General features: G+C 40.7%; 6 protein-coding genes across 9 annotated transcripts in view; 3 read left to right on the top strand and 3 right to left on the bottom strand.

Moving 5' to 3' along the window:
- Positions 1–13,748, top strand: part of igf1 (insulin-like growth factor 1) — a 21,592-nt gene extending 7,844 nt beyond the window's left edge. The window contains exons 3-5 of one of the 2 annotated variants that reach the window (XM_036577709.1): positions 8,560–8,741; positions 9,604–9,639; positions 10,439–13,748. In XM_036577709.1, coding sequence (XP_036433602.1) covers positions 8,560–8,741; positions 9,604–9,639; positions 10,439–10,498 — 278 coding nt within the window. In that variant the 3' untranslated portion in view covers positions 10,499–13,748. The remainder of the gene's footprint in view (positions 1–8,559; positions 8,742–9,603; positions 9,640–10,438) is intronic. The other variant, XM_036577710.1, reaches the window with a different exon arrangement.
- A 9,504-nt stretch (positions 13,749–23,252) lies between these two features.
- On the top strand, positions 23,253–32,392 carry pmch (pro-melanin-concentrating hormone). Its single transcript, XM_036575570.1, has 3 exons — positions 23,253–23,542; positions 29,514–29,685; positions 32,206–32,392. Exons 1-3 carry the CDS (start codon positions 23,303–23,305, stop codon positions 32,253–32,255), a joined length of 462 nt encoding a protein of 153 aa, XP_036431463.1. The 5' UTR covers positions 23,253–23,302; the 3' UTR covers positions 32,256–32,392.
- A 38-nt stretch (positions 32,393–32,430) lies between these two features.
- On the bottom strand, positions 32,431–60,140 carry LOC118811397 (PARP1 binding protein). The gene is made up of 11 exons (XM_036575569.1): positions 60,022–60,140; positions 59,071–59,233; positions 55,182–55,415; positions 54,951–55,061; positions 51,908–52,078; positions 51,637–51,791; positions 42,114–42,291; positions 41,411–41,592; positions 41,158–41,239; positions 33,622–33,811; positions 32,431–33,016 (listed from the first exon to the last, which is right to left on the bottom strand). Exons 2-11 carry the CDS (start codon positions 59,227–59,229, stop codon positions 32,733–32,735), a joined length of 1,746 nt encoding a protein of 581 aa, XP_036431462.1. The 5' UTR covers positions 59,230–59,233; positions 60,022–60,140; the 3' UTR covers positions 32,431–32,732.
- Positions 60,141–62,541: 2,401 nt separating this feature from the next.
- nup37 (nucleoporin 37) lies at positions 62,542–86,080 on the top strand. Of its 2 annotated transcripts, none has more exons than XM_036577707.1 (10): positions 62,542–62,864; positions 64,139–64,324; positions 66,316–66,440; positions 66,617–66,689; positions 70,450–70,544; positions 81,136–81,226; positions 83,108–83,289; positions 85,566–85,616; positions 85,700–85,793; positions 85,894–86,080. In XM_036577707.1, the coding sequence occupies exons 2-10, from the start codon at positions 64,169–64,171 to the stop codon at positions 86,005–86,007; spliced, it is 981 nt and encodes a 326-aa protein (XP_036433600.1). In that variant the 5' UTR covers positions 62,542–62,864; positions 64,139–64,168; the 3' UTR covers positions 86,008–86,080. The 2 variants fall into 2 exon arrangements, with proteins under 2 accessions (XP_036433600.1, XP_036433601.1); XM_036577708.1 differs by having other exon boundaries at positions 62,574–62,653.
- A 10,258-nt stretch (positions 86,081–96,338) lies between these two features.
- Positions 96,339–112,920, bottom strand: th2 (tyrosine hydroxylase 2). Its single transcript, XM_036577703.1, has 12 exons — positions 112,263–112,920; positions 109,164–109,341; positions 107,226–107,314; positions 106,545–106,612; positions 105,096–105,146; positions 104,846–104,991; positions 103,689–103,824; positions 103,524–103,593; positions 102,628–102,684; positions 102,169–102,264; positions 99,754–99,887; positions 96,339–96,658 (listed from the first exon to the last, which is right to left on the bottom strand). The coding sequence occupies exons 1-12, from the start codon at positions 112,503–112,505 to the stop codon at positions 96,493–96,495; spliced, it is 1,434 nt and encodes a 477-aa protein (XP_036433596.1). The 5' UTR covers positions 112,506–112,920; the 3' UTR covers positions 96,339–96,492.
- A 1,104-nt stretch (positions 112,921–114,024) lies between these two features.
- pah (phenylalanine hydroxylase) lies at positions 114,025–143,147 on the bottom strand. Of its 2 annotated transcripts, none has more exons than XM_036577704.1 (13): positions 143,025–143,147; positions 139,785–139,895; positions 130,820–131,003; positions 128,175–128,263; positions 126,181–126,248; positions 124,215–124,411; positions 122,952–123,087; positions 121,873–121,942; positions 121,579–121,635; positions 120,485–120,580; positions 117,912–118,045; positions 117,709–117,824; positions 114,025–116,209 (listed from the first exon to the last, which is right to left on the bottom strand). In XM_036577704.1, the coding sequence occupies exons 1-13, from the start codon at positions 143,067–143,069 to the stop codon at positions 116,166–116,168; spliced, it is 1,347 nt and encodes a 448-aa protein (XP_036433597.1). In that variant the 5' UTR covers positions 143,070–143,147; the 3' UTR covers positions 114,025–116,165. The 2 variants fall into 2 exon arrangements, with proteins under 2 accessions (XP_036433597.1, XP_036433598.1); XM_036577705.1 differs by having other exon boundaries at positions 139,785–139,892.
- Between the last annotated feature and the right edge of the window lie 1,032 nt (positions 143,148–144,179).

The following is a 144,179-nucleotide window of genomic DNA, read 5'->3' as shown; positions in this document are numbered from 1 at the left end:
ATCTAATTGTGATAATATAAAAATAATGGATAAAGATCCCCATGCTGAAAAAGAGACTCAACCGAACCAATTTCTAATGGCTATTTTCTCGGTATTTAGAAGACATTGGCTGTTCATGTTTTTAATCAGTGTAACTGGCTGTATCTTGCTCAAAGGCAGTGATAGTGGTTTGTTGGCTAGCATTACCACCTAGCTACAGTACTATACTTTAGCAAATGCTAACACTGTTTGCATGATGGACAAAATTCCTACTGGCCACTAAAATTCACCATCACAGCTACCACAATAACTCCCGGTTGAACATTTTATGACTTTACCTCCATTATCTCATTCAAAGACCAACTTCTACCAGAAAATAAAAGCTTAAAAGCCACTGTCAGAATGGCTGACACTGGCAGACATGGCTCATAAAGTCCTGATCAGGCAGAGAAGATGAGTTTTTAAATCTGACTTTGGTCAGTGATCAAGCCAAATATCTTTAGGATCTTTGGAACCAGTTACCAGCACAGTAAAGCAGACCATATTAGAAGACTTTAGTACATGGGAGATTAAGTTCAAGGCAGCGGAAAGTAAGCTATATCAGTTATTTACCACCCATGGGCCTAAATTTAATGCATGTTTTGATATGACTACTTCTGATAATATACTCAATGTGTTATATTCTAAAAAGTATTGTTTATATAATAATTACATTGTCAAGAATTCAATCATTTCACCAAAAATGGTCTCCCTATCATTGACACGTTGTCCCCTGAGTCATGGTCTCATCATAAAGCAGAGAGCTGCTTGGTTTGATGTTTGCATTGACATTTTTGTTTATGTTCATTGAAAGAGAGAGAAACCAGAGCTAAAGCAGTTCAGCTATGTAAATGGTTAATTTAATTCCTTACAGTAAATATATGATGCAAGCCGGCATCGTTGAGTGATTTGAAACATCTCTCCCCTGATCAGCTCCTCATTGCCATGTTTCTAAAAAGTTTGTGGCCGCTTGCTCATTGTTTTGTCTGAAATCAAGGGTATTAACCCTGTACTGCACAAATTATAATTCCACTGTCGCACAATGTTGCTTCTAGGCAACAAACATTTTTCTGCAAATTCTCATAACAAAAAAAAAAAAATGCTACTGACTGTTGCTAAAGAGGTTTAAAAGTGCACACTAAGAGATAGAACGACCAAGTAGATGCGTTTTACTGACTTACTCAAACTCTTCCCTTTATTGTTAACCCTACTGTTGTCTTTAAATATGTATAATTTTATTGAAAAACGAGGAAAATGAGTTTGTTGCCCTGAGGCAACATTGTGCAATAGAGGGTTAATAAGGAGTTTGTCTTCCCTGAAAAAGACGTTGTCTAAAAGGCATCTTTCAGCATTTAAAAAAGCCCTCACAGATATGCAAGTCACCCACTAACACCCCACACCGCCCCCATACCATGACAGACCCTGGCTTTTGAACTGGCTTTGTTGACATATGGCTTCCGCTGTACTGCCTTAACCTGCTTTTAAAGTACTCAGCCTTTCTTGGCTGCTGCTTTTATACCCAAGCATGATTGCATCACCTGTTTAAGATGTTTTTGAGCATTTCACCATATTTCTAGTTCTTAATTTGTCTGTCCCAACTTGTTGGAATGTGTTGCAGGTGTCGCTTTCATAATGAGTGCATATTTATGAAAAAATTGTTGATAAGATAAAACATTATTTTGTCTTTGTACCATTTTTGGTCAAATACAGGTCAAAGTGGTTTTACAAATCAAGGCTTTCTATTTGTATTTGCATTTCACATACTGTCCCAACTTTCCTGGGATTAATATTTGTAGTTCTGGATCAGAAATGCCACTCCAACTTATCCCAACAGTAGAGAACACAGCTCCACTGCTCCACAGCCCAATGCTGGGGGGGCTTTATACCCCTCTAGCTGACGTTTGGCATTGGGCATGGTGACCTTAGGCTCATGTGCAGCTCTCCAGGGCCTCCCATTCTAATTGGCCAATGTTTTTGGAGTTTAGACAAGCTGTATGAGTGTGGCAGTAATGGGTGACTTCCACAGTAGCTGATTTCCACAAATAGTGTATTTACTTAAAGTTTTGGCACCCCTAATTTATCTATTTCTAGCTTCAAGTGTGAGTTCCTGCAGCCGAAGAGGAGGAAGGGGCTGAAATAGTTAAGCAATGCACAGAAACCCATCACTACTTACAAGAAGTAATGAGCAAGAAGCAGTAAAATAATCCCAGGATAGTCATTATTAGTCATTACCTACATTCTGATCTTTATCATAAGATGAAAAGAATAACACAAACATTAGAGGTATATCAGCAATGCTGCGGTCTTGTTCAGTGCCTCATGGTTGCCATGGAAGCTGAATGGATGCGCCAAAATCTTAAGCAACTTCAGAAAAATGGAAATCGCAGAGGAAAAATTTCGGAATATTCCTTTAAGCGAGCAACACATTGATCCCGAAACGTAGATAAGGTAGACTAATCGCTGCAGCCTTAGTGGAAAGTATGTGTCTCCATGTGTGTGGCAGTGACTCGTGTGGAATAATATCTGGAGAATCCATCTTTGGCTTGTTCGTTCTTACACCTGGGAGTGAGTGACAGCTTGGTTTGTTTTGTGGTCACCCCCAGCCCTCATTCTCCATCAGCGCGCTCTCCTCGTCTCTCGCACATACGCTCACACGCGCAAGCAACCTGCTATGTTGAATTTGGCAGGTCCATGATAGCAATCTGTCCACTGACACTAATGCAGTGATATTGGCCATTCCATACATGTACCAGTCCACTTGATTCATGTCAGGAAGGCAGTAGCTACTTGAGTTTCATGAGTCCCTTGAAAGAAAAGAGAAATATTACCCTAAAGAAAAAAAGTGTTTATTGAAACAGAATGCTGCCTTGAGAAAGAGAGAAACAGAGAGAGAGAGAGAGAGAGAGAGAGAAGCAGAAGAGAAGGGAGGGAGAGGTCCATGAAGTAGTCAGTTTTTCCAATTATTAGCCTGACCTAGAAATTCTCAGTTGTCTTTGTAATATCTAAGCAAGAAGACTCATCTTTGATGGTCTGCTGTTTGAGGATTGGAGAGAGGATGTTGGGAAGAGACATCAAGAATCAGAAATGTGGGTTTTGGTGGTTGGGGGGGGGCAGGGGGGGGGTCTTTGGTACTCATTCAAAACAACAAACCTGAGCTCTTTAATAAAAGGACCTCCGGATTTAGAGATCATTGAATTGATATTTTCTTTCTTCTCGAGTTCAAGGGAGCAAGTCTGAGATTTCCACCATTGCACTCCTCCAGATATGCCCCATATCCCCGTTTTTTTAGGCCCGGAGAAAGTGGAAATTTCCATTGGAGAAAAAAATTAAGGGTGACTATTTTATTAGTCAATAAAATAAAATAAAACCGTTGATGGCACTGGATCAAAGCAGTAGCCACTAGCTACACTTAGCTGAGACGTAAAGGAGGGCAGGACATATACAGTAAGCAGCGACTTCTTTTTCCAGCCTCGTTCGTCGTTATCTTGGAAACAACCACAGCAAGGAAGAGGAAATGTGTAAACAGCAAATCACCCACCCACTCACACTCACACACACACACGGATTCGGCTCTTGTCCCAGAGCAGCAGGGGATTATGGGGGATTACAGGATGATTAGGATGCCCCCTTTGCCCCCCCCTCCTCCTTCTCCTCCTCCTCCTCCTCCTAGCCATACACTGAACTTGAACAGAAAGCACCACATAAAGACCTCCTGTGTGCACTTCTATTCCGTGAAAAAAGCGAAGGTGTCATTTTTCATGCTAGGCCCGAAATGAACACTTTGAGTCACGGGGCGAAGCGAACAAAGAGGTGTCTCATCAAAGGCCGAGCCGCGGGTCCGCCAAGATGAGCGGCTTAAGCCAGTGAAAACACCCAGACTTGGATTTTGTCCTCACTGTCGAGAGTCATAATTGACGGTTAATAGTCTCCATAAACTGAGCCGCTAAACCATGACGCACTTGTTAAAGACTTCACGTTCGTGGCGTTCTTGGTCCTTCTGATCGCCGCCATATCCTCAGGATGCAGACGTAAGCGACTGATCTACAGTTGCCCCAAAAGCACTGGACTCAAATTGCATAAGAAATCGTGGCGGAGTGTCAGAAAGTGGGAAGGGATTTTCTTTGGCTATAAAGCTTTTGTGGTGCCAGTGATAAAGAGGTAGTTTCCAGGTCTATAGCAGCTTTTGTGGTCCCAGATGCACCATAAACTCCCTGACACTCCACAGGCAGTGTACTCATGCCTGGTCCAAGAATCCACTGTTTTTTATTAACCACAGCGAGGCAGTAAAATTCAGCTCCTAACTGTGCCACACTGGAATAGGGATTGGGATGCTTCTTCCAGAAGCCCTTCAGAACAGTATAGACCATGCATGCCGTGCAGTGCCCAGTAAGCTCAACGTCCAGGCTGCTGCATGCAGGCCCACCACTCTCACTCTCTGCTACGTTTTGGCTCATAGATGAGCATGACCCTGAAACAGGTTCAGTAGAGTAATGGTCTGAAATATTTTGGCAGCCTCGCACAGGCAATGAGAAGCAACTTTCAGAAAGCTTTAGCCAACTCCGGTTCTTGTAGGTCTGCGGCCCAGCAGCACCACCAATCTGAAAGACTGCAAGCTTGCAAAAAAGTGTGAGGAAATTAATGGTGCTTTCTGTTCTTTTGGACCCTTTTGGAAGCTGTTTTGCACTTTGGGAGCTTTACGCAGCTGGGAGAGGAATAAACTGCCTAAAACTGTCTGGGTGACCAAGCAGATGCCCTGACTTACTGATACATCAATTACAATGTGGAGCACACCCAAGGCCATGCACTGCAGCTGAGACTCGAACAAGGGGCCCAATGGTAGGATTCACCTCTGTTCTGTAGAAGCAGCACTTTAGCCAAGTCAGCCACCCAAAAGTGGTGCTCAGCTTTCACAGCTGGTGTGGATTTTTCTGCCAGAGTTGTGAATGACTTTACAATTTATGATTGTTTCAGTCTGTCCAAAAATTGGTCGGAAAAACGCTGACTCATCATTAGTTGTCACTCTTAATGTACAACCAATCTTAATACCTGGGATTAATTTAAACAAGTGCAAGTAGCTGTTACTGTGGTCACGTTACTTGCACTGAAGTGTTTTCAGGCCTCTGCTGATTCCGTTTGCTACAATATTTTGCATCTAGAGTTGGTTTACTTCAAGCCCTCGCACTGAAAAATCGACTCAGCCGGCCTTTAAACCACACTAGAAGCGAATGTAAAAGAAACAAAGAAAGATATCCTTGGTCAGTGGTCAGTATGGACGCATGCACACACACACAAACGATGTAACTAATCTGCCCCACATGTCAAAAAACCAAAAACAAGAAAAAGATCAAAACAGCTCATTCAATCATATCGTCTGTCATTACCTCAATTGAGTGTGGATCTAAGCGTAAGAGGTCCTTCTGCCATTTTTCGCTCGCGATGCTTCAACAATGGCCCATTGTTTACAGGCATTACAATGTGATCCCTTGAAATGCATCACTGAAAAACCTCAGGGACCAATTTTACCTCATTATATCTCACTGGAAAAGTTGCTCATAATGATTGTTTCGCATGTTGGGGCATGCACTGATTTTTCTCTCCTCTCTCCTTGGGTGGTAGCATTGTGTGACTTATTTCGAGGAAAACAGCGGATGTTAATTTGGGAGACTTCCGATATGCTTGGAAAGTCATCCAGAAAGCAAATCTGCTGGCTCCTGACAACCTGTCTGAATGCGTAATCACAGGCTTGGGCTTGAAACGTCTTCTTTTTCGCAAAGAACACAAAGAGCATTTGTTCAGCAAGGATGGGTTGAAATGTTTACGCTTGTTAAACTTGTAGTCCACTAAAATCTTTAGTCCACAGCCACAGTTAGTGTGATATCTGTGACATTCTTGTATCTACACTCATTGTCCGTTTTATCAGGTGCACTTTATAGCTCTACAATAACAGACTGTAGTCCATCTGTTTATCTGCATACTTTATTACCCTGTTCTTCAGTGGTCAGGACCCCCACAGGACCCCCACAGAGCAGGTACTATTTGGGTGGTGGATCATTCTCAGCACTGCAGTGACACTGATGTGGTGGTGGTGTGTTAGTGTGTGTTGTGCTGGTGCACACTATGTCCCCTCACTGTCCACTCTATTAGACACTCATATCTCATCTGCTGCTGCACAGTTTGTGTTGGTCATCCTCTAGTCCTTCATCAGTGGTCAAAGGATGCTTCCCACAGGGCACTGTTGGCTGGATATTTTTGGTTCTCAGTCCAGCAGTGACACTGAGGTGTTTAAAAACTCCAGCAGCACTGCTGTGGCTGATCAACTTGCACCAGCACAACACACACTAACACACCACCATCAGTTTCACTGCAGTGCTGAGAATGATCCACTGCCCAAATAATACCTGCTCTGTGGGGGTCCATGGGGGTCCTGACCACTGAAGAACAGGGTAACAAAGTATGCAGAGAAACAGATGGACTACAGTCTGTAACTGTAGAACTACAAAGTGCTCCTATATCAGTGGAGCAACATCCCTGATCCCAGTAAATGCATACTGGGATCAGGGATGTTGCAATACCCCAAATACAAGATTAAATTTGATACAATCCCAACAAGATGCATTTTTTGATACAGCAAAAACAAGGAGTGCCTCAATTTGTACCTTGCGTTCAGCTTACATGCATGCATACTAACATAAACTTTCAGGTTTGATAATATTTTCGTGTCTGAGCTCAAAATTCAGTTAGATATTTGATATTTTGTATGTTAAAAATGTTAAAAATTATTTTACCGAGCTCTAATTATGTACCCATTTTCAGTGCCTAACTAACAAAAATAAACCCCCAAAATCAAAACCCATATAAAATAATATTATAATTCGTGGGTGCGTGGCATAAGCCCCTCACCCTCCCTGCCTGCTTTACCCTGATTGGCTGCGCCAAGATGCCTAGTTGTTTCCACAAGAGATGATAAATGAGAGACCTGCACAAGAGACTGAGGCAGCGTATCGTTTCAAATTAGATTTTTCAATACGTAGTGAAATCGTTACACCCTTACTGGAGGTGCATCTTCCAGAAAACGTTTCCATTCATTCCTTCTTCTCTTGCTCATTCATTCAATCATTCATTCATTCATCTTATAGCGTCCCCGTCAACCCATAGCGGCGCACCCAAGGGTTCTGCAATCCGTGGGGATGCATCTGTTTCCGAATGAGAGAGCCTCTCTTTCCAAAACACTGTTGTCAGTATACAGCAAGTGCAGAGCAGAAGTTAATGCACTTTGTCAGCGCTGGCAGCCCAGCGAGCCAAGAGCTATTAACTCTGAAAGGGAAAGGCATTTCCTCCTTGTAAATGCCATATTAAATTATTATTATTTTATTTGGTAACAGGGAAAAGCCTATCAGGGCTATATTGCTCTAGGTGAGAAGGGAATTGCAAGTGGAGAGTGGGATATTTTATAAAGGCCACCAGGAGGGGGTCGATAGGGTGGAGGTGGGGAAGTAGAGGGGGGGACTAGGCAAGTACACTAAGTCACTTAGATACCTCAAGGACCCCTCTTACATAAATCCTTAAGCGACTGAGAGATTTGAGAGGTCCATATAGTAGACAATCCAGATTCCTCTTTTAAAAACTCATGCGCACAACATTGTAAACTGTGGGCCATTACAAATTAGCAATACTGATGGTCAATTCGACACCACTGACAATTTCATGAGTCTCTTTCGTGTTCGCTTGTCTGCAAATGTAACCTAGAGAAGCAATGCAGTCATTTCATGTATCTCAACATAAAATGCAACACAAGCCCTGCAACTGGAAACTACAGAGCGGTCGCAAATATTCGCTCCATCGTGGTCTTTTGCGAGTGTGCTGCAGACAATCGAATTGCCACGCGGTGTTTCTTCCCGAGTCAGCGGTTAGTGGGGTTGCCAGGTGCAGTCTGTAGAGCAGCGCTGTTTCCTCAGCAGACTGAGTGAGCTCCTCCGGGGGCTGCACTTGGCTTCCCTAACGCGGAGACTCGGTAAAAGATATCAGGTCGGAAACGGAAGAACGTGATATTCTCAACATTCGGGTGACTGTGACCTTTTTACGGGCTAGCAGCTGCCAAAAAAGGGTCTGCTCTTGCAAAGTGATACCCTGTAAATTCCACACTAGAGAAATCCATGTCATTAACGCTGTCTGTATATCGGAATAATAAGAGCTACGGTCTGGCTGCCGTGCCGAGCTTTATAGCACCCATGCACTGGCTGTGCGCCACGGTTTACTACTAAAAGGTTCGGCCTTTTGGTTCGTCTTGCCTTGGAAGCAATTATTATCCTACATGAGTTGGTACGATTCCAGAATTAAAATGGATTAGGTGCGTGACCTTGCTAAAGCTGGATCCGTCTAGTGCACCGTTGGGAAAGAAATGAATTTGAGCATGCCATTAAGAATCCTTAAAACAAAGATTTAAGATTACTGCCCCTCTAAGTGTGTGCTATATTTATGGCTCCCAATGTACCTCCTGAAGGGGATTTAAGGAGATTCTGTATTTCTTTCTCGTCTGTCCAGGCAAGCCAACAGGTTATGGCCCTCCTTCACGGCGGACACACAACCGTGGCATCGTGGACGAATGCTGCTTCCAGAGCTGTGAGCTGCGGCGACTTGAGATGTATTGTGCGCCAGTCAAATCTGGTAAAACACCACGATCTCTACGAGCGCAGCGGCATACAGATGTCCCAAAAACACCAAAGGTGAGCGTAAATGTGTGAACATGCTGCAGGACATTCCATGCAAACTCTTTAAGATGCCATTTCTTCTCTTTAAAAGTCTCTAAGCAGACTGTAGGTAATTTGCAGTTAATGTATGTATGGTTTATGCTGGACTGGTGTTGGTTGAGCTGGTCACCCAGCATGACCAACATCCGAAACACAACATATCGTCGCTGTCCAAAAATGGCACCCTTACAGCGTTCTTAACTTTCAATGTAAATTCAGGCAAAGAGATTTTATTAGAAATATTTTTGGAGCATTTTTATTGGTCCAATCATTATGAAATTAATGACATCATCTGGGCTCAAGAGAAAAAAGGAGCATATTTTTGTTATGACATGCTAGTTTTGCTATGCTAATCTGGTCTGCACTGGTTTTTCTAGCAGGGTTTAAGTCACACGACTGATAATTCACTCCGATTTCATTTTCTACTAGGTGAATATTGGATAAATTCCTCCAAAACTGTCACAGCTAAAGCACATATGAGGTTATTTCATGAAATCAGCTCTCACTAGTTTATCACGCCAATCGCTGCTGTCGGAAGAAAACCTTGTATCTCCATTTTTGTTTTTTGTTTTTCAGTTTTTGACACAATTTGAAAGTGCCTGTTGTTCTTTACATTGTTTGTAAATTTCATGAAGAATGGACCAAAAGAAACGGCCCAAAATGACTTGGAAAAAAGTCTGGTTCCATTGACTTACATTAAAGTAAAGTAAGTTTTTTCCTTCTCCTGTAAAGTTACCATTTTGGAGATACGAGGTTTTCTTCCGACAACAGCGCAATGCTAGCTCTGGTCACCTTCACACGACAAGATCTCAGTGACTGCCATTTTCTTGTTCCGCAGAAACCCGTATCTGGTCATAGCCACCCATCGTGTAAGGTACGTCGTCCCCGTATGGGCGCCCACAGTGAGAAGAATAGTTTGAGAAGAGAATTTTATGGCAGCTACGTTAGCATTTGTGACCTATTCGACTGCTCCTGGAAGCATGCACCCTTTTATCGGCATGATCGTATCTCAGGGAATGCTTGCATGGCAGTCACATCACAGATCTCAGTGTCCACCTCTGGGGAACTGAATGTCCAACTACTGCATATTAACTCACATCAACTCTGGAAGGACGCCACTAGAACATTCTACTGCAAGGACACACTGTATCCCTCTCTCCCTCTCTCTCCCTCCCTCTGCCTCTGCCCAAATGGGTGTCATCCATTTAAGTGTTTCCCCTAGTTCTTTTTACAGCCCCACTTGAAAAAGAAAACCATTAGCAGGAGTACAGGCTAAGTGGTTTTCGTGGTAGACCTGCGGGCACTCTCCCGGTAGGCCCTGTCCTGCTCCCATATGTCATGGTCTCACGTCACCTCCGATTTCTGCACCCCGGCTCACGTGCCGGCCTGCTCTTCCGCGCCGGATTTTTGGTTCCCGTGAATTATGCATATTAATCTTCCAGCGGCAGAGGACGATATTGCATGTGCTGCTTTGACAGTGGAGGAGGTTTTATTTCCTGCGCGTAAGGAAATAACAGCCCGTCCACCGAACAGCTGTGTTGTTACAGGCACAGAGGATGAAGCTTCAGCCCCAAAGCTGTTTTCCTGTTCTGGGCCTGCCTCCTTGATTTGTGTCTGTAACACCTCTCGCTCGCCCTCTCCAACTCTCACCGATCTCCCTCTTTCTGTTTCAGGAGGTTCATCAGAAGAACTCGAGCCGAGGGAACGCCGGGGGGAGGAACTTCAGAATGTAAGGGGACGGCGATGGGAACGGCAGCGGAAAGACAAGTGGAGCTGATGGACAGTGCAAAGCAGAGAAGAGGGAGAGAGTGCAGCTTTACTCGGTCCTCCAGGGGAGCGCTTCACTCGAACAGCAAAAAACAGGATGAGCTCTATGTACAAAAGCCCCTTGCAACTACAGAGAAAATTTGACTATTTTATACATTGCGCCATTCCATTCTGGGGAGGGATGAAAACAAATCTGTCAATGCAACAAAACTAGCTGGTAAAAAAGTTAAATAATAGCTGTTCTTGAACTCGTGGTTGTGGGTAACTTCTTGCAAAAGAGCTGCTGGATACTTTTCATTGACCAAAACTGTATTAAAGTCTACTTTGTGACCGTCTGATGGCAGGATGGCCGCTGGTTTGAGCCAGTGGGTCACTGGGGGGGCTGGGGAGGGGGGAGGTGTGCAAAGTTATACATACAGACCTTCTCAATTAAGCGTTCAAATCCAGTGCAAAAGAAACTACAGCCAGAGCAAGCTTCAGTCCCTTACCCGTTTAATAAAGTGATGCTGTCTGTGCAAGCCATTACAAAAGCGCTACCATAGATGATGAATATCTTTGGCTTGGGCAAGCCAAAGCTTAAGCAGAATGACCGGAGAGCTGTCTAGACGGTAAAATGTCGATACAGATGTTACGCTCACTGGACAAAAACAATGACTGCACATGATGGACACTTTTTTTTTTGTGCAAGACCAGAAAACAAGGGGTTGTAACAAAGGCCTAACCGAAGGCTATGGACTACAGCCACTTTGACAAAGACCACTATGATCAATACAACCTGCATTCATTTATCTTATTAGCTTAAGGAAGAGATATTACTGTTTTGCTATAACATGCATCAGACTGCATGAGCGAAAAAGGACAGATTTACAGAAGCATTTACGCCACATACACCAGAGAGGCCACTGTGCAAGAGCATTCCTATAAAAGGCTGTCGACGGGATGCAAACCAAACCAAATTGATCCTCTCGGACAGCAAACGTATCAAATTTAGCGAGTCCATCATGGCTATATGTGCATCTGTAAGTGCAAGACCAGTTCCCACACAAGCACTACTAAACCCTGCTCCCTCAACATCTTCGGACTGGTTTGACCCTTTTTGTATACAGGCTTGTGCCGATCGTCAGGAGGAACCAGGGTGACTCTGTTTAGCCTCATAGCGTTCTTAGAGTCCAAGGGGCTTCTCCAGGAGATGGTGAACGCAACGTAAATGTCTTCACAATCTCCCTGCATAGCGATTGCTCTCCTGCACCTGAGATCACGTCTCATTGACCGCACTGTCCTCTCTGTAACTGTGTAATCAACCAATATTCCTATTTATGTTAACCGTCACATTCTTCTTTTCTCGTTTCCTGTCATTATACATGATGGCATAATATACCAGAACCATATAAGAACTCTGCCCACTGTATAATGGTGCTATTTTGTAGTTAATTGCAAGGGTTTGGCTGAAAGCAGACCTGGGGATGGTGATGGGGAGTGGGGGGGGGGTGTTAAACTGAAGGTTGGAGGGCTTCCCTTTTGCACAGCCTTGTGGCCACCATTCTAATAACATTCTTTTTTGGTTTATTTTTAAGGTATTTCAATTAGGTAGTAGTGTGCGCTGTGTGAGATCTGTGAATGCATGGGAAAAAAATACTAATGTCGTGATCCGAAGACGGTTAGTTCCTATTTTTTTTTTCTCTCTACCGTTTTAAATTATTGTTGTCTTGACTCAGTAGAGATCCCTATGCCAAATAACTTGACAGAAAACACTGTGAACTTTGAGATTCCAGTACTATCACGGTTTTAAAACATCCCAGTGTAGCTTTTCCTACACGTGGCATTTTCGTAGTCAATTTTTTGGCACTGACTTTCACAGAACATGACATATTGGCGTCGAGAAAAGGAAATGGTGCAAGACTATCCTCTTGCTCATTGTAGATAAGCGTAAGACACTGAGAGTTTCTTTTCACCTCTTCTTTCTTTGGAATCAGTTTCTGGCTCACCGCGAAGCTATATTAGCTGACCAGCTGGCCATAGATCTACTTGGCAAAGGTGATGCCTTGCACCATGCAAGTTGTTTCAGAAGCATTTTTGACCTTTCCTGTCACATATTTATTAACCTGGGCCATTTTGTCAGGAAATGAATGCCATCATCGTTGTCATCTTGCAAACTGGCACGGAAAAACACACTTAATATGCAATAGTATCTTGTTGATGGATGAAATCTTGCTATGTAGTCATATTTTCAGCCAGAAAACCGTACAGATTATTCATTTCAAAAAGTAACGCGCGCCCTGAGTGATCTCACCAGGGAATCATTGCTTCAGTACGCTTTTATTATGTGAACTATTCCGCTTGAGAATTTTAATCCATTTACAATAAGTAGTTTACAATAAAGAACTGTTTGCAATAAATTATAGATATTTACAGATATTTATGCAGCATGTAGACTTTCCAGAGCCGATCGAGAAAATCAAGAGCATAATTTCAAGTCCATTTGTTGTGTTTCGTATGTTTATCTTTTTCGGCGTGTGCATACAGATGCGTTATCATGTCAGCTAGCAGAGAAACCAGTAACAATAAATGTAAAATTATAGAAAGAGCTCTATTCAATCGCCTCAATTCAGCCACAGTATTCATATCTTATGTGTACATGCAAGCATGTGTGGGGCTGACACAGTCAAATACGCTATGCAGCAAAATACAAGCTCCTCACTACGATACCAAAGATTTTGACTATCTGGGAGTCTAAAATCCCCGATCGTTGCAAATTTTACTTTTACCTTGGGTGTTTTTTGGTGCCCATTCAGCCCTATTAAACCTGTACTGTAAGTGGAATAAGGTAGGCTTATTCCCCAAGTTGACTGGCTACTACGGAACTCCTGACTCTAGAAAAACCGTCTCATAAATCTGACGTTTAAGAGAATGTAAGGGTTCTCACTGATGGAGATGGTGCTTCAAAAACTGTACAGTACAATGCTATTGTTGTCAGTTATCATGCTTTAACACTTCCCACATAAAAGGAGTAGCTGTAGACACCAACACAAACACGGAATTGGTCACAACATGTAGACTTTGAGGTAACGTTTGTAACATTTATCATCGAGAATTTCATTTTTTTTTTAATTGTGAGCTTCCATGACTGGTGCTGAACTGCCTTCTGTATACAATATGGAAATTAGTGACAGATTGTTTCACCATTCCTGCTGAATAAACCACTTGTCGATATTCAAACTGTCTCAATGAGTGAATTACTGTGGGGGTGGGGGTGGGGGTGGGGGGGTGGGGGGGTGGGAGGGGCTGGGTACCGATGGGAGATAAGGATGCCCCTGACAAATTCTGACCACAGATCCTTTCACCATTCAAAAACTACACTGTCGTAGCAGGGCGAAGTGATACTTTCTAAATAGTGACATGTTCCACCAAAGCAAACAAATCAGGGTGTGGGTTTTCCGTGGAGAAAGCTGCATGCTCAGCTTTTCAGAGAAAGGCTGCAGTGACAGGTCCGAGCTCTTGTATGCTGACAGCACTTTTTAATGGATATGTAGTGGAACAATCAAGCCTTTTTTTTTTAAACAGATAAATTGGCCACCTGGCTCAGTTTCAGCACACATAATGGTTTATAAATGTGGAGCAGGCGGCTGGCAGGCACCTGGTCCAGCTATTCTGAATCTTATTTCATCCATCTTCTCCTCTGACTAATACTGAATCGATTATTAGCCCCAATTACACAAATTACAGTCTGAAAAGGGGGACGAGAATCCAGAATTAGGAGTTTTGGGGTCATCAGGAACCATGAGAAAGCAAAACGTGGTATTGGAATGGTAGGCATTTCTGTCCCGTCCATCCACCTTCATCTTCAGTCACGCCATGCCGATGGAAATGTAAACCTGGCAGTCTGTCCCTAGACGCTCTAGGCCATCCCCACACCTAGCACACCAACGTATGGTCACATTTTAAGTTCCTAGGCGCAGTTTTCGCAGTAAGAAACCCCAGCACTCAGACTTAGCATTCATCACGGTGGTCGTTCAGTGTAATAATGGTAATTAAAAACATATTTGAGTGCAGCGGTGTCCAGTGTGCTTCTGAAATACAAGAGACGAAGGACTCAAGTAGCAGCCCTCTCTCCATACGCAGTCTAGGGTAGTTCTCAGAGTGCCGAGTGCATCTGAGGACACTGTTCCTAGATCTAAACCCTGAAACTGAAGCTCCAAGCCTCTACCACTTACATGCAATATTGTCTTTAAAATGACCTTTTAAATAGACATTTGGTCTATTTCAGTGCTCTCTATTTCCCAGCTTTCCCCACAGTCATTTTGGTGGGGGGGAAGATTAGTGTTACATGGATAAAACCATATTTTCACTGCTAATGAATGCCAGGGATCTGTTATAAGCCTCACAATGGCCAGCTTGCACTTGCATAAAGCAGGGTGCTGATTAGTATCTCAAAAGACTTCAGATCTTTAATTTTGTGCACTAACTAGAGCCAAACACAAAAAGTGGATGTGTTAAGTGGTGAAACAACATGCTCTGCCCTCCGAATGCAGCCTGATCTGGACAAAGGCAAGTGTTAAACGACTTGCAATCAGGAGTTTAGACACTTTCAGCGATATAGCTGATTGCTTGGCGAAGGCTATCAATGATTCAGACGCTTCGCGTCCTCCCTGACTCGCTTCAAATTAGCAAGGGAAGTGTCAACAAAATTCCCACCGTATTCTCTCCACAAGATCCAGTCCAATTATTACATCCAGAGCCGTCTTTCTCTTAACACAATCAGATATTAACACAAGTCGTAGGGTAATATTCACACCCCATTCCCCTCTCTCATTCCCTCTTTCCCTCAGCAGTGGAAATTCACTGAGTGCTGATTGTGGCAAGAGCGTGTTGGCTCAGCTGCGAGCTTTAAGAACCCATGATGTCAGACCCATATTTTCCTTGGAGAGCATCTCATCAGCTGCATTGTTCCTGGAAACCATGGTCTGCACTCTGGACAACAAAGAAGCCAACCCCATCCCAGTCCTCTGGTCCTGTTCAAGCCCCCAATGGCCCCCTCAGCACAGACCCCAGGTTTTTAAGAACACCACTAAACAGCATGCAGTGAAGATCATGGACTCCTACTCCAGTTGTTCACAGCCACTTGATTTCAGGGGGCAAGGGAGGTCATTGTTGGATCGGACGTTATGTTCTTGCAAAGGCCATCTTATCATGAGATTCCATGCTTTGGAATTAAATATACAGTGATAATTTGGAAGACAGAAATAGGCCTATAAGATAAGGTTGCAACAACGGCCGTAACACTGAAGTAATGGCTTGCTGACCATGCTGATGGGCATATCACCCCCACTGCACCACTTCTGCATGCGGCCACACTGCTTGCAAGTATAACATACTTTGCCTGAACATGAGCATGATGCCAAGGTGACGTTGATTAAGAAGGTAGAAAGGGATCGCTGCTGGCTCCTGGCTAACTATGCTAACTACTCTAGCTGATGCTAGGCTAACACTCCCGTGTTAATCGGTGAAGTAGCCTGTCATACTGGCTACAAAGCTCAATCATTAGACGGCAAGTATATTGTTTGCCACTAAAAGCATTTAAACAAAACATGTCCATGTTTTTCAAAGCAAAAGCATGAAACGTTTTGTCACTGTGCCACATTGTTTCTGGTATAAAATAAGCCAGGGCTATTGTTTTTCAGTGTTGAAGTTTTGTAAGTGTGCTAGCATAACCTCCACACTACAGTCCACTGGTGGTGGAATCATACACCAATCAGGAATAACATTATGACCACCTCCTTGTTTCTACACTCATTGTCCATTTTATCAGCTCCACTTACTATATAGGTGCACTTTGTAGTTCTACAGTTACAGACTGTAGTCCATCTGTTTCTCTGATACTTTGTTAGCCCTCTTTTACCCTGTTCTTCAGTGCTCAGGACCCCCACAGAGCAGGTACTATTTGGGTGGTGGATCATTCTCAGCATTCTGTTAGTGTGTGTTGTGCTGGTACGAGTGGATGAGACACAGCAGTGCTGCTGGAGTTTTTAAACACTGTGTCCACTCAGTGTCCACTCTATTAGACACTCCTACCTCATCAGTCCACCTTGTAGATGTAAAGTCAGAGACGATAGCTCATCTGCCGCTGCACAGTTTGTGTTGGTCATCCTCTAGTCCTTCATCAGTGGTCACAGGACACTGCCCACAGGACGCTGTTGGCTGGATATTTTTGGTTGGTGGACTGAGGTGTCCAGCAGCACTGCTGTGTCTGATCCACTCAGACCAACACAACACACACTAACACACCACCACCACGTCAGTGTTACTGCTGAGAATGATCCACCACCCAAACAGTACCTGCTCTGTGAGGGTCCATGTGGGTCCTGACCACTGAAGAACAGGGTAAAAGGGGGCTAACAAAGTATGCAGAGAAACAGATGGACTACAGTCTGTAACTGTAGAACTACAAAGTGCACCTATATAGTAAGTGGAGCTGATCAAATGGACAATGAGATGAAGCACTGACTCATCATCTCCTATTTTCACTGTTTCTGGATGTAGCTAACATCAGCTAGAGTAGTTAGCCTAGTTAGCCAGGAGCCAGCAGCAATCTTTATCTTCCTTTTCAGTCAAAGTACTCAGGCACTCGTGTTGTGTAGCTGTAAAGTGTGTTAAACTTACTTGCGCATATTACAGACCTGTTAAAACTTAAAGTCAGCATTTCCCTGAACTGTTAGCCTGCATGTTTTTTGTCTTCCTGTGATGAAACGTAATGAAGAACCAGTCAGTGATTTCAGGATTCATGTACTGGCAGTGGTGGACAGTAATGAAGTAAATGTAATTCTTTACTGTACTTAAGTAGTTTTTTCGTGTATCTGTACTTTACTGAAGTTTTTCCATTTTGGGCGACTTTTTACTTTCACTCCACTACATTATGGGAAGTCTGCTGTTCCTTTTGACTTACGTGTGTATAAAAACATAACATCAAAACGAAAGAAGCATGAAGTAAGAACACCAATCAGAGCACAGCGCAATTTGTTTTGAGCTTGTTTTGACCTGTTGGTCATACCGACCCAGTGCAGCACACGGTTCAACATCAGTGCAGCAGCGTAAAATGGGGAGAGTCTATTCAACATAAATGATGAACTAACCTAACTTTGTGTAAATAGACCACAATATAGAAATATGTACTCATATGCAGTTGTGACTGACGTGTCTTTATTCTGAATTTATACAAACACTATTTCATTTTATAGTAAATTAGTTTTGTATAGTTTATGTTTATGAACAGAGACCTACAGACGCAGTTTAGTAAAGGAAACTCATTTGTGAATCTGAGTTTAAAGTTTTTACTAAACTTAAACTTGTAACTAAGTTCAAATAAATCTTAAACTGAAACTTTGCTTGTTTGTAAAAAGTGATTTCAGAGCCACTCAGTTCTACCTGATGGAAACTGTTTGCCTTCAGTGTTTTGTGCTTATGATAATTTTAATAGACATCAGCGTCACTAATTAATGACATTCTATTAAAAGACTGGTTTACCAAGAGAGACACTGGAGTATTTTCACCTAAAATGAGTTAATGAAGCGAGTCTTCTCCCAAAAATGATAATAGGACATTAGAGTCATAATTAATCTTATAGTACTTTTACTTTCGATACTTAAGTACATTTGAAGGTGAATACTTTTGTACTTTTACTCAAGTGGAGGTCTAAAGGGAGGAACTTCTACTTTTACTGGGGTGATATTTTACCTTGGGTATCTCTACTTTAACTCAAGTACATGATTTGTGTACTTTGTGTACTGTACTCGAGTGCTTGTGCACATCATCCCTAATTTAATTCCAGTTTCAACATTTTATAAATGTCTCTGCATTGGCAGATACATATATAAAATACTGTGGTATTGGCCCACAACCCTCATATCGGTGCATCTCTGATTTTATCAATCAACCCTTGGAGCGAATAATATTTAATTGCATTTCGTCACATTTGTACACCAACAATGTATCTTGTGAGGGAGTCGCTGCACCCTAAATTTCACTTCTGCGTGTTTTTAGCTGTGCCGTTTGGCTCCTCAAACGCTCCTACTCTGTAGATTGACCTATTTTAGAGTGACTTCCTCAAAAGATGTCTAATCACATGCAGTTTGACTTTTTAAGACTGCCAGCTCGCGATTACTGAATTCAATTCAATGTAACTTTACCCTCTACAGAAACCGCTCATACAGACAATTCTCTGCTTTTCCATGTCTGTGCATTTGGACTGCCATGTAATTGTGGAATTGTGGATCCATCTTTGGCAAAAATTGCAGGCAAAAGATGGGACCACGGAATCCGGGCCAAAATCATGACACTGAGTAGTAATAAGTCCACCGTAATTCTGATGTCATTGAGTATATTGTGTCACCTCTGGCACTTCCCATTCAAAATATTGAGAGGTCAGAAATGGATTTCCATCAGAGTGCGATGCTTAAGTTACAGGATGTCTGTAACTTTGGTTCATGCAGTAAAAGGATACGTTTGCTGAGGTGAAAAACTCAGTTGGTGCGCTAAGTTCTCAGTCTGCCAAAGCACATAAAAACTCAGCTAAAAGCCATCTGAGCAGCGAGAAGACATTGTAGACAAAACAAACAAAAAAACAAAAGCGAGGATTCTCATTAGACGCCAGTGGGACAGCACTAATGTCATCTGCAAAGCGTTTAGAGGTTGCTCTCGCTCTCAAACAGAATAAAAACCATACTTGTGAATTCTGGAAAGGTCTCAAGCTGTTTCTTGCAAGCCAGCAGGCCGAATCTGTTCAAAAGTTAAACCTGCCTGATCGGTCAAACCTCTTTGAAAGTATATGAATAATACAAATATTTCATGAAACATAAATCAAAAGTCTACCTGGTGTGTTTGAAGATCAGGTGGCTAGCAGGCTAGCAAGGCATCATTACCATGCAATGATCTCTGGGAGATGCAGCAACACTGCTAGAGAATCCAGCTGAATAGCTTTTGGAGGTAACAGATTCATTAGCTAGCTGGCCACATGCTTGTTGACCAGCACACCAGTCTCAAAACTCAACATATGCTGGTCTATGCTGGTTTATGGTGCTCTAGTGCTGGTCTGATACTGGTTCAGCTGGTCACCCAGCATACCAGTCTCAAAACTCGACATATGCTGGTCTATGCTGGTTTATGGTGCTCTAGTGCTGGTCTGATACTGGTTCAGCTGGTCACCCAGCATACCAGTCTCAAAACTCGACATATGCTGGTCTGATTCTGGTTCAGCTGGTCACCCAGCATACCAGTCTCAAAACTTGACATATGCTGGTTTATGCTGGTTTATGGTGCTCTAGTGCTGGTCTGATTCTGGTTTAGCTGGAAACCCAGCGTGGTCATGCTGGTTGACCAGCATACCAGTCTCAAAACTCGACATATGCTGGTCTATGCTGGTTTATGGTGCTTTACTGCTGGTCTGATTCTGGTTTAGCTGGTCACCCAGCATGGTCATGCCGGTTGACCAGCATACCAGTCTCAAAACTCAACATATGCTGGTCTATGCTGGTTTATGGTGCTCTAGTGCTAGTCTGATTCTGGTTTATCTGGTCACCCAGCATGGTCATGCTGGTTGACCAGCATACCAATCTCAAAACTCAACATATGTTGGTCAATGCTGGTTTTTCTAGCAGGGATTTAAGGTCAGTTATTCAATCAGCTAAATTAGCTACACACTGTCATCCTGCAACGACACTATTTTTGAATCTTACCCATTTTAACTCAGGGAATTATGCAAATATTAGATCATACAATGAACTCCTTGTACCCAGACGAAGCCTGGATGGAAATTTTCAGTAGGCTATTTTCTTGTGCTAAGATATCAGTATTAGGCATGTATGCTGGGCCTGGGAAAAATGCTTATGGATGTTTCAGTGGGAGAGCGAGAGACGTCAGAGAGGAGAGTGGCAACAGAGAAAGCGAGGTTAGAATAACAGAGTGCTTCAAACTCAGTTGTACTGCTCCTGGAACACCGATGTCTCCGTAGGCCAGTTTAGTCCTTCAGTAGAGGCCCTCTCCCTCCAACAAAAATACTCACAAAATAAAGGCTGAGTGTTCCAAGTAAAATCACTTCAGCTGAGTTCAATAACTATTATTCATGTCCTATTTCTTTTTCCCTGAGCAACAGCTTCATTGATATTAATAAGGATAACCCTTGTGCTTTCCTAAGAACTGAAGAGGAGCCTGGGAGAGTTGACTTCTGTTTCCATATTAAACAGTCTGAAGACCAACATTTGTCTCCCTATTTAACATTACATCGCACATTGTCTGCATATGTTGCACACTGCAGACACTCCAAGCCTCTTCATTTCAATGCTAACCAGTCCTTACAAAAGATTTCAATAATTTTTGGTTTGGCAACATAAGCAGGGGCTGAACTGGGCTGGCAACAGAGATTTAGGACCTCTGTTTTGTGTGAATGGTAAATAGAGCTGCTCCAATAATGTAATTTCACGGAAATGTAAATCGTTTCCAATAAAATCCTCATGAAATCCATTTAACAATTCAATGTGATAAGCTGCACTGACAAATAAAGCTCTAAAGTTACATGTTCTCACCACCCCTCAAGTTTATGCAGTTGTATACACCAATCAGGCATAACATTATGACCACCTCCTTGTTTCTACACTCATTGTCCATTTTATCAGCTCCACTTACTATATAGGTGCACTTTGTAGTTCTACAGTTACAGACTGTAGTCCATCTGTTTCTCTGCATACATCAGTGGTCAGGACCCCCATGGACCCTCACAGATCAGGTAATATTTGGGTGGTGGATCATTCTCAGCACTGCAGTAACACTGACATGGTGGTGGTGTGTTAGTGCGTGTTGTGCTGGTCTGAGTGGATCAGACACAGCAGTGCTGCTGGAGTTTTTAAACACCTCAGTGTCACTGCTGGACTGAGAATAGTCCACCAACCAAAAATTTCCAGCCAACAGCGTCCTGTGGGCAGCGTCCTGTGACCACTGATGAAGGACTAGAAGATGACCAACACAAACTGTGCAGCAGCAGATGAGCTATCGTCTCTGACTTTACATCTACAAAGTGGACTGACAAGGTAGGAGTGTCTAATAGAGTGCACAGTGAGTGGACACAGTGTTTAAAAACTCCAGCAGCACTGCTGTGTCTGATCCACTCAGACCAGCACAACACACACTAACACACCACCACCACCAATACCCAAATAGTACCTGCTCTGTGAGGGTCCATGGGGGTTCTGACCACTGAAGAACAGGGTAAAAGGGGGCTAACAATGAGGAAGGACAAGAACAATGAGCATAGAAACAAGGAGGTGGTCATAATGTTATGCCTGATTGGTGTATATCTGTAGTGCAGACGTTGCAGTGTTTATGTTAATCCAGCATTATGGTTGATGTTTACACAGTCTTGCTATTACTTTATATCAGCATATGGAGGAAGCTTTTGAATAGGTAGGGTGCATGGCGCATCACAGGCCTACCTAGAAATGTGTTTCTGCTTATGCCACTTATACATATTCAATGTTTCTGGCTGTGCATGCTACATAAATATGTTAATTAGGCCTCAAACCAAACTAGCCTTGATTTTCTCTTATTTTGCTGAAGTTTTCCATAACCAGATATAATTGCTAGTAATGAGGAAGCAAAATCAACCATTTCTTCATTCGGTAGGCTAGTTCTATGTAAATGAGGTTTTACTAAAGAAGCCTGAGCAATAACAACAGAGTTAAATTGGTTTGTTAAGTAAATGTTAAGTAGGAAAGCCGGAGTTTTCAGTAGTTTGAGAAGCAAATATGAGTGGATGGCATTAAACACTGGCAATAGTGTTGCACAAGTTCTGTGAATGAACTATATTGTCACAAACACCAAGAGAGAGCTGATCCAAGCATACAGAAAAAATGGACAGGAATTATTGTTTATATTATTATTATGGTATTATTGTTTGAAACACTTAATTTGGGTGGTTTAAAGGCTTTATCAGATGATATTTTCATGATATCAATGCTGAGAATGTCATAATACCACATAAATTGAAAATATCATTGGCACTCATGGACAAAATAGGGCTCTGAAATCCCAATTCAACCCCTAAGGCGTAAGGTATAAAGAGCATCATCCTGTCCCTTTGCAGCCATAACACTGAGAGGTCAAAGTGCAATCCATCCTAAAAAGACAGGTCACTCAGCCAAGGCTTTGTACAAGGGGATATTACATCATACAATAGACAGAGTATTTGTTGATTTAATAGATGATGGTGTCACACTGCCTCTCATTCCATTCACAGTATGTGATTTGACCACATTTTCTATTACTCTATAAGTCCTTTATCTAAAGCAGGACCCCTTTGACCTGTAGGGTTGGAGAACTGATGAAGGAAAGCTGCTTCCTGTCTTTCTGATGCATCCACATCAAATTATCCTAAGTACTTTTATAAGCCGGTCATTCATAAACCAACAGTGAATTCGTGTAAACAGTGGAAAACACTCAAACAACATTCTCTCAAATTATGGCCCGCACAATAGACCCCTATGACCGGGCGCCCACCTCTTCGAGAGCTGGAGCCCTCTTAGTTGTTCTGTTCCATTAATAGTAGAAGGAAATGCAGAAAGCAATAACGTCACTACCGTCTATCAGACCGCTGTCCAATGGTGGACAACTCATTTCTTTTCAGTTTCAGGACTATAAAAGAGGTCGCTGGAGTCTCGAGGAAGCAGTCGGCACAGGCGACACCAGGTCAAGCACTGATTCTGCAAAGAAGCTGACCACGTCCTGACATCATGACCAACTCGTCTTTGCTCATTTTTGCTCTTGCACTTTTCGCCAGGTGTGCCGTTCACTCGGCAACCCTCGCTTTGCCCGCAGGCAGAATGGAAGAAGACAGGACAGGCCAAAGCAGTTGGAGTTCAGTGTTGGGGGAAGTAATGAATGCAGTGGAGACCGGTGCTCTCTCAAGACTCCCCCTCATAGAGGGAAGACTGGCTGATGAGGATGGGATGAAGAGGATCTTCATCCTTTCAGTAAGTAGTGCTACTGAACGTAGGATGATCGAATGATCAGATCTGACCACAGTAGTTAAAATATGTTTTAGAAGATTCTATAGTTGGACATATCAGCTATTTTATATTAAATTTTCTGTTTCCTGTAATTTGCTAGGATCAGTTTACATAATCAGGTGTTGTAACAGTTAATATTTGCTGATAGCAGTTTTTTTTTCCTCAGCAGATTTTGTCACGTCATCTTAATGAGTGTCAAAAATGAATGAATGAATGAATGAACGAATGAATGAACGAATGAATGAATGAATAAGTGTAGGCAAGCCTACTATTGGCTGCATGACATTTGTCACACTGCTTGTCAATACACAAAAAAATTATACAACTACTAGTGCTACTACTAGCAATAGAAATAAATATAATCACTATATTTACTACTACTACTACTACTACTACTACTACTAATAATAATAATAATAATACAATGTTCAGTAATTGTCCAAATAAATCAAGTTACCTTATTTAAACAGTGCAATTATAGAGGACTCTTATTATGGTAGCTATGCCATTTAAGGCACTATGCGACGCAGCAGTCATCCAATGCTGGCAAATCATAAATTTGTGTTCTCCATGAATTTAATTTGATAATTCATTTCAAAATTCTGACATGGTGTGCCTAGCCCAGGGGCTGCAACCCAAATGTTAAGAAAAGCCATTTTGTCCTTTCAACAAAAATCAAACCACCTTGAGAGCCACAACAGTTTATGTCCATTTTACCATCTTGGCTGTAAACATGTCTCAGTATGTGCTGATGTTCTAGTATAGGCTAAAAAATTTAAAGAAACGCAGACTAACTTTGCTCTGCCTGAAGCTTTAGGTCAACTACAGCTGATTTTCTCGCATCTCTGGCAGGAAACTTTTCCGCAAAAGCAGAATAGCTTCTTCTAAATAGTCTCTCAGCGATCGACTTTTTACGAGGCTGAAGTCAGCGTCTCATTTGCCAGTTTCTTGTTCGAATTTTCCTGCTGGACCATTTAAGGAGGAACAGGAAACTTGGAAGAAGAAGCTGGTGCATGAGAAACTGACTGCCAGTTTCTTGTTGCAGATTAATCGTATCAGGAAACCAGCTGGAGTGATTATAAACGCAAACAAGTTAATTAGTCTCTAAATTATCATGTTTATCTTAAATCTTTCTCTTTGCCTTTTCTTTAGCTATGTTACGTTCTTTAACGTAGTCTATGTTGCTAAGTGACCAGCATTTTGTACAACAACCAGGGTTAAAGAGTGAATTAGCAGATATAGGCTACATCAACTCCAGCGTTTAAGACCATTTACTGTTAAAACTGTGCTGAACGATCAGCAGAGCTTTATTTTACTGTAAAGGAGGATTATTTTATTTTTTACCTAAATATCTAATCCTGCTGTGGGGCCACAACAGGGCAGTAAAAGAGCTGCAAGCAGCTCCGGAGCCTCACGTTGCCAACCTCTGGACTAGTGCTATGTCATGACTCACACTCACAAATGTCTACAGATAGACAGGATATTGTGAGGAGTCAAGCAAAATGTGAAAAAGTGCGTAAAACAAATAAATAAGTAAATAAAAAAATGATGAACTATAATTAATAATGCTGCTAATAGTGCCAGTATTATAGCTTTCGATATCAACACATCAGAATGTTCCAGTTTACATTCTGGTGCACCTCTGGTTATTGTAAAATTAGCTAAATAATGTTGCTTTTTTTACACCTTATTTTTTCTTATTTATTAAAAAAACAAACAAACAAACAAAAAAAAAACTCTGCCCCACGTTTCCATGTCACTACCGAAACGCAAAGAGTTTTAGATCAGGAAGTGAGACTGTATCCCTGTCCCTACTGGTCACATGGCGAACATTTAGATCCTTTTGTTTTGAAGTAAATAGGTCCCAAAGTCTGAAAATCAGTGTGGAACATTAAGAATTGTCACTACCGAAACATATTTTCCGCTCTTAAATGAACTTTGTGTTTTAATGAAAAATATGATGACTTTAATGCGCGTAGAGCTGTTTAAAGTTGTGTGTGGTAGACATGTACTGGCTAGCACTTTTGGGTTCTGCTGAAAATGAGCTGAAATTGTCACTACCGAACAGTCACTACCGAAACGCAAAGAATTTTAGAGCAGGAGGTGAGGCTGCATCCCTGTCACTCATGGCCACATGGTGAGCAGTTAGATCTCATTGTTTTGAAGTAAATGTGTCCCAAAGTCTGAAAATCAGTGTGGAACATTAAGAATCGTCACTACTGAAACATTTTTACATAAACTTTTGTACTGCTTATGTGTATAGCTGTTCAAAGCTGTGATGTACTGGCTAGCGTTTTTGGGTACTGCTCAACATGCAGGTTGCGGCTGAAATCTGTGACCATAAAATGCAGCCAGATGATGAAATGCCAGTTGAACATCACTGGTTGCTGCTACCAGACTTTCCGTATCTGGTTTACACTTTATATCTTCTGTAAATGGACACTTTCTGCCCTCACTAGAGTAGAGTGAGCAGGTTCATCCCATTCATAATCACCGTAGGGAATTTTTAGCCATTAAACTTACCACTATTATGGCCTTTTATGCATCACCATGGTTTTACTAGTCAATTATCAAAAATATCCCATTACAAGTTATACAAGTTATACTTGTCTACCTCTGAATATAAGTGCCTGAACGTGAGTATGTTGCCAAGAATGCAGAGAAACGCTGAGAAATTGGAGGAAGATGCGGTCTAACTAGCAGACATTAGTCAGGTGCAGAATCCATGAAAATGTACACTGATTAGCCACAACATTAAAAGCAGCGCCTTGTTTCTACACTCATTGTCCATTTGTTGTGCTGGTCTGAGTGGATCAGACACAGCAGTGCTGCTGGAGTTTTTAAACACCTCAGTGTCACTGCTGGACTGATAACCAAAAACATCCAGCGAGCAGCGTCCTGTGGGCAGCATCCTGTGACCACTGATGAAGGACTGGAGGATGACCAACACAAACTGTGCAGCAGCAGATGAGCTATCGTCTCTGACTTTACATCTACAAGGTGGACTGACAAGATAGGAGTGTCTATTAGAGTGGACAGTGAGTGGACACAGTGTTTAAAAACTCCAGCAGCACTGCTGTGTCTGATCCACTCGTACCAGCACAACACACACTAACACACCACCACCACGTCAGTGTTATTGCAGTGCTGAGAATGACCCACCACCCAAATAGTACCTGCTCTGTGAGGGTCCATGGGGGTCCTGACCACTGAAGAACAGGGTAACACAGTATGCAGAGAAACAGTTGGACTACAGTCTGTAACTGTAAATCTAGTGCTTCTATATGGTAAATGGAGCTGATAAATTGGGCAGTGAGTGTAGAAACAAGGTTGTTATGGCTGGTCAGTGTATTTCCCTGACAAATAACATGCTGTCACACTGTCCACTGAGGAGAAAATGACTTGCGTAGAAGACAAGTCATCATTGTCATCCAACATGTTAACACTTGTTAGCTCTGTTAGCTCATTAGCTCGTCCGAAGAGCCAGCCTCGGTTACTCGTCCAACACGAAACTCTACTTTAGTCATAGAGAGCTACTGAAATTGTGCTAAAAAGAACTTTGAATGGTTCTTCAAATCATTTATTTAAACCAAGAAATAAAACAAAAACGGCTCCTCAGACTAGCTTATTAAGCTAAACCTAAAACCTTGAATGTAATGGGAACTCAGGGGTAACCAGACTGAACAGTGACCAAATTCACAACAATGTTGTTTAAATAAATAAATACATCAAAATAAAACAAAGAAATAAGCTACTGCTGCACTGCATGTCGTTAACAGTTAGCCTAGGCTAAGTTGCACAGATAAAGTTTTAGTTTTTAGAGATCAACACTGCTAGCAAAGCGTATCAAACGCTAACAACAGTCAGTGAAAACTTACTTACCAACACTTATTTCAACAGAGTTTCACTCACAGTCTGTGTGGGCAGAAGATTCTCGAGAAATCTGACGCAATCACAGCAGCTTGTGCGCACATAACTACAGGATGATGCATGAAACTGAAGCAGGACAGAACTTTTCTCTCTGTCATCCTCTATAAATTCACAGTTAGAGCTAATCTTTCAGTTTTAAATGGCAAATGAAAGGACATAAGCCGCCAGATTCACTAGCCTCCTCCTAGTTTCATCGTGGGAAGTGATAAGTAAGAAAACTGTCTTTGATTAGAGTTTTGGTGATGCATAGTGGGCCTATTCCAAAATAAATATGGGCTACTTATGTAATTATCTTTAGCCTGCTACCTCACAGAGAGAGGGAGAGAGATTGCTGAGTAGGCCTGTATCCTGAAGATCCAGCATTATTCAATCTTACCACACTTTATGCATCACCAATGAGTTGTAAATCTTCTCAGAAACATGCTGTATGAAGTGTGAGGCGCTTTTCAACACCACATAATGCAGCAGTTTCATGGACTATTCTACTGAATAAAGGTTCAAACTGTGCACAAAAATAGATTTATTTATACTTAGTTTAATTAAAACTTTATTCAGAAAACTCTGTCCCATGTTTCCATGTCACTACCGAAACACAGAGTTTTAGAGCAGGCATGAGACTGTATCCCTGTCCCTCATGGCAACATGGTGAACAGTTAGATCCCATTGTTTTGAAGTAAATAGGTCCCAAAGTCTGAAAATCAGTGTGGAACGTTAAGAATTGTCACTACCGAAACATATTTTCTGCACTTAAATGAACTTTGTGTTTTAATGAAAAATATGATGATTTTCTGTGTGAACAGCTGTTCAAAGCTGTGTGTGGTAGTCATGTACTGGCTAGCACTTTTGGGTTCTGCTCAAAATGAGCTGAAATTGTCACTACCGAAACGCAAAGAATTTTAGAGCAGGAAGTGAGGCTGCATCCCTGTCCCTCATGGCCATATGGTGAGCAGTTAGATCCCATTGTTTTGAAGTAAATGTGTCCCAAAAGGAACATTAAGAATCGTCACTACTGAAACACATTTTCATGTAAATAAACTTTTTTTTTGTGATTTAATAAAGAAAATGATTTTATGTGTGAACAGCTGTTTAAAGCTGTCTATGGTCATGTACTGGTAGTTTTTGAGCTCAAAATGAGCTAAAATTGTCACCGAAACAGTCACTGCTGAAACATTTGGTAAAGTTTGGGTAGAGTTATGATTGTTCTGGTAGTGACAAAATGAAATGTTCAGTTATTTATTTTCATGAAATAAACCTAATTAAGGTACAGGGTCACTCAAATCAAAAACAGTTAAAAGTCTGAAATGTGTTCTCGACTCTGATCCATATACCCTATATCCATATACAGCACGTCTGATTTTTTTAAGTGCGTCCATTTAAAGTACAGCTATTCACAGTTGTGTGATGCCCTTGAATGAATATTATTTAGAAAAAAATATTTCTTTAAACCTTTCACAGCTTTAGTTACACAATCCGCACTCGTGGAGAGATTGAGACATTCAGCCCAATAGGTGTACGTTTGGCTCCACTCCTAAAGCACAGTCCTGGAGTAGGTTTCTCCGTGGAAAGAGCCGAATGATCCTCATGTTGTAACAGTTATCAGTGCAGTAATGGAACAATCAAATGGAGGAGAGGCTTCAGGCTCATGGGGGGAAGCCGTGGCTACGAATAAAAGGGGCCACTGTGATCTCGTTAAAACAGGGGGCAAAGTGAGGCATGGGAAGCTCTTTTGCAATTTGAGCCATTTCTTCCATGTGAGGTTCCATACTCAGTACGACACACCAGGGCAGTTCAGGAGCTTTTGGGTGCGGGCTGTCCAAATTAACTTTAAACATCTCCAGGTGTGGTTAGAAGAAAAAAAAAAATGATACAAGCTTCCATACAATAAATCCTTAAAGAGGAAACAGTGGTTTGTGCTCAGAAGAGACGGCTTGCGGTGGCCGGTCAGCGGAGAAGGCCACTGGCCTGTAGGTATTGCTTGGTGATTATCAATGGTCTGTTCCCTCAGGATTTGGGATCGAAGGGGGCCGCCAGGAGTGACCCAAGCTCCACCTTAGGCCGAGCCTTCCCTTTCCTGTCGCCGTTGAGAACGGACCGCGCTCCTGCTGGAACCCTGAAAGATGAGCGACGTGATGCAGATGACCTCATCTCCATGGCCAGGAGAGACTTGGACAGTACACGTAGGCCTTCTCCCACTTTTCTGTTCTGCTTCATTGATGAATGCGGTACTAGAACGTGGCTGGTAGCCTGGCTTGGCCGTGCAGTCGGTCGGGTGATGTGTTTCGTCAAAGCGGTTTCACTCTCCTCAGTCATTTTGAGTCATTCGGAGGAAAGAAAAGATAGGATTTCAAAGTTTTGACAGCACCTATGACATTGATCCTCACCAGAGTTTGTATAGCTTTCCAAACATGCGGAGTGTTTTACTACTTAGCTGAGAACACAATAGGCAAATCCGCGCAGCAGAGCTGCTTTCAAACACAACAGCGTAATTCTCCAAAAATGCACGATGGCTTGGAGTCGACTTGCGTGCAGACAACGTTCAGTCAAAGGATACAGCACGAGTTTCTGTTTACTCTCAGTAGTCACTATTAGGCACACCCACCTACACTCACTGGCCATTTTATCTGGTCCACTTAGTTTTGGGAGGTATGGCCAGTGAACCTTCAGTAAACATTTCTGTAGGTGGCTTATTATTTTTCACTTTTTAATAAGAACAATTTTTATTTGTGCATAACAGTGCTTTTTCTAACACTACCTCCGCAGTGCTAAGTGGTTTTCACGTCTGAAATTCCACAAGGCACAAGTTGTCTTCTTATTCACTACGTTTCCTTGAATTCCCCGTTCCACTTTAAATGGAACAGCAGTTACATTCTGTGACCTGTACAGCTGCCTGAATGTCACTGCTGCACCATTTAAGGTGGAGTGCAAAAAATCGAAAAAGAAGCCAACTTGAGCTTCGTCGAATTCCTCAAGTCATTCGTCTCATATGTGCCCTACATGCTCGTGCCTTGGACCGTTAGACGTTGCTGGATTTTGGGAAATAATAGTTATTCATGCTTCAGGACCAGCTGATTACAGCGTTGTCTGATGCAGCTGATCGAGTCAGGCAGCTCCTTAGACGGTAGTGTCCATGTTAGGCTAGGGCTGACCCCCAAAAGACTGGCCATTCCTTTATGTCCTTCACCTCGAAAACAACTCGGATTACACTCTTTAAAAAGACGGTTGTTCAAGGGTTCTTAGTAAAGACAATGTTTCTAAATAGATGAACTTTCAATGAACCCTTAGTGTGCTTAAATGTTTCTTCGCATGGAGAATGTGACGTATATGGTTCTATATAGAGCCTTTTTGGAAATGATTCTATATAGAACCAAAAAGGTTCCTCTATTGTTACGATGTCAAGCTTGTAACAGTAGAAGAACCCTTTCTAGTACTATAAAGCACATTTGAAAATGGTACTGTACGTAGAACCATATCCAACAGTCTCAATCAATCTGAATAACCGTTTCACCATGCGAAGAACCCTTTGGGCATGCAAATGGTTCTCTGAGTGTTCATGGTTCTATGTAGAGCCACTGTCTTTCCTAAGAACCCTTGAAGAACCATCTTTAAGATTGTACTTTGGATGCAATCGCAGTGTAAGGTGATTGAGGGTCTGCTGTATTATTTATTTGAAATGTCAATAAAACATCAAAACAGACCAAATGGGCAAAACTTAATGTTGTTACACTGTTTGTCATGTTATCTGTGATTATTTGTGGCACAGAGATATAACTTATGACAAAAAATCATACCTTTGGTCCACTTACCATAATAGACTCAGTCTGTAGCTCTACAATCATAGATTGTAGTCCTTCTGCTTCTCTGCATCAGTTGTTAGACGCCCTTTACACCCGTTAGACCCCCTTTACACCCGTTCATCGCGGTTTTTAAACCACTCCGTGTCACTGCTAGGCTGAGAATCAACTGCCATCAGCGTTCTGTGGCCAGAAACTAACCACTGATGAACTACACACTTACAACAATGGTTCTTCAAGGGTTCTTTGAGTGTTATGGTTCTATATAGAACCATTTTCTTCACTAAAGAACACTTTGCATGATAAAAGGGCTCTAGGCATCATGAAAGCGTTCTTTAGATTGATAGAGGATGTGTTTTATGTGTTTCTATATGGAACCTTTTTAAAAAGGGTTCTTCTATAGGCTTGACATTGTAACAATAGAACCCTATTCAAAAAGGTTCTATAGAGAACCATCTACAGCATATTTTCCATCGATCTGAAGAATGCTTTACTCATGCAAAGGATTCTTTAAGTGTTCAGTTCTATAAAGAAAACCATTTTCTTTATTTAAGAACCCTTGAAGAACCATAACAGATGAGCTATCATCTCTATGTTCACATCTACAAGGTGGACCAAAGAGGTAAGCGTGTCTAATAGAGTGGACAGTTAAGTGTACAAACCCGTGTCTGATCCGCTTGTGCCAGCACAACACACACTAACATGCAACAACGTCAGTGTCACTGCAGTGCTGAGAATGATCCACCACCCAAATAGTACCTGCTCTGTGGTGGTCCTGTAGGGGTCCTGAAGACTGAAGAATGGGGTCAAGCAAAGTTAACAAGTGATGCAGAAACAGATGGACTACAATCTTGGTATTTCTTGGTCCTTTAGTCCTTCAGTGTTTTGTTCTCTGGTTCTATTTAGTGCTTCGGTGCATGATCGGGAGAGTGTACCGACCCTGCTGGCAAGCTTGAGACCAGTTCAGATGACCACAGCTAACCTGGGAACTGCTTCTTTCTCACCATGACCACTGTCCTCTGCTCTGTTCTACTGTATTGTGTTCTGTATTTACAAGCAAATAAAGAACAAAGAGCGCTGTACAGCTTAAAAAGTTAAATAAAACTTTATTAAAAGACTTTGTTGGTAACTTCACTGCAATATGATTGATGGACATTATAAAACCCCACATAAAGATGTTCAACGCACTGCGTAAACAGAAATATGTCTCCACAGGGGTTAAAATCAGACAGTAGTAAAATCTTCAAAATGTGGTCAAAAGAAAAAAAACAAAAAAAATCTCTCATGCACTCATCTAAAGTGTTGCAAATCCATGTCAAGGGACATGATTACACATATTTGGCTCGCTCCACTTTAAATGCATTTAGACCAGTGAAATGGCAATAAATAACACGCTGTGATCTGCTGATGAGGCGCCACAGATAAGCTTTAAATCACAGTCTGAAAAAGCTCGTGAGCTTGCCTTGACCTGCAATGAGCTTCTTGCCAGCAGCTTTGCTGCTCTTCTTCGCCGGCCCAGGGTTGGAGGCTTTGGCAGGGGGTCTCTTTTGGGGCGGCTGGTTCTCCTCGCTTCCTTGTTCCACGCAGTCCTTGCTTGCCAGTTTCCTTTTGGAGGTCTTGGTGACCGTTTGGAGCCGTGCAGGTCCACCTGTTCGTACGCAGGAGTTGCCGCTTCGCTGCCCCAGGGCTGAACTCGCAGCCCCTGGATCCACTTCCACTGAAGAACATGAATAAGGGACAAAGAGGAGGGAGATGGGGGAGAAAAAAGTCAAGCTTGGGAATCAGACTGAACAAAGAAAAATGGACAAGGAGGAGGAGGAGGAGGGTGAAAGAAGAGGGTGAAGCTATGATGAAACTGCTGACGTTAGCCTGCAGTTTAACAGGCAGCGTGTTTATTTTACAGGGTTGAAGCTGAACATTTGTCATGTAATGTGGTGGACCACAGCCTGAATTCGCAGAGAGAGAGAGAGAGAGAGAGAGAGAGAGAGAGAGAGAACGAGGGAGAGACAGAGCCCATGTGTGAGTTTGTTCTTAGGGTTTTTACTACAGACGAGGGGCCGGCCAGGTTTTATAGTGCAGGGAATTGTTTTAAAAGGTTGATCTTAAGCACCAGTCCCCAAGCAGGGATTGGGCAGAGCTCGAGGCCCTGGCTCACAGGCTCAGGAGGTGGACCTGGGCATCATTCCGACAGTGTGGCGTCAGAGGGACCTGGAGCATTCCCTTATGTGTGTATTTGTGTGTGCAACCGCCATAAAACATGCAAGCAGGCCATTTTAGAACTTGTTTTCATCTTGATGTTGGAGGCAGTGCTTGGGAGTTTACCGAATGTGCTTGTAGTTTCGGGTTCTTCCTCAGGAGGAGCAATAACAGGTGAAGGGCTTGTGCGTTTGGGAGCAGGATGCACACAGGTGGGAAGCTGACTGGAGCTGGGAAACTCTAGCACGCGGTTCAGGGGCAGCCCATCGTCCTGGTAGGTGCAGGCAAATTGGGAGCGGATGACTCTTTCCCTTGCCTGGAAGAACAAAAATGGTTATTTTGAGCGACAACCTTCAAATGTGCCACATTTCTAGATAATGTCCAGATAAAATTAATCAACACATCCTTTAAACCCTGCCACTAGAAATATGCATCAGTGCTGCTTTTCCCATGAAAATGTGGATCTCCTTTGAATATGCCATGGAGATTCTGCTCTATGCAGTCATGCATTTCAAATAACTAAAAGGAAAAACTTCTTACAGCGTCTGTAGCATAAAAAGTGATAAGAACTGCAACTACACTCAGAAAGGACCCTGGTCACCCAGCCAGCGAATTGAACCCAGGCCCTTCTTGCTGTGAGGCAACAGTGCTACCCACTGTAGTGCCGTACCGCCCGTGTATGTAGTGAATGGCCCAAACGTATCCTGTGAATTGAGAATGTGGTTGTGATTAGCAACTAGGTCTAGGCTGACAAACTTGGCAGACGGCCAACAGACTCACTGTAAAACTGCAACACACTAAAGTAACTAAAGTTACTTGAACATCTGTCAAACTCAGTGTTGCAACTGAGAACGACAACAACGACACCCACCCACAACCACCAACAGCAACCACCCACAACCACCACCACCAACCACCAAGAGCAACCACCACCACCCACAGCAACCACCCACAACCACCACCACCCACCAAGAGCAACCACCACCACCCCCCACCCACAACCACCACCACCCCCCACCCACAACCACCACCAACCACCAAGAGCAACAACCACCACCCCCACCCACAACCACCCACAACCACCCACAACCACCAACAGCAACCACCACCACCCCCCCACCCACAACCACCACCAACCACCAAGAGAAACCACCACCACCCCCCCCACCACCACCACCACCAACCACCAAGAGCAACCCCCCCCACCCACAACCACCACCAACCACCAAGAGCAACCACCACCCCCACCCCCCCCACCCACAACCACCACCAACCACCAAGAGCAACCACCACCACCCCCCCACCCACAACCACCACCAACCACCAAGAGCAACCACCACCACCCCCCCACCCACAACCACCACCAACCACCAAGAGCAACCACCACCACCCCCCCACCCACAACCACCACCAACCACCAAGAGCAACCACCACCACCCCCCCACCCACAACCACCCACAACCACCCACAACCACCACCAACCACCAACAGCAACCACCACCACCCCCCCACCCACAACCACCACCAACCACCAAGAGCAACCACCACCTCCCCCCCCACCACCACCACCAACCACCAAGAGCAACCACCACCACCCCCACCCCCCCACCCACAACCACCACCAACCACCAAGAGCAACCACCACCACCCCCCACCCACAACCACCACCAACCACCAAGAGCAACCACCACCACCCCCCCACCCACAACCACCACCAACCACCAAGAGCAACCACCACCACCCCCCCACCCACAACCACCCACAACCACCAACAGCAACCACCACCACCCCCCCACCCACAACCACCAAGAGCAACCACCACCACCCCCCCACCACCACCACCAACCACCACCCCCACCCACAACCACCCACAACCACCACCAACCACCAAGAGCAACCACCACCACCCCCCCACCCACAACCACCACCAACCACCAAGAGCAACCACCACCACCCCCCCACCCACAACCACCACCAACCACCAAGAGCAACCACCACCACCCCCCCCACCCACAACCACCACCAAGAGCAACCACCACCACCCCCCCACCCACAACCACCACCAACCACCAAGAGCAACCACCACCACCCCCCCCACCCACAACCACCACCAACCACCTAGAGCAACCACCACCACCCCCCACCCACAACCACCACCACCACCCCCACCCACAACCACCACCAACAGCAACCACCACCACCAACAACCAACAGCAACAACCACCACCACTACCACCCAACAACCACCAATAACCACCTCACTCAAACACATTTAATGACATAAAAATATCTGTGTTATGTTGAGGCTGAGGTGGTCTGAGAGATCTGCCTCCAGTTCATCTAGGCTGCCTTTATTTTTTGGCTTTTTAATGACTCGACCGCGATCACATCAGCCAAAGACACATGAAGTGGCCAAGCGCAAATAGGCTCTGACGAAACCATGCAGGTACGAGGGCTCTGACAAACGGAGGCGCTGAAGACCGGTGGCTGGCAAGAGGTACAGAAGTGGAAGAACGAGCTGCTCATGAAACCTCAATGAGGCCTAGAGGTCTCGAGGGCCTCGGAGAAGTGCTGATCCGCTCGTTTGATCCACGCCTGCTTGGGATTAGTGGGATTCCAGAGTTTCTCCCCCCTCTGGGCCAAGGGGCCGCAATAAATGGAGAGGAATTCAGAATAAAAAAAAAAATTAATGATAAAAAAAAAATGTTGGGTGGGATTGGGAGAGTGAAAGAAGGAAGGGGCGGCAGATCAAAGCCTTTTCTCAAAAGAACACCTAAAACAACAGCAACCCTCAGACACGGAGGCTTAAAACAGCAGGCCAGATTGCCCCGGTTGCATGCTAATGGAGAGCATCCTGAACACTCAGAAAAAGATGATGGCAGCTAAATATGGCAGCACGCAAACTCACTTTTAATCCCCACAGCTGGGAGGGCTGTGAAAAAAAGATGCCTGAGTGCATCCAGTGCCTGTCCCTGTATAACCCCTTTGGACCAGCTGACCTGGGGGGCAAAAAGAGGGCAGTAAAGGATTTCAAAGCAGCAGTGAGACAAGACTGATGAGGCCCATAATGCTCGAGAGCAGCAGGTGATAGCAATTACCCCCTGCCTATGGGAGTGCGAGTGCGGGTTTATCAGAACGTGCTGTGCCGAATCATTCAGATAAATCAGAAATATGCAATGAGGTGCAACCGTGCTTGTCCGTTTTGCTCTTTCAGGCTCGCGCAACCGCACACCTGTTATGCAATAAACACACACGCAAACGTACAAATATGCATGCGCGTTTATATAGATTAACAAATAATTCACATAGTCCGCAATCTAAACAGGTGGATTTAAAGCATTACTCATCAAAAGCGAAAAAGACTGTGTCCTAAGCCCGGCAGAGACTTCTGCATCACTCCCTGTGTGCCAGTTGACGTCAGCCCTGGGAAGAAGCTGGCTGGGGAGGGCGGCGGGATAAAGTCGTTCTGCAGACAACAGGAAACAATAACCTTTCAAGTTTCCCCCCTTGTTAGTCGAGTTACGCGACCGATACGGCGGCTTCAAAGTGAAATGGATGCGGAAAAGCTTCCGCCAGCCGAGTTCAGGAAGCGGTGAGCTACCCAGGGACCATTACTGCGCACTCACAGGAAGGCGGCCAGAGTAGAGGGAGCTAAAGTGACATCTGCTATTGCAATCAAATAAAGAAACCATTTTCCAAAATGCATTTAGCATGCATGCTTGCAGAGGCTCGATGCAGCTTTATCTCTCGACAGAAATACCCGTTCCTCAGATTTAAAAAACGGCCGCTGTTTGTCGTGGTGGGAAATGCGGAAGCTTTCTCCGGCCTCTTCAAGGTTCTGCTTTGGAACAGGCTGCTTTGAGCGGCTTGTAGTCCTGACTGAAGGTTTTATTTCTTTCTATAGTTTTATAAGTCAACAGTAAAAACGCACAAGGCCGCAGAGTGAACGAGAGCCACTCGACTGGTAGAAAATAAAACGTTGATGCTTCACAAAAAACAGCTAATGCGCACTAAAACCTGAGAAGTTATACAGTTTGAAAAGAGAAGAAGTCGGCCTGCGCAGGCTTCTTTAAATGGGGTGGTATGACAATACAATCGTGTTGAGAAAAATTTGGACTATTCTGAAGCAAACAGCAGAGATATTGCAGCTTTGGGGTATCCTAGCTGGTCCCCCGGCATCCTCCTTGGTGTAAAGTAGGGCCTGATCGATATAAAATTGTGGCTAACACCAAATTTTACATCCAAAACTCTGAATTATACAACGCTTTGTTGACTGATAAGGATGGGCAGTGACAAATGTAGTCATCACAAACTTTTCTGAGCATATTGAGATATCGTCAGTGCTCCCACAAGACCTCCCAAGCAGCGTAGTCGTCTAAGGCTTTGCCTTAGTCCAAATCTCGATAACTTGAGTCCAAGAGAGCAGAACTAGTCCTGTTTAACTGAATGTAGTGCAGCACAGAATGTGAAATTATAAAAAAAATAAATAAATAAATAAATAAAAAGTACTGTACTGCTAGGTTGGACTGCTATGGACACAACTGGTGCATTGTATATGTTCCAACTTGTCAAACCTCACAATATGTAATATTGTGATGCATATCCTATTGTAAAAATGTCTTCAAGTATTATGATGTTTTTGCCATATTGTGTAGACTGAAATGATCGTCAGCTGTAAGCTGTAAAATACAATGTTAGTTCCCAAATGTCACATTCTTAAACTCAGATAAACAGCAGAAACTTTTAAATAGCAAATATCGTGAAGTGAGGGTGGAGTTTTTGTTGGTTTCTGCTATTTTGGTTCTCTTGACAAAGTTTGGTTTCACTGCGGGAAAGCATAGCTTTATTTATTTATTTGTTTATTTATTTTCATTTATTTATTTAGGGTGGAGCCCACTCTATCACAACTTTCCATAGACATCCAAAGTCTTGTCATCATTCTGTAGTCGGCATCATGCCCTTATTCTAAACTCGGGGCGTAAGTGTTTCTTTCTGTGACAAATTTTTTGGACAGCGTTTTTTTGAGGGGGTGGGGGGGGGGTGCAGTTTCTTTCCACAAGCCATCAGATTCCTCAACTCCCATGGACTGAACTGAAGGACACCCGCACAGACAGACAGACAGACAGACAGACAGACAGACAGACACAAGACCATCTCACTCTCCATTTTTTGCGGTTCCAGTTTATGTCTGACACGGTATTTAAATATAAATATTATTGCATTTCACTGAAATACTTCATACTTGATATAACTTATAGCTGACTTGCATTTTGCACATTTTTACTTCTACAAAAATACTGGCTGCTAGAGTACGGTATCAACCAAATGCTGTATTTCATTGCTGTTCCCTTAGTGACTGCTACGTTCATATATGCTATCTGCTAATATGTCATAGTATGTCACATCCTCCTTTGCACAACTCCACATATTTCCATTTATGGCATTTACAGATGCTCTTATCCAGAGCCACTTACAATTTGATCATTTTACACAGGTAGGTGAAGGTAGTGTTAGGAGTCTTGCCCAAGGACTCTTATTGGTATAATGTAAGGTGCTTACCCAGGCAGGGATTGAACCCCAGTCTACAGCATAGAAGGCAGAGGTGTTACCCACTACACTACACCAACCACATATTCTCAGTATGTAGAGCATAATACTCTGTTTGAAGTGAGTCTCTGAAAAACCTCCGTTTGGAGGGCCATGTAGCCCCAACACTTCACGCTACCCCTCTATCTCAACAAGAATTGGGACACCCTACCTCTAGACGTGAATGTGCAAAAAAAGCCCCTTGAACTTAAACGTGAAAAAGCGCTGCTGTTGTGTCCTGTGGTAAACTAAAATGTTCCAAACCTGACAGGTTTCCTCCAAACATCACCGGATCCTCCAATCCAACTGACATCATAGGACTGGCCTCACCAAAACACCTCACACAAACCAGTAAGCTTTATCAAATGTGGTAGTTTGGAGGCTTTGGCAGCTTTAGGCTGCAGCTTGAGCAGCTGGTGTGGGTATATAGAAGTGTTAAAGTGTAACAGTAGACTTTTTAATGTGACATCATTTCAGTGTGCAGGAGTGTTAGTTCATTATTGGCTAAACAGCCTCGTAACACAGGGGTCCAGTGAGATTTGGGGGAAACGTACACAAGATAAAATTGATCAGGTTTGGAACCTTTTTGTTTACCTTTTTGTCAAAAAAAATAAATAAATAAATAAAATCCAGCTTAGACCTGAAGTTCCTAATATGGGCATGAAGCCAAATGCAGAGTGACTCAGACCTTTCAAGGTCTTTTGGCTGAATTTGAGTTCAACAGACACTTTGCTCTGTTCTTAAATGTGTGTGTGAATCAAACAACTATGGCCTTTACAAAGAGAGTCACATAGATATTCAAACTCTGAGCTTAAAACCAGTCTCGTCCCAACTTTTGCCTCCAGAGCAGGGGTTCCAGTGGGTTCCAGCCCATCTCCACGCAAAGGGTCACTCTAAGATAAAAGGATTTTTGTCTAAAGTCCAAGTCAATTTAAAGTCCACAATGGGTATATATATATATAATTCTACTGAACTGGTTTAAAGTCAGACTTGATAACCTATTTTGGACTTTTTATTGACCTGGACTTTAGACTTTAAAATCCTTTTGCTTTGAGTGACCCTATACCTTAATTATGCTTATTTGTTATAATAAAGGATTGAATATTCCATTTTGACACTAACACAATCATAACACTACTGACACAAAAATGCTAGCCAGAACATGAAACACAGCTGTGAACAGCTGTACACACATAGAATAATAATATTTTTATTAAAACACAAAACGTTACTTAACTGCAGAAAATGTGTGTTTCGGTAGTGAAAATTCTTAAATGTTACACACCGACTTTCAGACTTTGGGACACATTTACTTCAAAACAATGAGCTCAAACAAAATGTGGCCATGAGGGACAGGGATGCAGTCTCTCTTCCTGCTCGAAAACCCTGTGTTTCAGTAGTGACATGAAAGTGTGGAGCAGCATTTTTGTAATAAAGTATTTTTTATTACTTAAAAATTAAACTCATGATAAATCTAAATGAATAAAATTAAGAATCATTTTAGGGGGTAGGGTTTGGGACAGACCTCTCAATAAAAGGTACTATATTAATTATAATTTGGTATATAGTAAGCTCCTCAAATAATTCATTAATTTCTTAGGTTTAAATAAATGATAACAATACTTTTAAATATCTAAAGACTAAATACATCATTTTTTCACGGTCTGCCACTTCGTGGCTGAGTTGCTGTGGTTCCTAAATGCTTCAACTGTTCATTAATACCACTAACAGCTGATTGTTTAATATCTAGAAGGGAAGAAATTTCGCAAACTGACTTGCTGCAATGGTGGCATCCTATTACAGCACCACGCTCGAATTCAGCGAGCTGAAAAGGCAGGCTGCATGGCTAGCTGCTTGATTTTGTACACCTGTCGCAACAAGACTGAACAAAACACCTGAATTCAATGATTAAGAGGTGTGGCCCAATACCTTTGTCCATATATTTAGCCAATAAATGTAGCACTCTAGTTTAAATCTGCAGCCCTCAAATCCACAAGCACAACCTACTGGGATTAAAGATCGGCCATCAAAACAATTAGGATTCGGTTTTCAGGCACGAGCATCAAGATTCACTACCTTAGACTTCACATGTCCTTGTTGGCTCTGGATGCGGTTTTGTAAGGGCTGCGGAGAGAGTCCTGAGGGAGCTTCTGGAGATCTGGAGGCATTTATTTGAAAGAAAGCAGAAGCCCATGAATAAACAAGACAAGACACAACATAATGTGACAAACAGCAGAACAAAAAGTAAAATGTGGGAACAATAATCTGAAAACAACTATGAGGCACGGTCAGGAAGTGACCATGAATGGTTTACACTGGCAGAACTCACTTGTACAGGGACAGAAGACACACTCCTTCAGTCCCATTAAGAACTGCCTGATCTTCAGTGAGAAGTTCTGCCTTATTCCTGCAGGGCGGCGCTAGTGCCTCTTCATCCAGCAGAGCCATGAGCAGCTTCACACTCTCTCTGCCTCCGTAGGCAGTGGCATGATTAATGGCATAAGCTTTGGGCTGCAATTATAGTATATAATATAACTATATTACATTATATTAGTTTACACATTATTCAACCAGAAAAGAGTGGACATGCAAGATATAAGTAAGCTACACTGCAAAAAAATGATATATTGGTAAGTTAAATAATCTTAAAACTACCAAAAATTTAATATTTCTCATTCTGAGATGACTGTAAGAATATAAGACACAATATTAGACACAATATTAAACATTTTTTACATGTCTTGTCACTTTTTCTATTGAAATTGAGTTATTGGCAGATAATTTAGCTTGTTTCAGGTATAATTTCTTGGAAAAAAAATTTCCAAAATTTATTATCTGCGTAAAAAACAAGCTAAATATTTTGCCAATGCAAGAAATTTTCACTAGCTAAAACAAGTAATAACTTGCAGAAATGATCAAACTTTTTTATAATGACCATAAATTGAGAAATATTCAATATTTATACTAGATTTAAGATGATTTAAGATGATCTGAAGATTTTATGTTTTCAGTATAGATTCAATCAACTCTACCCTCGCTGGGCTAATCCCTGTGGTGGAAGCAGACTCTTTCAGAGAAGTGTGGATTTGAGTGATTCTTTCTTTGAGCTCCTTCACTGTATCTTCTGCAGCAGCGTACACCGGATCTCCATTACTGAGGCCCTTCAAGAGAGCTGCCCTGATGCTGGACACGATCCTGCACCCAGCAACACTAGGAGGGAACAGAGAACAGTTCTTATTAGTCCAAAAAGAAACAAACAAGACCAGGCAAAACAATTGAAAACAGCACAATTCCAATAACAAGTATCGGAATTGGGCTAGTACCAACAGAAAATGCTAAACCGGATATCTGGGGTTGGGGTGGGGTGGGGAGGGGGGCGTGGGCAGAACAAACCACATCTTTAACAGATTTCATGACAAATCTGGCCTAAAATAACACAAAACTGCCTGTAACACAACAGGATTAAGCGGGTTGCATGATAATAGCCACGTTTTTCTTTTCATGTGGTGAAAGAGTTTAGAGAATAAACCACACACACACACACACACACACACACACACACACACACACACACACACACACACACACACACACACACACACTACAGAATAAATAAATAAATGCTGTAGTTTTGTACAGTTTGTGTCTTTGGCTACATATTTCCACCTGTAAAGTGTCTGTTTGAGGAGTTTGAGCATGTTTAGATGCTCATCTTAAGATGCTTTAATTAAAAATAAAGATTTAGTAGTTCTTGTTATTTATTTTTTTTGTTTTTAATTATTTTAAAGCTTATCTATTTAAAGTTCTTGGGAAATCATGATCGGCATTGGCCAGGATCGGAATCTGCAAATTTTTGCTCCAAACATGCAATTGGCCAATTTATTATTTACATTTTAGTTGATCTGTCTTGCAATTTTATGAGGTAAACAGGGCAGGTAAGAGCGCTGACACTAATCGAATGCTGCTTGAATAGCTGTAACAAAATGTCACAGCAGAATTATAAATGACCGATTGTGCTTCATAGCCAGGCACCTTTTTATTTCAATATAGCACTTTATTTTGTTCATGTTATTTAAATACGCAACTCATTTTTCATTTATGAGTTAAAAATGCCAGTCAGGCTCATTAAAGCCTATATTATATATTATAGCTGGAGATGTGTGTTTCATGTATTTATTTAGTTATTCAGCCCACACAGTGTGAGCTTCAAGTCTCAAAAACAAAATAAAAGTATAAAATGTTACCAGCCATTGATGCATCCCTAGTAGTTTTTATCCCTCCCCTACCTTTTGTCTCAATTGCCCCCTTTTGGCCACAGTAATGTAGATCAGCATGTGGAATCAGAGCTTTGTGTGCCAGCATCACTGTAAAAGAGAAGCTCCATGCAGCCTTTGTCAGATGCACTGCGATAGTTTCTAAACGAGTGTGTGCACACATTCAGAGTCACATCACTATGGGCTTATTATTGATTCGTCATCATCAGAGCGACAATAAAAGGCCACTGAAGTGCAATGCATAGTTTTATTCATCTGTTTTCGTACTAAAAAAGGTAGTTTGTAAAAAGGTTTTCCAAACAATTAATTTGTATAAAAATATTGATGTAATAATATTAAGTATCAGTATCGTAGTATAAAAAAAATAGCATTGAACAATCTCTAAACCATCTTTAAAAAATAAAAATACAGTAAAACACAACCAGAGCTGTACTCTGAAGCGGAGGTCAATCAGTTTACAGACTGAAGGAGAGAAAGAGGGGAAAGAAAAGCAAAAACAAAAACAACCCTAACAGTGAAAGTCCAGGCAAAGAGGAGTTATTGACAGACTATCACCATCCCAAAGCTGCACATCTCTGCTCTAAGCATGTATCCGTGTATACGCACACGCCTGTGTGGACGTTAGCGAAGGTAAACAGTGGGGGCGAAGTCGGGAAGGGAGCCGGCCCGAATCCCTGACCCAGCTTTCGTGTGAGGGAATTACAGTAACAGAATCATCTGGGAAAACAGATGTTAGTCGTACAAGAGGCACTGATCTCGCATTGAGAGGTGTTTGTGTGTGGTAACACAGTACTCCACAAGGTGCTGTGGGGTGGGGTGAGGGGGGGGGGATCTAGGAGGGTCGCAGCCTGATGAAAGAACCCTTTTGGCTCAGAACCTTAAATCACTATCTTTTGGGAAAAGCCCCATAGCAGGTTCAAGGCACTTGCATCTCTGATGCACCAGAGGAAATTATCTTTAGGCCTTCACGAGCCAATCGATGGTCCACTCCACTATGTGTTGTGTTGCCAAACGTTTGGGAAAGCACCAGTTTGTAAAGTTTTTGAAGTGAGAGCAATCAAGGAAAATATTTCGATGTATGATGTTTGATCAGCTTTCAGCAATCAACCCACGGAAGGACACAATTGCCTTTTTTGCTTTTCAGAACAATGGGCTTTGATGTTGCACAGATAAACATGCTTGAGCAATTCAACCCATATCATTAATACTGACGTAGACGTCATTAGTGGCTGCTTTTGAGGGAAAAGAAAAATAGATCTGCAGATAGATAGCGCAGGTGGATTTCGATAAGGGAAGTGCAGAAGGGGCTTCTCTGGACGATAAGATCAAAATCTGCGCAGGAAATCAAAGGCTTGAGTTATCACCGTCTACTGGGGTGAGGGACAGAGTCGGAGTCAGGTGAGGGTCAGGTGAGGGCCTCCAGGGCTTTCGGGCCCACATGTCTGCGATCTACAGCTGAGAACAGAGGACAAGGCGAAGGAATTGCGTCAGGACACTCTGACGATGGAATCTCAAGAGTTTTAACCATCCACAAATTGAACTTCAGTGAGGAGAGAGCTGCTTTCCAGTAAATGTGAAGAACATGGTCCATACCTATCCATCTATGGTTATCCAAGAACGGATTCAAGAGAGAAACACTGGTGGTGTGAAAGTGAGGCTGACAGGCTATTTTCACTTTTTTGCTCATCAAAATGTGCTAAACCTGTTGAGAAGAGACCATTGGAGCCTGTTCAGAACTATTTGTGCAACACTTTGGCAACATGTTCTGTCTCCATCACTCTGAACCATTGTAATTGAATCCATTTCTTTCTGTAAGACAAGATGCGACAGATTCCCATCCTACTATAAAACAGGATTGGAAATCAATCACTTCAACAAGCAGTTTAGGCCCTCTGGCCCTCCTTTAATGATGTCAGTTGATGTTAAGTTCTCGCTTAACAACTGCTGACTCCGTTTTACTCCTGTTCTCCATGATGGTGTGTTAAAAGCCAGTGAAATATCGATCCCAGAAAACCATCTGGTCTTGATCAGCTTTACTTCACTCTCATGAAACTTGCAGCGGATCAGATCGTTAAACCTCTGACCCACATCTACTCGTATCCAGTTCCATCCTTCAAGACCAGTGGTGGCTTACGTGCATAAAAGTGGGAACCCATCAACACTCGCAAATTCTCACAAAACTAACAGTTGCTAATGTCCTTAAACCCTTAAAAACTGAACCTCAGCCCTGACTGCATCTGCAAACTAGTATTGCAGAGTACAAGGAGCTATAATAAGCACTAGAAAAGACTTTCAGTCATTTACTCTATTATAAAATCAGACAAATCAGGTAAATCAGAGCCTGTTGATCCTAGATTTGCATGAGAAAATCAGATGACAACACAAGCTACTGAGAACTTTCACGGTTCCGTTATGCGATAGGAAATGGACACAGGTTCCTGGGTTTTACATTTAGTTCTGAATAAGAATTAGTAACCATACTGTGCTGGACTGGAAAAAGCCATTAAAGAGCATAACTGGTGCTGCTTTCTCTGGGTGGGTAGGAGTGGTGTTCCCCAAGGATCTGTTCTAGGTCCACTTTTATTTATCTATTTTCTTCCTTTTGGTTTGGATCAGTTATCACGGCCTTCGGTTCCGTGTTCATGCAGACACAGACCCCAGCACCTAACTTTCTGCTCCTTTCTCACCTACCTCATTCAACCCACTTGCGACTTAAGTCGCATGATCAGATCTGCTGCTTAAGTTGCGAGGGGGTTGAATGAGGTAGGTGAGAAAGGAGCCATGAACACGGAACTGAAGGCCGTGATAACTGATCCAAACCAAAAGGAAGAAAATAGATAAATAAAAGTGGACCTAGAACAGATCCTTGGGGAACACCTCTGCTACCCACCCAGAGAAAGCAGCACCAGTGGATGCCCAATTTCTTTCTGGGGTCTAAGCTGTGCCAAGACCAAGATTATTTGTCACGTTCAAATAGGAACTTGGGGAAAAGCAACGATTTCCATCTTGTCATTGAAAGCACCTCCTACTGCACCTCCTTCACTGTCCATAAACTCCATTATACTTGACTCCACACTCTACTTTCATTCACACAGACTCCAGAGACGGCAGAATAAGATCTATTTTTGCTCCTCCCTCTGCTTCCATGATGCTGAAACACTGCTTAGTATGCATTGGCATTAAAGGTTTTCATATAGAACTAAATAAATACAGTAATTCTAAATTCGCCAACACACTTCAGTCTCTTTCGAAGATTTACAGTCTTTTGTGGAAACAACTGTCAGTGATTAAATCTAGGCATTTGGGTGCGTTTCAGGAGTGAAGTGGGAGGGGAGGGGGCAGTTGTTATACTCAGCATGAAGCCATGCTCAAATGACTGGGCTTTTTTCTGGTCACTTACACATTGTAGGGGCTGTGATTTTTGGGGCCGACACTGGAGTTATTAAAGAGCTGTTTGAGGACGTATTTGAGCCAAACCAATTTTAGTAGTGTATAATTACAGCTCTGGATCGTTAAAACATTTCAAAACACAAAATATCAAAAATCTAATTTGACTTTGGCCACAGAATTGAAAATCATATCAAAAGTAAAAATGTGCATTGTTGCTAGGGATGTGCATTCCAACTAATTTTGACGTTTTCAGTATTCAGTTAACTGAGTACATGCACATATCTGTATTTGTTACACCCACAATTATCAGCATATGCCTAAAATAAATAAATAAATAAATAAATAAATAAATAAATAAATAAATAAATAAATGAATAAATAAATGAATAAATAATCTCTGTGGCGCTTTATTTTCAGTGGTCCTTTGAGATGAAAAACACTCAATGGACTATCAGTAACATCAAAAACATATGGGTTAGGATTAGGTTTTGGGTTGAGGTTAAGATTAGGTTTAGGATTACTGCCAGGGTGAGGGTTAGGATTAGGTTTTGGGTTGAGGTTAAGGTTAGGGTTAGGATTACTGCCAGGGTGAGGGTTAGGATTAGGATTAGGTTTTGGGTTGAGGTTAAGGTTAGGGTTAGGATTAGGTTTGGGGTTGAGGTTAAGATTAGGGTTAGGATTACTGCCAGGGTGAGGGTTAGGATTAGGGTTAGGTTTTGGGTTGAGGTTAAGGTTAGGGTTAGGATTAGGTTTGGGGTTGAGGTTAAGATTAGGGTTAGGATTACTGCCAGGGTGAGGGTTAGGATTAGGGTTAGGTTTTAGGTTGAGGTTAAGGTTAGGGTGAGGATTAGGGCCAGGGTGAGGTTTTGGGTAATGGAAGTAACAAACAATACATCTACTTATGTAAGTAATGTGTCGACAGAACATCAAGATTTTAACTTCACTACTGATACTTCACTGATATGTTGTTGATGCGTTATTGATAATATGTTTAGAGTTTATTAATCATCTACAAAGAACGACGCCAAATAAAGTGTTCTCAATCTCTCAAAATCTCAATCATTGGAGCTGAAAATTCTGAGAAAACTCACAGAACTTTAAAAAGAACTGCATCCAACACATGACCAGTATTAAACCAGAGGCAAAGTATACTAGAAAAACAATAAAAATAAATAATTAAGGAGTTTGCAGAACGCACAGGTCCAGAAGTCAGTCATCACGGGACAAGACGAAACTTTTATTTAAAACAGTGAGTACTTTCCTACATCATTCAAGAAGTAGGAGAGAGATATGACTAGAGGGGAGTCAGAGTTCTGCTCAGAAGAAACAGACAGAACACAGAATAAAACAAAACGTCACTGGGGTACTGCCACTGACCCCCTCATCCAGAATAACAATGAACACAGAAGGCAAACTGAGAAAGCAGCTGTCATTCTTCGGCCTCAGATATTGAGAAACAGGCAAACATTAAATTAACCTCTTGTTCTCCAGGGTATATTTTGGTTTGTCCATCTGAATTTACATGACCAAAATTATAAGGCAAATTATTCAGTAACTGCATGAAATAAATAAATAAAATAAAAATTAAATTTTTGTAAAAGCTCCCCTCAAATGAACAGAACGTGTTTTATGATCATACACATATTGCTATATGCTTACAATTTACTGCTGAAAGCCAAAAATCTTCTCTTCGTATTATTTTATAAAAATAATGTTTACAGAGCAGATCACTGAAGAGACGCCATCTGTTTACAGTTTATAGCCCAGGTTTGTGGAAAAATGGGTCGACTTTCAGTAGAAGAGTTCAGCTTCTTTTATTATAAGGGTTTAAAATCACATCACCCATCTATTTGACTGGAAAGAAGACAGTTACAGCTCTCATACGACCCCCAGCTTTAGAATGAAGCTTATGAAATATGACAGTTATGAAGAAAATGACGAAGTGCGTTTTGGAACCACCGGTGGTCTCAAGGAGTTAAAAAGGTGGAAGGTGGAATACTGCACGTATCTGAAATTCTCATATAAGTTGGGAAGGCAAGAATAACCCGAGTTTAGCAGCTAAGCCTTATCTAGTGGAAAAAGTTTTCTGCGTTTCGTGAACTTCCAAAGGAGTCACGAGTTCGCTCTCCAGGATTTTTCATCTGTTATTTGCCAAAATTAGTGAAAGCTACATTCCACAGATATGAAATCTCTATTTTTGAGGAGATCAGATTTGCCTGGGGACATTCATGTCTGGCCACTTCTGTGATTTTTGAGGAAACACTATGGAAACTCAACAAAACATCAGTAGATCTAGGAATGCATCCTTCCACTCGTACAATAAGGTCAAAGGCAGTACAATACGGCAGCAACCCTGCTTTATCTACAGGTTAAACAAAGGCTGCAGTACCGGTGGAGTGCTCGCCGCTCACACGATAGTTTTACAACATAGATGACATACTTTACAGAAAAACTGTCTTCATGACCGGACATTGGCGAGAAGCTGATGTCGGGAGCTATATGGATCATACTGAACTGGTTCAAAGTCAGAGCTGAAAACACATTTCGAACATTTAACTGACTTAGACTTTAGACTAAAATCCTTTAGCTTTGAGTGACTCTATATTTACTTTAAATCATGTTTATTTTATTAAAAACAAATGATTGAATGTTCACCGTCACTACCAAAACAATCATAACTCCACCCAAACTTTACCAAAGGTTTCAGTACTGACTGTTACGGTGGTGACAATTTTAGCTCATTTTAAGCAGAACTCAAAAACGCTTTGAACAGCTGTCACACAGAAAGTCATCATTTTCTTCATCAAAACACAAAAAAAGTTTACTAAACTGCAGAAAATGAAGATTTTTAAATGTTCTGCACGGATTTTCAGACTTGGGGACACACTTACTTCAAACCAATGGGATCTAACTGCTCACAATGTGGCCATGAGGGACAGGGATGCATGGCAGATAGTTGCAGAGTGTGTCTCGGGGGAGTTTTAATGAGAAATTTGTCCATGTTTTTATATGGGCATGAACGACATCACAGAAACAGCCACGAGGTGAGTGGCTTGCAAAGACACTGCATATTGTGGATGCCCGTTTTATCGTACGGATGTGCTCCGCAATTCGTTTTTCCTCACCTGATCATTTGATTTTGATAAAAACGCAATGCAAAAAAAGAATAAATAATATTTTGACCACATTTCACAAGCAGCAAAATGTCTGCGTTCACATTCTTGAACATATTAGTTATGGCTTACCTGAGAACGGACAAACATGAGACCAGAGTCTTAAAATTTGTTAAGAAAGAATAGAACTGCATAAAATACAGCCAATAACCTTGTGTAGTGATGACTGATAATGTTCATGGTTATTTTGTAAAATGAAATGGCAAATCCACCACAAAAGGAGGTGAAGCAGACAAACGAAATGCATGACATTATGTAACCAGCTGCAAAGAAGCAATTAGCGGACTGCTTGATTACGAAAGGAGCAGCTGCTCTGGCGCGGCACGAAAGCTTGTAGGCCCCATTTACACCTGGCATTAACATACGTCTTGGGCGGACAGCGCTAAGTATGTGTGAACATGGTCCAGTGCGTGGTCTGCGAACTCAAATCACTTTCGGTCAGGCACGCATATGTACTGAGAACGCTAAAGCGCCTCAGAGTGTCCCTGACAATAATCAAGCACATCAGACAGCAGAGACTAAAGCAGCTGCAAAGCATCTTCTCTCCTGTTTGTCTGCACTAGTAGCTTCTCAAAGCCCGGCAAGACCTGAATGTTGTTGCTAAGGCTGTGTTCACATTACCAGGTTGAAGTGGCACAAATCAGATTTTTGCCCTAATGTGACTCAGATCTGATGCTTTCAGGGCTGTGTGGACACAAAAATCTGATATTTTTCAAATCCAACCTGAGCCGCTTTCATATGTGGTCCTAGATCGGATATGTATCTGATTTGTGGCCATGAGACCTTAATGTGACGCTCAGATCGGAATTCATGTGCTTTTTTTCCACTGCACCATCATTCAGCGTTACCATGGCAGCAGCGCCGAACAGAAGTTAAAGCCTGTAAACGGTGGAAAAGCAGCTCATCTCACCTTTTTCTCCTTCGTCTCGCTCTAATAATGAAGCTGAGGGCTGATCAGAGTTAATTATCTTCTCAGCGAAGCTCGTTCTGCTCGTTAGTTTGTGCTGATGATGAACGTGATTCATTCACGTGACGTTACTAAGTAGGATGAGCTCATGAGGGTCATTTCAGGACGCCAGTTCGTTCACATTAATGACAGATTTGAGTCACTTACCTAAACGAGTGTGAACCATCGTATCAGAGAGATCAGATTTTAGCAAAAAAAAAAATAAATAAATAAAATAATCGGATTTGAGCAAAGAGGCTTGTAATGTGATTGTAGCTTAAATGTTGTTGCACATCATTTGTCTCATTATTACTGTATTAATTTAAATAAGCGCAGCCCGCTCAGAAATGTGTGGGCATCAGAAAGCAAAATGACTGACAGTGGCGTCTCCTTGGCAACATAAACAACTCATTTTATGTGAGGGAGAGGAACGTGAGTGACTGGCGTACATGTATTGCTAACAGATCGGTACTTTGGCAGATCTGATATAACCTGAGCCAAATTTAGTTCCCTCCAGTTTAAATCAAACTGAAGAAAACGGCACAAAAGAAATGTAAAAAAACTCTCTTAAAAGAAAAGACCAACAACTTTCTTTCTCTGCCAGTTCATAGAAGCAAAAACTTCACAGAAACTACAAACAGTTAGAAGACAATCATGAAAGGGAGTAGAACGGGGACTTTAAATACATTCACTAACATCACTGATCATTTCCATCTGGTGGAGAGACAAACAGGACAATGACTGAAAGCAGGTTAGAGTCATGCAGGCATACCTGGAATCTGGGCATTCTCCCAATATCTCTTCCAACTGGTCTGTGAAATGGACAAACTGTGACAGGCCCTTCATGTGCTTCCTTAAGGGATCAGACTGAGGGGGGGCATACCCTTTCCCACCCAGCTGTACGGCTCTGACAAATGATGTCACTGCCTGAAAAAAACAAGACAAGAGCAATTAAATCAACATGATTTTGGACTTCGGAAGAAATGCATTGTGCTGCCTTTAAGGAAAAACAAGTAGATGAAAAACTGAAAATTTGAATTTACCAAGAAGAGAGATGTATTGCTGTTGTGTGCTGCATGTTTGAGGTCAGTAAAGGCTCTGTGCCCCAAAGAACGGCTGGGCGCGTTGAGCGTGTGTGCGAGGGCCAAGTCGTTCTTAGAGTTCACCAGCAAACCTAAATATGAGCAAAAGACCCTCTTGACCACTCTCTGCACCTGAGGAAAGAGAGACGCACATTAATGGATCACCAAGTATGCACAATCAAAATCATTTCATCATTTGTCATTTGCCACAGAATCTGAAATTGCACACAGCACAAAAAAAGGAGGTAGCTTATGATAAAGGAATAAGAGTATACACTGATCAGGCATAACATTAATTACCACCTCCTTGTTTCTTCGCTCATTGTCCATTTTATCAGCTCCACTTACTATATAGGTGCACTTTGTAGTTCTACAGTTACAGACTGTAGTCCATCTGTTTCTCTGATACTTTGTTAGCCCCCTTTTACCCTGTTCTTCAGTGGTCAGGACCCCCATGGACCCTCACAGAGCAGGTATTATTTGGGTGGTGGATCATTCTCAGCACTGCAGTAACACTGACGTGGTGGTGGTGTGTTAGTGTGTGTCATACTGGTCTGAGTGGATCAGACACAGCAGTGCTGCTGCAGTTTTTAAACACTGTGTCCACTCACTGTCCACTCTAATAGACACTCCTACCTTGACAGTCCACCTTGTAGATGTAAAGTCAGAGACGATAGCTCATCTGCTGCTGCACAGTTTGTGTTGGTCATCCTCTAGTCCTTCATCAGTGGTCACAGGACGCTGCCCACAGGACGCTGTTGGCTGGATATTTTTGGTTGGTGGACTATTCTCAGTCCAGCAGTGACACTGAGGTGTTTAAAAACTCATGCAGCACTGCTGTGTCTGATCCACTCGTACCAGCACAACACACACTAACACACCACCACCACGTCAGTGTTACTGCAGTGCTGAGAATGATCCACCACTCAAATAGTACCTGCTCTGTGAGGGTCCATGGGGGTCCTGACCACTGAAGAACAGGGTAAAAGGGGGCTAACAAAGTATGCAGAGAAACAGATGGACTACAGTCTGTAACTGTAGAACTACAACGTGCACCTATATAGTAAGTGGAGCTGATAAAATGGACAATGAGGTGGTCATAATGTTATGCCTGATCGGTGTAAGCAGCTGCGTTCTATTATGACTGTGTCGGCTTGCGTGAATTAGGTCTTCAGTGAATAGTATAGCCCTGCAGCTTATTTTTGCCTTAAACACCTCTAACAGGCCCAATTCATAACCTTCAGCCTCAGACTTACAGTAGCAAGATCCAGCATCTACCCTCATAAATCTGAGGCTGACAGGAGCTAGAAGAAGGGGGGGTGGGGTGGGTTGGGTTGTGGGGGGGTGGTGACTGGGCAAGACTGAGCCCCAGTCTCAGCTCACATTGTACTGCACTTTCAAAACATCCGCTTGGTAATTGAATTCACATTTCTCTCTTAAATCTGAGTGATATGATTTAATGTTCCTGTTAATAAGGGAGAGAAGGATCCTGGAGGGGGAACTGGAGTGTGTGAGCGCAGAATTCACTGGGAAATATGTGAGAGAGAGAGAGAGAGAGAGAGAGAGAGAGAGAGAGAGAGAGAGAGAGAGAGAGAGAGAGAGAGAGAGAGAGACAGAGAGAGACAGAGAGAGACAGAGAGAGAGAGAGAGAGAGAGACAGAGACAGAGACTGCCAAGCAGGGAAACAGGAGAGGGGGGGGGAGAGAACACCTCTGCAGTGCAACATTATGCCAATTAACAATTTGAACAAGCCATTCTCCTCAGAGTTAAACGGCAAAGAGCCGCAACCGTAGGCAAAGTCACAGCCCAATTCCATTTCACCCCTCGCCCCCACCCCTTAGCCCTCTGTTTGGCTCATTCATGTCTAGGGGTAGGGTGTCCCAATTCTTGTTGAGATAGAGGGGTAGAGCGAAGTGTTAGGGCTGCATGACCCTCCAAACGGAGGTTTTTCAGAGACTCCAAACAGAGAGATATGAGAAAAAGAGAAAAACCAGCAAGACAGCTGAACAAGAGACCAAAGAAACCCATAAATGTGAGAATTTTCTCTGTTAAAAAATTACGATAACCACTGCTTTATCTTAGTTTAATTTCGTCTCAATGTATTATGGTTGCTTCATAACCGGCATAAAAAAAAAATTACACTAATAGTATGCTAATGTCTCGGTAGCTAGCTAGTTCAATTTCCCGTTCCACCTTAAATAGTCCAGCAGTTCTGATGCCTGAAGCGCCAGAATGTAACTGCTGCACCATTTAAGGTGGAACGGAAAAATTCGAACAAGAAGCTGGCGAATATCTGACTTCAGCTTCATATCACCAAAGAATTAGGGGTGGGTGATATAAATAACTGCCCCCCTCTTTGAAGGCATAGGATGTGCTAAATGTAACTAAAGCCCAGCAGTGAGGAGCTGAACTGAACAGAGGAACCCTCCTCTGCTGTCACTGCAGACTGGCAGGGTCGCCTACAGAGCAGCGCTAGTAGCTGTTAATGAAATAATGTTCCATGGGGGTCCTGACCACTGAAGAACAGGGTAAAAGGGGGCTAACAAAGTCTGCAGAGAAACAGATGGACTACAGTCTGTAACTGTAGAACTACAAAGTGCACCTATATAGTAAGTGGAGCTGATAAAATGGACAATGAGTGTAGAAACAAGGAGGTGGTCATAATGTCATGCCTGACCGGTGTATTTAATTGTGTTTGCTTTTCTGACATCACAGAATTTTAAAATTGGCTGTTTTTACCCCTTGCTTTCCATATATGGATTGTATGTGTATGAGGATGCACACAATACGTTTTGAAACTTTAAAAGTGTTTATATAATACTTCAAGCTCCTTTATTAAAACAGAAAGTGCTTTTCCATGATATGGGCCCTTTAAATGTCAGCGCAATACTGGCCAGTCCAATACTACCATTCCAGAATGATGTGGAATATGCAGTGAGAACTGCAGCACAGTATTTTATCCATATCGCGCAGCTGCAGAGGTAAATCTTCCACTAAAGCCTACCTGTGAGCTGCAGCGACGAGCTCTGTTGGACGGAGTGGCTGGACATGGAGGGGTCAGCTCAGTTTCTTCGGAGGCCTCAGTGTTACCATGCAGGAACTCGAACAGCTGCATCTAGGTGCGAAAACAATACCAGGAATAAAAGATTTTGTAAAATGATGCTCTGCTGAGATGAATGCCAGAACCCAATCTCAGGGGCCCCTGCTGACGCCACGAACTGCTCTCAGCACTCACTGCGGTGAGGGGATCCTCTGGGTCTTCATCTCGCCTCAACTGCTTGTACATATTATAGACGTCGATCAGATCCACCGTGTTGGTGCGCTTCAAAAAGCTGTCATACTCTTTCCGGATGAGGTCATAATTCTCTGAAAGGGGGGAGCCGTCATGGGACAGGTGGAGCTTGTCCAGAAGCAAGCATTTCCAAGCCACCAGCACGTCGCTCAAAGCCACACTGAAGTCTCCTCTTTCCTAGAGCAAAAGCAGAGACAAGCATCACACGCAAGAACACTACAGGCCAAGCAATGGAAAATTTTACAGTTCAGCTGTACATTTAAAAGCTCCCATTTATCTCCAGGATCCCACAGCCTTCAGTTAACAAGGGAAGCATTCAGAGCTTAGATATTTACAAGGATTATGTTATGATCTATTTAAAACCAAGGCATTAATAGAGATAGTAATAAGCCAAATATAAACAAACTCATCATTTATAGGGTACTTTCTATTGGAAAGTGGCTGCCTCAAACACAAACCCCTAAATTTACACGTGTGAAAATAATAATAATAATAATAATAAATTTTTTTTGGCATTTTTTCCCCCAATGTTATTGTAAGATCTTTTTGATGATTTCTTTCAAAGTGAAGCTGATTTAAAATATTTAGATTCATCATGAATACAAAAAAAAATGTAATAATAATAATAAAAAAAAATGCTGTCCCACACTTTGTCACTACAGAGTTTTAGTCTGTAGGCGGGCCTTATTTTAGCCACGCCCCTGCATTTTAGAGTGGGAAGTACATTCCTGTCCCTCATGGCCACATGGTGAGCAGGTAGATCCCATTGTTTTGAACTAAATGTGTCCTAAAAATCTGAAAATCAGTGTGGAACGTTAATAGCTAACTATTAACGAAAACACATTTTATGCAATTAAGTAAACTTTGTGTTGTATAGACATATTATACTCGTGTATACAGCAGTTCAAAGCTGTGTTTGCTAGTCATGTACTGGCTAGAGTTTTGAGTTAGGCTCAAAATTAGACAAAATATTCACCACCAAAACGGTCACTACTTGGTAGGTTTCGGTGGTGTTATGACTGTTTTGGTAGTGAAAAAATGGAATTTCAGTCCAAGTCAGTTAAATGTGTTCTGAGTTTGATTCAGTTCAGTAGAATCAGCCATTTATAGCCAATACTAATGCATGAGTACCACAGTTTTTTTTGAAAGGTTCAGGGTTGATGAATAAAGCTCACTAGTGCAATCAGAGAGGTTCCCTAACTCTGTCAGACACAGAATATTAGTGTCATTCAGTAGTTTATTCAATACTGCTTGTTCTGAGCAGAGATGGATTTTTGCCGGGCCCCTGGACAAGGATCTTTTTTTGGGTTGCCTGTCTCCCTCCAAGTCTAACAATAACACATACATACGTATATCACTGGTGCTGGAAGAAAACTTTGCATGTCCAAAATGGTAACTTTACAGGAAAAGCAAAAACCTTCTTTACTTTTAATGTAAGTCAATGGAACCAGAATTTTTTCCTAGTCATTTTGGGCCATTTATTTTAGTCCATTCACCACGAAATTTACACACAATGCAAAGAGCAACATGCATTTTCAAATTATGATTACAAAAATGGAGATATGAGGTTTTCTTCTGACAGCAGCGATATAATGGGCAAAAGTTCACATCTGTTTGTTTTGCTTTTGTTTCAAATCTAAACAAAATTAGCCTTATTCATATGCAATATTCTATTTTATACAAGTTAGTTCCGGCCACACAAGCTGATTGGTTGAGAAGCGTTCTAACTGTGCTGTTATTTCACCATAACAGCACGTTTTTTTCACAAACACTATCACTCCGCTGAGACGCTGTTGCTAAGCAACGACTTTGACAGCTGTAGGAGACGCTCAAGCCATCTGAACGTTTTTACTTCTTACTTTGCCACAAACAGAAAATGGATAAAGATCACATTTGACCAACAGCGGATTTGGTCAGACTCTGAAGATGAGACCACACTAAATTCCCAAACTGTCATCACCACTGAGCAGCTTTTCAGTCGGCAGCTGAGACAGAAGAACAGCTAAACAACCTGGAATCAGCCAGAAATGAACCCAACACCATTCGCCAAACTAAACGGGCTGTAAGATGCTTTACAGACTGGCTGGAACAAAACAACATTAATATTGATCTGGCAAAAACTGACAAAACTGAGCTAAACTTGATATTGTGTCAGTTTTATGGCTCAGTCTGATTTGGTCAGACTCTGAAGATCAGACTACACGTTTGGCGAATGGTATTGGGTTAATTTCTGAAAAGCTGCTCAGTGGTGATGACAGTTTGGGAATTTAGTGTGAGGAGCTGGAGAACGAACTGCCGGCTGTGCAGCGAGTGGGCGGAGTTTGTTACTCTGATGTAGCAACAAGCTGCTCGTTAAGGAACTATAATTTGGTGAAGGAACTGCGAACATTAAAACATATTAAACGCCGCGTTCACGGCCCAGTTTATTAATTTATTACTTTATTTATTTAACTGCTGTACAAAAACAATAGAACACCCGAGGAGTGTGTTATCTAAAGACCCCTTGGTACCAGCCCAGTCAGTAATCCATCCCTGGGTTCTTAACATAGTACCTTAGTTAAGACCAACTGGCTTCTGATTGCCAGCAGTATACAGGTGAGATGGTGGCACTATCTACAATTGAGACCTACACTGACGAGCGAATTCAATAAAACCACCTCCTTGAATCCACACTGATTGTCCATTTTATCAGCTCCACTTACTATATAGGTGCACTTTGTAGTTCTACAGTTACAGACTGTAGTCCATCTGTTTCTCTGCATACTTTGTTAGCCCCCTTTTACCCTGTTCTTCAGTGGTCAGGATCCCCATGGACCCTCACAGAGCAGGTACTATTTGGGTGGTGGATCATTCTCAGCACTGCAGTAACACTGATGTAGTGGTGGTGTGTTAGTGTGTGTTGTGCTGGTATGAGTGGATCAGACACAGCAGTGCTGCTGGAGTTTAAGCACCTCAGTGTCACTGCTGGACTTAGAATAGTCCACCAACCAAAAACATCCAGCCAACAGTGTCCTGCGGGCAGCATCCTGCGACCACTGATGAAGGACTAGAGGATGACCAACACAAACTGTGCAGCAGCAGATGAGCTATCGTCTCTGACTTTACATCTACAAGGTGGACTGTCAAGGTAGGAGTGTCTATTAGAGTGGACAGTGAGTGGACACAGTGGGGCTGGGCAACATGACTATATATATATCATTATCATGATAAAATTCTCACAATACAGTACAATATGCTTTCCTGAACACATAGTGCATATTGTCCATACTTGAACACTGAACAACTGCATGTTTCATTATAAACAGAGCACATTAGTCCCGTTTAACTGCATTTTACCAAAACAGAGTAGGTGAAATACTAAATAAAGATAATTGTATTCATAGTTTTCATAGTATTTTCTTGTTAAATGTAGCTTCTGGTTCTTTTTTCTCTGTTACAGCTGATCAGATGTTTGACAAAATAAATATTACTGCAGTGCTGAGAATGATCCACCACCCAAATAGTACCTGCTCCGTGGGGGTCCATGGGGGTCCTGACCACTGAAGAACAGGGTAACAAAGTATGCAGAGAAACAGATGGACTACAGTCTGTAACTGTAGAACTACAAAGTGCACCTATATAGTAAGTGGAGCTGATCAAATGGACAATGAGCGCAGAAACAAGGAGGTGGTCTTACTGAATAGGCTGGTCGTGTATTGTCTTATAAGTTGGTTTGTGAGTATGAACAGTAAACTAAATCATTTTGTCACCAAACTCACAAATCAACTAACACGCAAATGGTTCTGTCTCAGTGTGACAAGATCACACAGGAGTTTCATTACGTTAATGTTACCTGTTTGCAGACTTCAGCAGCGGCCAGCCGTAGGACCATCAGCATATCATCTGTCCCGTGAATGGTGGTCCTCTCAGAGTCGAGAAGCCGGTGACACTCTCTTCGGAAGACTCTGACCACTGTTTTCAGGCTTCCCTCCATGGTCCTCTTTGTTCCCATTGTCCTTTGTTTACAAATGTGACACATCAGAAAAGTTAGAAGCTGGGCTTATTGAAGGGGAACTCCACTGATATTTTGAAATTTCTGCATAATTAAATGGTCGAGATGTAAACAGAGTCATTCAGAGTGGTTTGGTGTGAAACACTCCGTTCTAGAGAAACTTACCGAGTCAGAATTGATCACAGTGGTGGTGATAGGAACCAGACGTCCACCTCCAAAAGCTCCCTCACAGAAAGTTATTACATTAAATGGTTATGAATTCACTGCCTGGTGTCTGAGACACTGTTTTTACAGTAGTTTTGGGATAAAGTTATCAATCCATTTATTTTAATTCAACTCATGGTGGAAGGATACATTAAGGGTGTTCTAAGGTGAAAATAGTCCCCCCAAAAAATTGTTTTTTCATACTTACCAATATTCTATCATAATCAGCATTACATATAAAGCTCAGAAGACACATGTAGGTTCACTGGTGGTTTTGGATAGTAAATAAAATGTCTATATCTGTGTTGTAGTCATGGCGACCCCTGGTTCCTATCACCACCACTGTAAAGACACCTGAACCATTTCACACCAAACCACTCCGAATTTCTCACTGTTTACATCTCAACAGCTGAACTATGCAGACAATTTGGAAAATCGGTGTAGTTCCCCTTTAACTAATGAGCAAAAGATAAACCGTATTATGAAATACCAGTGATACACATACAGTTAAGACAGGAATTTGATGCTAGATGAGGAGTTTAAAACATGACAGACGGTCTACGTGAGTTAGGCTGCAGGAAAACTTACCACCAGTGTGATTTCAGGGATATTTTGCGGTTTATATCAAACCCTAACAAGGTTACACACAGCGCCTCTGTGCCTCTGTGCTGTCAGCAGCTGTTTCAGCACAAACGCCGTCTCAAAATTTAAATCTACAGCAACGCACGAATGAACCAATCAGATTCAAAGTTCCCATTCTAGCCCCGCCCCTCTGCCTCTCAGCTAAACCTCAATTCGAGCGTCCGCTTCTTCCTTGCATAAAGGGGAACTCCACCCATTTTTCAAAATTGCAGTCCTTGAAATGTAAACAGACTCGTTCCGAGTGGTTTGGTCTGAAGTGGTTCATTGCAGAGAAACCAATAGACTGATCTTTCTTCACAGTGGTAGTTATTTACTTTTTTTTTTTTTAATTTCCTATCAACATTCACTTTTTAGTTATTTCTTGCTTGTTGTTTTCCATTTTCCATTTTTTAAATTTATTTTATTATGAATTATTCTCTTATTTTGACCCTATTTGATTTGTCATTTATTATGCTATTTTATTTTTACTAGACAGTCAAGCTCAGTGCTCACTTTTAAGAAGCACCTAAAAATGTATCTCTTTAAAGTAGCATTTAACTAAAACTGAATGTCTCATGGTGTTTATCTTGTAATTTAATCTTCTTCATTTTCAATCTTCAATTAAGTACTAATGATCTTTTCTATAATTATGTTTTATCACCTGTTTGTAAAGCACTTTGAGCTGCCACCGGCATGAAAAGTGCTATATAAATAAAATTATTATTATTATTATTATTATTATTATATATTTTATATATTCCATTTAATTTCACTGCTAATTTTATTTTACTTTTTTTGTTTACAATCTATTTTTTTTTTTCACTGATCCTATTCTTTAAACTTCTGATTACTAGACTGGAAATGAGGGGCTCCATGAACGTACTCCGAGTTTAAATAAAGGTTGATTGATTGATAGGAATCAGGGGTCGCGATGATTACAACACAAATATAGCCGGTTTATTTACTATCCAAAACCGCCAGTGAACCTACACGTCTTCTGAGTGTTTTTTTATGTACAATGTTGATAATGGTAAAATGTTTTCTTTTGGGACTATTTTGCCTTATAATGCCCTTCATGTAACCCTCCACCATGAACAGATTCAAATAAATGGATTAAAATACATTTTAAGCCAAAAATGTATCACAAAACTATCATAAGACAATATTCCAGACAAGGACATCAGGCAGCGTATATATCTAACCAATTCATGTAATAACTTTCTGTGAGGGAGTATTTAGAGGTGGACGTCTGGTTCCTATCACCACCACTGTGAACAATTCTGACTCTGTAAGTTTCTCTAGAAGAGAGTATTTCACACCAAACCACTCTGAATGACTCTGTTTACATCTTAACCACATAATTGTTATCTTATACACATAAAGAATTCCTCTTTAATGAACAGGTACACAGAAACTCTAGAAATAAAAAGAGATCTGAAGTAAGTTTGAGAGATAGGCTGCAGCTTATACTGGCATATAACAGTTCATAATACACCAATCAGGCATAACTTTATGACCACCTCCTTGTTTCTACGCTCACTGTCCCTTTTATCAGCTCCACTTACTGTATAGGTGCACTTTGTAGTTCTACAGTTACAGACTGTAGTCCATCTGTTTCTCTGATACTTTGTTAGCCCCCTTTTACCCTGTTCTTCAGTGGTCAGGACCCCCATGGACCCTCACAGAGCAGGTACTATTTGGATCATTCTCAGCAGTGACACTGATGTGGTGGTGGTGTGTTAGTGTGTGTTGCACTGGTCTGAGTGGATCAGACTCAGCAGTGCTGCTGGAGTTTTTAAACACCTCAGTGTCACTGCTGGACTGAGAATAGTCCACCAACCAAAAATATCTAGCCAACAGCGTCCTGTGGGCAGCGTCCTGTGACCACTGATGAAGGACTGATGACCAACACAAACTGTGCAGCAGCAGATGAGCTATCGTCTCTGACTTTACATCTACAAGGTGGACTGACAAGGTAGGAGTGTCTGATAGAGTGGACAGTGAGTGGACACAGTGTTTAAAAACTCCAGCAGCACTGCTGTGTCTGATCCACTCGTACCTGCACAACATACACTAACACACCACCACCACATCAGTGTCACTGCAGTGCTGAGAATGACCCACCACCCAAATGACCCTGCTCTGTGAGGGTCAATGGGGGTCCTGACCACTGAAGAACAGGGTAAAAGGGGGCTAACAAAGTATGCAGAGAAACAGATGGACTACAGTCTGTAACTGTAGAACTACAAAGTGCACCTATATAGTAAGTGGAGCTGATAAAATGGACAATGAGCGTAGAAACAAGGAGGTGGTCATAACCTTATGCCTGATCGGTGTAGTTCATCTGAGTATATCGTTTAGGCATTGTCCGCGATCTACACATCATGCTCAACACCCAGTGCAGTACGTCATGACTTGTAGGTCAGCGGAAGTGCGCAGAAAACGCATCCTCCAGTTATAAGCGGGAAAATTGTACAACCACCCGGATGTAAACAATAAAACAGTCTGAACGTGGAAGCAGCGGTGGATTTAACTATAATATTTAACGCAAATTTAATCCTTTGTTCGCTTAAATCAGCGACGACAATATCAGATTAACGTAGGTTAGCATATCGTCTGATTTATTTGGGGGTTACTCTAGGTTAACCTCGCGGTCTCGGGCTGAAATAAGCACCAATGCGTCCGTAGCTAATGCTAATGCTGAAGATGCTAACCCGGCGTGCTCTCAGGAGGAGTCAGTAAAGAAGCCAAACCTGTCATTTTAGTCATTTATCTACAGATTTTCCTCTTCGCTCCAGATTTACTCAACGGTACTGGCTTGTTGACATTGTTTTCATATACTCTGTCAGCTTCTTAAAGGGGAACTCCACTGATTTTTCTAAAATTTTACACAAATGATTAGGCAGAGTCATTCACAGTGGTGGTGATAGGAACCATACGTTCAACTCTAAAAGCTCCCTCACATAAAGTTACTACATGTAACGGTTATAAATTCACTGCCTGTTGTCTGAGACTTTGCTTTACTGTAGTTCTGCGACGAGATTTTGGCCTTAGGTGTTGAAAGGCAAAGTAATCCCAAAATAAACCTTTTTTTCCCAGATTTATCACTATTTTACCACTACCACCATCATCATCATATATAAAAACTGTGAAGACACTTGTAGGTTCACTGGTGGCTTTGGATAGCGAATAAAATGGTTATATTTGTGTTGTAGCCACTCTGGTTCCTATTACCACCACTGTAAAGACAACCAGAGTTGGTAAGTTTCTCTACCATTTCACATCAAACCACTCTGAGTGGCTTGGTTTGCATCCCAGTGACTGAATTGCACAGAAATTTTGGAAAATCAGCAGAATTCCCTTTTGATTCCAGACTCTTGTGCACAAGGAGTTATTTCTCTAGGTTTTTAAGCAGCTTAAATTAATGATGATTTAGAATAAGATAACGTCTGTCATTTAGGATATCAGTTAAAAAAATGTTTAAGAATAAGGTGGTAAGCACTTATAAAACTGAGGAATGATCATTATGATGTATGAAATGTTCGAAATGTTGATTTTCTTTCTGTTTTGATATTACTCTGTATTGTTTGATTGCAGGATTGTGTATGATTATAAAGAGTAGTCAAAATAAGCTATAGCTTCAGACCACACCTTTTCGGTCAGTACTTGTTTTTGTATCGATTATTATATCCATTAATTTTATAACTATAATTTTTCCTTTTATTTTTGTGTTACTTATTATTTTTTTTTTTCTCTTTAATGTTTATGGGTGTAAACACCTTGATAAACCAAAATAAACGTATTAATATCATCACACGGACACAGGCGTGTCCAATCTTATCCGCAAAGTGCTGGTGTGGCTGCAGGTTTTTCACTCCAAACAAGCTGAAGCCCACCTGATTCTACTTGTTTAATCAGTTTGTCTTAGTCTTCAAACGTTTCACCAGGTGACCTCCTGCTATGTTGGAGTGAAAACCCAACTGCGGATAAGATCGGACACCCCTGCTCTGGTTATTTTTTTCATAGTTTTTTGTGCTTTTGTTCATTTTTCCACCATTCGTCTCTTTTCTTTGTCATAATGCAGGTAGAAAAGTGACACTAGTGTCGTCGCAGAATGCAGGAAGATGCAAGTCGCTCTGCCACCTACACGGTGCCCTGTGAGGACTACGTCCATGTAGTGGAGTTCAGCCCATATGACTGTGGCTCTGCAGCTTCTCTTCTGGCTTATGGGGGAAACCAGTATGTAGTGGTGGGCACCTGTCGTTTTAAGGTGAGTCCAGCGTTGATATGTGTGCACTTACACATAAAAAGTGCTGTTCTTCATGTCAGACCGGTGAGAAAATAGTTCATTAAAGCAGGAAAGCTCACTCAAGGTTTTTTTTTTGAGCCACGCTTTATAATTATATCAGACTGTAATACAGCGTGATTCAAAAAATCATTACAGAACAATGCAGTGAACTGTAAATGGTTTAAATGAGCATAAAGTTCATTATGTAATTTTACAAGGTCTCAGTATGAACCTCCTCCAGCTGTACGGACAACATCAACGCCATAGTCAAACTCATCCCATACTCGATTGAGCATGTCAGGTGTCGCTGCACTCACGGCTTTTTCTGTGCGATTTCGGAGATCATCCAGTGTTGTGGAACCAACGAAGAACGCTCTGAGCTGCTGACAAAAATCACGCTGCACAGTTATGACGGATTCACTCTTATTGAAGTGGAGAACGCAGAACGCTTTCTGCTCAGGGGTCTCCATCTCCTCACAGACTGAAGGGAGTCTTCTTCCACTGACAGTCAGAAACTCTATGACCCCGTCTTTCAATTGGATTGTGATTGGTTCCTAGGCGCCTCACGGTTGTAAAAATATGGCGCGGATGAATCTTTTTGAACCACCTTGTAGAGTTACAATTACTGATGCACTGATCTAGTATACTGCATTGGTAGTGGCACCAATCCGGACTTTATTAAGTAGATTGAATATTGATGAGCTGTGACCAATCCACGTTTCATTCTGTGTCTTAGAACTGTAATTTTTTGATTTTATAACCCTCATAGGACAATATCAAAGACAAAATCTTCTATTTCCACTGTGGTACATTAGCCTCTACTGTACACCTTGCATTGGCTGTCTTTACACGCAAAGATTTTTGCCAACCCGATTGAATACATTCCGATTATAGATTAAGACTGAGGTGTTTATTCTCACTCTACTCAACAATCTGTTGGAAAATCTCTGTTTATATGCTCACTATGAGTCATCTGATCCAAATTGACACGCATGCATAGAGAACCGCTTAGTGTAAATGTTACCATGACAACGAACATCACATGAAGTCCAGTCAGAGTGAGACGAGTTTTCAAGTTGTGTTTTTAATTGCTTAAAAATTATGGCAGAAACACGTATTTCATGTGTTATGGAAGCAGTAAAAGGAAGACGTCGTGTTCTGAGACACATAAGCTGGACGTCCGTCCCACCGCCGTCTTTTAAAGATCAGAGCATAAACTTCGTCTCCTCTGCAGACCAGTTTCTGCTCCGCCATGTTGAACGGTATAAACTTTCACTGTGACGTGACGAACATGATCAGAACGGACTTAAACTTTCCGATAGGGAATGTAATCAGATACAGGCGTTTACACGGATATTATTCTTCTATTTAATGGATTATTTACAGGATTACCCACCTCGTTCAATCGGATAGAGACTGTATTCCGAATGGCCTCAATCGGACTAGACTGTTCTGATTGAGATGTTTACATGGACGAATTCTATTCCGATTGAGCTACTAATTGGATTATTAGGCTGCATGTAAATGTGGCTGTTGACGTGTATGGATTGAATCTGGATAAATTTTTACTTTTACCATTCACTCTTTTAAAATGTGTCCCCAGTGTGAATAGATGAGACTCATTTGTACTTTTCATGCAAAATAAAAACTCCAGCTTGGCCTTCCATCTTTCATTTTGTTGTTTATTCTCTCACCTGCTAGTCGGCTGTTATATTTCCACTCACGTTACTGTGTATGGATAAAGAATTCCGTTCATTACGTTTACTCTAGTGTTCAATGTTGTCATGATCCGTCTCTGACCAGCTCCAAATGTGGTTTGAATGATCCAGTTGTAATACACTCTCAATGCATCCTGGTTTACCATGTGGTCAAGTGAAATCTGGGCATTATCCAATCAGTATGAACACATTATAATGCAAGGTGTAAACAGGCCCTTTGTGCCTGAGTCAGTGAGTAACTGTTTGTCTCTGCAGGAGGAAAATACGGACATAGAAGGAGTAGAATTCAACACTCTACGTGTCTTTGTGCATGGCGTTCGTGTTGATGCCCTTGCATGGAGTCCAGAGTCCAGGTTGGACAAACTACCCCAGATTATCAGGTTAGGATGACATTTTTTGTCCGTGGGCCTGTTTACATATTGATTAGTGCCATGGTCTTTGTGGACTTACAATGCATATGTTTATTTTGATGTGTTTTTGTTCTGTTTTATATATAAAATGATTATCTATCTCGATCTAGCAGATGTGCTGATTATTGTTTTCCTTTGTGTCCCAGGTTTTGCACTGCTGCAGCTGACAGAAAGCTAAAGCTGTTTACTTCAGATCTTCAGAACCGACATGAAGTTAAGGTAACGTATTTGCATTTCCTCAGAGTATGGGATGCATGACAATTATGCGTTTTAGCCCCAATTCCATTTCGTCTTTTTACCCCTACCCCTTGTTTTCGAGTGTCACCCTAACCCCTTGGAACTGAGTTACAAGGGGTAGTGGTTGAAATCTTCCCTCTGAAATAGGACCCTCAAATAAAAAAAGCATTACTTCATTAACAGCTACCAGCGCTGCTCTGTAGGCGACCCTGCCGGTCTGCAGTGACAGCAGAGGAGGGTAAAGTTCAGCTCCTCACTGCTGGGCTTTAGTTACATTTAGGACAGCATATGCCTTCAAAGAGGGGGGGCAAATATTTATTATCACCCACCACTAATTCTTCAGTGATATGAAGCTGAAGTCAGATATTCTCCAGCTTCTTGTTCGAATTTTCCCGTTCCACCTTAAATGATGCAGCAGTTACATTCTGGCACTTCAGGCGTCAAAACTGATGGACTATTTAAGGTGGAACGGGAAAGTTAGCTAGCTAGCTACTGAGACATTAGCATGCTATAAGCGATTTTTTTTTTTCATGCTTGTTATGAAGAAAACGACCATAATACACTGAAACGACAGTGATTATCGTAATTTTTAACGGAAAAAATTCTCACATTTGTGTGTTTCTTTGGTCTCTTGTGCTCCATCTTGCTGGTTTTTCTTTTTTTCCTCATAGCTCTCTGTTTGGAGTCTCTGAAAACCCTCCGTTTGGAGGGCCATGTAGCCCCAACACTTCGCCCTACCCCTCTATCTCAACAAGAATTGGGACACCCTACCCCTAGACATGAATGGGCAAAACAGAGGGCTAAGAGCTAAATGGGTTGAGGGTTTTCCCATTTCGTAGGGCAAGATTTCAACCACTACCCCTTGTAACTCAGTTCCAAGGGGTTAGGGTGACACTCGAAAACAAGGGGTTGGGGTAAAAAGAAGAAATGGGATTGAGCCTTGGTCTTCTATCTGTCCACAGTCAGGCTGATGGTTTAGAAATGGAAGGAATTCAACATCACTGCTACTCTTTCTAGAAATGAGTGTCCAACAAAGGTCAGTGCAAGGGCCTTCACTAGAATAATCCAACAAGGAACAAAGAACCCAATACTGACCGCTAAGGATGTTCTTTTACTTCATTCATGCATTCATGAGTCCAGTCTCCTCCACAAAGGGCCAATGTGCCTGCAGGTTTTCATTCCAACCAAGTAGGAGTGCATCTGATTGTTTGAAGACTGAGACTAATTGAATAAATGAGTGAAATCAGGTCTTCAGCTCTGACTTGAATAGAAAGAAAACCTGCCTTAAGACTTACGTTCAGGAGAGGTTACCACAGAAGAACCCACTACTGTCCAACAAAAAGCATTTCAAGATTGCTAAACACCAAAGTGGGTGTCCTACACTACTGGAGGACAGATGAGAGAAAACTTGTACTTTCCAGTACATCTACAGCATGGAGAAAACAGAGCACTGCATACCAACACCAACACCTCATCCCAGCTGTGGAGCATGGTGCAAGGAGCGTAATGGCGTGGGGCTTCTTTGCTGCCTCAGGGCCTGGACGGCTTGCAACCACTGAAGGACCAATTCCCTCCTCAAGTTGTATCCCTCAAGTTGGGTCATTCAACATGACAGTCCAACATGCAGAAGTACGTCAACTGCAGAATGATTGAAACGGACAAAACGAATGTCGTTATTTGTTCTGACTTGAAGCTGGGATCCCATTTTTAGAAATCCAGATAATTCCAGACGGTTCACAGATGCTTTCGAATAACTTTATCTTTCTCAAAATCGGTAAGCAGCCAAAACTTGTTGACACCCTTAGAACATTATTTAGGCCAAAAAATCCAATAACACCTCCCACCCTATTTGTATTTTATGCTTGTTTATTAGGTTGCACAGTAATATTGGAATCAGATCAGTATCAACAGCTTAAAAAGAAACACTGGCATTGATATATAGATTGATATATAGTTGAGGACGTTTTTGCTGTACTCGAGCAGAATGTTTAGGGGAAGCTCCAATATATTTCATCTTTCTTAAGCTTTTTTGTTTATTTTGTTTTGTTTCTCAAGATTTGTTTATCAAGCTAAATGCTAGCTAGTCCACAGTAGCATGCAATCTAAGAGAACAGCAGAATTTGCCTGTACGCCGTGAAAAATATTGATTTGTGGTCTTTTTAATGTCTGTCAAATTAACTCTTCCTGTCAGAGCAAGCAAGTCTAGCCAGATTGGGTCGGATCCCCCAGATTAGCATTTTTGCTTTGAATATTGTTGTTTATCAATAATGTTTTTCCATTACCTTGTAGTTCGTTCGTTCCTTCATTCATTCAATCTTAAACCGCTTAATCCAGTTAGGGTCATAGCAGCAGTAGGGAAAGCAGAGAATGCCAGATGATCTTGTCCCCCGCAACTTCCTCAAGCTCATTCTAGGGGATCCTGAGCTGCTCCCAGGCGGACTTGGAGATATAATCCCTCCAGCAGGTCCTAGGACAACCTTGGGGTGTAATCCCAATAGGCCGTGCCTGGAAAACCTCCACTCGGGGCTTCCTGATCAGATGACTGAACCACCTCAACTGACTCCTCTCAATGTGGAGGAGCACCGGCTCTCTTTTGAGCTTCTCCCAGATGACTGAGCTCCTCACCCTGTCAGTAGAGTGTAGCCGCCACCCTGAGAAAGAAAGCTCATTTCCGACGCTTGTATCTGTGACCTCATTCTTTCGGTCATTACCCAAAGCTCATGACCACAGGTGAGGGTTGGGATGTAGACCAAGCAGTAAACAAACTCCTCTTCACCACTACAGTCCAGTACAATGACCGCATTACGGCTGCTGCCTGTCCCAGCTTGCGGCCGATTTCGCCATCCGTCTTCCCATCACTCGTGAGCAAGACCCCGAGATACTTAAACTCCTCCACCTGGGGCAGGTCCTTTCCCCTTGTAGTATTTCATCAAAATGTATACAAAGAAGCAGTACAGTAGTTATAGTAATAATAAATTGTAATAATATTAATAGTAGAAAAATGGTACTAAACAGTAAGAATGAAAAATATCTATCATTAAAGTGAGACAAGTCTTGAACTTTTGCTTATTCTTATGTAATATTCAAGTGTTGTAATAACTTCCAGTAGAATATTCGATAAGGATGCACCGATGTCGGAAATTTGGGCCGATGCCAATATCCAATATTTTTCATGTACATAAATGCTGATGCCAATCCATAAACATTGATGAAATGCATAAGATGAGACTACATGCACATGGAATAGCTTAGAAGAGAAACAGAGTATTTATTTGTAGTGGGTTGCAAATGCAGTAAAATGAAGACAGATCTCCACCACCCCCCATTACCTTTGTGTTAATGTTGATGACACTTCTGCACATTTTAATGCAAAATTACTGTTTGTTTGCCAAATTTAACAAAAACAATGTAAAATCTGGTCTTTGCCAAAGTTATGGCGTATATTTCATTTTTTATTTCTTTTAATATTAAATTAATTGAAATTGCGCACTAAAATTTGCAGGAAGAAAACACTATATTTAAGTTTGCTCTCTGTAGAGGACGTGTTAACTTACTTTAACTTATAGAATCAACAAAACATGTCATTTGACTGAGGGTGTCCAAACTTTTGCATGCGTCTGTACGTATTCTCTTGTCAGTGCCAATTTGTCCACAGTAGTAAGTGAGGGCTTGTAAGTGCTCTTTCCCTATAGGGCAACTGTACATATGTGTGTGTGATTTTCCTGTTTCCTCTGTTGCCTAGGTGATGGAGGGACACACCAGCTACATCAATCATGTAGTGTTTGAGCCCACAGAAGGAAAGCAAATAGCATCGGTCAGTGATGATCACACTTGCAGGTCAGTCAAAGCCTATGCATGTGTGCGCCTGTGCGCCCGATTGTGTTCTGTTCTCTGTTAATGGTGCAGAAAGTCCTGACCACGTTTTCCAACGCGAAACCCGACCCTAAGCACAACACGCCCTGCCGCTGCTCTGCGTAAGTGCGAACCGCCCGCCGGCCCCCGTTTCCCTCAGTAATTGGTTAAACGTGGAAATCCAATCAGCGACTGAGGCCTTTTTCCTTTCCTCGGCCACGGTTAACGAGTGCCTCGGCCGGGGCCGAATCAATCAGCTCCTGAGGTAACTGTGGTTTCCCGTTAGTCCGAGGTAACCTAAGCGAGCGCTCCAGGAGTCTCAGGGCTTCCCTTTTACGTCAGAGACGTGTAACCGACACACCTGGACGCCGCAGAGCTGCCGGCTGCTGTGGTCAAGGGGGCCAGGCACTTTTTCTGACCCTCTTTCCCAACCCGCAAAACCAGGAAATCAAAAACCTCTAATGGCTTCAAGGTGGACGGGGACCAAAAAAGAGAGTTTTCTCTTATAGAAAGTCGTTCACAGCCAGTGTTCACAGAGCATAGCGGAGTGTGGAGTGCTGAGCCAGGATTATGGTGATATTGGTCATTAAAATAGATCGTACATCAGCACTCTTACTGTGTTCTGTGAATGAAGAACCAACACCAGACTTTCTAGGTGTATGTTACTCAGAAATGTTGAGGTAGTTTCCTTTTTGCCTTTATACGGTAACATACACTGTCCCTTCCAACATTTTCTTGAGTTATATGACAAGATAAGGTCTGTATGTAGAATTTTGCAGCGTAGAACATCTTGTTTGCTTGTATATTTCTTTCTTTTCGTCATGTTACAGCAGGTTCAGTTGGGGAAGCAGTGGTGTACACCCTTTAAGATTACTGACACTTAACCTTAAAGGGTGTACACCACTGCTTCCCCAACTGAACCTGGTCTATACCCTGATTCGGTCATGATTGAATTGACGTGGGATTCTGGATTAACTTCCTTTTTTAGAAGTGCTACTTTGTGATTTTATTGCCATCTGCCATCCCTGAGAAAATTCCAGGTTGAATTACCTACCGTTTTTCACCCAGCTCAGCGGTGGTCTGGTTATTTCAGTCCTGTATAGATACACATCTCTGTGATGTTCCTGACAGATGACCACTGCTTCCCACCTACCACACCATTCATGTTAATCGCAAAACTATAGAGGCTTCGAAAGAGTCTTTCTTCCATTTACTCGGTCTGGGTGGTAGAACTTTGTCTCTGTCCGCTTTACACTGGAAGGGCGTTACAAGGTCTCACTTTATTTAGATAGTCCACTATAGTCCCCTATAGATTATCTACAGATGTTCAAATTGTTAACAAACTATCTGTTGATTCTAAACAGTGGTGGGGTTAAGGTTAGGATTTGGACCAGGGTTAGATTTTGGGTTGAGGTTAAGGTTAAGGTTAGGATTAGAGCCAGGTCTAGAGTTGACCCCTTAAATGGCCAGGGCCCACCGGTGGGTCCAAAGTTTTATTACGCACTTCTATGACCTAAGAGTAGCTCAACCAGTTTTCAACAAGTCCCTGTAGTTAATGAATAATAAGCCTTAGTATGTCACAAGACTGGGATTTTCAGGGGTAGTGTATTCATGAACTAGTGTCAGAAATCAACAGCTGTGCTAACATATCATGTCTTGTTGCCTTTGAGCTTTTTTGACTACCGTAGTTGACTAAATGTATTAATATTATTTTTAAGCAATCAGAGGGGAACAAGAAGTAAAAGAGGAAAAGACCCTCACATCTGCACTGTTCTGGTCTTGCACACCTTTGTTAAATCTGGGGATACGTTACATGAATGTGCACTTAAAGAAAATAAGGCTCAGTTTAGTAGATATTTAGTTGAATGTAACTTGAAAGTGAATTAAGTATCTACAAAGCATCTAAAGTGGACTATCCAAATAAAGTGTTACTCATTATAAAGAGGAGAAAAAACTAAAGTCAATCAGAAAAGCAAGGCTTATTTCAGAGGTGATTATAATGGCATCTACAGTATAAAACCTTACTTTATATTCATATTGTACACAATGCCAACAGCTTTTGGTTTTATAAAAATAATGTTGGGTGTGTAGAAAATACAACCCACTAGAAACTCTCTCATCCTGCAGTAAAAACAGGGCTCAAAAGCCATTACATTGCCTATATTGCTACATTACCTTAGAGCTCCTGAAAAGGAAACATGCTGGTGTTGAGGCAGCAGAATGGTGAGTAGATGGATGAAGTTAGCTGCTTACAGCAGGGGTGTCCAAAGTCCGGCCCCAGAGCCGAATGCGACCCGCAGCTAGATTTTAATCAGCCCATGTCTTCTGTTTTAGGGTGTGTAATTAGTGGCCCGCCAGCCAGTACACTGCAGTTCTTCCTTTCACCTGATGGTGGCAGTAGTGCTATAAAGTGACAGTGCAATGTGCCACACTGTGGTAACTGAGATGGAAAACTTCTTATCAGAGGAAATTCAGCAGTTCAGTAAATATTAACCCCTTACAGCGGAACAATAATGGCTATTTATGCTGTTTATTCTGCTTGTCTTGTTTAACCTCTTCAACTCCTTAAGACCACCGGTGGTTCCAAAACGCACTTTGTCATATTCTTCGTAACTTTCATATTTCATAAGCTACATTCAGAAGGTGGGGGTCATATGAGAGCTGTAACTGTCTTCTTTCCAGTCAAATAGATGGGTGATGTCATTTTAAACCCTTATAATAAAAGAAGCTGAACTCACAATTTTTTCTACTGAAAGTCGACCCATTTTTCCACAAATCTGGGCTATAAACTGTAAACAGATGGCGTCTCTTCAGTGATCTGCTCTGTAAACATTATTTTTATAAAATAATACAAAGAGCGTCTAAGATGTTTGGCTTTCAGCAGTAAATTGTAAGCATATAGCAATATGTGTATGATCATGAAACACGTTCTGTTAATCTGAGGGGAGCTTTTACAAAAAATAAATAAGTAAATAAAATAAAAATTGACATTTATTTCATGCAGTTACTGAATAATTTGCGTTATGATTTGGTCATGTAAATTCAGATGAAAAAAACAAAACATACCCTGGTCAGTAAGAGGTTAATAAAGTAATTTCTGCATGTGGTCGCTGTTTTTATTTGATATGTAAAGAACGTTATCTAACAAAACCAAAAATTTATAGATTTTTGTTTAGTTTGTCTCACAAATTACATTTTTGCAGAAAGTAAACACTTTAAAATAAGTATAATTAATATATTAGACATGTTTATTGTTATTCTTAAACAGTGTAATTATTTGTTATAAGTGCCTGTCGATCCAAACTGTTCTGAATGAATAATCCAAGAATTAAAGAAGCCTTGTGCATCTTTTACACAGTGATAGGAAACACGGCAGCTCACAGGAAGCTCTGATTCTGTGCACTGATTTTTTGAAAATTTAATATTGTGAATCATTTGTGAATAAAAGTTCAGCCCTCAGGTATTTTGACGCGGTGCAATCCGAGCGGAAAATTCAGTTAAGAAGCTGGTGAATAGAAAGTGTCATAGTCTGTCATCACTAAAAACATCGCTAAAGCTCGTCCTGTGTTATTCTAAGCCCTATCAGTTTCTGTTAATTAGAAGTATTTAGCAACTACTTAAAAAAACTACTGGACATTCGGCAGCTTGTCCAGTCACAGCTACATACAACTGGTTAATTAAATTAAAATACAGTTCATTTTGTAAACATAGCTGCCTGGAAACTGTTCACACAGAGCTCGTCTAGTGAACTAACATCTTAAAATGTTAGAGCTGAAATGATGCTGCATCCTGCAGAGCTATAATGTTATTACACCGATCAGGCATAACATTATGACCACCTCCTTGTTTCTACGCTCATTGTCCATTTTATCAGCTCCACTTACTATATAGGTGCACTTTGTAGTTCTACAGTTACAGACTGTAGTCCATCTGTTTCTCTGCATACTTTGTTAGCCCCCTTTTACCCTGTTCTTCAGTGGTCAGGACCCCCATGGACCCATAACAGAGTGGATCATTCTCAGCACTGCAGTGACACTGATGTGGTGGTGGTGTGTTAGTGTGTGTTGTGCTGGTCTGAGTGGATCAGACACAGCAGTGCTTCTGGAGTTTTTAAACACTGTGTCCACTCACTGTCCACTCTATTAGACACTCCTACGGTGTCAGTCCACCTTGTAGATGTAAAGTCAGAGACGATAGCTCATCTGCTGCTGCACAGTTTGTGTTGGTCATCCTCTAGTCCTTCATCAGTGGTCACAGGACGCTGTTGGCTGGATATTTTTGGTTGGTGGACTATTCTCAGTCCAGCAGTGACACAGGCGTTTTAAAGACTGAGAAACAGAGAAACAGATGGACTACAGTCTGTAACTGTAGATCTACAAAGTGCACCTATATAGTAAGTGGAGCTGATAAAATGGACAATGAGCGTAGAAACAAGGAGGTGGTCAGAATGTTATGCCTATAACTATTTTAAGCTATTATGTATTACTGTAGCTCAAAATTAAGGCGTTAAACAAAGCGCCACTTTTTTTTTTTTTCGTGGCGGTAATTTAGCTGTTGGTGAACAGCACCTCAGTTTGTCTGAACAAAGCCAGACATTTTATTGTTAGCGCTTCACATTTAGAGCCCACATGTAAGCCGGTTATTAGTCGATTAATTTACATGAATAACGATATCAAAAAACCTTTTTTTTTTTGCCGCCCAGTTCTCCTCTGTGTTGCCACTGGTGTGTGGGTGTGTGAACTGAATCAGCCCAGTCCACTGCATGTATCTCTCCCCGGTTTTTATTATGTCTAGACACGCCGCTCTCTGCTGCTACTTCGCTTTCCTTTGCTCTCTCGCCATGTGAGCAGCGCCACTGTCAGCGTGCAGCCCGCCACTAGCCCGGCCCCGTAGCGCTACGCTAATGTTTTGCTGCACTCATCACCCCGGGCGGAGCTCGAGACGCAGCCTCTGAACCCGAGCCCTCGGAGCTCCGCGCACCTCCCCTGTCCGCTCTGTTGATGTTGGTGGAGGTTTCGCTTGGAGGTTGGGATGAAAGAGAGAAGTGTTGGTTTTTGTCACGGTCGGGGGCGAGAGCCTTAGAGCGAGTAGTTTGGAATTAATAGGCTTCACCTCCTTTTCGGCCCAGCTAGGAGCTGGACGGTCCGAGATCTCTGCTGAAAGTTTTTGATCGCTTGGACGAGACCTGCCTAACTCGCAATGCGAGTCTCTGCTAGGCTCCAAAGTGCACACTTTGAAAGTACATCTACTGTCTGATCAAGGGCATTTGCCTTGCAATTAGTGCTGACTGTGATGAATAAGTCAGCAGTTTGGGGAACCCTCAAAGGGCATCGGGAAGAGCTCCCTTTCTTGTGCCACACAAACCTTAACTGGTGTGTGTGTGTGTGTGTGTCTGTGTGCTTGAGAGAGAGCAGAGGGGCTACAGGAGGCCTGCTAGAGGAAACATCCGCTGTGAGCCTCTTAGCCTCCCTCCCCTGTTGGGCCAGAGAAAACAGTGGAGTGCTCCATCTGCAGAAAGATTTAAATTCTGTCACGTTGAGAAAATATAGGACGCAGGAGGAAGAGCGTGAGAGAGAGAAAAAGAGAGTGGAAGAGAACAAGAGAGATGCCTTTCAAGTCAGCCCACACAAACTGCACTTTTGATACAAGTAGGAGTGGTCAGGCTCAGCTGATCCCAGCCTTTTTCTGTATGTGTTGCCTTTGCGATGGCTGCAAAACCCTTTGCTGCTCTCTCAGCTGAAGCTTAGCTGGAGGTTCTGTTCAGAAAGTCCACGTTATTTCTTCCTTCGGTGGTGCTTTGAGATGTCTGTGTGTGTGCATTTGGGGTGGGGTGTGGTCCATGAGCTGGGATTCTTTTGAAGATTAGTGCAGGTTTATTTTTGTTGGGGGAATGCAGCACTTCGCAATGCCACCTACAGATGAGAAGCGGAAGTGCAGGTCACTCAAGGGAAATGCTGAGTTGACAGAGTTCGTTCTTGGAGAGGAAGGCGCACCTGATTAAACTGGTTCGGATTTGCAGCCGTGTAATTTTACCTTTTATCGCCTCGAATGAAAAACAAATCTGTTCAGTGTTGTTTTGAACTGGTCAAATTAAAAACCTTGTTTTACTCAGGAAGGACAGAACATGACCACAATCCCGTGCGTCTTCCTGCCTTGGATCCAGCTCTTCTTGCTTCAGTGGCCGTCCGCTCAGCTCAGCTCAGCTTACCTTTTCCTGTTTCTGAAGGTGTGGGAAAAGACAGATGAAGCAGTGCTTGTTTTTCCTGTCCTTGATCTGCCGCAACATCAAATGCTTCCCGTTTTTCCAACCCTTAATGTACCCCTACACGGCACCACATCAGGAGTTGCCTAGTCCTTATGCAACACCGGTGCTGCTATGTCAGCACCTGCCCCTGTCTTGTTTGTATGCCCTGCCTCTGAAGCTTCTGACAAAGCATGGTTTGCTTTGTTTTCTGCTTTTTCTCCACCCCACACCCGCTTGGAGTGCTCTGTTGGTTCGTCAGCGAGCAGTCCTGGCCAGCGGTTTTTGGTGTTGCGTGCGATCAGTCTCTCCCACTTGGCAAAGGCGTTGAGTATATGGGTTGTGACCATTGTTTGTGTGGTCTGAAACCTCACTCTCACTCACTGGAAGAGAGGGTCTGTTTGAGACAGGCAAACCCTCGGAGCTGTGAACTTGCGAGCACGAGTAACTGGCAGGAGGCTTGGGCCGAACCACAGAACTAGGGTGTCCAACGATCCTCTACTTGCGCACCTTGGTGGATCTGTTTTCGCATAGGAGTCTACCAGCAAGCACTTCACACATTTAGGGGGGCTTTTGGGGCACTTCTTCGCTTCTTCACACAAAGCCTTTCCGATGACCTCATCAGTCAGCATCCTAGAATCGTTCCCAATCACGCAGTCATTTCTCTTCTTCCTTTCTCCTATGCTGTGCTTTCTGGATTCCCAGAAACCCCTGCAGCAACCTCATCCCATTCGGGGAACTTGTGGCTGTATTCGCTCGGGCCGCTCTTGATGTGGTAAACCGAGGATCCTACTCTCAGGAACAACCATCTTCTCTGTCCAAGTGATTTATTACATCCGCGTGCAAGGCCTCTCACTGTATCTGCGCTCACCGTGGCCAGGCTGTCTTCGCGGCTTTGCGAGAGGCCAGATTAAAGAGCAAGCAAGCCTCTTTTCCCAGGAAGGGAAGCCTGCGAGGCACTGACAGTTCCCATCTTCTCTTGGATAACGGTCGAAGCCAGGATTTATGACATACAAGAAGGACATGCCCTTTTGGCAAAGGCCGTCATCTTCGTAATACCCCTGTGCGTTGCTTCTACATTGAATTTTTGTCATTGGGTCTAGTGTTGGGGGTTGGGAACAGTTCCTGTAGAGCTCCTGTAGAGTTTTTTCGGAATTTTCTCCCCAATTTAGTCAGATCCAATTCCACCCACTAGTTAGGACTCTAGGCACTAGCACAGGCTTCCTCCGAGACCTGTGTAACCAGCTACCGCGTCTTTTCAAACTGCCGCTCACGCGTCGTCATTGGACAGCTGAACGTGCTCAGAGAAAAGCCACCAGATCTGTTACGTCAGTCTACAGACGCCGAGTGCTGACTAGTGATGAGGCTGAGAGGGGGGCCATCCTGCCCACCCAGAGAGCGAGGCCAACTGTGCTCTCTTAGACTCCTGGTCAGGGACTGCTCTAGCATCACCAGTGATCAAACTCACGATCTCCCGGTAATGGGGCCACCGCTGGTTCCTGTAGAGCTTTCACACTGATTTCCCCCACTCTCTACCTCCCACCTCAATATGTACAGATCACTCAATGAGTTACTAATCTCTTTGCAAGCTCACCTCGTACTTTCAGCTCATATTTTTAGATTCCGTTAGCATTTGAAATCATTTAATTGTAAGGGGGCTGTGATTGAACAGATCTCTGAACATTGCATCCGCAATGAGGGGAGCATCAGAGCTTTGGACGTCTATTTTTAGACCTGAACACGTCAGCCCCTTCTTTTCGAGTGCGTAATTGGGTGCCTATTAGTATCATTCTGTGTTTGATTAGGAGCCTGTTTCTGACAGCGCGGTTCCTTTTTTAGCCTCCGTCTCATTTGATTTGTTTTTGCTTTCAGGCTTCCTGTGTGTTTGAGAACAGAAATGGAATTCGAGCACCTAAGGACAAGGATGGCATAATATCCCAGTTCTGGCTTCTTTTATTTCCTGCGTCTGGCTTGTGGCCCACTTCCTGTGTGACCATGACCTCTTGTCTTTGCACCACTAGTTGTTTTGAAATTTTCAGTGAGGTCATACCATGCCTATTGTACCCAAAACTAGCTTTTATTTCTGGTCTGTGCTCACTTGGTGGGAGTTGACGTCCAGGCCCTTCATGTGTTTGTGTAGATTCTTTCTGTAGTTTCCAGTTCATTAAGTTTAACCTCTAAGCTTCATGAACATTTTATCTGAATGTGAAGTTTTTTTTTAGCCTTAAAAATGTCAGTTTCAAAACTGCCAGCCTCCCATTTAAGTGATTCATGTCTTAAGATAGCATACATAGTAAATGCTTACCGAAAGGGTTTTTTTTTAAGCTGAAAGAATTTTAGATTTCCTCATCACTTCTCCCACTGCATGCACTCTTCCAAATCAATGTTTAATGTCATAAATACACTTAGGAGGACGCTAAGACGATATATTGTCTTAGGCTGATAGCTTGGCAGTTTGAAAGTACATATTTCTGGAAGCTGGAGCTTAGCACTCATGCCCCATTAACCTCCATTTCCCAATAAAGTTATAGAATGGGGCCACTGATTGCTGTAGAAATGTAAAGTGACTCGTTGGATTCATTGGTCTTCATTCATAAAAGTTGCATACAGTTAAATCTGATCATAAAATTAACAGATTTCAGTGACAGTTTTGTTGTTCATCAGTTTCATTTTTGGTGTATCTGTACAAGGGTCATTATACAGAAACGTCCATTTTTGTGTCCTTAGCGTTTACAGATATATTACACTTAAAAAAAAAAACATTAGGGATACAATTTATTTATATTTTAAAAATAAAACAATGTTATTTTAACAGTTACACCTTCTTGAGCCGTCAATTCAGCAATACTGGTTTTTAAATCAATCATATAGAATTCCAAGCACCACAGAAGAGCTCGTCCTCACAGTCATGTGTGAAGGCTGAGGCCATATTTTTGCCATGTTTTTTTTTTTGCAATTTTAACTGCAATAATCTATACATGACTATGGAATATATTAATTAAATGACAAAGAAAACAAATGCCAAATAAATATTATAAAATATGTAACGAAAGTCGTGGTCCCCAGGAGTCGTGTCACTGGTGTTACTACGTAACAGAAAATCTCTTATTTTGAAATAAAAGTCACACTGATGACATCACTCGACTTCCTTTTACCTGTTTTCTGAGGATCTATGAAGAAAAGCACATGATGAGTCCACTGTGTCTTTCAGTTATCAGAGATTTTCTCATTCAGCTCATGGTTTCATATGAAGCTTTTAGCTGACGTCACTGGTGTGACTGACTTTATTCTCAGGTAATTGTGAAAAAATAGAATACAAATCCATATTTTAGTGGATATTCCATGATTGACAACATGTGGTTTGATGCTCTGTAGCAGCCATTTTGTAAAATGCGTTTTTCATTAAAAATGTCTCTGGTGTTACCAGTGACTCCTATGGAGAGATAGAAAAGTGGACATTTCTGTAGAATGACCAATCAAACTCATGTCTGGTAGGACTGTGTGTACAATTTTGTGTAATATGTAACAATTTTGAAAAAAAAGGCTTGATTTGCGGTTGACTAACCGGAACTGTTATCAGTATCATATTTAATACCCATAATAAGAATAAAAATAGAAAATAGCAGTATTATTAATAGTACAAAAGTGGATGTACTTATTTTACATACATGTTAGTATAAACAAATGCTTAAATTATTCAATTTTCCATTTGGAGACATATTATACTGTGCTTTTGTTTTTATACCACTGACACAACCAAAAAAAAAAATAAATAAAAACTCAAAACGAAGCTACTATGGAAGCATCTCATACACTAAAATAATACAGGATTTAAATATGTTATATAAATATATTATTTTATTTTGGAATAATTATACCACACAATAACATCATTCTACATGAAGAGGTTTTGTTTATTTCACGTTTTATTTTTGCAGTGGTCATAATTGTAGCACTATAAAGTTTGGTCAGTAAGGTGAGCACTCAACCTCCACCTATGGGCACAATCATTGGTTCACGAGCCACTGAATAGTGTAATTTTATTGGCTACCTACTGAAACATCTGCTTAATGTAAATGATTTGCAAATTACTTACTGGTCAGTTGGCACTTGATTTCACGCGCTGAAGCTGATTCAGATCTCTGCTTCTACATCCTAATTAAGTTTCATGGATCAGATGCAGAGTAGTTTGGACGTTATCAAAGGTCTATGCTCTTTTTTACGCAACTTTGATGACTAAGGGCCAATGTGAGCTTTCCAATATGGTGGAAAAAAAACATTCAAAGGAAATGTCAGCCTGTTAAACTGAAGTCTGTGTGGTTTTCCTTCCCGCAGGGTTTGGGACCTGGAAGGCAATGAAACTGTCTCGTTTCGACTGTGGTCTCCAGGTGTCAGTGTATGCTGGCACCCAGAGGAGGTCTTTAAGGTGAGTTACAGTTAGAAATAGGTATAGAAATTCAGTGTTGAGTACACTGATACAGAGTATCTAAAAATTCAGTGCCGTTTGATAGTAGGGCTGAAAGATTGATTAAAGATGAATTAAAAAATATAATTTTTATATTAAAATTACAATTTAAGAAAGTGCAGTTTTCAGATGGCAAGAGATTAAATTTCTTTTTAAAATTATAGCCTATACTCTTAAAACATTGTTCTTCAAGGTTTGTAATTCTTCATGGTTGTTTACTAAAGATAATCATTCTATATAGAGCCATGAACACTCAAAGAACCATTTCGTGCTTAAAGGGTTCTTTGCATTGAGAAATGGTTCTTTAGATTGATGGAGAAGGTGTTGTGTATGGTTCCATATGGCACCTTTTTGAAATGGGTTTCATATGGTACCAGAAAGGTTCTGCTATTGTTACGATATCAAGCTTGTAACAGTAGAAGAACCTTTTAGGTGTTAAATGGAACCCATTTCAAAAAGGTGCTATATAGAACCATGTACAACACCTTCTCCATCAATCTAAAGAACCATTTCTCCATGCAGAGAAACCTTTAAGTATGCAAATGGGTCTTTGGTTGTTCATGGTTCTATATAGAACCTCTGTCTTTACTGAAGAACTCGTAAGTTAGACCAGGGCTCGCAACCCAAATGTTAAGAAGGGCCATTTTGTCCTTTCAACAAGAATCAAACCACCTTGGGAGCCACAGCGTTTTATCCGCATTTTACCATCTTGGCTGTAAATGTGTCTCAAGATGTTCTAATGTTCTAGTATAGACTAAAAAATATTAATGAAAACACACTTTGACTCACTTTGCTCTGCTTTAAGCTTTAGCTCAGCTATAGCTGCTTTTCTCGCATCTCTGGCAGGAAACTGTTCCTCAAAAGTAGAACCGTTTCTTGTAAAATGTGTCTCAACGCTCAACTTCTTACGGGGCTGAAGTCGCTTCTCATTCTCCAGCTTCTTGTTCGAATTTTCCCGCTCCACCTTAAATGGTGCCTGAGGCGCCAGAATGTAACTGCTGCACCGTTTAAGGTGGAATGGCAAAATTCGAACAGGAAACTGACTTCAGCTTCGCAACTTTTTAGTGTTTGACAGTTTCTCGTTGCACGTTAATCGTATCACGAAACCAGCTGGAGTGATTAGAAATGCAAATGCAGTTTACAGTCAGTTTGGCGCATTATGTTCAGGGGTCAAGCCTCAAGCCAGAAAAGATGGTTATTCTGGTCTTCTTGGCCAAAAAATCATGCCTGAACCTCAACTTATAAAAAAAGTATGCCAGTTTAAATTGCAGTCACAATATTAGTTGGAAAAATCGCAGTTCGATATTTTCCCCAAATCATTCAGCCCTACTTAATACCCTATTTGGTCGAAAAGAGTGCATGTGTTGTAGTTTATTTTAAATTAATATTTGACTTTTGAATCAAGATTTTTTGTTATAAAAAGAAGATATTGAAAAAAGGTAGCACAGGAATCACCAGCAAAGTCAAAAGATGAGTATTGGTATTTAAAATTTTTGAGTGTCATGTATTCTTGGTGCTCGCAAATTTATTAGCAAATGTTGCTCCTTAGCAGTGATACAAGCCTTTTGCTGCAACACATGAGCAAAGGTTAAAGTTAGAGTTTGGGAAGGAGTGCTGGTCCTAAATCAACATAAAAGGCTACTTTCATGTTAGAAAAGTGGATACTTTTTTTCAAATTCAAAGAGAATGATCAAAGCACGTTCTGCCTCGTCTTTCTGAAGAGGCAGTAATTAAGATGCATTGCCTTTACAGCTGCACTAATAAACGAACCTGTATAACAGTTTCATAACATGTTTTCCAAAATGCTAAGACATCTGAGCAAGTGCCCTTTGTTTCTTCCAGCTTATGGTGGCTGAGAAGAAAGGCACCATCCGTTTCTATGACCTGGTCTCCCAGCAGGCCATTCTGTCCCTGGACAGTGGACAGATGCCACTGATGTCTGCAGATTGGTGCCTCACCAACACCATTAAGGTGGGCGCCGTTGTAGGCAGTGACTGGGTGATCTGGGATATTACTCGCTCTAGGTAAGAACGCCCTTCGATTTGCTCTTTAAGGCTACGTTTACAGAGCAGGTAAAGACTCTGATTTTCTCACCAAATCCGATTATTTAATTGGCCTAAATCTGATCTTTTTTGTCATTTGACACAGATGTGTGTCTGTGTGTCAGTGTGAACAGCAAAAACGCATTTAATCTGACATTTTCAATTCCGATTTGAGGTGCTTTCATATATGGAACTGAAATCCGATACGTATCCGACATGCAGCAATGGGACTCAGTCTGAACAGTCAGATCGGAAGTCATGCGACCTTTACCTCAATCCATCTTGATATTCGTCAATGTATAAAAAATTAGAATGCACTTTTCGCTCCGTGTTCAAAGTAGTAGAACGAGGCTGCAGCGTCAAGGAAAAGTCTGAAAGCAAAGTTTAAAGAATCCGAGGATGCAAACCAAAGAAGTGACTGTGTCTGAATAATGTGCACCTGAGGGCCAGTGGCGCAATGGATACGGATCCGAAGATTCTTTCAGTTTTTAAACACTGTGTCCACTCACTGTCCACTCTAATAGACACACCTGCGTTGTTGGTCCGCCCTGTACCTGTAAAGTCAGAGACGATAGCTCATCTCTTGCTGTACAGTATAATCTAATCATCCTCTAGTCCTTCATCAGTGGTCACAGGACGCTGCCCACAGGACACTGTTGGCTGGATATTTTTGGTTGGTGGACTATTCTCAGTCCAGCAGTGACACTGAGGTGTTTAAAAACTCCAGCAGCACTGCTGTGTCAGATCCACTCAGACTAGCACAACACACACTAACACACCACCACCACGTCAGTGTTACTGCAGTGCTGAGAATGATCCACCACCCAAACAGTACCTGCTCTTTGAGGGTCCATGGGGGTCCTGACCACTGAAGAACAGGGTAAAAGGGGGCTAACAAAGTATGCAGAGAAACAGATGGACTACAGTCTGTAACTGTAGAACTACAAAGTGCACCTATACAGTAAGTGGAGCTGATAAAATGGACAATGAGGTGGTCATAATGTTATGCCTGATCGGTGTAAGTAGGAAGATAGAGCGCCAGTCGGCCGATTTGGCCACATTTACTTCAATAGTTGCGTATAATGAATGTGTACTTATTCATATGGCAATTAATTTTCAGCTAAAATATCATGATCATAAAAATTTTTTTTATGAACACATCATAGTTGTATCTCCTAAATAGTGCCTTTAAAAAGAGAAGGAACAACCTTAACTTTTAATGCAAGTTAAGCAGATACTCCAGTGATTTTTCTAACATTTCTGCAAAACGTCATTTACATTAAATAATGTAAAATGAGTGAAATGCTCTGTTCTAGAAAAACTTACTGAGTCAGAGTTGGTGATAAGCACTCTGTAACAACTCAACAACCTACCTCACAGAGAATTATTAAATGAAATGGTCATGAATGTGCTGCCCGATGTCTGAGTCGTTGTTTCATGGTAGTTTTGTGATAAGCGTTCAGTCTAAAACATTTTTTTCCGATCAGGAGAGTTCAATTAAGAAGGTGCTGTTTGAAGTTTCGACCTTTATAGATAACTTCTGCTTTGTTACGACAGTGTTTTTGTATCAAAGTGTAAGAGTAAATAAATATGATACATTATACAGGGAGATTCACTTGAAAGAGGCCCTGAATATTCTGTAATAACTCTCTCTAGGACGAAGCAATCTGAACGAAACAACGTGCAATGTGCTCCTCAGTATATGGAGCTTCGAACAAGCCGGGATGCCCCTGCGTCGGAGCGATGAGGTAGGCGCCAGACAGCCGTCGTGACGTTTAACCTCTCTAATGCTTGTTGATACATTCAGGAACATGGAGCGCCGCGTCGTAATGTGTCTGGCAGAAAACGGAGATCACTTCCATCACCGCATGCAATACAATCGATTACGCATACGTTAAGTTATGTAGAGTATTTTTTTTGGTTCAGATTGCTTCATCCTAACAGGAGTTACAACAGAAAATTCGGGGCCTCTTTCGAGTGAATCTCCCTGTAGTAGCAACAGTGCCAAATATAAAAATGGTAAAAAGTATTTTAAATATAAAAGTCTTAAAGATTTTTAATGTGTACTTATACAGTTTTAACTCAGTCTGCAGCTAAAGAAAACAAACATTTTGTTAGTTAATATAAACATGTACATAAAACTAACAACTGTGGGGGAAAAAGTTGTAAACAGTTCTCATTATTCCAGAGCCTGTGTAGGTCAGAGTGAAAGAGAATGTGGGTGAACGTCCAGTAAAAGTTTTCTGTTTTGCCGTTAGTTATCCTCAGGAGAAGAGGCCGGCTCACTTGGACAAGGCGCGGCTCTTCAGGTAAACACAACCCTTTTGTTCCATTCATTCCTGTCCTAATATGCGAGGATCAAAGGCGATTACTGCTGTTTTTATTCTCTCAGGTGGTCGAGAGCAAATGAAAATCTCTTCTCCACTACTGGCTGCCCAGGAAAGGTCAACAGTCAGTTACTGGTGCATCACCTCGGTCACCCTCAGGTGAGTGAAGAGTTGAGATTGCGTGCACACGCACGTCATCAGTGTTTGCCGGAGAGTTTCGGTGCTAACTCGTGCCCCGTTTCATACGATCTCATTGCAGCCTGTGATGATTGGCTCGTCCTCCGTGGGGGCAGGTCTTAGCTGGCACAGGAACCTCCCTCTGTGTGTGATTGGCGGAGACCGAAAGCTCTCCTTCTGGATGACGGAGATGTGAACTGGTATCTCCTTCTGAGGAATGTATCTATTTTTGTAGCTCTTTTTCTTCAATAAAGTCTGCTTTTTTTCCATGCGCTGTCATTGTGTTGTGGCTAACCGGCGTGTTTTCGTGTACCAGCCTCTCTGTGTCAGAACCCAGTAGTGGAAACAAATTTCCTGTGAAGCACTCGTTCTTTTTTTGCGTATGTGCGCGTGCTTGTACGTGTCTTGTTTTTTTCTCTTTCTGTGAAGAGCTGTATCTGTGCTGTACTCTGATGTGTCCTGCCAAGCCAGCACAGGGGTGAGCCACAGGTCACCGAACGGCAGGAGGTGCTTGGTGCCAGTAGGCTGTTCAGAAGAGGGAGGAACAAAACAACCTGCTCTACAGGTGCTCCGCCTCACACAGGCACACCGCATAGGTCAGGATTAGTCCCTACCAATGGCCAATGCACATGCTCTAGTGGACAGTGAAGGATCTGGGTGACTTCTGCCAACCTGTAATGAATTTGAACTAACTCCTGCTGACCCTGAAATCTTGTAAGAGGTAATAGAATCGCAGGTCTTTGTAGAAGAGTAATAGGAACAGAAGGGAAAACAGGATGTTCTTCTACATCTGTTTTCTATTTTCCACTTCTACTATTACTTCTTCTGATGGAAAAGCGAAGGCCACCTTAGGTCAGATACTTCTGACCTAGTTTGAGTGTAGTATTTTGCCCCTTTAAAGGGGAAGTCCACCATGTTTTCAAATTTTTGCATAAGAAGAATGTTTACATGTAAACAGTGTTATTCAGAGTGATGTGAAATAGTTCATTGTAGAGAAACTTACCAACTCTTTACTGTGGTGGTGATGGGAGCCAGGGGGCAGAATGTTTGAAAAGTCAGTGGAAATTCCCCTTTAATACTGGATATAGTGGTTTGGCAGAAAATAAGAAGTGACCTGGGTACTTGCTTGAAGTTTTTGATTGAAACATGAAATTATATAACTATATACACCGATCAGGCATAACTTTATGACCACCTCCTTGTTGCTACGCTCATTGTCCATTTTATCAGCTCCACTTACTATATAGGTGCACGTTGTAGTTCTGCAGTTACAGACTGTAGTCCATCTGTTTCTCTGCATACTTTGTTAGCCCCCTTTTACCCTGTTCTTCAGTGGTCAGGACCCCCATGGACCCTCACAGAGCAGGTACTATTTGGGTGGTGGATTATTCTCAGCACTGCAGTAACACTGACGTGGTGGTGGTGTGTTAGTGTGTGTTGTGCTGGTCTGAGTGGATCAGACACAGCACTGCTGCTGGAGTTTTTAAACACTGTCTACTCACTGTCCACTCTATTAGACACTCCTACTGTGTCAGTCCATCCCTGTTTGGTTGGTGGACTATGCTCAGTCCAGCAGTGACACTGAAGTGTTTAAAAACTCTGGCAGCACTGCTGTGTCTGATCCACTCATACCAGCGCAACACACACTAACACATCACCGCCACGTCATTGTTACTGCAGTGCTGTGACACTGTACCTGCTCTGTGAGGGTCCATGGGGTGGGATGCATGTAAGTACAAGAAGGCAACTCATTTTCTGAGACACGTTATAAAAGCAACAAACTTCTGATTGGTGCTATAACACCTTTAGATGGCAGCATTGAGTACTGTTTGTTTACTTGAATGCTGCCACTAAGTATCGACAGTAAACGCTAATTAACCAATTTGGCCGTTTTAAGCCTGTACTTTAATAGTTGCACACAATGAATGAAAAATGACAAATTATCACAGTTATTCATATGGCAGTTAAATAAAATGTCATGATCTTAATTGCCCTACTTATGGGATCTAAATCTGGTACCTTCAAAACACGAGAAGGATAAAACTTTCTAAACTCTGAATGGAAGTGAACTTTGAATGGAATGGAAAATTCCACCTTTTTGTTTTTTGGAAAAAAAAAAAGTCTGCAAAATTAAATGTTCAAGGTTTAAAAAGTCACTCAGAGTGGTTTGTTGTGAAATGCTCTTTTCTAGAGAAACTTACCGCTCACAGTGGAGGTGATAGGAACCAGACATCTGAAGACTTTAATGCCTTTAACAATTCCCTCATGGACAGTTATTGCAGTAAATTCTCATGAATATCCTGCCTGATGTCTGAGACATAATTTTATGATAGTGTTTTGATAAGCTTTTTGGCCTAAAGCGCATTTTTTCAGATCCATTTACTGTGGAGAGTTACAAGGCGTTGTAAGTCAAAATAGTCCCCACAGAAAACTTACTTTTCTGGATTTATGTCTATTTTACCATCATCAACATGTATAAAAACTCACCGGTGATTTTTGATAGTAAATAAAGTAGCTATATTTGTGTTGTGACCCCTGGTTCCTATCACCACCACTGTAAAGAAATCTGAGCGTGCAAGTTTCTCTTCAATGAGCCATTTCACATCAAATCACTCCAAACGACTTTGTTTACATCGCAGTGATTGAATTATGTATAAAATTTGAAAAATCTATGGAATTCTCTTTTAATGGATCAAGAATTTTAGTCGAGCGTTTCTGTTGGTCATGAAATTTTAACACACTGTAAAGGGCAGCAGGAATTTTCAAATTATATAACGAACATGAGTTAGTCATTTTCTATTGTCTTCACAATCTTTACGACCTTTTCGTGAATCAGCACTGCACGTGTTCAGGTCGTAACAATGGGGCGTATTGTGCTCCTTTAATGCATAAATGTATGTGGGTGTTGCTGTGTGACTGAGATGGCTGGGTACAAAGAGGGTGAGGGGGGAAAAGGGACCTCTACTCTTTCAAGCTTTTTAGACAGCCCTCTATGTTTCTTGGAGCGCAGGAGCAAACCGCCATCCACAAGCATAACATGCTACCGCTCTCTGGTCCTCTGGCTTTGTTTGAACAAGTCCGATGTGGTGTGAAGAGAGCGTTTTGGAGCGCTGGACCCAGCCGAGGCTGGAACAGCTGTGCCTGAGAACTCGACGTCAGACGCTGCCACATCTCTCCACATGCTCTTACACACACACACACACACACACACACACACTCGGAACGTTCTTCCAAAGGACATAATAACTTTCAGAGCGAGAAACTGCAGCAGTGGAGGAGCCAGGAGGTTTTCTCACAGTAACGTGAAACCCTGCCTGTGATCAATATTGAGGCCTGGGATGATTTTTATCAAAGGTTGCCATCTGGTGGCTGCTTACGAGTCAGTCAGGTGAAGATACCTGGCCTGATTTTCAGGACAACCTCGTTGAGTTTAGCCTCTTTCAGCAGGCCATCTAGTGACCGTTCTGCTGACGGAATGGAAATTGACCCAGATATTTTTGATTAATGTAATAAAATATTTCTCCGTAACTCAGATGAACTAGATATACCCCGATATCAGATGAACTAGGACTCTGCTTTCTCTCTGTGTGCGAAATGTGACTCTGTGTTGAGCTGCTAGCAAGCAATGAGGGGTGAAAGGGGAGAGGTGAGAACCCCCTGCTGTAAAAACAGTTCACATCTCTCCACAAAGCTGCAGCTTTTTTCATATCTGTTCTGAACACCCGACACAATAGATAACATTAAAACATGAACAAAACACTTTTAGAAACATTTGACTCTTGTACAAAGACATACGTTTTTTCTGGATCATAAGGATTTCCATCTAAATGTAGTTATTGAAAGGAAAGATGCATAGTTCAACTAAGGGGACCTCCAAAACAAGTGGAAATTGCTTTTCGTGGCTTCTGCCAAAAGGGGTTAAGGACATTGGTTTAAGGCAGTTGTCGGCAACGTGTGACTCCAGAGCCCCATGCGGCTCTTTTACTGCCCTGTTGTGGCTCCACAGCAGAATCAGATTTGTAGGTAAAAATAAAATAATCCTCCTTTACAGTAAAATAAAGCTCTGCTGATCGTTCAACACAGTTTAACAATAAATGGTCTTAAACTCTGGAGTTAATGTAGAGCTGCTAATTCACCCTTTAACCCTGAAGATCATGGCAGACTGCTGGTCACCATAGCAACACGGACAACAGTCTCGCCTAGCTAGTAGCCAACAAAACGGCAAAGAGAGATTTAAGATGAACATCGATGATTTAGTTGACTTTATTTGTGTTTATAATAGCTCCAGCTGGTTTCCTGATTTGTTTAATCTGCAATGAGAAACTGACAAACACTAAAAAGTCATGAAGCTGAAGTCAGTTTCTCATTCAGCAGCTTGTTCGAATTTTCCCGTTCCAATTTAATGGTGCAGCAGTTACATTCTGGCGCCTCAGACACCGTTTAAGGTGGAACGGAAAAATTCAAACAAGAAGCTGGCGAATTAGAAGCCTCGTAAAAAGTCAAACGTTGAGAACTGTTCTACTTTTGTGGAAAAGTTTCCTGCTGGAGATGCGAGAAAAGCAGCTGTAGCTGAGCTAAAACTTAAAGTAAAGCAAAGTAAGTCTGAGTTTTCATTTATATTTTTTTAGTTTTTACTAGCACATCAACACATACTGAGACACATTTATAGCTAAGATGGTAAAATGGACATAAAATGTTGTGGCTCTCAAGGTGGTTTGATTTTTGCTGAAAGGACAAAATGGCCCTTCCCAACATTTGGCTTGTGACCCCTGGTTTAAGGTGTTGGTACCTCAGAAGAATGCTTTCAACCATTGATGTAAAGCTGGTGTAAAGCTTCGTATCCACAGCTGTGGCCAACAAAACAGACACTCCTGAAGTTCAAAAGTCGCTGTGGACCTTGTTCTCAGTCTCAGTAGCTTAAAAATATTAATAAACCGAGAGGATCAAAGGCGCTCCGGCTCAGTTTGAACCTTGGAAGAGCACAGCAGGCCTAATCCTACATGCCACGTAAGATATGGGTGCACACCCTCAAGAACAGAAGAAAGCTGAATTAGGACTAGCACAATACTGTGGAGTCCAGAGGATTAGCCTCCTTTTCATGAGGGGCTCTTCTGCATTAGTTTCAACCTTTTGAGGAGTAAGACCGGGATTAGATGAAGCAGTTCTTGACAGTAGACCTACAGTGTCAGCTAGACCTCACCGCCCATATTCAACTGCAGTGGTTAGAGGACAATGCAAGATAACACGGCTCGCTTTCCGGACATCCCTGAAAAAAAAAAAACAACGCACTCCTTGACCTCTCTCAGAAGACACAGCGCCAAGCTAATGAAGTCTATGGCATTAGCGAAAGGAAACGCTCATGTTCTGTGGCACAACAATAAGCGTCTGGGATTTGTGGGCAAAATGTGAGCTACAAGAACTGCACTGGAACCCTCATTGGTTATCTTAATGCTATGGCAACACACATTTGTTTTGGACTCGGCAGATTTAGGTCCAAGCCGTGGTTTCGCAGAAGGATTTGCGGATTGGAGAAAGATGAGATACGAGAAACGATTAAGCATTTGAATTTTAGTTTATGTAAGTGGATGTGTGTGCCTCTGCACTCCACTCATATATTACACTCATTTTCTGACTCCAAACTTTCTGTCTCTCTCTCTCTCTCTCTCTCTCTCTCTCTCTCTCTCTCTTTCTCGCTCGCCCCTCCTTCTATCTTCCTCACAGGAGTCTCATTGAGAGTCTGTGCAGAAAGACAGCAGTTGTCTGATTTAACCTTGCTTACATGGGAAACACATGGCTTTACCTCACAAAAGGAACCGATATTCCTTCCCAACGGCCATGTTTTATGGTCAGTGCTGAAGGGTGGTCTTTTCGTGTTTGGACTCCAGAAGAGAACTGAATGGTAACTAGGCAGGCTAATCTCGAGTATCAGTGGAACAGATCCGTGGTAGATCGTACTCCCTTGCATGTGTGACCACAGATAATCCATCATCAGAAAAGCACCTTGACAGACAGGGAATGTGCCAAGAGGTCCCCTTGACCTGCTCTAGCTCCGAGTCTTGGCAGTCCGTCGAGGCAGAAGGAGAAACGTGATCCTTAAATTATTTGTAATTAGCTCCCGTTCCTTTTCCTTAAAGCTACACTCGGTCATGCTGGAAGCTACTTTGTTGGGATTGTATCATGCTAAATGTGGGCTACATGGATTCGTCCTTGAAGAAAGATCAAGAGCAACTTTCGTGGCCCTTGGTGAGCTAACGTTATGAAGACTCATTCAACCGTTCATTTATTCCAGTGTTTATTACGGTGTGGAAAGAAATTCCAGAACATTTCAACAAGACCTCAGTTTGAGAGTCTTAGGCCGAATCCCATTTCTTATTTTTACCCCTACCCCTTGTTTTCGAGAGTCTCCTTGCCCCTTGGAACTGAGTTACAAGGAGTAGTGGTTGAAATCTTCCCTCTGAAATGGGACCCTCAAATAAAAAGAGCATTACTTCATTAACAGCTACCAGCGCTGCTCTGTAGGCGACCCTGCCAGTCTGCAGTGACAGCAGAGGAGGGTAAAGTTCAGCAGCCTTTTGAACATATCTAGTACTGTGTACATCTTCCTTTGGTCTTTAGGTTATCATGACTTTGCCTCGGCGTGGAACTACAAGATACGTGAAGCTTTGTACAGGATTGTGGTACCATGTATAAATGAGAACGCTAAGCAGTTCTTTCATATTGGATGGCTGTTTTGGTTATGTTCAACATAGGGATGTGCCCAGGAATGGGTACCCAAGTACTCAGTTAACCGTTCCAGGTGTCGCCGTTCGAATACTGAAACCACAATTAGGGTATTTGTTATGCTACTTCACAGAAAGTCATGAAGAAAATGTGAACACTTTAATGAAACACGGTGAAATATCTGTTAAGAGTGGATTAACGTGAGCATGTTGCCAAGGACTGTTTGTTTAGGACGTGTTTGAGAAGTCAGAGATGTGACCATAGGATAAGTATTCTAGCTGATGTTAGCTAGAACCACAAGCAATGAAAAGATTTCTCTGCTCACAGTGTTACCGTGACAAACTAACCTGTTGGCAGATCGTTTTAGGTGAGAAATAACTTGTGATGGTTCTTCAAGGGTTCGTTAATAAAGACAGTGGTTACAGAACCAAGAACACTCAAAGAACCATTTGCATGATTGGTTCTTTGCATGGTGAAATGGTTCTTCAGACTGATGGAAAATATGTGGTATGGTTCTATATAGCACCAAGGGTTCTGCTATGGTTACGATGTCAAGGTTGTATAGAATAGAAGAACCCTTTTTGGTGCTACACAGAACCATATAACACATTCTCCGTCAATCTGAAGAAAGCTTTCAAGATACAAAGAACCATTTAATTGTGCAAATGGTTGAGTGTTCGTGATTCTAAATGGAGCCCTTGAAAAAGAGATGGATTACTCGAGCAGAGATGAATTACTGACCAAGCCAGTGTGGCCAATGCCCAGAGGCCTCAGACCACAAAGCCCCAGGCTCAAACTGGGCACCGTCCACTGCAGGTGCTGAAATTAGATGCATGAATAGCCCCTGATTATGTAATGAAAAAAAAAAAACTCAGCTCAAACTTTGCCATCATATTTAAAATAAATAAACACGAGAGCCGAAATAGAACCGTGCAGGAAATAATAAGCTGTTGCACATGAACTGAGAAGTAATCATTCTGTTTGTGTACATTGTGTTTTTCCCAGTGCACAAACACAAACACGACCTGTTTATTTTGATATTTTTGCCTCCAAAGGCGCTTGTGTCTCATGAGACGATGAGCCATCCCTGCCTATGGTCATCACCATCTGCCTCTGCACTGTTTTGTTCTAGTGGTAGTTTCAGCACATTAGTTTGATCTGAACGAGCAGCCTACTAAGACAACATGAGAAGCTACCAGTTTAACCCACAGCCACTGAAAGGTTTTTTTGGGCTATTTTTGAATAATAAATAAGGTCACCATGCACAAAGCCAAGTGTCAGCTAAAGGGGTATAAAGACCCCCAGAATTCGGTTTTGCATTTTGCATTTTATGGAGTGGTGCAGCTCCAGAAGTGGAGTGGACTGGCATTTATCAGTACCTGACCTCACTAATGCTCTTGTGGCTGAATGCAATCAGATCCTCGCAGCAATGTTCCAACAACTACTTCAGGGGTTGGCAACATGCAGCTCTTTTACTGCCCTGTTGCGGCTCCACAGCAGTATTAGATTTGTGGGTAAAGATAAATAATAATAATCCTCTTTTGCAGTAAAATAAAGCTCTGCTGATCGTTCAACAAGGTTTAACAGTAAATGGTCTTAAATGCTGGAGTGAAGCAGTTACAATCTGGCTCCTCAGGCACCATTTAAGGTGGAACGGAAAATTCAAACAAGAAGCTGGTGAATGAGAATCAACTTCAGCCTTGAGAAAAATCGAATGTTAAAAGACATTTTACAAGAAACTGTTCTACTTTTGAGGAAAAGTTTCCTGCTGGAGATGCGAGAAAAGCGGCTATAGCTGAGCTAAAGCTTAAAGCAGAGTGAAGTTAGTCTGCGTTTTTTGTTTATACTACATTTTTTTAGCCTTTACCAGAACATTAACACATACTGAGACATATTTACAGCGAAGATGGTAAAACATTACTTCAATAAAATGGACATAAAATGTTGTGGCTCCCAAGGTGGTTTAATCTTTGTTGAAAAGGACAAAATCGTTCGTCGTAAGATTTGAGTTGCCGACCCCTGATCTATTGTAAAGCCGCCTTAGAAGAGTAAAGGCTGTTACTGCAGCAAAGGAGGACAAACTCCATATTAGTTCTCTTCATTTCAGAAGAAATGCTGGAGGACGAAGTGTCTATAAGCTTTTGGACAGTCACTAAAACGTTTTTCTTGGCTTTTTTTGAATAATAAAACATTTTCAAATGTGTTTGCTTCAGAATAAATAACATTTCATTAATGGTAGCCTAAGCTTCTTTTTGCTTATCCATGGGTAACTGGATTTGCATTTTACTTAATTACTTAATCAACTAACCCTAACCCTAAGCCTTTACTGGAGAGTGGGTCTGGGGTCATGCTTCCCATGCTGGCAGAAAACCAGATATTCTATGTTTTTCAGTGGAGCAGCAATAGAAAATTATGCCTCCAATACAGTCAGCAGAACGTTCAGTTTTCCTAGGTTTTGCCGTCAACCACAGCAGTGAAATAAACTGGTTGTTCATTTACTGGGAGCCGTGAATGCTGAGCATCTCATTGTTGAAGTTCAGGATCACCTAGTAGTATACAAAAAAAATAAAAATGCACAGCGCGTCCTGCTGCCGTCTTCCGCCTTAAATAAGGAATCAACACTGTTAAAGCTCTTCTCTGATACATTCTCAGAAAAAAAGGCACTAAGGTTCCATCTCAGTATCTTTAGTCAGGGAACATAACTGAACCATAATCCACTGAAATGATATTCTCTAAGCTGTACTGACTCCACACACCCCGTCTCGTCTCCAGGCTTTTATTTTACTGTTCTGTTTTAAAACATTCGGTTATGAAAAGGTACAAATACAAACTTTTCACCTGGAAAAACTTATTTAAGGTTCACAATCAGACCTTAAAACCACTGTTGTACCTTTGAGGATAGAGGATAGATGATGTTTATGCCCTACATGCTTCAGCACTTGGCGGCATCACTAAATGTCTACCACTTTGAAGCTGAGCTGCTGTTGCTCCAATATGCTTCCATTTCACAATAATAGCACTTAGAGTTAACAGAGGCAGATCTAGCAAGACAGAAATTTTGAGAAAATACTTGTGGCAGAGGTGGCATCCTATGACAGCGCCACATGTAAAGTCACTGAGCTCTTCAGTACGACCCATTCTGCTGCCAGTGTTTGTGGAGATTACATGGTGATGTGCTTGATTTTATACACCTGTTAGCAATGTGGGTAGCTAAAGCTTCCAAACACCATAATTAGGAGAGGTGTCCACATACTTTTGGCCATATAGTGTATGGATTGTTGTGCAAGGCTAATAAACTGGCAGCTCAGTTTATGTATGTAAATCGCTGCTGTCGGAACAAAACCTTCTATCTTGTTGTTTTTCAGTTTTTGTCATAATTTGAAAGTACCCGTTGTCCTTTGCAATTTTCATGATGAATGGACCAACAGAAATAACCCAAAATTACTTGGAAAAAAGTCTGGTTTCTTTGACTTGCACTAAAAGTAGAGTGTATTTTTCCTTCTCCTGTAAAATTACCATTTTGGATATACAAGGCTTTGTTTCTGACAACAGCGAAATGTTTAGGTGGTCAAAACATGGCCAGGTTGTCAGTTTATTATAAAAGAACAGAAATTATTATGGAAAATGTACTTTCTAGATTTTATAAAATGGAGCCACCTCAAATAAAAGGCACGGTATAACTCGAGTACGCAGTTACAGACTCCCAAACTTTTCTTGAACATTTTCTCGTAGACAACCAAATAAAACTCCGTACACAAGAAAGCTGGATATCAGTTGAATAGTCAAAATAAATATTTATTTGGGCGCATTTCTGTTCATTGCAGCTTGCTGACACAGACATATTTAGAGCTGTACTGAAGAAGAATACCCATCATGTAAATCTCTCTATATATATACATTCTACATATAGATTTTCTGAATGTCTGTGTGATGTTCATTGTGATAAATCATCCATCAAGGCTCAGCATTGGCCCAGTCTCTCTAATGCACTGTGTAGAATCTTCAGTTCTTCCCTCATCTGGCCCAGAACGTTCTGGATCTTGCAGGGGTTATCCAGGACCTCCATGCAGCAGGTGTAAGGGTCATATCTGATGGAGAAAGGCTTCTGGATGGTGGATGAATATTGCCTGTAGAGCAACAATAGCAATCATATTCAATCTCTCTTCTGTAATAGTCATAATTACAAATACACAAAGCAAGTTTTCCTTTCAAATTAAAAAAAGATTGTCATGGGCTACATTACTGTTCATTAGCCACGTTTACATGCAGCCTGATAATCTGTTAATAATCTGAATAGCTCAATCAGAATAGAATACATCCGTGTAAACACCTCAATTGGAATAGTCTAGATTGAGGCCATTCGGAATACAGTTTCTATCTGATTGATCGAGGTGGGTAATCCTGTAAATAATCCGTTAAATAGAAGAATAATATCCATGTAAACGCCTGTATCTGATTACATTCCCTATCTGTCTGTTCTGATCATGTGTTTTGCTCAGCGTTTTCTGGGCGGCCCAACGGTGGTAAAGTGGAGTATTAGACAAAATTCCACTTATCATTGCTTATTGTCCACTCACAGTCCAATTTTCTTATTTTTCCTTCCTTTCTTTAGTTATTCTTTGTAAATTAGTTAAGTAAATAATTTTAATCCAGCACAGTGTCAGCAACATTTTCTATAAAATCATTTTATATAAGGACATTTATATTATTTTTTCTCTCGGTTGTTTGTAGTACTTGTCTTATTTTCCAAAATAAAAGTCTGTGTGCATTTAAAAAAAAAATGAGGAGATTAAAACCTAGTTAGAGCTTGTATGCAGGACAGTAATCTGGGTGGTCCGAGGGTGGACTTGCAGTGGCAAACAGACAGCGGGGTGCCGACCTTATCAAGCTAGCAGACCAACATATGCTCACTATCAGGGTTTTTCCTCCCCAGTTAAACGAAGTGAGACAGTCAGCCATCATCAATGAAGCAGTCACCACAGAAACGTTCTGCTACTTTGTGTGAATGGGGAAAATCTGCCATTGGGGCAGTTACCAACCAGTTGATATGATGCAATATGATGCTACACTCAATAATCAGCGTATCTCACAGACGAGTAAACGCTGCTCAAAACCTTAACACTATTCGTGTTCGTTTCACTTACGAAAGCAGCTGACTTTGGCTTTGTGCATTAGGAAAACATTCAAAAACACCTAAATAAGAGCTCTTCATGGATTACTGTAGCATTACTGTAGCAATGATCAGGACAGTATAGAACTATCAAAACTTTGTAGTTACATTTCGCTGTTGTCGGAATAAAACCTCGTATCTTCAAAATGGTAACTTTACAGGAGAAGGAAAAAACATACTTTACTTTCAATGCAAGTCAATGGAACCAGACATTTTTCCAAGTAATTTTGGGCCGTTTCTTCTGGTCCATTCATCATGAAATTTACACACAATGTAAAGATCAACAGGCGTTTTCAGATTTTGTCAAAAATGGAGCTGAGGTTTTCTTCCGACAGGAGTGATTTATTACTGCATTGTAACATTGGTTGTTTATAATAAAATACTTTTTAACGCTGAGTTAATGTTAAATAACACAGACTAGTTTTCATTTAGTGCTGAAAATAAGTTTCTGCTAAAGCTACAATACACTCTTGAAATGATGGTTCTTCAAGGGTTCTTTAGCAGAGAAAATGGTTATATATAGAACCACGAGCATTCAAAGAACCCTTTCTATAATGAAAGGGTTCTTTGCATTTAATTGTTCTTCAGACTGATGGAGACTGTGCTGTAGATGGTTCTACAAACAACCTTTTTTAAAAAGAGTTCTTCTATTGTTACAATGGCTATGTTTACATGCAAAGATTTTTGCCAATCCGATTGAATACAATCCTATTACAGATTCAGACTGAGGTGTTTATATGCACACTCTATTCAACGATTTGATGGAAAATCTTCGTTTACACGCTCACTACAAGTAATCCGATGCAAAATGACGCGCATGCGTGGAGTAGCGTTTAGAGTAAACGTTACCATGACAGCGAACATCACGTGAGGTCCAGTCCGCGTGAGATGAGTTTCCAGTTGGCGCGCTCGTGTTTTAATTGCTTTAAAATGATGTCAGACTCAGGTAAACGTACCTCACATGTCCTTATTAAAGAAGGCCGAGAGGAAGACGTCGTGTTCTGAGACACATAAGCTGGACGTCCGTCCCACCGCCGCCTTTTAAAGATCAGAGCATAAACTTCGTCTCCTCTGCAGACCAGTTTCTGCTCCGCCATGTTGAACGGTATAAACTTTCGCCATGACGCGACGCACATGCGCAGAACATACTTACACGTTCCGCTTGGAATGTAATCGGATTCAGGCGTTTACATGGCTATTATTCTTCTATTTAACGGATTATTTAGAAGTTTACCCACCTCGTTCAATCGGATAGAAATTGTATTCCGAATGGCCTCAATCGGACTAGTCTATTCCGATTGAGGTGTTTACATGGACGTGTTCTATTGCAATTGAGCTATTAGTTGGATTATTAACGGATTATCAGGCTGCATGTAAACGTGGCTAATGTTATGCTTGTAACAACAGAAGAACCCTTTTAAAAAAAAGGTTCTTTATAGAACCAACCACAGCACAATCTCCATCAATGAAAAGAATTGTCCCCTGTAGAGGAAAATCAAGACCGGTGGTCTTCAAACTTTTGCATACAACTGTACATAGTACCAGTCAAAAGTTTGGACATGTTTACTTATAGCAGGACTTTCTTCGTCTTTTTTTATTAGAACCTTCTTGAAGAAGATCTTGAAGAGACACATAAGCTGAGACCATATTGGCTGGAGAAAACTATTCTTGAGAAGATGCGAAATACAGGGGGTTCTGGGCGGTCCTAAACTTCCTAATTAACCTCTTGGACCCCCTGAATGTCTCAAAATCAAAACTCTGGGGGTCCCTGAAAATAAACTTACACTGTTATGGTAAAATACAAATGCATCGTTAATCAACTAGTGATGTAGCACTGGTTTGCCTCAAGGTGGCGCTGTAGCAAATTGCCAATGCCAACATGGGACTCCCCCGAATACCGTTTAGATTTATTTCAGTATGTTTACGATTGTGAAGAATGCACATTAAATCAGGTGTGTCCAAACTTTTGAGTGGCACTGCAGTTATGTTCATACTCCATATATACTCCTATATACAAACCTCTTGTTCCCTCAAACTGTTCTGAACTCTCACCTCATCTTGTTTTTGGCGTCCTCGAAGCTCTGGGACACAAAGTACACGGGCTGGAATGTCTGATCCTGGTATGGCTGGACCGCCGTCTCGGCAGGGTTGAATGGTTTGTATTCAGGTTCATTGGAGAGAGCGTACTAGAACAGAGGACACACCATGGTTGCGTGAATTTGAAGCCAGCGCAAAGTCTTTAGAGACTAGATCAAGATTAAAATTTAAGCTCGTCTATTATTGTTTATGCCAAGACACATACTTCTTGCACCATTAACCAACTATGTGTGAAGTGTTTTGGGTCTGGGGCATTACTAGGATGCCATGAATCACGGCTGTCACACTAGATCCATTGCTTTTTACACAGACAGGCTTCATGAGCCTCTGGTGTCACAGAGGGCTGAGTTTACTGCCTGGTTGATAAGCAATGTAGGCCTTCCAAACATATATGGCAAAATTGTATAATAATATATACTGAAGGGGAAATCCATCCATTTTTCCAATTTTCTGCGTAATCAAATGGCTAAGATGTAAACATTCAGAGTGGTTTGATTTGAAATGGTTTATTGTAGAGAAACTTGCAGAGTCAGAACTGTTCACAGTGGTGGTGCTAGGAACCAGACGTCCACCTCTAAAAGCTCCCTCACAGAAAGTTACTACATGATATGGTTATAAACACACTGCCTGTTGCCTGAGACATTGTTTTATGATAGTTTTAAGAAGATTTTGGAATAAAATATATATTTTTTTAATCCATTCACGGCTTAGAGGTTCACCATCATCATTCCATATAAACTCAGAAGACTCGTGTAGGCTCACTGGTGGTTTTGGATAGTAAATAAAATGGCTATATTTGTTTCGTAGTCATGGCGACCCCTGGTTCCTATCACCACCACTGTAAAGACATCTGAGTCTCTACAATCAGCCATTTCTCACCAAACCACTCTGAATGACCCTGTATACATCTCAACAACTGAATTGTGTAGAATGTTTTTTTTAAAATTCAGTGGAATTCCCCTTGTGTAATATGTAGATACTAAGGCCCAGTCCCATTTCATCCCTCGGCCCTACCTCTTAGCCCTACCCCTCTGTTTTGCACTTTCACCTCTAGAAATAGGGTGTCCGATTGTTGTTGAGATAGAGGGAAGTAGGGACAAACGGAGGTTTTTCAGAGACACTCCAAACAGAGTGTTATGAGAAGAAAGGAAAAACTGGCAAGACAGCTGAACAAGAGACCAAAGAAACCCACAAATGTATTTTCTCCATTAAAAAAAAAATATAATAGCCATTGTATTATGTTAGTTTAATGGCATCACAATGTTTATGGTCCTTTTCTTCATAACAAGCACAAAATATCATTAGTAGTATGCTCAGTAGCTGGCTAAGTTTCCTGTCCCACCTTGAATTCCACCCATTTAAAGTGGAACAGGAAAATTCAAACAACATTTTACACAGGTAGGCGAAGGTAGTGTTAGGAGTCTTGCCCAAGGACTCTTATTGGTATACTGTAGGGTGCTTGCCTGGGCAGGGATTGAACCCCAGTCTACAGCATAGAAGGCAGAGGTGTTACCAACCACTATACCAACCACCCAACTGACACATGCAAATTTTTCATTCATTTTTAGAAATAAATTCACCAAAAAGGGTTCTTTGGAGCACAGAACCAGTTTTGGTTCCTTCAAGAAACTTTCAGTGGATGGTTCTTTAAAGCTGCACTATGTAAGATTTTGTTAAAATGATTTAAAAAATTTGTCAAAAAAAAAAACAACTTTAAAATATGCTGCTGAGAGTCACCTTGTCATTCCTTGTGTGTTATTTCGTAGTTTTGAGGTCTTCATCATTATTAGAAAATAAAGAAAATCCTTCTATGAGTGAGAATGTCCAAACTTTTGACTGGTACTATGTACAGTTGTATGCAAGTTTGAAGACCACCACACTACAAAAAACAATATCTTGTCAAGTGAAATGATCTTAAATCTAGTTGATCTATCTAATATGTTTTATTTTGAGATGGTTGTGCACTTATAATAAGATTATTTCGCTTATTTCTAGACATTATTGTGAAAATGTAACAAGAAGCTGGCGAACACTTGACTTTAGCTTCATATCACCGAAGAATTAGAGGTGGGTGATAATAAATAATTGCTCCCCTCTTTGAAGGCATATGATGCCCTAAATGTAACTAAAGCCCAGCAGTGAGGAGCTGAACTTTACCCTCCTCTGCTGTCACTGCAGACTGGCAGAGTCGCCTACAGAGCAGCGCTGGTAGCTGTTAATGAAGTGATGCTCTTTTTATTTGAGGGTTGTTCCATTTAACAGGGCAAGATTTTAACCATTGTTCCAAGGGGTAAAGTGACACTCGAAAACAAGGGGTAGGGGTAATAAAAGAAATGGAATTGGGCCTCATGAAATTGAAGGTTGTCTCACCAAAAGTTCTCCGTAAGAGGACAACAGGCCAGCACCGTAGGCCTTCACTGTCCCGTTCTGCTTGCACAGCCCAAACTCAACAGTGAACCAGTACAGCTGTAACAGAAGATACAGACACTCTCATTAGGTGACGCATGCCGTTCCATTTGCACTTGAAATGAGTTCCCCTTTAGGTAAAGGTGAGCGTTTACAGATCAGTAGTTTCTTGCAGAACATTTCTATACTAACCACTCCTACACCTCATTATTCATGCAGTGTTAATAAAAGAAATAAGGACGTCTATACACTTTAAAATTTTCATTTATTTGCACTAATTAAAGCAGGAAAAAAGGAATGAAGGAAAAGGCTGACAAATTATGAATGTAATTCACCAAAGACAACACTAGAGGTCAGCAAAGACTGATTTATGTGGCCATTCAGCTCTCTGAGAGCCGCTGGTTCAAAAATTAAGCTGCTTACTGTGGACAGCTTCTCAATATCTTCATCAGATGCTCCAAGAGAGGCGAGCCCGATCTCCTACGAAATGAAATATGGTGTTCAAGTGTTTAAAGGGGAATTCCAATGATTTTTCCACATTTCTGCGTAATTAAATGGTTAAGATGTAAACAGTCGTTCAGAGTGGTTTGGTGTGAAACGCTTCATTCTAGAGAAACTTACTGAGTCAGAATTGTTCACAGTGGTGCTGATAGGAACCAGACGTCCACCTCTAAAAGCTCCCTCACAGAAAGTTATTACATGAACTGCTTATGAATTCACTGCCTGATGACTGAGACACTGTTTTATGTTTGTTTTAAGGAGGTTTTAGCATAAATCATCCTTTTTATTCATTCTTGGCAGAGAGATACATGCATGAGGCAAAATAGTCCTTAAAAAATAAAACTTACTTTTTCACTATTTCACCATCATCAACATTCCATATAAACTCAGAAGACTCGTGTAGGTTCACTGGTGGTTCAGGATAGTAAATAAAATGTCTATATTTGTGTTGTAGTCATGGAGACCCCTGGTTCCTATCACCACCACTGTAAAGACATCTGAACCATTTCACACCAAACCACTCTGAATGACTCTGATTATGAATTATGCTGAAATTTAGAAAATTTGGTGGAGTTCTCCTTCAACCTCTTAACAGTCCAGGTTTATTTCAGACAAAGGCTTTTTATTCAGTAACTACAGGGACTTCAATGCAAATTAATGGAGCTATTCTTAGGTTATAGAAGTGTATAACAAAACCTTTTTAAGGGGTTAATGTCTAAAATTACTAAACAAATTATTGGAATTTGTGTATGTAATTACTACATTATAACTGTGTAATAAGCTGTTAAGCAGTACAACGTGAACCAAGCCAAGTGTACCTGCGAGAACTGAGCGAACTCCCTGTCTGTGAGCATGGGGATGTGACCGAGCAGTTCATGACAGCAGTCTCTGTTAAAAACACAATCCAACAAGCATAACATGATCAAACCACGTTCCTTTTTAATGGATGATACAATCTCTGTGAGGTCTGTAAGGACACGTACGGCTCAGGCGAGTGCATGGGGGCTGAGGAATGGCGAATGTACTGGGTGCACTGGAACACTCGGAACGCCAGGCTCGCCAAGAAGTCGCGCGCAGACAGCAGCCCGGCCACTGGACGCAACTGAAAGCCCGTTCTATCTGTAAACCCAGTCAGAACCATGGATTAAACTGATGCATAATCCAGTCAGACACCACCCAACTGGTACATGCAACTTTTTCATTCATTCTTAAAAATAAAGGTGCCAAAAAAAGGTTCTTTGGAGCACAGAACCACTTTTGGCTCCTTCAAGACACTTTCACTGGATGGTTCTTTAAAGCTGCACTATGTAAGATCTATCTAACGTTGTATTTTGAGATGGTTGTGCGCTTATTTAGCTTATTTCTAGACATTATTTACTTGTTTTAAGTCATTTTATTGAGTAAAATTATCTCACTGTAGCTTTAAAGAACTGTTTGTAGATGAGACGTGTGAGTGTGAAGTAAAAGTTTAAAGAAATTTCACATAATGTAAACATATTAATTAAAGGACCCATATCCTAAATCGTATTTAATTTATTGACATATGATTTTTGTGTAGTTATAATTAATTTCACTATTTTTCGTCCTCTTTTCAGCTCTTGGAATAAAACAGGCCATTTTTGTTACCATGCCTTCAAGAGTGAAATAAGTAAATGAGCTCCGTTCTGATTGGCCACCCTGTGTAAAAGCAGTCTGGGCTGAAACACTTCTTACAACTTCAGCATGAGTGGGCGGGGCTAAACTGCTGCACTCTGTATTAGCAGTATAAACGTAAATGTGTGGGTTTTCGTAACAGCACAAAAACAGTGGGCTGATTTTTCAGCTAACTTCCATATTTGGATTATATGAACTATATATGGGAACGATATGATTCGATTTAGCAAAGCTAAAGTTATAAAAAGCCACAAAAATTGTTTTTGTCATTGAAATGGGTTCTTTACAGGTTTCACCTAGATGTTGCAAAGCATCTCTTCTATTGAGACTAATGTATTTTATCCATGGTCCCTGACAAAATAGACTAAACTAATGGACTTTTAGTTTAAAAAATGTACAGCATGATCTTGTTTCATTGCTGTAAGAGCATTTTTTAAGGAATTTCTCAGTCATTGTGCTTCTGCAGGGCTTGGTTTGTGGATATTACCTTTCAGGAAAGCTGACACGTCTCTGAGCTGAGGGATTTTGTCCTCTCCATAGCCGCATTCCCTCTCCAGCTGCTGCAGGCCCTCCAGGAACTGCCTGCACGCGTGACTTGGGTAGATAGCAGTCAGAGTCCTGTACACTTCCATCCTGCCAAATCATGAAACACTGCATTCACACTCGGCCGCGATGCCTTTGTTTCCCATTGTCATGTTATAGAACCTAAAGTCATATGTTTGCTGTAGTTAACCTACCAAGTGGCAACCTCTTCTGGAGTGTACTCAACGTACGGTAGCGGGTCACCACTGCAAGAAATGGAAGGACGTATTTTTTAAAAACACACACTGTACTGTTCCTTTTTCTCCTGTTTTAAAGGAGAAAGCCACCAATTTTTCAAAATTTGTATGTAATGAAATCTGAATATGTTATCCAGAGTGGTTTGGTGTGAAACACTCTGTTCAAGAGAAACTTACCAAGTCAGAACTGTTCACAGTGGTGGTGATAGGAACCAGATGTCCACCTCTAAAAGCTCCCTCACTGAAAGTTACTACATGAAGTGGTTGTGAATATGTGGATGTCTGAGACACTGTTTTATGATAGTTTTGGGAAGATTTTGGCCTAAAACATGTTTTTACGAAACATTTATGGTGGAGAGTTTGTTGAAAGGTGTTGTGGGGCAGAAAAGTCCCCCTTATTTTTTCAGATTTAACACTATTTTACTATAATCCACATTCCATATAAAAAGAGGAAACATGTAGGTTCACTGGTGGTTTTGGATAATCAATAAAATGGCTATATTTGTGTTGTAGACATGGCGACCCCTGATTCCTATCACCACCACTGTAAGGAAATCTCAGCCATTTCACTCCAAACCACTCTGAATCACTCTGTTTACATCTCAACAATTCTGAAAAATGGTGATAGGAACCAGACGTCTAAAGAGTTTATTGCTTCTCAAAGCTCCTTTACAAAAAGTTATTACATGAAATGGTTATGAATACACTGTCTAATGTCGAGGCAATGTTTTTGAGAATTTTGTGAGAAATTTGTGTGTTTTTAGCTAAAACATATTTTTAAAAACCACTGCAGGACATTTTAAGGCAATATAGTCACCATTTTCAGATTTTACACTGTTTTACTATTATTAACATATCGCTGTTGTCAAGAGAAAACCTTGTATCTCCAAAATGGTAACTTTACAGGAGAAGGAAAAAACCTACTTTACTTTTAATGTAAGTTAATGGAACCAGAATTTTTTCCAAGTCATTTTGGGCCGTTTCTTTTGGTCTTTTGGTCATTTTGGGCCGTTTTCATTTGTCATGAAATTTACACACAATATAAAGGGCAACAGGCTTTTTCAAATTATGCCAAAAACTGAAAAACGTCAAAAATGGAGCTATGAGGTTTTCTTCCGACAACAGCAATATTTTATTCTATTCTATTCTATTCAATTCTATTCTATTCTATTCAATATAAAGCTTGTGTAGGTTCACTGGTGGTTTTGGATCGTAAATAAAATGTCTATATCTGTGTTGTAGTCATGGCGACCCCTGGTTCCTATCACCACCACTGTAAAGAAATCTGAACCATTTCACCCCAAACCACTCTGAATCACTCTGTTTACATCTCCACAATTTTGGAAAAAATGGTGGAGTTCTCCTTTAATGTAACAGCTGTAACATATCACAGTTTAGTCTACTTACTGTTTGAAGTTGAAAGCCAGTTCAGAGATTTGAGCTCTTCTCTTTCTGTATTCAGGATCACTGAAGCCCTACAGTGAATTGAAAGCGTTCTTTGTTATGATTTCCTTTGTTCTCATCACTTTAAAGGGCTCATATCACCAAAAAACAAGTTTCCTCACTTTTTGGAATATAAAAGCTTGGCGTGTTATTTAAACATTATTAACATTTTTAAAACATACCATTCACTCTTCAGTCCATACAGTCCATATGTGGAAACTAAGCTACAAAAACAGCCTCTTTCGAACTCATCATTTCTGTGATGTCAGAACCAAATAATTTACATATATCCCCCTGTTTGGCCTACTGCAGTTTAGCCCCGCCCACTCACACTGAAGTTATAAGGAGTGTTCTAGCCTGGGCTGCTATCTGAATAAGGCACATTAGAGCACAGCCAATCAGAACAGAGCTCATTTACATATAGCAGTCTTTATGGCACAATAACAAAAACAGGCTCTTTAATTGTAAGAGATAAAGAAAGGTTGGAAAATAGTCATGCAGAAATTAATTATGAATGTTTTGGTACATAAAACCCAAAAACATCATAAAGTTGACCAAAGGGGAAAAAATAAAATGCAAGGAAAATGTCAGATATGAGCTCTTTAATTAGCAGCCTAGTGATTCGACTGACTTTTGGATACTTACTGGATGATCTTGGTCCAGATCAGGGTCATACTTGGTAATCAGGTGGTTGCATTTGTCCAGGTCACTGATCTTTCGTGGAAACCACGGAACTAAAGCAGGGAGAAAATCTCTTAATAAAAAATGAAAAAAGAAGCCATTTTGGTTCTATCAATCCGAAGAACCATTTAACCACGTAAAGAACTATTTAAGCATGAAAATGGTTCTATGGTTCTATATAGAACCATTGTCTTAACTAAAGAACCCTCGAAGAACCATCTTTTTTAAGAATATACACCTTCTTTAAAAAGATTGTTCATCAAGCGTTCTTTAGTGAAGAACTCGAAGAACCCTTTGCATGATTAAAGGGTTCTTTGCATTATGAAAGCGTTCTTCAGACTGATGGAGAATGTGCTATAGACGGTTCTATAAAGAACCTTTTTGAAAAGGGTTCTATATGGCACCCAAAGGGTTCTCCTATTGTTACACAGTAATCCCGCATTTTGTTTTAACTCAAACAAATTAAGTCAGTTGTGCATAAAACTCAGTATATGCCACACGTTGCTCAACTATTTTAAGTTAACGGAACTTTTTTGATGATTTTGTACACTCGAATGGAATTTTTGAGTTAAATTAACTTATTGCTATTTAGTTTAGTCTGTTGCTATGACAACTTTGAAACCCCACATTAAAAAAATGACGACATTTCTGTTGGTTTTAATCGTTTCTTTCTCATTAAAGTTGCGGAACGAATGTGTGAAACTGAGTGAAGCTAATTAAGCTGTAAAATACAGTTACGTTTGTTTTGTTGACACGATCTTGTTGGATAAAACGTATATTTCTTTCCCATTGGCTCCTGGCTCCATCTATTTGCATACTGAGAGTTTCTTTCTATTCGTTTTACTCACCGTCAGTGTGCTTTCATTCCACCCAGGCTGCCTTTCCTCAGGCCTATGTTTTTTTTTATATATATGCTTTACTCAGCTCCCTGACATTGTGTTCTTGGCTAAGAGTGAAGGTTATCGTTCTCTTTGCTGATGAGTGGGCGTTTGTGTTGGTCAGTGACCATGTTCACAGTAAAGGTTAACCCTTTGGTGTTTAGTGGTCAGTATCACTTAATTAGAAAAAAAAGTTGTCAGTTGTCTAATGAAACATATAGTTAAATTGCAGTTTCAAGACGTTAAGTTAAAATAATTAGAATTTATGAGTAGCACAAACGTGTGTTCATGTTAGCCTAACACAAAAATGATTATTCTAACTCGAGTTTTCATGACATATTACTTACTTTTTTAAGGCAACCAGTTTCCTCAATTTTTTTAAGTAAATTCGACCATTTTCAAATAGGTTCTATATAGAACCACCTACAGCACATTCATGCACATTCTCCATCAATCTGAAGAACACTTTCATGATGCAGAGAACCATAGGATCATGTAAATAGTTCTTTGAGTGTTCATGTTTCTATATAGAACCATTTTCTTAACTAAGGAACCCTTGAAGAACCATATTTATTTATTTATTTATTTTTGCATCATTTGATCACAACATTGTGTCAACGTTTCATGATAAATAGACCAACAGAAAAGTGAAGTCACTATTTTGTGGACACTGGTTTTGCTGGACAGTGACCGTGTGTCAGCTGGGTTTTAATGATGGTGTATTTATATCCTGCCACAGAGAGCGATGGGCCTTAAGGGCAGTCATGGGCTGGAGGTTAGGGAACCAGCCTTATGACCGGAAGGTCGCCGGCTTGATCCCCTGAGCTGACAGTACGTGACTGAAGTGCCCTTGAGCAAGACACCTAACCCCCAACTGCTCTGTGGATAGGGCTGCCCACCACTGTGGGCAAGTGTGCTCATAGCCCCTAGTGTGTATGTTGGTGTTTCACTGCACGGATGGGTTAAATGCGGAGGAGAATTAATGTGGGATTAATAAAGGATAACTTATTATTATTATACGTACCCTTCTCGTCCTGCGCTATCCTCACGTCGTCCGCCACTCGTTTTAAAGAGTTGATGAAGATGTCGATATCAGAGCTGTGAACTTCACACTTCATGAAGAACTCCAGGTCGTCCGACAGGCTGTTTTTGGACCTCCTGCCTGGTCGGCTCTCCAGATGAAGGAGCTTGGCTTCGAATGTCTAAATCACAGAGAAAAAGAGGGAAGTAAATACTAACCTGCTTTAATTTCAGATTTCTCACAAACTCAGTCTGAACACTTTGTCTTTCCCAGTCTATTAAAAGGGGACCTCCACTAATTTTTCAAAATTTCTGCAAAATTCAGTGGTTGAGATGTAAACAGAGTCATTCAGAGTGGCTTGGTGTGAAATGGTTGGCCTCTATGGAAAGACCTCTATGATGCCCATGAAGGGAAATTTTTTAAATTCTCAATAATTTAATCATTGTGATGTAAACAGAGTCATTCAGAGTGGTTAGGTGTGAAATGGTTGATTGTAGAGACTCAGTGGTGGTGATAGGAACCAGGGGGGGACCAAGGGTGCCAAAACCATCAGTGAAGCTTAGGGCTAAAAGATTAATCATTTTTATATCAAAATTGCAGTTTGTAAAAGTAAATTGCAAGAGCTGCAATTTTAATTATAGTCTGCATTATCAACAAGTTTTAAGTGGGAAAATTTAGCCTAATAAAACAGCTTATGAACTGCTTGTAGAAGAGTTGGACCCATTGGAAGCCTGAATAGGTGGAAATGGTAAAAAATGCATTGACCTTGATTTATAGAAAACAATTACAGTTTAAATCATAATCACAATACTGGTTAGAAAAATCGCAATTAGATATTTTGCCCGAATCATTCAGCCCTAGTGAAGCTGCACGTGAGTTATTATACGTGATGATAATGTTAACATGGTGGCAAATCTGAACAGTTTTCCATGAGGGAGCATTTAGAGGCATTAAACTCTTCAGACGTCTGGTTCCCATCACCACTGGTTCTGGTTCGCACCAAACCACTCTGACCTCACATCTCCTCCTTACTGTATCACAGTATTACTCAACTAACTATGTAACTATATTTTGCTGCTGTCAGAAGAAAACCTTGTATCTCCAAAATGGAAACTTTACAGGAGAAGGAAAAAACCTACTGTACTTTTAATGTAAGTCAATGGAACCAGACGTTTTTCCAAGTACGTTTGGGCTGTTTCTTTAGGTCAGTTCATCATAAAATTTAAACACAATATAAAGGGCAACAGGCTTTTTCAAATTATGTAAAAAACTGAAAAACAACAAAAATGGAGATACAAGGTTTTGTTCCAACAACAGCGATTTGCAAAACTGCACACATTCATTTTTACAATGCTCATATATTCTGTAATATTCTGTACACACCCTAAAAATGACGGTTCTTCAAGGGTTCTTTAGTAAGTTCTTCTATATAGCTAACCATGACCACACATGAACCTTTTGCATGATTAAAGGATTCTTTGGAGGACATCCATACAGAATGTGCTGTTTCTATATAGAACCTTTTTGAAAAGGGTACTATGTAGCACCAAAAATGGTTCTGCTATTGTTACAATGTCATGCTTGATACAACAGAAGAACCCTTTTTGGGTTTTAAATAGAACCGTCTACAGCACATTCTCCATCAACGTGAAGAACATTTTTATCATGAAGAAAAGGTTTTTGAGTGTTCATAGTTCTAATGTAGAACCATTTTCTTTCCTTAAGAACCCTTGAAGGACCTTCCTTTTTAAGAGGGTATATAGAATAGTATTTTAAGTAGCACCAATAAGGGTTCTTCTGTTGTATCAAGCTTGACATCGGAACAATAGTGGAAGTAGAACTGAGCCATTTGGATCAGTGTTGATTTGGGGCAGTGATTTTGAAGCCATTTTTATAAAATAAACTATTTTTAGCTTTTCAGAAGCTGATTTTATGATTAAAAATCAGCTTTAGAACAACTTTTAAATATCACCCTTTAAAAATGAGGTTTTCAAGGTTTTATTTATGAAAGTAATGGTTATATCAAACCATAACTCGCAGCTTAAACGGTTCTTTACATGGTTAAAGGGCTCTTTTCTGTTAATAAATGGTTCCAAATAGGCTCTAAATTCTTGGAAATAAATGGTTCCAAATTCTTTGGCTTGTAACAATAGTGGAACCCTTTTGGGTGCTGTATAGAACCAACTACAGCACATTCTCCATCAATCTGAAGAACACATTCACCATGCAAAGAACCATTTATTCATGCAACGGCCATTGTTATGATGTCAGGCTTGATACAATAAAAGAACTCTTTTTGGTGCTATAGAGAACCTTTTCAAATGAGTTCTATATAGAACCATCTACAGCACATTCTCCGTCATGCAGAAGGTTCTTTGAGAGTTCATACTTCTACTGTAGAACAATTTTCTTTCTGTAAAAACCCTTGAAGAACGCTCCTTTTTAAGAAGGTATACAGAATAATAGTTTAAGTAGCACCAATAAGGGTTCTTCTGTTGTATCACGCTTGACATCGTAACAATAGTAGAACCCTTTTTGGTGCTATATAGAACCCTTTTCAGAAGGGTTCTGCATAGAATCATATGTGGCACATTCTCCATCTATCTGAAGAACTCTTTCATGATGCAAAGAACCTATTAATCATGGCACAGGTTCTTTGAGTGTTCATGGTTCCACATAGAACCATTTTCTTTAGTAAAGAACCCCAGAGGGTTTTTCAGTTTTTGACATGATTTGAAAATGCCTGTTGATCCTTACATTGTATGTAAATTTCATGATGAATGGACCAAAAGAAACGGCCCAGAATGACTTGGAAAAAATTCTGGTTCCATTGACTTACATTAAAAGTACAGTAGGTTTTTTCCTTCTCCTGTAAAGTTACCATTTTGGAGATTAATTTCTTCAACAGCAACATGTATGAATATTCATATCTGCATATGTACAGATGTTCACACCTCTCTTTATCTCCTTTCTTATCAGCTACTATTCTTTATGCTATGTATTAAATTATCTTAAATAAACATAAACTGATTCTGATTTTAATCCCAGTGCCTAAATTTTGAAAAAGTGGTGGGATTCCCCTTTAAAGGTCAGTCCCAGTACCTCGAACACCTTGCCGGCCTTGAAGAAGCCCGCGTTCTTCTCGTTCTTCAGGGCGAAGAGCAGGTTGATGGTGACCTTGCTGCTCTTCTCCTCCTCGAACACGAAGTTGTCCGAGCTGAGAGAGGGACCCGGAGAGGCCGAACTGCTCCCCCTCTCCCTCTCCCTCTCCCTGCGCGCGTCCTCGATCAGGCTCCTCTTCCGGCCGGTGAAGGGCGCGCTCTGCGCCGCGCTGTCCGTCTTCATCTGGAGAAGCGCTGGGAGCTCGCGGGGACGCGGGGACTCGGTTACGCAGAGCGTTCAGGGCGCGGTGAGGAGGAGGAGGGCGGGGGCGATGAAGGCTGCCGGCTCGCGCTGAGCTTACTCACAGACCCGATACCTTATATACACAGTCCCGCGAGGGCTTTATGGAAATGCGCGTGAGGGTCAGTTGGTGCGTCACGCTCGCTTTGCGTGTCGCTCTTTGAGGCACCGAAAGGCGTCAGATTCAGGAGCGCGCGGACTGCGCTCTCAACAAAGACGGTTCTGTTTAGATCCATGAGTTCTATACAGAACCACTTCGTGCTTGAATGGTTCGTTCCATGGTGAAATGGATCTTCAGACTGTTGTATGCGGTTCTATACAGCACCAAAAAGGGTTCTCTTATTCTGTCCAGCATGCAACAATAGCAGAACCCTTTCTGGTGCTCTATAGAACCTTTTACAGCACATTTCCCGTCTCCATCAATCTGAAGAACCACTCCACCATGCAAAGAACCATTAAAGCATGAAGTGGAACACATGGTTCTAAACAGAACCCGTGATGAATCGTCTTTTTAAAAGAGTGTTCATTTAACAACAAAAGGGTGGAAAGAGCCTCTTTTTGCGCGCGCGATAATAAGGCTGTGCCGCGCGCTGTCCAAGGTACTGAAATCAACCAGTTCTCCTCTGAGATTTGCCTTAGATTAACAACAATAACAGCAATAATAACCGTAATAACGACAATAACAACGATAACAGTAATAGTAATAATAATAGGTGTCTAAAAAACATCATAAACAAACGATAAACATCAGCAGCACACCAATAACAATATCAATAATAATAATAATAATAATCATAATAACAGTACTAACAATAATAGTGATAGTAACAGAAGTCTAAAATATTATAAACGATAAACATCAGCAGTACACCAATAATAACAATATTATTACTACCGATAATAACAGTAATAACAATAATAGCAGTAATAATGGAAGTCTAAAATTATATTATAAACAATAAACGATTCACATCAACAGTGCACCAATACCAATAATATTAATAACAGTAATAACAGCAATAGGAATAAGAATAGAAGTCTAAAAAGACATTATAAACAATACACGAAATAATAGCAATAATAGTATAATAGTAATAATAATAATACATATTTATGAAGACATTATAAACAACGATAAACGCCATCAAGAGTACACTAATAATAATTATAGCTTAGGAATAATAATAGATTTAAAAATACATTATAAACAAAACAATCTATAAAACATAATGAAGTACATCAATAATAACAATAATATTATTAATAATAATAATAATAATAATAATAATAATAATTATTATTATTATTATTATTGGTGAACTGTTCATGATGTTTATCGTTTATTGTTTATGATATCTTTTTATATATATATATATTTTTTACCATTATTGCTATTATTGTTGTTATTACTGTTATTAATGTTATCACAGTTTATGGCGATTAAGAAGAACCAGAGTCACAGTTCATACAGAGTCAAGCTTTATTTAAACTGCATGCATAATATAATATTCAGTCATTTCTCCAGCAGATCATCCAAAGGAAATACATATCTGATCTTTTCCAGAGCCGTTCAATGCACTGCATTCACATCAATGCAACTGACAGATTTAATGCACTAAAACTCAGGATGTCACACAAAAAAGCACCAAATAAATGAATAAAAAGGAAATGTGAGATTAATCATGCAGGCTGCACAGGATCAGCTCACTCCAGCCACTCTGAGGCTGATAATCACTGTTACACAGGAGACAGGAGGAAGAAGCAGATATACTGAGAATTATACACTTATTTATTTTGTCAAAACTAAATGATGGACGATTGATTATGTTTTGCAGGCGTATATTTACAAAAGACTGCTCTAAGTTAAATATGCTTTCTACAAATAATCAGCAAACTACAGTAAAAATGTTAAAGCTTTTAAGAAGAACAGACCTCCACGTCAGTATTAATGACTGAGTGCAGTTTAAATGTATTACAGCTGAAAAAGGAAACATATAAAGCAAAAAAATTCATTTTTCAAAGATCAATGCGGCTATTCAGTGTTTAAAGGCACAGATCTGATGTGAAATATAGAGAATAATAATGTGAAAAATGTCTGAACTGCCATTTGTGTTGAAACTACTTTAGTAGATCAGTCATAAAAAAGGTACATTTACTTGGAAATGCAAATGCACTGCTTATTATTCTCAGCACTACAGAAACCGGAACCTACAAAGCACAGATTACATGCCGTGGTTATGCAAAAGTTTGGGCACCCCCGGTCAAATTACATGATATGCTGAACTGTGAAAATGAGCACACGTCCTCTACTGAGAGCACACTTCTCCACATTATGCACAGGTTATGAGACTTTTCTAGCATAAAATGCTCCTTGATTTATTTTTTCAGACCTGATTATTAAATTCAAAAACGTTTAAAAAAAAAAAACGTGTGCCGGGGTCCTTTTGGAGTATGCTGCCTTGAGGCAACATTGTGTGACAATGGTAAATGATATAGATCCCTATTCCCTAAAGTGGTGAGACCTGCCTTGTGCCTGGCTAAATCCATTCTACTGTCGCACAATGTTGCTTCTAGGCAACAAACATATTTCTGCAAAATCTCATAACAAAAATATTGATACTGAATGTTAAAAAAAGAGGTTTAAATGTGCCCAATAGGTGATAATATGACCAAACACATGCTTTTTCCTGACTTACTCACACTTCTTCTCTTTATTGTTAATCCTATTACTGTCTTTAAATATGTATGATGTTATTGAAAAGTGAGGAAAATTAATTTGTTGCTCTGAAGCAACATCACGCAACAGATGGTTAATGCACAATTACTGCTTATTCACTGAATTTAACATACTGAAAAAAATAAAACGTGCAAATGTTATGGCACATTATATATTTTGTTTTCTAGTATGTTAAACTCAGTAAATAAAAAGAAAAACACAAGAAAAATGTGTTTTCCTATTTCATATGATCTCTTTATCCATCCATCCATCCTCTAAACCGCTTATCCTTCTGGGTCGCGGGGGGGTGCTGGAGCCTATCCCAGCTGTCATTGGGCGGAAGGCAGGATACACCCTGGACAGGTCGCCAGTCCATCGCAGGGCATGATCTCTTTAGAAAACGTTAAATAGAAACTCATTCCCATTAGCAATGTTGGCATTTTAAGTGCAGACCCTTAAAAATAAAAGGTTCCCAAGTGGTTCTTGGCTTGGATGCACGGTTCTAGGAACTGTTATAGAACCTTTAGATTGTGTGCAGGTTATATTTCAGTTATAGAGGATGTGTTCACTTACTTTCACATAGAAAATCAACAAAACGTCATGTGAGCGAGGGTGGAGCTATATTTTCTACAAGAATACATAATGACTAATTGTGTATTAAATCTCCCCCTCTCCCCCCTCTTTCTCCCCCGCTCCCTCCCCTCTCTCTCCACCTCTCTCCCCCTTTCTCTCCCCTCCCTCTCCACCTCTCTCTCTCCCTCACTCTCTCTCTCTCTCTCTGTGAGTGTACGATGCTTTTAATTCAACAAAACACACGTTTATTGTCGCTGCACAAACATTAGGCTCTCTGTGATGAGTGGGGAACATCTCGTCGCTGTTGGCTCGTCCTACTCCATCTTCCGCAGAGCGTTGCACAGAGTTCCCACCTCACCTGAAACAGAACCCAAAAACAAATCCCCCCGTTTTACTACCATATTAAGCTTCCCTGCACAAAGAGATTCGGTCCATTATTAAAAAAGACAGTCTCAAAATGAACCACAGCATGAAGGACACATGATTCTCTGGATACATTTAGTTAAAATTAATATCATTGGCCAATATGGACTGAAGAGTTCTGCACTTGTATATAGATGGTTCTTCATGAGTTCAGTATTCTTTAGTGAAGAAAATGGTTCTATGTGGAACCACAAGCACTCAAAGAACCCTTTTCATGATTAAATGGTTCTTTGCATGGTGAAAGTGTTCTTCAGATTGACGGAGAATGTGCTGTAGATGGTTCTATATAGAACTTGTTTGAAAAGGGTTCTATGTAGCACCAAAAAGAGTTCTTCTACTGTATCAAGCTTGACATCATAACAATGGCAAAACTCTTGGTTCTATGTAGAACCACGAACACTCAAAGAACTCTCTGCATGAACAAAGGGTTCTCTGCATGCTGAAAGTTTTCTTCATATTGACGGAGAATGTGCTGTAGATGGGTTCCACTATTGTTACATGCCACAGAACCCTTTTTTGGTACTATATAGAACCCATTTTGCTAAGAATGTGCATAATACCAAAAACAGTTCTTTGAATCATATAATGGAGCCCTTTTTGGTGCTATTTGGAACCATTTATTAACAGAGAAGAGCCCTTTAACCATGCAAAGAACCGTTTAAGCTGTGAGTTATGGTTTGATATATAACCATTGCTTTCATAAAGAAAATCTCATTTTTAAAGGGTGATATTTAAAAGCTATTCTAATCCTAAAAATCAGCTTTTGAATAATTAAAAATTGATTATTTTATAAAAAAAATGTGAAGAACCCTTTTTGGTGCTATATAGAACCATTCTCGACAAAGAGGCATCAGATTCAGCAGATGATCTGAAGTGCTCATTAAGCCTCACAGGAAGCTGTGTGAGACAGCGGTGCATGCAGACTACACTCTTAAAAATATGGTTCTGTTTAGAACCATGAGTTCTACATTGAACCACTTCATGCTTAAACGTTTTTTTTTTACATGGAAAATCTTCAGATTGATGAAGATTGGGTTGTATATGGTTCTATACAGCACCAGAAAGACTTCTTCCATTGACACAATGGAAGCATGAAACAACAGGAGAACCATTTTTGGTGCTATATAGAACCATTTTCAAATAGGTTGTATATAGAACCATAAACAACACATCCTCCATCAATCTGCAGAACCATTTTACCATGCAAAGAACCATTTAAGCATGAAATGGTTCTACATAGAATCCATGGCTCTAAACAGAACCACTGCCTTTAGTAAAGAACCCTTAAAGAACCATCTTTTTTTTAAAATAATAACAGCTGGAACCTGATAATAATCCATTATTTGTCATTATTCATTTAAAAATGAATCTCTGATCTACTTGAACAGTCTTTTCTATTAAACCCTGTTAATGAGATGAAGGATAAAGACGTACTGCTGATGCTGTCAGCCAGGTTCCTCAGTTGCTGCATGTTGTCCAGAACCTCGATGCTCTGAGTGTAGGGATTGTAGCGCACAGAGAACGGTCTCGGAATGGTGGCCGCGTACTTCCTGTAATGTGGAGGAGACAGATTAATCAGGGAAAGGTGACGGTTCTCCGGTCAACAATGCCGTGGTGGTTCCTCACAGACGCTTTACCTGACTTTCTCTTTGCCGTCCTCGAAGCTTTCAGCCACGAAGTAGATCGGCTGGAACTCAGTGATGGGGTATTTCTGCAGGCAGGTCTTCTCTGGCTCGAAGGGCAGAACCTTTGGCTTCTCAGTTAAACTGTACTGCAGAAAACAGACGGTTCATTTGGTTCTGCTCTACTGTATTACTGTATTACTGTATTTGCTTTGCATTAACAGTCATGCTAGACATTACAGTAAATTTCTTAAATTTAAAAAATGACCATTCACTCTAGCATACAAAGGTGCTAAAAAAGGAGTGATACTATACAAGAGGGGCACCCAAACCAAAATAGTATATAAATCTTTTCAAAAATGTATTTTATAATATCGCACTTTATTTTACTATACTTATATACACCAATATACACCAATCAGGCATAACATTATGACCACCTCCTTGTTTCTACTCTCATTGTCCATTTTATCAGCTCCACTTACTATATAGGTGCACTTTGTAGCTCTACAGTTACAGACTGTAGTCCATCTGTTTCTCTGCATACTTTGTTAGCCCCCTTTTACCCTGTTCTTCAGTGGTCAGGACCCCCATGGACCCTCACAGAGCAGGTACTATTTGGGTGGTGGATCATTCTCAGCACTGCAGTAACACTGACGTGGTGGTGGTGTGTCAGTGTGTGTTGCGCTGGTACGAGTGGATCAGACACAGCAGTGCTGCTGGAATTTTTAAACACTGTGTCCACTCACTGTCCACTCTATTAGACACTCCTACCTTGTCAGTCCACCTTGTAGATGTAAAGTCAGAGACGATAGCTCATCTGCTGCTGCACAGTTTGTGTTGGTCATCCTCTAGTCCTTCATCAGTGGTCACAGAACGCTGCCCACAGGACGCTGTTGGCTGGATGTTTTTGGTTGGTGGACTATTCTCAGTCCAGCAGCGACACTGAGGGGTTTAAAAACTCCTGATGCACTGATCCACTCAGACCAGCATTTTCCAAAGAGATCAAATTAACTAGGAAAACACTTTTTTCTTGTTTTTTTCTGTTTGTTTTTTGTAGTATGTAAACATAACATAGTGTATAATCTGCTGTTTTTGGAAACCAATGCATTTACACATATCTGCATATTCAGCCTACAGCAGTTTAGCTCCACACACTCACTTTTTAGTTACAAGGAATGTTTCAGCCTATACTGCTTTATGAATGAGACACAATATAGGACAGCCAATCAGAACAGAGCTCATTTACATATGTCAATCTTAAAGGCACAGTAACAAAAACAGCCTGTTTAATTCTAAGGGATAAAGAGAGGTTGAAAAATGGTCATGTAAAATTACTTAGGCCTATTTTTGTTTTGCATAAATCCACATATATAAGCAGACCTCAGGAGAAAAAAGACATGACAAAGGGCCTTTAATTCAGCCTCATTCAGTTGTCTTCCATGAAATCAGCACCCCAGTCAGCTCTCGATGACTCTGCGATTGGGAACTGGCGTGTGGGGGAGTGATAATCAGGAAGTGTGGGTCGAGTGTGTTTGCCAGTGGTGCAGACTTCCTCTGCTCTTCTGTGTCTGATGTAACTGTTACTGCATGTTTCTTTGCTCTCGGTTCCCTAGTGAACCAGTAACCCACTCTGCAGGACCGTCTTCCCCCACTGACACATTTAACCTGGACTTCGGGGGTGAGCTACTAACCCACTGCCTCAGTGCACAGCAGGAGGCCAGCTCATATGTTTCGTAACCTTCTGTACCGGAACTAAAGCTAGAAAACAAGGTGAATTATTGCACCGGGCTTGGGATAAATTCTTCACTGAAAACTGCTGGGAAATACAAACCTCCATTTCAAAAAAATTGGGACAGGATGTGAAATGCTAATGAAATAGAAAGCAGTAATCAGAAAACTCTGTTTAAAAAACGGTACAAAAGCACAATATTTGATGTTTTACTTTATGCACGTGCATCCCTGAAAAAGATGTTGTCTAACAAAGCAGCTTATGTTGCTCCAAAATGTACACTTTTAGTGACCAGGACAGATCCAGACTTTGGGACTTTATGCTGGTGGCAGTTTGAATTTATAAATCCAAACTGTAACCAGAGTAAAGTTCAAAAGTGGAGTGGATTTACAAATCTGAATTGTTACCAGTGTAAAGTTCAAAAGTGGAGTGAATTCACAAATCCGAATTGTTACCAGTGTGAAGTTCAAAAGTGGAGTGGATTCACAAATCCGAATTGTTACCAGTGTAAAGTTCAAAAGTGGAGTGGATTCACAAATCCGAATTGTTACCAGTGTAAAGTTCAAAAGTGGAGTGAATTCACAAATCCGAATTGTTACCAGTGTAAAGTTCAAAAGTGGAGTGGATTTAAAAATCCGAATTGTTACCAGCGTAAAGTTCAAAAGCCGGGATGTGTCATGTACCCCATAGTACAAGGCATTAATGGGTAACTTGCACATCTGTGGGGGCACCAATAATGAATCACCCCATGAACGAATCACAAATCACTGCTGTCTGTTTTTATTTGCATTCCACTCACTGTCACAGCTTTTTTGGAATTGAGGTTTATAAAGAATCTGGGTATGGAAATTCTTACTTGCAGCTCCCCAAACGATGAGAGCAGTCCTGCTCCATAGGCCTTGATTTCATTGCCTTGCTTGCAAAGCCCGAACTCCACAGTGAACCAGTAGACCTGCAAACACATTACAGAGATCCATCTTGACTGATCCAATGCTTTGTTCACTTGAACCATAAGATAATGTCTTGATTAAGATTGATTTTATTGTGACACTCTTAAAAAAAGCGTTCCTTAGAGTGAAACCAGAGAAGAACCACTTTAGTTCCCTAAAGAATCTTTGCTAATACTATACTTGAACCCAGTGACATAACATTGACATAAGCATGTCATGGAAGCTGTCATAGGCTGTCATGAATTGTCATGACAGATGCCATAATGTTTGATGTCATGACGCCCTACTAAAGTACTGATAACATGACAGTGTAATGACACAACAACTCGTGACCGCTAATGACATCTGTCATGACATACTTATGGCATGATTATGTCAATGTTATGTAGAAAAGTTCAAGTAAAGCTGTTACTGAATACACCAGTGCATAATTCTTTAAAAACTGAAATGTAGAGCTGGGCAATATGATGATATTATATCATTATCATAATAAATTATGTCATGATATGCTTTTCTGTTCTTACAGAACACTTATTAATTACAATTCATTATAAAGTGAGCATAATAAGTCCTGTTTAATAGGATTTCATGCTGTGCAAATTGTGAAACACTGAGTAATAACCATTGCAGTTGTAGGATTATTATTATTATTATTATTATTATTATTATTATCACAGTATCTTTAAATGTGGCACTACAGGTTCTTTTCTGTCTGTTCCAACTTAAATCTCAGAAAACCTAAATATCAGCATGCATATCATGTATCACAATGCCTGAACGATGACATTTCTCATCCCCAAACGATGAGAGCAGACCTGACTTCATCGCCAAAGCCCACTGAAGATTGTGAAAATGTCTTGAAGTCCCGTTATATGATATTTTTGACAGATCCCCCACCCCACAAAGGCTCTTTAGGCAACCAGGATTAGTTTATCTATGGCTCCGCTCCAAACAACCCTTTCTGGCACCTTTATTTTTCAGGAGCGCATGATATACTCACTGTTGCAAGCTTCTCAATGTACTCATCTGGGGCAGCCAAGGAAGCGAGGCCAATTTCCTGATCAGGAAGAAAGAACAATTTTGTATGCAGCTTGCATTCCTCTCACTTCCTCATATTCTGCTCTTGTGTTCAACTATATTAAAATATTAACATGGTAAATAATTCAATCCATGGATGCATCATGTCGGATTCTCTCTGTAATACACTGTAAGGGTGCATATATATATATATATATATATATATATATATATATATATATATATATATATATATATATATATAAAGGCATCAAACCTGCGAGAACTGAGCAAAACTGGGGTCGGCAAACAGAGGAACGTGTCCCAACAGCTCATGGCAGATGTCTCTGAAAAAATACAGTTCACATACCATTTCATATAGTGGCTTTGATGCATTCTTCAGTGCATTATGTTACGTTACGTTTCCTTCTATCAATGTTTTAGTCATATTTTAGTCATATTCTTTATGTTATGAGTCTATTGTTTCACTTTAAACTGTTACTGTGATTTAACCCCTTTAATGGCCAGGGTCCACCAGCTGGCCCAAAGTTTTATTACACATATCTATAACCTAAGAATAGCTCAGCCAGTTTGCACTGAAGTCCCTGTAGTTACTGAATAATAAGCCTTAGTATGTAATAACACTGGGATTTTAAGGGGTTATTGCTTTGATCATGTTCTAGGTCAAAAATAGATTAGATTAGATTAAATTTGACTTTATTGTCACTGTGCAGAGTGCAGGTACAGAGCCAATGAAATGCAGTTAGCATCTAATCAGAAGTGCAAAATACAGTATTATTTACATATGAAGTGCAAGAAAGTTTCGATATGTACAAATAAGGACGGTAGAGTGGTAAAAACAAAGATGTTGCAAGTATAAATATAACATACATGTATACAGAGTGTGTGGAGAGAATGCAAATGTAGGTAGTACAGACTGTCAGAGCAGCATATGTAAAAAATAGTATTATATTCTGACATATTTAAATTTTTGCAGCATACAATCAATGAATAATTGTGTATAAACTTATATACGAAAGTTTGAGTGCTGCTTACATGTTTTTGTTGACTTTCTAAGTGAAATTAAGTAGCACATCCTCTACATAAAATGCACTAAACATATGAGTGATGAAACTTTTGGTAACACTTTATTTGGAGTGGTCCTTCGTAGATGATTAATAAACTCTTAACAGATTATCAGTAACACATCAACAACATATCAGTAACCTTAACCTCAACCCAAAGCCTAATCCTAACCCTCACCCTGCTGAGTGTTTGCTCTAAAAGGACCCCTCAAAATAAAGTGTCACCAAACTTCTGCATATGAGTGTCGGTGCTGTGAGAGGCTGTACTCACGGCTCCGGAGTGTACATGGGGTTGGAGCCGTGCCGGATGTACTGGGTGGAATGGAACACACGGAAAGCCAGACCAGCCAGGAAGTCACGAGAAGACAGCAGCCCTGCCACGGGCCGCAAACGGAAACCGGTGCATGCTGGGAAAAAACAGAACAAACTTGTTATCTCAACTGTTGCTGTGATAGATGAAGTAAGCGGAACTGTATGAGGTCACTTTTAACCCTTGTGTCGTGTTCAGGTCTGTGGGACCCATTTTCAATGTTTACCAAAAGGAAAAATGATGATTTATTATTATTTCAACCTCAGATTCTTGGCCTTTGCTCATTTTCTGTGAACCCGCGGGGAGTAAAAGTGTGGAGGTGCTGTGTCCTTCACTCTGTTCTCCTCCTACATGGCCTGCTGTTAGTGTGTGTGTGTGTCTGTGTTTGTGTGTGTGAGGGTGTACAACATGAACAGGCTGCTGACTGGCTACAGCTGCTAAAGGAGAACCCTACGCTGGACACTTGTGATATTTTAAACATCTGGTATTTTTACATAAATTGTTATGGCTGTATTGATTTAGACAAACAATAATGTGGTGGGTCCAGCAGACCACTGAGTAACACACATCAACACCACACAAGGGTTAATCAGCAGATGAACTGCAGTTCAATTTTTCATCTTCCAGTTTTCAGGGACGTCTGGATGAGACATCAGCACTGACCTCTGGACACTGTACTGAAGTAATGCACTGAATTTGCTTGATTAAAATGCACATCATTATCAAATGAGTAACATATATTACATCAACAGTTTTTGCCAGAAGAACACATTCAAAAAAGATGGTTCTTCAAGGGTTCTTTAGTGAAGAAAATGGTTCTATACAGAACCGTGAACACTCAAAGAGCCGTTTGCATGATTAAAGAGTTCTTTGTATCGTGAAAGTGTTCTTCAGATTGAGAATGTGCTGAAGATGGCTCTGAATAGAACCTTTTGAAAAGGGTTCGATACAGATATAGAACCCTTTTTGAAAAGGTTCTATTTAGAACCATCTTTAGCACATTCTCCATCAATCTGAAGAAAATTTTCATGATGCAAAGAACCATTTAATCATGCAGATGGCTCTTTGAGTGTTAATGGTTCTATACAGAACCATTTTTTTTTACTAAAGAACCCTTGAAGAACCATCTTTTTTAAGAGTGTAAGTAAACTGAAGGACAAAACTTTTAAGTAAATGCAGCAAACTCAGTGCACCTCACTGTCCATGTAAAGGTCAGTAACTCACACTGCAGGTAGCGCGAGACGTCCTCCAGCTGGGGGATGTTGTCCTCGCGGTAGCCGCAGTACTCCTCCAGCAGCGGGAAGACGCGGTTGTGCTCGTGGCAGGCGTGAGTCGGGTACAGCTTCTTCAGCTCCTTGAACACCGTCCCCCACGTGGCCTTCTCCGCCTCCGTGTACTCCACACGCGGGATGGGCTGACCGCTGAGAGTGGAACAGGACAGGAACGACTGAAGGAGGTTCTGTAGACTTTTCAGAGCGCTAAGAGATGCAGAATCTCAGAAGATACACTACTAATACTATTACTGTGACAAATTCTTCTAATTCTATTAACAATTATTATTATTATTATTATTATTATTATTATTGCTTATAGTGTTTACAGCGCTTTTCAGTAACCCTTAACTTACAGAAGCAGAGAGCAACATAAACCTAATCACATAAGCAGATACATTTAGACACTACTACTGCTAATAATAATAATAATAATAATAATAATAATAATAATAATAATAATTCCTGGCATGAATTTATGACAGATTCAACTAAACCAGCTGTTGGTTGTCAATTTTTAACATTTTCCATGTATATAAAAACAATGATAACTCTTCAATATAAAGAATTTGGCTGATTTTGGCTGAAGCGATTTTTAGGCTACAATTTTTGTGGAAAAAAATCTTCTGAATACTAAATAGAGAGATGAATACTGCTGAAAAGAGCAAACAAATTACATAGACCAGTCATAATAATAATAATAATAGTAGTAATAATAATAATAATAATAATAACAATAAGTATTTTTATTATTGTTGCTGTTGTTGCAATATATTCATTTTTCTAACACAACAGTACTACTACTACTAATAATAATAACAATAATAATAATAATAATGATAATGATAATGATGACTGGCATGAATGTATGATACATTCAACTAAACCAGCTGTTGACTGTTAATTTTTAAGGTTTTTCATGTATATAACAAATCACAATAACAATAAGTGTTATATTGTTAAGTGTTTTGCTGCTTAAATACATTGTAGTTTAGGCTCCAACTGTTGTGGCTTAAAAAATCTGAGAAATGAAGACCAACATAAAGAACAAATAATCCAATTATTCAGGCCAGTCAATATTATTATTATTATTATTATTATTATTATGAAATAATATAATGAAAATGATCTACAATAATAATAAAAATAAAGCACTTTTAAATAGCCCATAAATGTTTACATCAGCAGGGAGCAACATAAACATAAAGTAATATAAAGGACAATATATATAATAGACAATATAAAGGAGATTAAATGAATAACAGAAACAGCAAATTAACACTAAGAACGTGTTGCTTTTCATTTACTTGTGTCCATCAGTTCCACATGAACAGAACATATTACACCAACATATTTTTTACCGAAAGTACATAACATAAATGACAGCAATTCTGTTGCTCTAATATATTTCATTGATATGGAATCAAGTAAATGCAAAGCAACACTGTTTTCAGTGGGGATGAGAAAAGAAGCTGACATGAGGGGAAATCAGAAGTTCTGAGCAGATGAATAGTGCAGGTACTGCAGGTCCGGGTAAGAGAGTGGTGTAACAGTGCTGTCCTAACTGTCCCAACTGAATTAGTCAGCGTGTTGTCAGCATGCTGTGCGTGTGTGTGTGGGCCCCACTGCTATGTAAATGCATGTTTCCGTAGTGGGCGTTTCATTGAGCACTCCTGGCCTTTGTAGTGTCACGGGAATAATGCAGCTCAATTATGATGACAAAGCTGCAGGCGCGGGCCGGCGCCCAGCCCCTCTAATTTCCCCCCCTTTTGTTTGCCCGGGGATAATTTTCCATAAAAGGCACACAAAACAACTCGGGGGGGAAAGAGCCAGAGGTGGTGTGGCAATGCAGGAGAGATGAGGAGAAAGAGGAGAGGATTCTAGAGAGCAGAGAGAAGCGAGCGTTGATCAATAGTTACTGTCTGTAATTGTAGGCGATGTCAGCAAATTCCTTCCTCCTGGCCCTGTAGACCGGGTCCGTGAAGCCCTGTGAACGACAGGTACCAGAGGATGAGACTCTAATACTACTGAGACTGAGTGGAGTTCAGCTTAGACCTGATCTTTCCGCAGCCTCGGACCATTATTACTCATCCGTGCTGGGCTCAGAGAGTGAAAGACGTATTCAAATGAAGCCTTTGTAGAGTGTTTGCTGCTTATGATGAATGCATTTCGGTTTAATGGTGGCTGGAAAGGGTGCAATTATTTATAATTACAGGGGCTCAATTAAAGTGATGACATCAATTTGAGGCCGCAGACCGTTTCCATTAGAATAGAGAATGAGGCTGGACCGTCGTCGTGTCTGCCGTCTTTCAGCAGCACACGTGTGAACTACGCATCCCTCAGAAACACCCCCACACGCATCAGCACAAAAAAGTAAAGGTGGTCTCTATTCTTAGGCCACCAGAAGCTAAACTTTGTTCTTTTTTGCTGTACAAGAAGTAAAAGAAATATTTGACGTAGAAGAAAAATTCTAATTGAAATGTGTACATCATTTCCACATGAATAAAATGATAAAATTGACACAATTATGGCCAAAAGTAAACAAAATAAAAGACAAACTGTGCTGGCAAAATATATTTAATTCCCAATGTACAGATTTCAATCAAATAAATTCAAATAATTCTTTTTTTTTATTACAGTTGGGACATTTGGTCCCCATATCGCTGTTGTCAAAAGAAAACCTTGTATCTCCATTTTTGTTGTTTTTCAGTTTTTGACATAATTTGAAAATACCTGTTACCCTTTACATTGTGTGTGAATTTCATGATGAATGGACTAAAAGAAACGACCCAAAATGACTTGGAAAAAACTCTGGTTCCATTGACTTACACTAGCAGTAAAGTAGTTTTTTTCCTTCTCCTGTAAAGTTACCATTTTTGAGATATGAGGTTTTCTTCCGACAACAGCGATATACTGTGCAAAGATCAGTGGCCATCAATAAAATGATAACATTGACACAATTATTGCCAAAAGTAAACAAACTGAAAGACCAAACTGTGCTGGCGAAACATATTTCATTCCTAATGTACACATTTCAATCAAGTAAATTCAATGAATTCATTGTTTTTATAACAGTTGGGACATTTGGTCCCCATAAAGACAATAAATTAATAACATATGCATATTCAGTGCAAAAGTCAGAGACCAGCATTTATTAACTTAATTTATTAGTCAATTATTATTTTTGCAGTGTCAGGAAAAGCATATATATATATATATGTATATATTGTGTATATTCAAAAAGCCTTAAGAATTAAATGTAGTATCAATATTTTCCACACTTTCAAAGTTCTTAGTAGTCAGTTTTGCATTTTCTGTTTCTCATGATCCAAACACATTCAGTGGTGTTGAGGTCTGGACTCTGGGGTGGTCAGTCCATTGTTCAGCTTCTTTGTTTGATGTGTCCGTCTCCTTTTCTCAGTGAGGTTCTTCTTCACAGCTACACATCCTTTCAGACCCACAGCGCTGAGTCGTCTTCTCACAGTGGAAGGATGGACAGAAACACCTGTGGATGTTTTCAGATCTGAAGCAGCTTGATTTTCTCCTCTCTCTCAGAGGTGAAATCTTTAAGTGCTGTTTATCTGATGGGGGCAGTTTTGGTGTCTACCAGGTCTTCCAGGTGGTTGTTAGGAGTCTCATTTTTTCTGTAGCTTTTAATCAGTTTTTGAACACCTGCTGAATCTCCTGTTTTTTTCATTTATTATCACTTTGACTTTCTCCTTCTTTATGCAAGTGGATTATATCTTATCTAATTTCTGCAGAAATATCTCTTGAAAAATTAATAACTTAAAAATAGCTGTTTTGACTGGAAGTTAAATAAATGAAGGGTGTTCTTTGACTTTTGCACAGTACTGCACACACACACATATGCACACACACACACACACACACACACACACACACTGAGCCTTACCGGGTGATCAGCATCCAGCTCGGAGCCATAGCTCAAAATCTGATTGGCGAATCGGTCCAGGTCCTGGATGGTTGTGGGGAACCATGGGACTGTGGAAAACAAATAAACCCTGAACACTGAACAGACTAGAGAACACATAAGACACAGAACACCAATGACACAGAACACCTATGACCTGAACCAGAGAACACCAATGACACAAAATACTAAGGACATGATGCAGAGAACAGCAATGACACAAAACACCTAGGACATAAACCAGAGAACACCAATGACTCAAAACACCAAGGGCATGAAGGACAGAACACCAGTGACAAGGAACACCTATGACCTGAACCAGAGAACACCAATGACTCAAAACACCAAGGACATGAACCAGAGAACACCAATGACACAAAACTCCAATGACATGAACCAGAACCATTTTATATTCGATCATTCGAGTGCTGAAAGTTTTGTGCTGGTAACACAGTGTTTACAACTACTGTAACACATGCCTGTACAGCATGATACTTCATTTTTTAGGGCTTTTTTGCACTCGTTTGCATTGAGACTTCATAAAGCAAAGGTCACCAATCTTAACCTCAAAGTTTCTTTCATTCCACACATCTAAATCTGTTTGTTTAATCTGTTTGTCTCAGTCTTTATTTAAATATTTAATTATATGAGGTGCATGCTTGAAAACCTGCAGCACAGCTTTTTGCGGATATGATCGGTGACCGCTGTCACAAAAAAGCTGCCCTGATTCATTACTTCAACCACACCACACTAAGTATTTAAAATAAAGACCCCAAAAATGTGATGCCATAGAAGAACCACTTTTAGTTCCATAAAGAACTGAGTGAAAAGAATTGAGTTTCATTAAAAGGATCTAGAGCAGCGGTCTCCAACCCTCGTCCTGGAGATCTACCTTCCTGCAGAATTTAGTTCAAACCTGTATCCAATAAGTTGCCCCGCCCCCTTACTTAACTCCAATACATCTGATCCAGCCAATCAGGGACTTGGGAAGAGATTGATTAGCTGGAGCAGGTGTGGCAAACCGTGGTTGGAACTAGGCTCTGCAGGAAAGTAGCTCTCCCAGACCAGGGTTGGAGACCGCTGATCTATAAGGAACCAAAAGTGGTTCTTCTATGGTTTCACTGCAAAGAACCCCATGTGGCATCTTTATTTGTAAGAGTGTGGTGTGGGTGATGTAGTGGATCCTTTATGGCCGTGTTCTTGCATTCCCAAAGGCTATAGCATTCCATTATCTGATTGATGAGAACAGTTCTGTGAAGTTCTACATCCAAACGGTTCTGAAAATGTGGACACACTGACATGCTAACTGAGATGAATGAGCCCGAAGGAAGCTGTAGCCATTGTAGACAGGATGTGGTGGAAAATTACACTGTCCAGGCGTCAAGCCGAGAGGCAAAGTCTTGCTGTGAGCGTGACTGGTGGGGTGGCAAATCTGGATATATTACAGATTGAAGACTCTGGTGGTCCAGTCATTGGTATATATTTGAGCAGTGTGGTCTAGCCTGAGGCCCAAGGGACAGAAGCCAGCGATGGTCTGGCGAGGACCCTGCTGACCCAGACTGGCTCCGTCACAGCCATAAATATCCCCCGTCTCGCCCCGTGTTATCTTACCACACAGAGCCACGTATTGTACTGGGGTCTTTCTGTTGAGACTGAGTTATCATCCTAATTATTCTGACTTGACATGATGAGTCAGTCGAGGGGGCTTTCGGCGCGACACTGGGGCATCTCAGTTCCTCTCTACGAGTCTGTTTGTGCTCAAAAGCTAAACTAATGTCATTTCAGAAGCAATCAATTAAAGAAAGGGTCAAGCCAGCGAGATCCAGCCATACGTCGAAGGGCTATAACATGCAGTGGACATAAACGGGCGTTCTGTTCCCCTCTTTGTCTCTCTCTTGTGTAGACTCTCTTATTCTCCAGCACTCAAGTGGCCCCTTTCAAGTCTCGGACAAAGAATACTTCACCCGAAAAAAGGCAACGTGACTGACGGCGAATGAGAGTTAGTGGAGATCGGTTAGCACGATCGCTAATTAGCTCTTATTAGGTTTCATTCATTGGTAGAAATATATTTCTTATTTTCTTTTTAAAGCAAGTTCTTTCTCTCTCGCTCTTTTTTCTCTTTTAAATTCAGATTCAGACTCAAATGGCTTTATTAAGTTATTATTTAATTAACGGTAAATGAAAATAATGCTCAACAGACATAATACTAAGGAATAAGTAAGATATTAACATCTTGAATAGCTGAAATATCTTTCATGTTACACATTTTGTTCTGACCACATTCCCTACAACTTAAATATGGCATTTTCTGATAATTTTAGTGCACAATTTCTACATGTCTGGTGAATTTACTGGAAAGACTGAAGACATATTGGGAAAAATAAAATAAAATAAAATATAAAATGTGCCATAACTTTTGCACAGGCTACATTTTATGCTTTATATTTCCACCAATATGTTAAATTCAGTCAATAAACAGTAATTGTGTATTAAAATGTATAGAGGGCGTGTTCACTTATTTACACTTCAACAGAACTAATTTGACTAGGGGTGCCCAAACTTTTGCCTACGACTGTATATCGTTCTCTCTCTCTCTCTCTCTCTCTCTCTCTCTCTCTCTCTCTCACCTGTGTCTTTCTTCTTGTTGCGCGACAGCTCGTGCACTTGGCCGGTGATTTGGGTGCGCAGGCTGTTGATGACGTCGTCCAGGGCCTTGGAGCAGGCCGTGTCCAAGCTGATGAAGAACTCGTACTCCTGCTTGTTCGTGCGCGACGGGCGCGACTCAATGTGTGTCAGGTTGATGCCTTTTTCCTGCCAATTACATTATTATTAAACTTGAGAGATGCAGAAGACAAGAATTTTCAGGAAGCAGCCAATGTGGATCAAAGTTCTGCACAACAGAATAAAACTAACCGTTTTCCTACTAAATGCAGGAAATCAAACAAATAAATCAATACATTTAATTAAATCTTTGACTGACTGTGGAACTGTAGTAAAACAACCAATGTTGATCAGAATGCTATACATAAAATAAAACTAAAAACACATACGAAGGCAAAGAAATATATCAAAATATTAAATTAAATCTCAAAACTGATCTGACCTTTATACACACAGTACTGTGGAAAGATCTTAGGCAGTTATTTAACTGTTTAAATCTTGTTCTCAGACGTTAGTGCATGTTTGACTGTGAAAACACTGCATTATTAGAGTGAATACAAATACATAGAATGAATACAAACAATACAGTAAAGTTATGAACACAAAGGTTACTCAGTTAGAAGAACACAGGTTTGGTTTTGTATATGTTCAATGGATGGTAATAAACAGATAAATGCTTACAGCCTAAATAAAAAAAAATAAACACACACACATATATATGTATATATATATATATATATATATATATATATATATATATATATATATATATATATATATATATAATTAATTTTTTTTTTGGTTACCCTTTACATTGTGTGTAAATTTCATGATGAATGGACCAAAAGAAACTTTGAAAAAAAAAATTTGCTTAGAAAAAAATTCTGGTTCCATTGACTTACATTAAAAGTTAAGTATGTTTTTCCTTCTCCTGTAAAGTTACCACTTTGGAGATACAAGGTTTTCTTCAGACAACAGCGATATATATATATATATATATATGTATATGTATATATATAAAACATTAATATATAGAAAAATAAACACGACATAAAATGTGTCCTGTGCGAAAGTTATGCCACAATTTAAATTGTTTTTGTTTTTTTCCAATATATTAAACTTAATATACTGAGTTTCCTGCCTTCCACCCAATGACCGCTAGAATAGGCTCCAGCTCCTCTCGCAACCCAGAAGGACAATCAGCTTAGAAAATATGTGTGTGTGTGTGTGTGTGTGTGTGTATTCAACTCGGCAGACAAATAGAAATTGTGCATATTTAAGTGTGCTCTGTGTGGAGGACGTGTTAACTTATTCCCAATTAGAAAATCAACACAAGCATCATTTGGTTAGGTGCACTAATACGTATATGGATGTGTCTGTAAAAATATGTACATGCATGTTAACATATGTTTGTCTTATGGTTTTAATTTATTTTGTTTATTTATGTATTTTAAGATTTAAACCTGATGTGCTTTTATTTATCTATGTTTAATCAGATTACTTATTTATTCAGGTCAGCTTCTCTCCTCCATATTACAGAGCAGGGCTCTACTGTGCAGTGTTCAGCACCGATTGGATGCACTTGCTTCATACTATACAGCATATATATTGCTCTTTATGGCCACTAGGGGTCACTAACAGCTTTGGGTCAAGAATTTGATGATTTTAATTGGAAGAATTCTTTCGTGCAACCCTAATATTCAACCAACATGTAACTTACTGAACGACAAACAGTGTGTGTGTGTGTGTGTGTGTGTGTGTGTGTGTCTACGCACTTCTATACAGAGAACATGAAGCTGCATGCTTTTATGCAAACTGCACTAATTTAAATATACTGCATTTTCCAAATCCAAGCAAACAGCATATTTTTGTTTATGTAATCGTGTCCAGCTGTAGGCAGTGTGCTGGTTGCGTTCCACCCCAGACCCACAGAGATGTGCAGCTTTTTATTAAAGCAACAATGTGTTTTTTATTTACAAACTATTTAAAGGGGAGGGTGACCGATGCTTTGTGCTATAGGCTCACAGAGGAGGCGGAACGTCCTGCACGACTGTTTTCCTCTCTGTATGTGTTTTTCTCGCACTCTTACTTCCTCTCTCTCCATCTGGAAAGAGTTGGGTCCACATGGACGCTGCTTTCTTCTGAACTCACACAACAACTTAGTGCACGCATCACTATTCTGCATTAACCTTGCATTAAAGCCAACAAACTCCCCTTGTAAATGTTCTAGTCTCTCCACAGGGTTTGATGTAAATTGCATAAAGTGCTGACCCGAGTCACTATGTGGTCACTGGCTAGCACTTAAAAGACGTCCTCATCAACTGTGCATGTAATTATGAGAAAATAAAGCATATTTCAGCTCTACCGCTGGGCTCACATACCTCAAACTTTTCTTATTATTCATGAAAACAAAGACAACAAATTTGTCCAGGAGCTCTTTGTTGCTGTTAAGAGATTTGAACTCTTTTTTGGTGTAAGTTTTGTAGGAAAGGCCTAAATACTCTTAGAAATGAAAGTGCCAGAAGGGATGCTACAGAAGAACCACTTCGGCCCCCTAAAGAACCTTTCAATGTGTGGTTCTTTAACCTTAGAATGCAAAAAGGGGGTCAAACTGACCTGACAGAGTGTGATTTTGAGAATATTTTAACAATGCATACTTTGTTACCCTGTTCTTCAGTGGTCAGGACCCCCATGGACCCTCACAGAGCAGGTACTATTTGGGTGGTGGATCATTCTCAGCACTGCAGTAACACTGACGTGGTGGTGGTGTGTTATTGTGTGTTGCGCTGGTCTGAGTGGATCAGACACAGCAGTGCTGCTGGAGTTTTTAAACACCTCAGTGTCGCTGCTGGACTGAGAATAGTCCACCAACCAAAAATATCCAGCCAACAGCGTCCTGTGGGCAGCGTCCTGTGACCACTGATGAAGGACTAGAGGATGACCAACACAAACTGTGCAGCAGCAGATGAGCTATCGTCTCTGACTTTACATCTACAAGGTGGACTGACAAGGTAGGAGTGTCTAATAGAGTGGACAGTGAGTGGACACAGTGTTTAAAAACTCCAGCAGCACTGCTGTGTCTGATCCACTCGTACCAGCACAACACACACTAACACACCACCACCACGTCAGTGTTACTGCAGTGCTGAGAATGATCCACCACCCAAATAGTACCTGCTCTGTGAGGGTCCATGGGGGTCCTGACCACTGAAGAACAGGGTAACAAAGTATGCATTGTTAAAATATTCTCAAAATCACACTCTGTCAGGTCAGTTTGACCCCCTTTTTGCATTCTAAGGTTAAAGAAAATGTTTGGCGCTTTAAAACTATTAACATTGTCAAATCATCTCAAACAGGTGAAGCAATTATGCTTGGGTATAAAATGAGTCTCCAGGAAAGGCCTTTATGAGTGAGGTTGGGTCAAAGCTCTCCACTTTGCCAAAAATGCATCAGCAAATAATTCAGCGGTTTAAAAATAACGTTCCTCCGCCTGGGATTACAAGGATTTTAGGTATTTTACCCTCTACAGTGCATAATAACATCAACAGATTCAGGTAATCTGAGTAATCTTAGTGTATAAAGAACAAGGCCGAAAAACACAAATGAATGCCCATGACCTTCGATCCCACTGACCGGCATGCTCCTTTGTGGATATCACCACACGGGCTCGGGAATACTTTGAAAAATCATTGACAGGAAGCGCCGTCTGTTGCTGCATCCACAAATGCAACTTAAGGCTGTACTATGCACAGTGGAAGACATATATCAACAACGTCCAGAAACGCCGCCAACTTCTCTGGGCTTGAACTCATCTGGAATGGACTGATGCTCAGTGGAAACGTATATTGCCGTATGACAATTGAAGCTTTCAGTCTGTTTGTGAAAATAATAGATGTCGTGTTTTCTGGGCCAAAGAAGGAAAGGACCATCCAGATTGTTACCAGCATAAAGTTCCAAAGTCAGGGTCTGTCACGGTGTTGGGGGGTGTTAGTGGGCAATTTGCACATCTGTGAAAGCACCACTAATGCTGAACACATTGTGAAACAACATTTGCTGCCTTCTTCTTCAACATGATGATGCCAAGTCGCATGTGTCACAACAGCATGGCTGCGTAATCAGAGAGTGTGGGTGCTGGACTGGCCTGCCTGCAGTCCAGAACTGACTCCCATGGAAAACGTGTCTTATTTGGATCAAAATACAACAACAAAGGCCTTGTACAATTGCAATACTAAGACTTTTATAACAGAGGAATGGCAAAAATACTGATTCTGAACTGGATCAGTTTGTGTTTTCACTCTCCAAACGTTAATTAAGTGCTGTTAAAAGGAAAGGTGATGTAACATATTAGTAAACATGCTCTTGTTCCAACTATTTTGGAACATGATGCAGGAATTTGGAATGGACATTTACAAGAAACAACATAGTTTACAGGGTGAAACATCAAATACGGTGTTTTTGTATTGTTTTCATTCATTTAAAACGGTTGAATTTCATTTAGAATGTTCTGAACTTCACACAGTGTCTCATTTTTTTGGAAATGAAATTTTGAATCTTTGAAATCATCTTTCTTTACTGTATATGTACTTGGGAAGTGATCAAATAAACATGATAAAACATTAGAACATCAAATAAGCTGAAGATAAAGGTAAAAGCTTGATATCTTTTCCTTGAAGAAAAACATTTGTACGGGTCATTTATGTATTATGTATTTGTTTTTCGGGTAATGCATTCAAAGGTTAAACAACCGTTCACATAATGTAAAGGTTCTTTACCAATTAAAGGTTTTTAAAGTCTAAGCCAAGAACTATTTGGGATCTTTCCTCTTTCCGAGGTGCAGATTAACGCTGATGCAGCACTGAGCCTTAGGCAGCAATTAGTGTGTAAAACAGCTTTTAGGATGTGCGTGAAGGGGTGTATGTTTAGGGGAGGGTTGTAGAGTGGGATGATGGGGCGTCAGCAGATGGAACTGAGTAGCGTGTTGAGGGGTGGAGTGGGTGGATATGGGGTGTTTTAGGGGGTGGTGGAGGGGGGTGGAGCAGGGGGTGGAACACATTCCGTGGAAGCTCATAGGTCTGGACCAATCTTTTAATGTTTACAACCACACCACAGGGGACGCTGACTTGGCATGCAATGTAATTCTCTGCATCATTACTACCCATGACCCCAGCAGACTGACCACGTCGTCAGGACGATGGCGTGAACACCTAAAGAGAAAGCAAATGTGTATGTCTGAAACCTTTGAAGCCTTCGCTTTGATATCGCGCCGCGTTGCACGTAGTCATCAAAGTCAATAATGTCTCAAAACAAGACGTGCACTTTGATACGGTGGGTGGATGCTTGTAGAGCTGAGAATTTCATCATTGTTTGAGACCGTGACAGAGAGATAGAGATAGAGACTGTGTTTGAAGAGGCCAAGGGTCATGGCTAATTTAATTCCGTCTAAATTTCCAGGCCAAAGACCAACCTGAATTACACAAACAAGAGTCTCAAACATCAAACACCTGCACAAGTACCATCAGGGTTCACGGCTGATCGACTGTTTTTAGTGTTTGACATATGGATCAATCTGCACCCGGCCAGCTGTTTCCCCTTCGTCACCTCCTTCATAGTCAACCTAGTAGACCCTTTAGCTCATAAACATAACAGTGTAGAGTGATGTGTGCACTACACTGAGATTTAAGATTACAGATTTAGGTTTAGGAATGATAAATGACATGTAAGCACATCGTTTATAACCATTTATAGAGCAGTAGTAAGTGTGTAAGTCAATGGAACCAGACTTTTTTCCAAGTCATTTTGGGCCATTTCTTTTGGTCCACTGGCCACCACAGGTTTCTTCAAATTGGCCAGAAGCACACCTGATTTAACTGAATGAACTCCTGATTAATCAAATGAGGTGCTGAATGATTATAAACAATACTGGGCTTCGTCGATGTTATACAAAGACACAAATCACTACCTATGTATTTTATTTGCATTTATTTTAGTGTTTAAAAGTGTTTTTCTGAGCATTTTCCTCAAGACTTTTGCCCGGTACATACTCAAAAATGATGGTTCTTTAAAGGTTCTTTAGTAAAGTAAATTTAAAGGGTTCTTTGCACAGTAAAAACGTTCTTCAGATTGATGGAGAAAGTGTTTTATATGGTTCTATATTGAAGCTTTTTAAAAAAAATGTTATATAGCACCAGAAAGGGTTCTTCTATTGTTACAGGCCTGGTATCATAACTATAGAAGAGCCCTTTTTGGTGCTATATAGAACCCTTTTCAAAAAGATTCTAAATCAAACCATCTACAACACATTGTCCATCAATCTGAGGAACGCTTTCACCATCCAAGGAACCATTTAATCACGCAAAAGGTTCTTTGAGTGTTCATGGTTCTATATAGAGCCATTTTCTTCACTAAAGAACCCTTAAAGAACCATACTTTTTAAAAGTGTACTAAATACATATGTAAGAGTGCATCTTTCCCACACTTAATCTGTAGTCTCAGAATTGGGTCTGAGCAATGCAGTGTGCTTCACTTAAACACTGTAAAACATTTTACAGTAAAATTACAGTAAATTATTGGCTACATGGTGAATTACTAATTCATTAAATCGTATTAACAGTAATAACAGTATAATAGCTGCTGTATAGTGTGACCACCTGCACCATAAGATTACTGTGATGTAGCCGCTCTACACTTACAGTCATAAGCCATAATTAAAATACAGTCATCTCATGTATTTTGCTGCTGTCGGATCAAAACCTCATATCTCCAAAATAGTAACTTTACAGGAGAAGGAAAAAACACAATTTACTTTTAATGTAAGTCAATGGAACCAGAATTTTTTCCAAGTCATTTGGGGCTGTTTCTTTTGGTCCATTCATCATGAAATTTACATACAATGTAAAGGACAACAGGCATTTTCAAATTATGACAAAAACTGAAAAACAACAAAAATGGAGATACAAGGTTTTGTTCTGACAGCAGCGATTTGTACATATAAACAGTAAAAGCAATGCAACCCAGTAGCCAGTAATTTACCATAAATGTACATTGTAAAAAAATTAATTTGACCACACCTATGCATCTTTTGAAAAAGTAAATAAACTAAAATAAAATCAAAAACAGAAAAAGTACAGAAAATTGATTTCAAAATAAAATCATACATACAGTTTTTACTGTGAACAATTAGAGTTAAACATGGTGAGATCCTGGTAGTTTATGGTGCAGACAGAACTCCAAACAGAGATCTGTTCTATATCTACTTAAAAAAGCAGCTAAAATAGTCAGTCACATAGACATAATGTCATATGACATAACAACACAAACTGCCTGATGAAACTATGACTGCAGACCCGCCAATCTAGTGTAAACTGTGACCTCAGAGCAGCTGAGGACAGCAGACGTGCCAGGTCACTTCAGCATGAGGATACATTTGTAACTTATGTAAGGCATTTCATCAGACAGGTCATCAAACAGGCTCTGGTTTAACCTTCACAAAAAAGCCTGAATCATGACCTGCTGGCTTGTCTCCAACTTAAAGGGGAATCTCACCAATTATTCAAAATTTCTGCATAATTAAATGTTTGAGATGTAAAGAAAGTCATTCAGAGTGGTTTGGTGTGAAACGCTCTGTTCTAGAGAAACTTACAGTCAGAACTGTTCACAGTGGTGGTGATAGGAACCAGACGTCTGAAGAGTTTAATGTCTGCAATGTGTGATTCCTGAGACATTGTTTTATCATAGTTTTGAGAAGATTTTGGCGTAAAACATACGTTTAAAGCACATGCATGGCAGAAGGATGTATGCAGGGTGTTGTAATGCAAAACAGGATCCAAATTAAAGTTGTTTGTTTCAGATTTAACACCATTTTACCATCATCAGTGTTACATATAAAAACTTAGAAGACTCGTGTAGGTTCACTGGTGGTTTTGGATAGTAAATAAAATGTCTATATTTGTGTTGTAGTCATGGTGACCCCTGGTTCCTATCACCACCACTGTAAAGAAATCTGACTCTCTACAATCAACCATTTCACACCGAACCACTCAGAATAACTTTCTTTGTTTGTTGCCTATTTCTGAAGGACTCAGTGATCAAATTATGCAGGATTTTTAAAAAAATTGGTGGACTTTCCCTTTAAAGACATCATACAGTTATTTCCATAGATGCCTACTTTCCCAGATAAAGTACCAACATCTATAGTAAGGAATACAGTAGACGTTATTTAGCATGATGGACATGCCAACAGGTCACTTTTTACATTTTTGGTTGAAGCACTCCTTCAACATCAGAGGTGTTTCCTGCTCTGTGTTGTAGGTAAAGCATTCAGACTTCCAGTTCTGTCCTAGAGAGCAGCGTCCAGCACAGTTTGCTGGACACTGGCCCTCGTTTTCATTCCAAATTGCCAGGTTTAGTAAGCAAAGAGTTCACCAAACTGTACTGGACACTAGCCCACCACGACCAGAAGTGAATACTCCTGCTTTAGATGATGTAGAACGTTTATTGATGACAGGTGCAGTCGAATTAAAAAGTTTGAACACCCCTGGTCAAATGAAATGCTCTGATTTTTTAAGTAACAATATGTTAACACGTTCTCTACAGAGAACACACTTAAATATGGCATCTTCCTGCAAATTTTAGAGCATAATTTCTATTAATTTGTTGAACTTAACATACTGGAAAAAATAGAGAATAAAAATAAAATGTGCCATAACTTTTGCACACGCCATTTATGTTTAATCTTTTTTTCCAACATGTTAAATTGGATAAATAAACAGCAATTGTGCATTAAAATGTGCAGAAGCGTGTTCTCTGTAGAGGGTGTAGTTACCTATTTTCACTTAGAACATCAACAACACATGTCCGGGGGTGCCAAACTTTTGCACAAGGCTGTATGTGAGGGGGAGATTTTTCATTTATGTGTAGACTTGATGTATGTACCTCAAAAAGCCTCAAGGCCTTGGCCAGAGCTCCCACCTCCTCCTTCAGGGAGAAGATGCAGGACAGAACGCCAGATTTATAGGTCTTCTCCTCCAGGTACATGGATTCCTGCTGAAGAAGACAAAACGAATCATCTACCAGCTTCAGATCCACAGTGCAACTACTTGGAGGCACAGACGGTGTGTCTGTCACCATCGTCAGTCATCAAATACCCATATCTGATCACCAGTAACTCCACGTGTTGGGAGTATTATGTAATGTTTTGTTAGGATCGATGTGTCAACATGAGTTTCATGTACAAAGTGAACCTTCTCCTCCTTTTCTCTCTCTCGCTCTCTCTCTGAAAGTGTCTCTCTTTCATTCTCTCTCAACTTGCCCCCTCAAAGTGTAACCATGTGTCAACTAGCCTGGCTGCATTAAAAGTTTATTGGACAAAGTTAGCAGAATGTAAAGTACAGATTATTGTTCTATCAAAGGGGAATTCCACCATTTTTTTCAAAATTTGCAAAAATGTATTTAAAAATTCTGTAAAATGAAATGGTTACGTGAAACCCCTTCAGAAAAATACTCACAATAGACTACAGTCAGGTTAAACCATTAACATTCACAGAATTACTAGAAAGTTTAGCCTTCATTGTTCACTCCTATAACTTAAAATATAAAAAACACAAAAATATAAAGATGCCAAAAGGGTTATTTGGTTTGATACCAAAGATGAGCCACTTTCAGGTCCCTAAGTAACCTTTTAATGAACAGTTGTGTTAAGAACCATTTTTGTAAATCAGATGTGCGAGTCTGAGCATTTAAAGAACCTCCACTTTATGTAAGGGTTCTACACCAAAAGCATTTTTTCCTAAGCCTTATTTCTAAGGGTGTAGTTTCTAAATGATACGCCTTAAGATGTGGACGTCCCTGGAGTTTAAGGGGTTGAGATGTAAACAAAGTCATTCAGAGTTGTCTGAAATGCTTCGTTCTGGTGAAACTCGAAATTTTGAGATGAAATTTTGGCTTAAAAATTATTTTTTTAATACATTCATAGAGGAGATGAACATGCAGGGTGTTGTGAGAGTAAACAGTCCCCAAAGAAAACTTATTTTTTTCAGATTTATCACTATTTCACAGTCATTAACATTATAAAGCTCAGAAGGCGTGCGTAGGTTCACTGGTGGTTTTGGGTAGAAAAAAAAAAGGGGCAATACAGAAGTTATAGCGCCCCTGGTCAAATTCCTTGTTTTGCTGATTTTTTAAGTGAAAATAAGTGAAAACATCCTCTACAGAGAACACACTTCTACACATTTTAATGCACAATTACTGTTTATTTGCTGAGTTTAAGATATTGGGGAAAAGATAAAACATAAAATGTGGCTTGTGCAAAAGTTATGGCTCATTTCATATTTTATTTTTTATTTTTTCCAGTATGTTAATCTCAGCAAAAAATGGAAGCTGTGCACTAAAATTTGCAGAAAAACTGCCATATTTACGTGTGTTCTTTTCACTTAAATAAATCAACAAAACATGTGAATTGACTGGGGATGTCCAAACTTTTTTAGCTTTATTTGCGCTGTAGAGACCCCTGGTTCCTATCACCACCACTGTAGAGAAATCAGAGGCAGTATGTTTCTCTAGAATGGAGCATTTCACACCAAACCACTCTGAATGAGTTTGTTTTCTGCTGAATAGTCAGTAATGGTGTTCTGTGTTTTCCTGATGGGTTGATATAGTGTAAAAGACTCTAATGGTGTTCTTGGACTGATTCCAGATGCATCCGATGGTTTCCTAATAGGATCTAAAGGTGTCCTATAGGCAACTTGTGGTCTCTAAGCACTAAGCCAATTCCCATTAGAAAGCAAAATTATCAGGTTTTAATCCTTATTGTTCTTTTTCAGCATCTCAGTGACTTAAATTTCCGAAAATTTGAGTGGACTTCCCCTTTAAAGTACTAATAGAAGTTTAATAAGCTCAAAATTGTAAGGCAATCAGATTATTTAATTTTTTTTCGCAGTGTAATAGGACCCTTACCTCAAACAAACCCAAACATAACATAACTAATGATGTGATACAGCCAATACACTTCAGTGGCCTCACAGCGGCAACACAAAACTGATTTGGTGGACAGTCGGATTAAACTATTTGCTTTATTGCTGTGTATGAGTCTGCATGCATTAAAATTTCTGTGCAATTCAGTGGTTGGGATGTAAACAAAGTCATTCAGAGTGGTTTGATGTGAAATGCTTCACTGTAGAGAAACTGACTCAGATTTCTATACAGTGGTGGTGACAGGAACCAGGGGTCACCATGTCTACAACACAAATAGAGCCATTGTATTTACTATCCCAAACCACCAGTGATGGTAAAATAATGGTCAATCTGACAAAATAAGTTTTCTTTTGGGGACTATTTTGCATTGGAACACGCTTCATGTGCCTCTCCACCATGAATGGATTAAATAAATGGATTAAAATACATTTTAGAGTAAAACTATTGTAAAACAACGTCTCAGACATCAGACAGTGTGTTCATAAGCATTTAATGTAATAACTTTCTGTGAGGGAGCTTTTAGAGGTGGACATCTGGTTCCTATCACACCAAACCGCTCTGAATGACTCTGTTGACTTGTTAACCATTTAATTACGTACAAATTTTTAAAAACTGATGGAGTTTCCCTTTGATATTGGTATAGGCAGGCGGCTTTACGAACTCATGACTATCATCACCTTCACATTCCTAGGACTTTTCCCAGGGCTCAGAAATATCTACGTGGGCACGACACCTGACCTCTGCCCCCTGACTTTGGAAATAATCTCTAATATGACCCTCTTAAGAGTACAAGAGGATTTTCTGATTATAGAACTACAGCCTGTCTTTCTAAAGCTGTACTTAGACATATTGCTTATGTATTCATCCAATGTACCTCAATAGCATCTAAGTATATCACAAATACATTAAGCAAATAGCATTAGGTGACCTATCATTTCAGGCTGCCGGTCAACTGTCTTTATTTTGATGCTTTCCAGCAGCAAATGTTCTGCTGACTCTACTGAACAGTTCATTTGGCCCAGCAACTACAACAATAGACTAAACACAGACTGAGCACACAAACAAACCTAGTGCCCATGTAGATTCACCTACTGTAATAATAGTGGACTAATTCAGTTATAGCATTTAACACATGCCTCATCATAGAAATGCATTAATATATATTCATAACTACACTATATTTGACGTATATTTGATACACACCTGGACTCCATTGTCTCCATTCATCTTGCTGGAAGCCTTGTCCATGGTTGCTCTCTGTCTCTCTCTGTCTGCAGCTGTTTGAGTGCGGTTGGGTTTCTGGAGCCTCTGATGAGTTTTGCGCGTTTTGCGCAACCGAGCCCGAACTTTAGAGCCTACGGTTCGTCACGTGACACCGCACACCCCCAAAAACCTGTCAGCTCGGTGAAATGAGCAACGAATTATGTCAAAATCAAAGCCCTTCTAAACAAAGGCAAAAAGGCAAAAACATATATATATATATATATATATATATATATATATATTACACACATATGTATATATGTGCATATATATATATATATATATATATATATATATATATATATATATAAATTATTGTGAAACTAATGCAACTAGTAGCCAGCAGTTTACTTTGTTTGCTTTAACTTTGCTTATAATTTGCAGAAATAATAATAATAATAATAATAATAATAGTAATAATAATAATAATAATAATAATAATAATAATGAGAAGAAGCAGAAGAAGACACAAGAATAAATAATTGGCTAGAGCTAAAATGAATGTATTTTTTGAAAAGTGCTTATAAATAAAATTCTATTATTATATTATTATGTAGAAGATATAAAGAGACTGGCAACTCACATCTGGCAACCAACAAACTATAACATTTTTTGGTCAACATCTCAGTGTTCAAGCTTTTAAACAATCAACAAAACAATACATCAATATATCACTAAATAAATAAATCAATTAATAAATAAAATGTTTTCCACTGCTTAATTTGTGTCAGATCCCATAACACTGCACAGTATAGCTCACCTTCAACCTCAAAGTAATTTGCTGCATTATTACAGAAACCATCCTAAGATGAGGAGAACATATTTACTAATGTCCGATGTTAGGCATACTGGATAAATCCACTCTCCATCTTAAAGGGAACTCCACCAACGTTTCAAAATTTTGACATAATTCATTGGTTGAGAAGGTTAGCAAAGTCATTCAGAGTGGTTTGGTGTGAAACACTCTGTTTTAGAGAAGCTTACAGAGTCAGAATTGTGCACAGTGGTGGTGATAGGAACCAGACGTCCACCTCTAAAAGCTCCCTCACAGAAAGTTACTACATGACATTGTTACGAATTCACTCCCTGATGTCT

Source organism: Colossoma macropomum, unplaced genomic scaffold (assembly GCF_904425465.1).
Source record: "Colossoma macropomum unplaced genomic scaffold, Colossoma_macropomum, whole genome shotgun sequence".
Classification (NCBI taxonomy): Eukaryota; Metazoa; Chordata; class Actinopteri; order Characiformes; family Serrasalmidae; genus Colossoma; species Colossoma macropomum.
Note: the sequence above shows the minus strand (reverse complement) of the source record. Positions and strands in the feature narration are given on the sequence as shown.

Excerpts from the sequence above, each read along its gene's own strand:
- pmch (XM_036575570.1), top strand. The coding sequence starts at position 23,303 with ATGACCAACTCGTCTTTGCTCATTTTTGCTCTTGCACTTTTCGCCAGG. Across the intron at positions 23,543-29,513 it reads AGAGGATCTTCATCCTTTCA|GATTTGGGATCGAAGGGGGC; the intron begins GTAAGTAGTGCT and ends CTGTTCCCTCAG. Across the intron at positions 29,686-32,205 it reads GAGAGACTTGGACAGTACAC|TGCTTCGGTGCATGATCGGG; the intron begins GTAGGCCTTCTC and ends GGTTCTATTTAG.
- LOC118811397 (XM_036575569.1), bottom strand. The coding sequence starts at position 59,229 with ATGGGAACAAAGAGGACCATGGAGGGAAGCCTGAAAACAGTGGTCAGA. Across the intron at positions 55,416-59,070 it reads CTGCTGAAGTCTGCAAACAG|GAAAGAGGAGACTTCAGTGT; the intron begins GTAACATTAACG and ends CTTTTGCTCTAG. Across the intron at positions 52,079-54,950 it reads CTCGTCGCTGCAGCTCACAG|GTGCAGAGAGTGGTCAAGAG; the intron begins GTAGGCTTTAGT and ends CTCTTTCCTCAG.
- nup37 (XM_036577707.1), top strand. The coding sequence starts at position 64,169 with ATGCAGGAAGATGCAAGTCGCTCTGCCACCTACACGGTGCCCTGTGAG. Across the intron at positions 66,690-70,449 it reads AGAACCGACATGAAGTTAAG|GTGATGGAGGGACACACCAG; the intron begins GTAACGTATTTG and ends TCTGTTGCCTAG. Across the intron at positions 85,617-85,699 it reads GACAAGGCGCGGCTCTTCAG|GTGGTCGAGAGCAAATGAAA; the intron begins GTAAACACAACC and ends TTATTCTCTCAG.
- th2 (XM_036577703.1), bottom strand. The coding sequence starts at position 112,505 with ATGAAGACGGACAGCGCGGCGCAGAGCGCGCCCTTCACCGGCCGGAAG. Across the intron at positions 105,147-106,544 it reads CTGGCTTTCAACTTCAAACA|TGGTGACCCGCTACCGTACG; the intron begins GTAAGTAGACTA and ends CATTTCTTGCAG. Across the intron at positions 102,685-103,523 it reads AGTTCGCTCAGTTCTCGCAG|GAGATCGGGCTCGCCTCTCT; the intron begins GTACACTTGGCT and ends TTCATTTCGTAG.
- pah (XM_036577704.1), bottom strand. The coding sequence starts at position 143,069 with ATGGACAAGGCTTCCAGCAAGATGAATGGAGACAATGGAGTCCAG. Across the intron at positions 131,004-139,784 it reads AGGCCTTGAGGCTTTTTGAG|GAAAAAGGCATCAACCTGAC; the intron begins GTACATACATCA and ends TGTAATTGGCAG. Across the intron at positions 124,412-126,180 it reads ATCGCCTACAATTACAGACA|CGGTCAGCCCATCCCGCGTG; the intron begins GTAACTATTGAT and ends TTCCACTCTCAG.